Source organism: Ranitomeya variabilis, chromosome 3, assembly GCF_051348905.1.
Source record: "Ranitomeya variabilis isolate aRanVar5 chromosome 3, aRanVar5.hap1, whole genome shotgun sequence".
Taxonomy (NCBI): Eukaryota; Metazoa; Chordata; class Amphibia; order Anura; family Dendrobatidae; genus Ranitomeya; species Ranitomeya variabilis.
In genome coordinates, this window is record NC_135234.1 from 453,104,318 (window position 1) to 453,226,293 (window position 121,976).

The 121,976-nt window shown below is 43.9% G+C and overlaps 1 protein-coding gene across 1 annotated transcript; it reads left to right on the plus strand.

The window, feature by feature from the left end:
• Positions 1-34,561: 34,561 nt before the first annotated feature.
• On the plus strand, positions 34,562-94,620 carry LANCL3 (LanC like family member 3). The gene is made up of 5 exons (XM_077299657.1): positions 34,562-35,126; positions 64,353-64,476; positions 74,658-74,855; positions 83,426-83,633; positions 91,682-94,620. Exons 1-5 carry the CDS (start codon positions 34,596-34,598, stop codon positions 91,839-91,841), a joined length of 1,221 nt encoding a protein of 406 aa, XP_077155772.1. The 5' UTR covers positions 34,562-34,595; the 3' UTR covers positions 91,842-94,620.
• The last annotated feature ends 27,356 nt before the right edge of the window (positions 94,621-121,976 follow it).

Sequence of the window (121,976 nt, forward strand, 5' to 3'; positions counted from 1 at the left end):
TATAGTGCGTCTGCTGTGTTGGAGAGTCAGTGCATTGGAGACTGGAGCAGAGCGCCGGGGGAACAGGAGCAAGGTAAGTTTTTTATTTCTATTTTTGATTGTTTGCGTGTCTGTATATAGGTGGCTGAGTGAGAGCTTATGATGCATATAGAGAGGCTATGTGAGGACTCACACTGTTTACAGGGGGGCTATGTGTGGGGCCTCATACTGCATATGGGGCTCATTCTGTATAAAGTGGGTGCTATGTGGGCTCAAAATGGCGCTATATGAGTGTGTGTGTATGTATGTAAAATTAATATCACAAGCAGGTCTGGATTTGGAATGATTTTCAAAAGCGAAGTGGTAAGTAAAATTACAGGCTGATCCAAATTTAGTGGAAATGCCTGAAGACAAGGAAATGATGCCCAGTAGTGTTTTAATGCTCTCACCCTAGAGATACAGTAGCATGAGGCGGTGTCTACAACCCACAAAAGTTGCTCAGGTAGTGAAGCTCATCTAGGATGGCACATCAGTGTGATCTGTGGCAAGAAGGGTAGCTGTCTGTGAGCAGTGTCCAGAGCATGATAGAGCAGATACCAGGAGACGTAGAGGGAGCCATAGGAGTGCAACAACCCAGCAGCAGAACCTTCGTGCAAGGAGGAACAGTGCCAGAGCCCTGCAAAATGACCTCTGGCAGGCCACTAACATCCATGTCTGCTCAAACTGTCAGAAACTGACTCCATGAGGGTGGTATGAGGGCCTGACGTCCACAAGTGGGTGTTCTGCTTACAGCCCAAGATTGTGTAGGGCGATTGGCATTTGCCAGAGAACACCAAGATTGGCTGGAGAGCACATGTGACAGTTTGGAGAAGCCGTGGAGAATGTTCTGCCTGCAACATCCTCCAGCATGACTGGTTTGGCAGTGGGTCAGTAATGGTGTGAGGAGGCTTTTCTGTGGTGGGCCACACAGCCCTCCATGTTTTAGACAGAGGTACCCTGATTGCCATTGGGTACCGAGAGGAGATTCTCAAACCCATTGTGAGATCATATGCAGGTGCACTGGGACCTGGGTTCCTTCTGAAGCATGACAATGCTAGGACTCGTGGCTGAAGTGTGTCAGCAGTTCCTGCATGATGAAGGCATTGATGCTATGGACTGGCCTGCCCATTCCCTAGACCTGAATCCAATCGAGCACATCTGGAACATCATGTCTCGTTAAATCCACCAACTCCACATTGCATCACAGACTGTCCAGGAGTTGAGTAATACTTTAATCCAGGTCTGGGTGAAGATCCCTCAAGAGAACATCCGCTGTCTCAAGACCATGCCCAGTCGTTGTAGGGAGGTCATACAGGCATATGGACGTGGTTTGGCAGATAAAATGGAGTGTCATTCAATGTCTTAGGCTTGAGGTGTGGACACCTCCTGTGTGTGTTGTTAAAGACACTGACCTGAGCGGGTGGACCCGCAGGGCGATATGGACTATTTACTTGCAGTTCGTGTTCACCTTCAGTGTGTGTTGCTAGAGGCACTGACCTGAGCGGGTGGACCCGCAATACCATATGGACTATTTGTTTTCAGTTTTTCAATTGTGCCAGAAAAGGCTCGGTTTTGCTTCGCCACCCGGAGCGGTTTGTGAAGTTAAATATCTTGCCTGGACTTTGCATGAAAACCGCCTCCTGTGCCTACCTCAACTGCAGCTGAGTGGGTACAAACCTCTACAGTATTTAGCAATTTAGTTTTTACAGAAAAAATACATATTTAAATCTTTTATAATAATCTATTCAAAATATACTTTAAAAAAAATACCCAGTCTGCATAAACAAATACTGTGACTTATATAAACCAAATAAGGGAGTAGTACGGCCAGTAAATAATTGGTGAAGAATTCACAATATACTGGCCTTTTCCCCAATGAAGAACAAACCAATAATTAAATAGCACAAAGGGCGTTATAGGGACACTCGGTAAAGGAAAAAACATGTATAACAATAGCTATGAGACCCACTCGGTGATGGCTGTCCTTAATAACATTTCTAGTTATTGCCCATTATTATTAATATTATTAATCACAAAAATAAGGATTTTACTTATCTGCAAGTGCTTCAGTAGTCCCCTTGTGTTTAACCCTTTCACGATCCATCAAATTTCTGTTTTTTACTTTAACCCCTTCCCGACCTGTGACGCCACGTAGGCGTCATGAAAGTCGGTGCCAATCTGACCTGTGACGCCTATGTGGCGTCATGGAGGGATCACGTCCCTGCAGATCGGGTGAAAGGGTTAACTCCAATTTCACCCGATCTGCAGGGACAGGGGGAGTGGTACTTCAGCCCAGGGGGAGGCTTCGCCCCCCCGTGACTACGATCTCTGACTGGCTGTTTCACTTTCAACAGCCAATCAGAGCAATTTGTAATATTTCACCTATGAAAAGAGGTGAAATATTACAATCCAGCCATGGCTGATTCTGCAATATCATCGGCCATGGCTGGAAACCCTGATGGGCCCCCCGCCACCCCAACCGATGTCCTCCCCAGTCCTCCGTTCTGTCCCGTACTCCCCTCCGTCCTGTCTGCTCCCCCGTGCTCTGATCCACCCCCCCGTGCTCTGATCCACCCCCCCCGTGCTCTGATCCACCCCCCCGTGCTCTGATCCACCCCCCCGTGCTCTGATCCACCCCCCCGTGCTCTGATCCACCCCCCCCGTGCTCTGATCCACCCCCCCGTGCTCCGATCCCCCCCCCTCATACTTACCGAGCCTCCCGGTGTCCATCCGTCTTCTCCATGGGCGCCGCCATCTTCCAAAATGGCGGGCGCAGTGCGCCCACCGAATCTGCCGGCTGGCAGATTCGTTCCAGTTAGTTTTGATCACTGTGATCAAAATGTATCAGTGATCAAAATAAAAAAAAATAGTAAATGTCCCCCCCCCCCTTTATCACCCCCATAGGTAGGGACAATAATAAAATAAAGAAAATTATTTTTTTCTTCTCCACTAGGGTTAGGGTTAGAATTAGAGTTAGGGCTAGGGTTAGAATTAGGGTTAGAACTAGGGTTAGGGTTAGAATTAGGCTATGTGCACACGGTGCGGATTTGGCTGCGGATCCGCAACGGATTGGCCGCTGCGGATTCGTAGCAGTTTTCCATCAGGTTTACAGTACCATGTAAACCTATGGAAAACCAAATCCGCTGTGCCCATGGTGCAGAAAATACCACGCGGAAACGCTGTGTTGTATTTTCCGCAGCATGTCAATTTGTGCAGATTCCGCAGCGTTTTACACCTGTTCTTCAATAGGAATCCGCAGCTGAAATCCGCACAAAAAACACTGGAAATCCGTGGTAAATCCGCAGGTAAAATGCAGTGCCTTTTACCTGCGGATTTTTCAAAAATGGTGCGGAAAAATCTCACACGAATCCGCAACGTGGGCACATAGCCTTAGGGTTGGAATTAGGGCTAGGGTTGGAAATAGGGTTAAGATTAGGCTTGTGGTTAGGGTTAGGGGTGTGTTGGGGTTAGGGTTGTGATTACGGTTATGGCTAGAGTTGGGATTAGGGTTAGGGGTGTGTTGGAGTTAGAATTGAGGGGTTTCCACTTTTTAGGCACATCGGGGGTCTCCAAACGCAACATGGCGCCACCATTGATTCCAGCCAATCTTGCGTTCAAAAAGTCAAATGGTGCTCCCTCCCTTCCGAGCCCCGATGTGCGCCCAAACAGTGGTTTACCCCCACATATGGGGTACCAGCATACTCAGGACAAACTGGGCAACAATTATTGGGGTCCAATTTCTCCTGTTACCCTTGCAAAAATAAAAAATTGCTTGCTAAAACATAATTTTCGGGGAAAGAAAATTTATTTTTTATTTTCACGGCTCTGCATTATAAACTTTTGTGAAGCACTTGGGGGTTCAAAGTGCTCACCACATATCTAGATAAGTTCCATGGGGGGTCTACTTTCCAAAATGGGGTCACTTGTGGGGAGTTTCTACTGTTTAGGCACATCAGGGGCTCTGCAAACGCAACGTGACGCCCGCAGACCATTCCATCAAAGTCTGCATTTCAAAAGTCACTACTTCCCTTCCGAGCCCCGACATGTGCCCAGTGGTTTACCCCCACATATGGGGTATCAGTGTACTCAGGACAAACTGGACAACTTTTGGGGTCCAATTTCTCCTGCTACCCTTGTGAAACTAAAAAATTGCTTGCTAAAACATTTTTGAGGAAAGAAAAATGATTTTTTATTTTCACGGCTCTGCGTTGTAAACTTCTGTGAAGCACTTGGGGGTTTAAAGTGGTCACCGCACATCTAGATTAGTTCCATGGGAGGTCTAGTTTCCAAACTGGGGTCACATGTGGGGGAGCTTCAATGTTTAGGCACACAGGGGCTCTCCAAACGCGACATGGTGTCTGATAACGATTGGAGCTAATTTTTCATTCAAAAGTCAAATGGCGCTCCTTCCCTTCCGAGCTCTGCCGTATGCCCAAACAGTGGTTTACCCCCACATGTCAGGTATCAGTGTACTCAGGAGCAATTGCCCAACACATTTTAGAATCCATTTCATCCTGTTGCCCATGTGAAAATGAAAAAATTGAGGATCAAATAAATTTTTTGTGACAAAGTACTTTTTCATTTTTACGGATCAATTTGTGAAGCACCTGGGGGATCAAAGTGCTCACTATGCATCTTGATAAGCTCCTTGGGGGGTCTAGTTTCCAAAATGGGGTCACTTGTGGGGGAGCTCCAATGTTTAGGCACACAGGGGCTGTCCAAACGCGACATGGTGTCCGCTAAAGATTGGAGCCAATTTTTCATTGAAAAAGTCAAATGGCACTCCTTCCCTTCCGAGCCCTGTCGTGCACCCAAACAGTGGTTCCCCCCCCACATATGGGGTATCGGCGTACTCAGGACAAATTGTACAATAACTTTTGTGGTCCAGTTTCTCTTTTTACCCTTGGGAAAATAAAAAAAATTGTTGCTAAAAGATCATTTTTGTGACTAAAAAGTTAAATGTTCATTTTTTCCTTCCATGTTGCTTCTGCTGCTGTGAAGCACCTGAAGGGTTAATAAACTTCTCGAATGTGGTTTTGAGTACCTTGAGGGGTGCAGTTTTTAGAATGGTGTCACTTTTGGGTATTTTCAGCCATATAGAACCCTCAAACTGACTTCAAATGTGAGGTGGTCCCTAAAAAAAAATGGTTTTGTAAATTTCGTTGTAAAAATGAGAAATCACTGGTCAAACTTTAACCCTTATAACTTCCTAGCAAAAAAAAATTTTGTTTCCAAAATTGTGCTGATGTAAAGTAGACATGTGGGTAATGTTATTTATTAACTATTTTGTGTCACATAACTCTCTTGTTTAACAGAATAAAAATTCAAAATTTGAAAATTGCGACATTTTAAAAATTTTAGCCAAATTTCCATTTTTTTCACAAATGCAAACATTATCGACCTGAATATACCACTAACATGAAGCCCAATATGTCATGAAAAAACAGTCTCAGAACCGCTAGGATCCGTTGAAGCATTCCTGAGTTATTACCTCATAAAGGGACACTGGTCAGAATTGCAAAACACGGCCAGGTCATTCAGGTCAAAATAGGCTGGGTCATGAAGGGGTTAATTAAAAACTTTTTTTTTTTCTGTCCACAACGACATGAAGGCTTGTATTTTGTGGCCGAGATGTTTTTTTCAATGACCGCATTCATTTTAGCACATGGTGTACTGGAAAACGGGAAACAATCCAAATGGTGATAAATTGTGAAAAAATAAAACAGAAAAAAACACACAATTCTAAAGTTTTTTGGGAATTGTTTTTATGGTGTACATTGTGTGGTAAAATGTACCTCGCAATATGATTCTACTCATTAGTATGATACTAAAGCTGTTCAGTTTTTTTTGTTTTTTTTTATTGTGGTGGTGAAAAATGTGGGGAAGTTGTTGTCATTTTCTGAGACCCATAATGTCTTCACTTTTCGGTCAACAGAGCTGTGTGAAAACTTATTTTTTGCAGGACTGGACAACTGGTATGTTTTGATAGCTTCCTACAGGTTTTTTTGTGCTACTGTAGCAACCAAAAATACGTAATTTTGGCTTTCTTTAATTTTTTTTGTTTACAGCGTGTACCCATTGGGTTTATATTATATTTTGATTTTTTTTTTTTTTTTTTTTTTTTAGTATGTTTGTTTTTAATGGTGAAAAGGATGGTGATGTGAATGTGTTTTGTTTTTTGTTTTTTTAAATCCTTTCTCTTTACTTTTCACTGTTCTTGTTAGTACCCTTAGGGGTTTTGAGTCTGCGATCGTCTGATCGCTTGTGCTTTTTACAGCAAAGACACAGCAGCCGATTGTGCCTGAATTGAAGTTTTGTCTCTCCTGCTGATGAACCCTAAATGTCTATGGGGGAAACGCATCAAGACTGAGACTGGAACCTCGGTGTTGGATGGACTGATGTTCAGTTGATGGGGACATCTGAAGAACTAGGGGAGTACCATCATTATTTATTGATATTATTAGGGACAGCCGTCATTGAGTGGGGGCTCCCTATCGCAGACTTGGATGCCAACCTCCAGGAAGGTAGGGAACTGATTGTTTGAAGGGCCAATTGGGTCTCATTGGTAGGTGATTTCTGTTAACACATTTGATACTTTATACCCTTCTATCTTACAAACTGTGAGCTATTTTCCAGCATTTGTAATATCTTTGCCATTTTCTATAACATTTTATGGTAAAATTAATGGTGTCATTCAAAACTATATCCATCTCGCAAAAAACAATTGCCGGCTGGGACAATGAAATCCAATTGAATCACAGGTTAGAAAAGCATGATATGTGGCATGATTCTATGTCTAGTATAGAGAACTGAAATGGAAAACCTGGATCTAGCCAAGAAAGAGAATTGCGTTGTTCTCAATTGTCGGAAGACTTGAATTATTTTGTTGAGGTAATTATTTATGAAGTGAAGGTTTACACAAATTTTTTTAATATCATTTACATTTTTGTCCATTTTACAATATGTTTCCACTCTAGCCTTTTCCTAACTATTTTGTAAATACTGTTTTTATTTTTAAGTCTAGAAGATTAAGGGCTGTTGTATTGCCGATAGCGAATACCAGGGTACATAAAATAGTCCATTTATTTATATATATATATGTGGTTAAAAATTTTCTTTTTAGCCTCTATGGCCTCATCCACATCCCATTTTTAAAGTAAAATATACCCTTAAAACCATGCAGCTGGATACAAAAAAATTATGTCTGCTATGATTTCCTGTATTGTTTAGTCCAGGGCTGTGGAGTCTGAGTCTGGACTCCTAAAATGATGTAATAAATTTGATTCAGTTCAGTGCAGGATGTGCTGTAAATGTTTTCATAAGAATTTGGGAAAGTTATGAAATGTCCTATAAATGTCTGTTCTGTTCCTGATCTCAGGATCTGAGCTTTTAGTTGAGGTGAATCTGTGCTGCACTTTATGTACATGCTCAGTAGTGAGGCAGTGCTGTGGTGTTGGGAGTCAGGGAAATTGAGGAGTCTGAGTCGGTGGTTAGGCTTACCGACTCCACAGCCCTGGTTTAGTCACATCTCCCAATTGTCCCGGATCCTGCTAGACCGTCCCAAATTTGGGGAGCTGTCCCAAGAGGTCAGGAGTATGTAACGATGGTGGAGCAAGGGGACATTTCCCTGCTTTACCATTCTGTCTAGGGAAAGCTTGAAAATCCAAAACATAGGAGCAGCATGTAGGAATGTGATGTGGGGGGGGGGTTGTGGTTTTAGTCTATAATAGAGTAAACAATATATATGCTCACTTGTGTCCTTTTAAGAGAGAAAAAGGAAGCCGGTGGCTTTTCACTTAGAAACATATTCCTTTATTGAATCTTTATTTAAAATTCCATGTATAAATCAAGAAGGAAAATGCAGCATAGTATTGATACGTTTCGGCAGTCATACCGTGGGATACAAACAGGAAATTCAAAATCAAAACATAAGCCTCTCTCCATTTGATGTTTTAGGTGCCCAATATACAAGGATTTGTCTTAATAAACAATGTTAGTGATGCTGTAAGAACCCAATAAATATATAATCATTTACCATTTGTAGAACGAGTATTTCATTGTAAAATCCAAAATGCATCTCTGTTCAGTAAGATTTTTCCCAAGTTACGAACCCTCCTAGGTAGTAATAACCTTTTTGAATCTGAAAAAGTAAATTCCCATTGTTTCATTTTATAATTACCGTATTTCGCGGACTATAAGACGCACCGGATCATAAGACGCACCCCAAATTTGGGGTGAATATTGCAGAAAAAAAGATTTTTTATAAGATGGGCGTCCGTCTTATTGTCCGAATTTACAGTATCTTACCTGTGGGCTGGTGGTGGCAGAGCAGGGTCACAGGAGGCATGGTGTCGGCAGAGGTGGGGTGAGGCGGTACGGCGTGCACCTGAGCAGGGTCCCTTCCTGCTTAGGTGGGCGATGCCACGGCCTGGTGTCCATGGGAGGGTGGCAGCAGTGGTTACCGGCAGAGGTGTTGGGATGAGGAGGCACAGTGAGAGGTATGGCGTTAGAGGGGTCCCTTTCCCCGGTGAGGTGATGCAGCAGCCCGGTAATGCAGCAGAGCCGGGTGAATCCTGTTGTTACCGCGGTGGCAGAGGTGTGGAGACGAGGAGGCGCAGTGAGCGGGGTCCCTTTCCCCGGTGAGGTGATGCAGCAGCCCCGGTAATGCAGCAGGGCCAGGTGAATCCTGTTGTTACCGTGGTGGCAGAGGTGTGGAGATGAGGAGGCGCAGTGAGCATGGTCCCTTTCCCCGGTGAGGTGATGCAGCAGCCCCGGTAATGCAGCAGGGCCGGGTGAATCCTGTTGTTATCGGTGCGCGCGGCCATCTTCCTGAGGCCGCGCGTTCGCAGATGGAGCTCTGCTGCCCGGGGCTTCAGGAAAATGGCTGCCGTGATCCCCATCTGCGCACGCGCGGCATCCCGCGGCCATTTTCCTGAAGCCCCGGGCAGCAGAGCTCCATCTGCGAACGCGCGGCCTCAGGAAGATGGCCGCGCGCACCGATAACAACAGGATTCACCCGGCCCTGCTGCATTACCGGGGCTGCTGCATCACCTCACCGGGGAAAGGGACCCCGCTCACTGCGCCTCCTCATCTCCACACCTCTGCCGCCGCACCTCTGCCGCCACGGTTCACGGTAAGCCTGCATTGCGAATATAAGACGCACCCCCCATTTCCCCCCCTTTTTTTGGGGGGAAAAAGTGCGTCTTATATGCCAAAAAATACGGTATGTAGCTCATCCAATATTAACAAATTTTTTTTTGTTGATATCTGCTGTGAAATTTGCAACGGGTACATACTATGTGTGTGGTGTCACAATTAATGAACACATTTTGCTTATAATCCAATTTTTTGCAGGAACGCTTTTCCTCCTTGATGTATACATGGTATTTTTAAAGGGGTTGTCAACTATCCTGACTACCCCTTTTGAATACCTATGTTTCCCCCTAGTTGCTGCTCTTTAACTTCCTCTGGATGTACGTGATATGTCCAAAGGTGGGAAGAGTTAAACCAGCTCGATCCCCGGGAAAACCAGTACTGACACCCCAGGATCAGCACTGGAGTATAAGCCTTCATTTTACAAGGGGGGGCATGGATATTAAAAAGGGGATGTCCGAATAGTGGACAACCTATTTAATTAAATTTCAAGATGATCTGTGTTTTTACACGGTGCCGCGTGGGTTTCAAATCCCCCGCCAAGGTGCGCGGCACCGCTCATTGGCTGAGAGGTGCTGCATGGCTTTGGCAGGGGGATTTCAATCCCGCGCCGCTCGCTGGCTCAGTCGCCGGCAGCTTAGCCAATGAGCGGTGCCGCGTGGCTTTGGTGGGGGATTTCAATCCCACGCGGCACCGCTCATTGGCTGAGCCGCCCACGTGGGATTTGAATCCCCCAAGGCTGGCAACCAGCCACTAACGGTATTGGCGCCAGATTTGAATAAGGCTGGTAGCTGTTGTTAATTTCACCGCACTCCCGATGCAATAGCATCGGGCCTATTTCTAGTGTGTAATAAGCTACAGTAGAGTAGAGCCCGGCCAAAAGAGTCTACCTTGTCGTGGTGGCAGATTATAAAATATTTTCGCCAAAACAAAAGCTGCTGGCTATGTAGTCTGATGGGAACTGTTAATGTGTGATTGGTGAGGACATGGTGCAGAAGTGGAGTTTTTCCAAGAGAGGGTGGTGGGATTGTGGACTGTTCAAGTGGTGGAGGAGGGGCTGGGATGGAGTTTGGGTGGAGTCTCAAGTGGGCCCAGAAATTTTGCCAGTATGGGGCCCTGAAATTTCTGGTGGCAGCTCTGCCTGCACACGCATGTTGTGGACGGGCTCCTTCAAGGCAATAAAAATTAGGCACCGCTGAGTTTTGCCATGATGTGGCAGTGGGCTTCATACAGTCTGATCAGAATATGAAACTAAGAATCTCATGTTTAGTTATATATATTTTTGCCTAGCGGCATTAGATCAGTCTATGATTTATGGAGGTGCTGTCCATTCTTTATTCAGCAAATCATGAGGTGTGCAATGCCTCACGCTATTAGTGTCAAGGTCCACATAAACACTGATACGTGGACCAGAAAGCATGGGCAGTGATGTTATATCTCCCTAACTGCCCACTAGGCAAATGTACCGGGTAAATGTAACAGCGGCTGGGCCAGAGACAGCGTGTTAGGCAAAGGGACAGCAGGCTGTTCTGAAACTCTGTTTGGATGAAAAATACCACAGTGCACAGGAACTGTGGATGGAGATCAAACAACAGACTGATGAGTGGTTGGTGCTGCTGAACTTCAAGCCCGGCCTGGTGGTGTGCAATAATGGGCAAAATCACGTAGTACATTCCTTGCCTGGCAGTTTGGTGGCGCAGAGTGACTGGGGCATCAGAACCACCTCTAAAGGGAGGGCTATCCTGGCCAAAATGTGGAAAACCTTCCTCAGCACTCCACAACATCCAGCCCAACCATCTGATACTGTCTGTATTAGCAGGAGTTATTACAACAACATTGTGGAAGAGTATGTGGCCACACGTCTCCACATAATGAGTGATGGGTCTGCCCCATTTAACTTCTGGGTCTTCAAATTGGACACCTGGTCTGTGCATTCCCTTTATGCCTTGGAGGTGCTGTCCTGTCCTGTGGCAAGTGTACTGTTAGAATGTGTGTTTAGCACAGCATGGGGTGTGATCACAGACAGGTGCGTCCGTCCGTCTGCATCCAATGTGGGCAAGCTCACATTCATTAAAATTGACCAGGTGTGGATCCCACTGGTTTTGTCCGTATCTTTGGCTGAATAGAGAAGTATACCAGCTGCACCCAGCAAATGTTATACTCCACCGCAGTTTATTCCTTTTTGCCATTTCCAAATTTTTTAGGCCTCCCCAGATTAAAATATAATCAAACAAAACAACGAGGCTGTTCTGAAGAGTACACCCACACACGGTTTTTGGCAGAGTACACACAGAACCGAACACTGTCCCTCACTGCAGCTGCATCTTGTCCTTCCGCTAATCAGAGCAGAATGGTGGCACCACTCATGATCTGGCGGTTATAGATGCCAAGACAAGTGGTGTGCTGGCCAATCACAGCAGCACCAAAACTTGGCATGCTGTAATGGCTCCTGGAGTGCCCACAGCCTAAAAGCTTGCTGAGTTGGCTGTGCTGCATCCATTTAACAAACATTATTCAGAATCCTAACACCAACAATAAAATGGACTTCCAGAAAAAGTCCATGTTCAAAGTTCAACACTGGCAGTCAATAGGTGCCCGGTACAAACCCCAAACTTTACAATTTAGGGTTTGCTCATCTATACTCATTTTCATCAGATGATACTGACATTTGAAAATGAGAAATGCAACAAGATGGGACAAAGTAAGAACTTCTTAACTTGGCAAAAAATTTTGGACGATTTTTTAAAAAGATTGTGAATTGGATTGGAAAAAGATTTGACTGAGGTCCTCTTCCACAACTGTCGCGAACACATGGATGGTACAGTAAAAATGTGAATGGTCATTAAATCAGTAAAATTTGCTGCCTATTGTGAATTTCTGTCCACAGATGACCATAGATAGATGAAGGGCTTATTGTGGATATGGCCTGCGCTGCAGATATATATATTAAATCCAAAGATGTTTCATATACAGAATGGTTGTTTATTCAATGTGTTTCAAAGTCTTAATGACTTCTTCATCAGGAAATACCACACAAAAAAAACACCATTCCCTATATGAAACATCTTTAGATTTACTATATATCTGCAGCGCGGACCGTAACCACATTAACCCCTTCATCTATCTATAGTACAGTCAACAGATGACCCGTGGATCTGCTGCAGCGGATATTTGTACACGCTGCAACAATAGCTTCATCTGGTGAGTATAATCCATTTATCTCACTGTACATCGGATAAGACCCTATTTGCGCTGATCTCTCCAGTTTCCTCTACAGATGACCATAAACAGCCTATATCTGTCAATGAATCCATGGGAAGAAGCTATCATGTTGTAGACTGTGGAAGAGATATGTGACCAGAAGGAACACTCATTTCTATCAGATGATACTCATGAGACAACGAGAAACAGAACAAGATAGCAAAATGCAAGAACTTGACTTGAATTAATTTAAAGCTGTTGATGTGGCTAGTGAGTCACTTTTACGGGTACTGTGCACCACGCTGCATTAGGTCCTGCTGCACCAGGCTACATTAGGTCCCAATGCACCAGGCTGCATTAGGTCCCGCTGCACCAGGATGTATTAGGGCTCGCTGCACCAGGCTACATTAGGTCCCAATGCACCAGGCTGCATTAGGTCCCGCTGCACCAGGATGTATTAGGTCTCGCTGCACCAGGCTGTTGGGGCACACTGCTAGAGGCTGAGAATAAAATGGAACCCGTGATCCGGCATTTATACAGGCCAGTTCACGTGTTCCCGCAACATGTCACAGCCATGTCTATACTAGGTATACTTGGCATGGCTGTGATAGCTCCAGAAGTGCCCACAGCCTAAAGGCTTGTTGGCTACACTGCAGCCTTTTAACAAACTTTATTCCGCACCAATGGTGAACAGTAAAATGGACTCCCGGGAAAAAAGTGGGTGTTCGGCACCGGAAACCAGGTGTCTGGTGTGAACCCTGAACTTTACAGTTTGGGTTCGCTCATCCCTATTCAAGACTGATTATTTTCTCTACTGGCCTTGATGATAAGGCATGGTGGAGACAAATGTCCCTAATTCATGAAGAGTATGGTGCCTCTTCATGAATCTGAAGTGTCTGACGAGTGGCATGTGCTTCTGTGCACCACACCAAAAATCTTACCCCAGTCCCGGAGAACAGTAAGATTTTGTCATGAAGAACGATATAGCTCCTCATGAATTAAACGAGTTATGGCATAATGCCAGTACGGCTCCCCCATCTGACATGAAAATGGCAAAAGTTGCAAAATTTTGGCGCAGCTCCAAATTGCGCCAAAATTTTGAGACTATTGAAAGCAATTTACTTCAGAATACTGGTGGAATTACTCTGATTAATCAGGACTTACTCTTTTTTATCTCCATGCAAGATGTAGTTTAGTTCTATCATAGTGATGAGCGAATGTGTTAACGTATTATCCTAGTATCTTGGGCGTGCACAGATAATACGTTTGAGTCTCTGCGGCTGCATATTTTGTGGCAGTAGATAGCCCCAATACATGCAGTGATTGCCTGTTTGTTAGGCAATGTCCGCATGTGCTGCGGCTGTCTACCACCACAAAACGTGCAGCCGCAGAGACTTAAACATATCCGTGCATGCCCAAGATACTAGGATATGTTATTCGAGCACGCTCCCTCATCACTATTCTACTAGTTATGTAGAGATAATGACAAGCACTGACTATGCGTAGAGGGCATTTTCTCTCTCCTCACTCTGATCTGGATGCAACTTTTAAAGGCACATAATTTGGGGGCTACAAATAATCATTTTAATGTAGAATAAACTCTAATTTTATAGAAGCTGCCGGTAGCCTGGTTATTTTAGTGATGTATGTACGTCATCACTAGTAGTTAACGAGATCATTGATTGCTGGCAGAATGTGTCTGTATATACTGTAGTATGACATTAATGATGATAACGTTTCTATTAAAATGGCTATGTATCACTGCATCTGGATCTTTGTTTAACAACACTCTGATTTTAATTGTACCAAATTCCACCAAGGTGAGTAATGAGCGTGTCAATTGTGTAAATGGGTACCTCTGCTGCGTTTTACAAATCCCTGCTGTGCATTCCTAGGTATTTATCCACATCACATCCAGTAGCTGGATTAGCCTTTCGTATCTGTCACAACTAGTGTTGAGCGATACCGTCCGATACTTGAAAGTATCGGTATCGGAAAGTATCGGCCGATACCGGCAAAGTATCGGATCCAATCCGATACCGATACCCGATACCAATACAAGTCAATGGGACTCAAGTATCGGACAGTATTCCTGATGGTTCCCAGGGTCTGAAGGAGAGGAAACTCTCCTTCAGGCCCTGGGATCCATATAAATGTGTAAAAGAAAGAATTAAAATAAAAAATATCGCTATACTCACCCTCCGACGCAGCCTGGACCTCAGCGAGGGAACCGGCAGCGTTGTTTGTTTAAAATTCGCGCTTTTACTTGGTTACGTGAAGTCCCGGCTTGTGATTGGTCAGGGCGGCCATGTTGCCGGGACGCGGACCAATCACAGCAAGCCGTGACGAAATTACGTCACGGCTTGCTGTGATTGGTCCGCGTCCCGGCAACATGGCCGCCATTAACCAATCACAAGCCGGGACGTCACGGGAGGCTGGACACGCGCCCATTTTAAAAAGCGCGCGTGTCCAGCCTCCCGTGACGTCCCGGCTTGTGATTGGTTGACCGCGGCGCAACCAATCACAAGCCGGGACGTCACGGGAGGCTGGACACGCGCCCATTTTAAAATGCGCGCGTGTCCAGCCTCCCGTGACGTCACGGCTTGTGATTGGTTGCGTCTCCCATGTGACTGCGACGCAACCAATCACAAAGCCGGGACGTAATTTTAAAATCCTTAAGGACCTGAAATTACGTCACGGCTTGCTGTGATTGGTTGCGTCGCCCATGTGACTGCGACGCAACCAATCACAACGCCGGAACGTAATTTTAAAATCCTGAAGGACCTGAAATTACGTCACGGCTTGCTGTGATTGGTTGCGTCCCGGTCACATGGGCGGCACGCAACCAATCACAAGCCGGGACTCACGTAAAGGAAAGAAAAGCGCGAATTTTAAACAAAGAACGCTGCCGCTTCCTTCGGTAAGGTGCAGGCTGCGTCGGAGAGGTGAGTATAGCAATATTTTTTATTTTAATTCTCTTTTACACATTTTTACATTAATGTTGTTTCGATACCGATACCCGATATCACAAAAATATCGGATCTCCGTATCGGAATTCCGATACAGCAAGTATCGGCCGATACCCGATACTTGCAGTATCGGAATGCTCAACACTAGTCACAACCTTTGTGAGAGTGAATAGTACTGCAGTACATAGAGCTTTCAAGTTCTTGAAGGATCCTCATTTATCAAAATTTAAAATTTAACCCCTACAATAAATGCCATAAATAAATCAAAAATGCCAAATTGCCACTTTTTTGTCACTGCAACTACCATAAAAAATGAAATGAAACATCATATGACATCCAAAATGGCATCAATTAGAACAAGCTCATATACCGCGTATTATTGGTGGATATAAAGTTGGTATAAATGTATTTTCTTTAATAATAGGTAATAGTATATTTATAACTGTTTAAACTGATTTTTTTTTTTCCGAAAATTATTTACTGTTATTATCCTAGATTTGGTTATACTCGTTTACCCTTTTAATCCCCCTCCTTAGCAAAATTTGCTGTTGTTCTTCTTGCCCTTCCTCTGCCTCTCTCCCACTACAATATAGTAAAATATTAAGAGAAGATATACCATATTTTTCGGACTATAACACGCACTTTTTCCCCCCAAAAAATGTGAGGAAAATGGGGGGGGTGCGTCTTATAGTCGTAATGCAGGCTTACTGGCAGTGGTGTGGTGGCGGCAGCAGAGGTGCGGGGATGATGAGCGGTATGGCGTGAGCAGGGTCCTTTCCACATGTGAGGTGACGCAGCGGCAGATTTAGATCTCGGCTTCAGGAAAATGACCGCCGCGATCTCCATCTGCGAACGCGCAGTCTCCCGCGGCCATTTTCCTGAAGCCCTGGGAAGCAGAGCACTCAATCTGCGCACGCGCGGCCTCAGGAAGATGGCCGCCACCACCGAGAAACCGGTGATTAACCCGGCTCTGCTGCTCACATTGGATACCGGGTCGCTGCGTCACCTCACCTGTGGAAGGGACCCTGCTCACGCCATACCGCTCATTATCCCCGCACCTCTGCCGTCGCCACACCACTGCTACAACCCCCCCATGGACACCAGGCCGTGGCGTCGCCCACCTAAGCAGGAAGGGACCCTGCTCAGGTGCACACCGTACCGCATCACCCCACCTCAGCATCAATATAATCAATCATATGGAGTTGGAGAATTATGTTGCCTAGTAATTTTTACTGCACTATGAACACTGTGAAAAAGACTTTAAAAACTATTTGCCGAAGTGCGGTTTTTTTTTTTGCTATTTTTCCATGCATTTTTAATTTTTCCCTGTTTCCCCTTACATTATATGGTAAAATGAATAGTGTTACTTACAATTCTAACTTGCCTTGCAAAATGCAAACCCCTTTATCGTTTTATGTTGACCAACAGATAGTTATTGGCTTTGGTGCTAATGAGGTAAGGTTCCTGGAATCTGAAGTCACTTAAACGATTAGATTATTGATGGACACACCCATTTGACAGAGGCCACACCTAATTGTTAATTTATTCATAACTAATAGGGGAATAAAAGAGGAACACAACACACTGTTGTTTGAAAAGATGTTCAAGAATTGTTATTACATGGAGAATACTAGTATCTACTTGGACACGTAAGGACCACTAGTTTGTTCAGCCTATCTGCTTGTGCTTTAAAACAGTGTTATTTCTCCACCTCAAAAAAAAAACAACTAACAAACTGGATAGAGGAGAACGTCCTGAATGCTGGGGGTCCAACATCTATCAGTTCCATTCACAATGAATAGAGTGGAGACTGAGCAACTGTGCACCTTCACTCATTGAGGGTGGGGCCACAGAGCCATGTTCTCGGATCGCTGTGGGTCCTAGAGGTTGGACTACTAGTCTGTTATCCCTTGTTTTTGGAATAAACCTTTAACAAAAAGCAAAAAGACTGAAGAAACTTCTTTTTGGAAAACCCCTATAAGCTATTTTTCTAATATCTTGATGAGTTGGTAACCTGCAGGCTGATCAGCATGCATTGCTCCTTCTTCCCTGGGTGACATTTTTATAATTAATTTCCCATGTAGATGAGTAATTCTATATGTTCTTCATCTTGTATAGTGATTGAGCAGGCTGCTATCTTTAGATTTTCTGGGACACAGAATAGCAAAGGTTATTGGTATAGTATATGGAATGGGTACAAAACGGCATATTAAGTTGTCAAGATGTAAATTATGCTTCCAGAGATTTATCAGACAGCAGCACATTATAGACTCTATGTAAAATTTCACATGCCACAGCAATCCTGACATTTCTGACAAATCTCATTCTCCATATATGTGATAGATGGGAATCAAAGCTACTAATGCAGAAAAAGCTGATAAGCACATCAAACGCCTACTGTTAATAGACATATCTAGGAAAGCTTAAGTTTAGCGCAATATTTGCCTTTTGTGATATATTTTGCCAGAAAACAATTTGTTACACTGGGAGACTGGGATAAATAGAAAATTGATAAGAGCCATTTGGAAATCTCCAATTGATTGTCTGTTTTCCTCATATTGGAATAATAAATCTTTCTTACTGAACCATGTTCCCATAAGCTAAAACATTTTTTTTCTGCAGTCGTCTGCACCTGAATATGCAGTACCAATCTGCTCTAGTTATTGTTTTTGTTGTTTGCGACACCTTAGTGCCATGTTTGGACAAAGTCACAATTAGGAGGTCCGTGTAGGTAGATATTAAATAACAGGTGTACAAGGCCCATGGCTTTCTGTGTGGATGTTACAGCCAAGCTTCGTCCAGAATAAGGATCGTACAGGTACTATGTCTAATAAATCCAGTCATGGAAACAACCAAGAAGGTGAATGTATATACCACCATAAGCTCCAAGGGTCAACAATGTGGACGATACTGTCACAACTCTAATGTCTGTATAATTCAGTTCAACGACTTGGAGACAACACAAAGGGTGAATCGCGTTGGATCTGCAAGATGAGGATGCCAGGATTGCAGGCAGGTAAGAGGGATCTTTTTTTTCCCCTTTTGCCACTGTGGATGCAGCATGATGCTGCACCCAGGCCAAGGGACCTAGGGGGCTTAGCCAGGACCAAGCTGGCACAGCCAGGGCTAAGGCTGTGCTGCCTAGGTTCCTTGGCCCTGGCTGTTGTCCCTTGGCACTGGCTGTGCTACCTAGGTCCCTTGGCCCTAACTGTAGTCTGTCGGTCCTGGCTGTACACCTTAAGTCCCGCGGGGGATAGGGGACCTAAGGGGCACAACCAGGGTACCTAGGGGGCAAGGATGGGGCACATTATTAAATAAAGGAGGCCAGGATGAGAGACTTAAAGGAAATCTGTCAGGTCCCCCATGCCCTCCAGCCCAGCAGCATTTACTTATTTATGAGTAAATTCCATGCCTAACCCGCCCTATATAATATTTGTGTGTACAAATTAGGTTTAAAAAAGGCATTTATATTGTCCCTGTTTTCCTAGGCTATGAGGGCTTTGACTAGTCAATGGGGTGTTCATTTCCCCTGACTAGTAAGCCCTCTTTCCATGTTATCACGGGGTTCAAAGGCGCACTGCGCTTGATGGGAAGTTCAGAAGATGGCTTCCGGACATGCACAGTGTGCGCCTCTGATATCGGTAAGCGCACACCTGGCTGCAGTGAGGCTGCCGAAATATGCGGCAAATGTGCGCGAGTGTCATGATCTCAATGGCAAGAGAACATAGCATAAGCATATATAGGAACTAGCTCTTGGAAGATGGGAACTGAGCTGACCATGAACTAAACCTAACGCACAACTAGCAGTGGCCGGGTAGCATGCCTACGTTGATTCTAGATGCCCAGCCCAGCCGGAGGACTAAATAAAGCTAGCAGAGGAAAATATTAGTCCTAGCTCACCTCTAGAGAAATACCCCGAAAGGAGACAGAGGCCCCCCACATGTATTGGCGGTGAGTTGAGATGAAATAACAAACGTAGTATGAAAATAGGTTTAGCAAATTTGAGGTCCACTTACTACATAGCAGAAGACAGAAAGGACACTTTCATGGTCAGCTGAAAACCCTATCAAAAACGCCATCCAGAAATTACTTTAAAACTCTGGCATTAACTCATAACACCAGAGTGGCAATTCCCGTTCACAAGAGCTTTCCAGACACAGTAATGAAACTACAGCTGTGAACTGGAACAAAATGCAAAAACAAACATGGACAAGAGTCCAACTTATCTAGTAGTTGTCTAGGAGCAGGAACAAGCACAGAGAGGCTTCTGATAACATTGTTGACCGGCAAGCAACTAACAGAGCAGCAAGGTTATATAGCGACTCCCACATCATGATGGGAACAGGTGAACAGAGAAGATGAAGACACCAGTTCAATTCCACCAGTAGCCACCGGGGGAGCCCAGAATCCAAATTCACAACAGTACCCCCCCCTCAAGGAGGGGGCACCGAACCCTCACCAGAACCACCAGGGCGATCAGGATGGGCCCTATGAAAGGCACGAACCAGATCGGAGGCATGAACATCAGATGCATTCACCCAAGAATTATCCTCCTGGCCGTATCCCTTCCACTTGACCAGATACTGGAGTCTCCGTCTGGAAACACGAGAGTCCAAAATTTTCTCCACAACGTACTCCAACTCACCCTCAACCAACACCGGAGCAGGAGGCTCAACGGAAGGCACAACCGGTACCTCATACCTGCGCAATAATGACCGATGAAAAACGTTATGAATAGAAAAGGATGCAGGGAGGTCCAAACGGAAGGAAACAGGGTTAAGAATCTCCAATATCTTATACGGGCCGATAAACCGAGGCTTAAACTTAGGAGAAGAGACCCTCATAGGGACAAAACGAGAAGACAACCACACCAAATCCCCAACAGAAAGCCGAGGACCAACACGACGGTGGCGGTTGGCAAAAAGCTGAGTCTTCTCCTGGGACAACCTCAAATTGTCCACCACCTGCCCCCAGATCTGATGCAATCTCTCCACCACAGCATCCACTCCAGGACAATCCGAAGATTCCACCTGACCAGAGGAAAATCGAGGATGAAACCCCGAATTACAGAAAAACGGGGACACCAAAGTGGCAGAGCTGGCCCGATTATTGAGAGCGAACTCCGCCAATGGCAAAAAAGCAACCCAATCATCCTGGTCAGCAGACACAAAACACCTCAGATATGTCTCCAGGGTCTGATTAATCCGCTCGGTCTGGCCATTCGTCTGAGGATGGAAAGCGGACGAAAAAGATAAATCTATGCCCATCCTAGCACAGAATGCCCGCCAAAATCTAGACACGAATTGGGTCCCTCTGTCAGAAACGATATTCTCAGGAATACCATGCAAACGAACAACATTTTGAAAAAACAGAGGAACCAACTCGGAAGAAGAAGGTAACTTGGGCAGAGGAACCAAATGGACCATCTTAGAAAAACGGTCACACACCACCCAGATGACAGACATCTTCTGAGAAACAGGCAGATCTGAAATAAAATCCATCGAGATGTGCGTCCAAGGCCTCTTAGGAATAGGCAAGGGCAACAATAATCCACTAGCCCGAGAACAACAAGGCTTGGCCCGAGCACAAACGTCACAAGACTGCACAAAGCCTCGCACATCTCGTGACAGGGAAGGCCACCAGAAGGACCTTGCCACCAAATCCCTGGTACCAAAAATGCCAGGATGACCTGCCAACGCAGAAGAATGAACCTCAGAGATGACTCTACTGGTCCAATCATCAGGAACAAACAGTTTATCAGGTGGGCAACGATCAGGTCTCTCCGCCTGAAACTCCTGCAAGGCCCGCCGCAGGTCTGGAGAAACGGCTGACAATACCACTCCATCCTTAAGGATACCTGTGGGCTCAGAGTTACCAGGCGAGTCAGGCTCAAAACTCCTAGAAAGGGCATCCGCCTTAACATTCTTAGAACCCGGTAGGTATGACACCACAAAATTAAACCGAGAGAAAAATAATGACCAGCGCGCCTGTCTAGGATTCAGGCGCCTGGCGGTCTCAAGATAAATCAAATTTTTGTGGTCAGTCAATACCACCACCTGATGTCTGGCCCCCTCAAGCCAATGGCGCCACTCCTCAAAAGCCCACTTCATGGCCAAAAGCTCCCGATTCCCAACATCATAATTCCGCTCAGCGGGCGAAAATTTACGGGAAAAGAAGGCACAAGGCCTCATCACGGAGCAGTCAGAACTTTTCTGCGACAACACTGCCCCAGCTCCGATCTCAGAAGCGTCGACCTCAACCTGAAAAGGTAGAGCAACATCAGGCTGACGCAACACAGGGGCAGAGGAAAAACGGCGCTTAAGCTCCCGAAAGGCCTCCACAGCATCAGGGGACCAATCAGCAACATCAGCACCCTTCTTAGTCAAATCGGTCAATGGCTTAGCAATATCCGAAAAACCAGCAATAAATCGACGATAAAAGTTAGCAAAGCCCAAAAATTTCTGAAGACTCTTAAGAGAAGAGGGCTGCGTCCAATCACAAATAGCTTGAACCTTGACAGGATCCATTTCAATGGAAGAGGGGGAAAAAATATATCCCAAAAAGGAAATCCTCTGTACCCCAAAAACACACTTAGAACCCTTCACACACAAAGAATTAGACCGCAAAACCTGAAAAACCCTCCTGACTTGCTGGACATGAGAGTCCCAGTCATCCGAAAAAATCAGAATATCATCCAGATACACAATCATAAATTTATCCAAATAATCGCGAAAAATATCATGCATAAAGGACTGGAAAACTGACGGAGCATTAGAAAGACCAAAAGGCATCACTAAATACTCAAAGTGGCCCTCGGGCGTATTAAATGCGGTTTTCCACTCATCCCCCTGCCTGATTCGCACCAAATTATACGCCCCACGAAGGTCAATCTTAGAGAACCACTTGGCCCCCTTTATGCGAGCAAACAAATCAGTCAGCAACGGCAATGGGTATTGATATTTAACAGTGATTTTATTCAAAAGCCGATAATCAATACATGGTCTCAAAGAGCCGTCTTTTTTTGACACAAAGAAAAAACCGGCTCCTAAGGGAGATGACGATGGACGAATATGTCCCTTTTCCAAGGACTCCTTTATATATTCTCGCATAGCAGCATGTTCAGGCACAGACAGATTAAATAAACGACCCTTTGGGTATTTACTACCCGGGATTAAATCTATGGCACAATCGCACTCTCGGTGCGGAGGTAACGAACCAAGCTTGGATTCTTCAAAGACGTCACGATAGTCAGACAGGAACTCAGGAATTTCAGAGGGAATGGATGATGAAATGGAAACCACAGGTACATCCCCATGAGCCCCCTTACATCCCCAGCTCAACACAGACATAGCTCTCCAGTCGAGGACTGGGTTGTGAGATTGCAGCCAAGGCAATCCTAGCACCAAATCATCATGTAGATTATACAGCACCAGAAAGCGAATAATCTCCTGGTGATCCGGATTAATACGCATAGTTACTTGTGTCCAGTATTGTGGTTTATTATTAGCCAATGGGGTGGAGTCAATCCCCTTCAGAGGAATAGGAGTCTCCAAAGGCTCTAAATCATACCCACAGCGTTTGGCAAAGGACCAATCCATAAGACTCAAAGCGGCGCCAGAGTCGACATAGGCGTCCGTGGTAATAGATGACAAAGAGCAAATCAGGGTCACAGATAGAATAAATTTAGACGGTAAGGTGCAAATGGAAACAGATTTACCAAGCTTTTTAGTGCGCTTAGAGCATGCTGATATAACATGAGTAGAATCACCACAATAGAAACACAACCCATTTTTCCGTCTAAAATTCTGCCGCTCGCTTCGGGACAGAATTCTATCACACTGCATACTCTCTGGCGACTTCTCAGTGGACACCGCCAGATGGTGCACTGGTTTGCGCTCCCGCAAACGCCTATCGATCTGAATAGCTATTGTCATGGACTCATTCAGACCCGCAGGCACAGGGAACCCCACCATAACATCCTTAATGGCATCAGAGAGACCCTCTCTGAAAGTCGCCGCCAGGGCGCACTCATTCCACTGAGTAAGCACAGACCATTTACGGAATCTTTGGCAGTAAATTTCCGCTTCATCTTGCCCCTGAGATAGGGACATCAAAGTTTTTTCTGCCTGAAGCTCCAAATGAGGTTCGTCATAAAGCAACCCCAAGGCCAGAAAAAACGCATCCACATTGAGCAACGCAGGATCCCCTGGTGTCAATGAAAAAGCCCAGTCTTGAGGGTCGCCCCGGAGCAAGGAAATCACAATCCTGACCTGCTGTGCAGGGTCTCCGGCAGAGCGAGATTTCAGAGACAAAAATAATTTGCAATTATTTCGAAAATTCTGAAACCCGGATCTATTCCCCGAGAAAAATTCCGGCAAAGGAATTCTCGGCTCAGATACAGGTGCATGACAAACAAAATCTTGCAAATTTTGTACCTTCGTGGCGAGATTATTCAAACCTGCAGTTACACTCTGAAGATCCATTACAAACAGGTGGACACAGAGCCATTCAAGGGTTAAGAGGAGGTAAGAAGCAGCTAGACAGCAATTAAGGGCTAGGCAGCAAAACTCTGAGGGGGAAAAAAAAAAATTTCCCTTCAACACTTCTTTTTCTCCTGCTTCAGCCCAAACAATTAACACTTTGCGGGCCGGTCAAACTGTCATGATCTCAATGGCAAGAGAACATAGCATAAGCATATATAGGAACTAGCTCTTGGAAGATGGGAACTGAGCTGACCATGAACTAAACCTAACGCACAACTAGCAGTGGCCGGGTAGCATGCCTACGTTGATTCTAGATGCCCAGCCCAGCCGGAGGACTAAATAAAGCTAGCAGAGGAAAATATTAGTCCTAGCTCACCTCTAGAGAAATACCCCGAAAGGAGACAGAGGCCCCCCACATGTATTGGCGGTGAGTTGAGATGAAATAACAAACGTAGTATGAAAATAGGTTTAGCAAATTTGAGGTCCACTTACTACATAGCAGAAGACAGAAAGGACACTTTCATGGTCAGCTGAAAACCCTATCAAAAACGCCATCCAGAAATTACTTTAAAACTCTGGCATTAACTCATAACACCAGAGTGGCAATTCCCGTTCACAAGAGCTTTCCAGACACAGTAACGAAACTACAGCTGTGAACTGGAACAAAATGCAAAAACAAACATGGACAAGAGTCCAACTTATCTAGTAGTTGTCTAGGAGCAGGAACAAGCACAGAGAGGCTTCTGATAACATTGTTGACCGGCAAGCAACTAACAGAGCAGCAAGGTTATATAGCGACTCCCACATCATGATGGGAACAGGTGAACAGAGAAGATGAAGACACCAGTTCAATTCCACCAGTAGCCACCGGGGGAGCCCAGAATCCAAATTCACAACACGCGAGATTTGCAGGGGCTGGAGATAACAGCTTCTGCAAATTATGTTATCATGCCCACAGGGGAGTGATAACAAGGAAAGAGGACTGACTAGTAAGGGGTAACTTACGCCCTATCAACTAGTCAATGCCTTCATTAGCATAGGAAACTGGGACAATATAAATGCTTTTTTAACCTCTTTTTTTTACAGACAAACGATATACAGAGATAGTTAGGAAGGGAGTTTAATAAAATAAGAGAATGCTGCTGGGTTGGAGGGCATGGGGGACCTGACAGGTTCACTTTAATTACTGCATTGGAGCAAGAATAAGGAAAAGACATTTAGTTTATGGTGGCAAGTGGGGAACAAAAGAAGGGTCCTTATACTGAGAAGGGTGGCACTATGTCACTTTTTTTCTTCATCAGGCTTAGTGTAGAAGTTGAGAAATAAGTGGGTAATGTGTTCTAGAAATGATCAGCTACAAATAACTGTCTTATTTTCTGCAGACAAGTCCTTGCTGGAAGAATTGATGACGGTCTGTGCCAGATGAAGAAGAAAAGATGAAAGACTTCACCTAGAGACATCACATACATAGCTCCTGTATATAATGTCATTGGTGATACCGCCGGATCACAGGCCAGATGGCGTCCACAGTGCCTCCATCTACCTCATTATAGGGAATTTTCCGCAGGGGGTTCTGTCTGAATCACGTATTTCAGAGAGCTACATGGAAACCCCAGAGTAAGCACTCAGCTTAGAGTGCAGGATAAATGTGCGCAAAGTCTCACTGTGATCTTTGGGAGGCAGAATAAAAAAATCAACAGCAGATGAACAATTGGTTTTATTAATTTTTTTACGCCGTTCCTCGTGCGGTATAAGTGATTAGGCAACTTTATTCTTCGGTTTGGTGCGATTACAGCAATACCAGATTTATATTGTTTTTATGTTTGGCTGCTGTCACACAATAAAAGACGCGCATCGCCATATGTAGACTGCAATCATTCTTCCATATTTCGGACGACAGAGTCATGTGAGGGCATGTTTTTTTTTTGTGGGGCGAATTCACATTTTGTTGGTACCATTTTCGGTCACATGACATTTTTTGATCACTTTCTATTGCAATTTTTGAGAGGTAGAATAAACAAATACCAGCAATTCAGGAATTTTTTTTTATAAGGCAGCTTTATTCTTTGGGTCAGTACGATTACACCGATACCCTATTTCTATAGTTTTTTATGTTTTGGCGCTTTTACACAATAAAAACAATAAAAACTATTTTACAGAAAAAATAATTATTTTAGCATTACTTTTTTCTGAGAGCTATAACTTTTTTATTTATCTGCTGACGTAGCTTTATGGCAGCTTGATTATTGCGGGAAAACATTACGTACCATTTTTATTTACATTCGTCTTTATCACATTTTTTGCAGTTTTTGTTAGGCGGTATGATGATAAAGCATTTTGCCTCATTTTTATTTTTTTTTACGGTGTTCACTAAGGGATTAACTAGTGGGACAGTTTTAGGCCGGTTTCACACTTCAGTGCCTCCGGTACATGTAGTGACAGTTTTCTCATGTACCGGAGACACTGACAAACGTAGACCCATTCAAATGAATGGGTCTATGCAGATGTCAGTGTGTTTTCACGGACCGTGTATCCATGTGCAAAACACGCCGACATGTCCATTTTTGTGCAGCTGCACGGATCACACGGACCCATACAAGTCAATGGGTCCGTGTAAACACGTACTGCACACGGATGCCGTCCGTATGCTTTTTTTTAAGTCATAAGGTTAAAATGGAAAAAACTGTTTTAATACACGGACACGGACACACGGATCCCACACAGATGTACCAAATGAGCACACTGACATCTCCGGTACCGATTTCTCCGGTACAGGAAATATTTGTACGTGTGAAACTGCCCTAATAGAGCGGATCATTCCCCACGTGTACTTTTTTTTAGATAAATATATTTATTGAATTAATGTTTTTCTTTTTTGGGGGATTTTGTTGACGTTTATAAACTTGTTAATATATATATATTATATATATATATAGATAGATAGATAGATATATTTTACTTTATTACATTGTCCCACTATGGGACGTCATCCTTATACTGACAGATCGCTGATCTGATACTATGCAATGCTTGTGCACTGCAGAGCATCAGCTCATCATCTGACAGGCAGGGAAGAGACTAGTGATGAGCGAGTGTACTCGTTGCTCAGGTGACCTCAGAGTATTTGTTAGTGTTCGGAGATTAAGTTTTCATTGCGGCAGCTGAATGATTTACAGCTACTAGCCAGGCTGAGCACATGTTGGGGTTGCCTGGTTGCTAGGTAATCCCCACATGTAATCAAGCAGGCTAGTAGCTGTAAGGCTATGTGTACACGTCAGGATTCTTTGCAGAAATTTCCTGAACAAAACCGGACTTTTTCTGCGTTTTTTGCGCGTTTTTTGTGTGGATTTTTCGTGTTTTTTTCCGGAGCTTCCCAATGCATTAAATAGCGGGAAATCCGCGACAAATCTGTAAAATTAATGAACGTGATGCTTTTTTACCGCAATGCGTTTCTTTAGCGGAAAAAAAACGCAACATGTGCATAAAAATTGCGGACTGCATTCTATTAATAAGATGCTTAATGGATGCGGGTTTTTTTGCGAAAAAAACACGAAAAATCCGGAACATGTGCACACAGCCTTAATCATGCTGCTGAGGTGATGAAAACTTAATCTCCGAGCAGTCATAAATACTCGGAGACCACCCGAGCAACGAGTACACTCGCTCATCACTAAAGGAGACGTGTCAGCTCCTGCTATTAGCAGGCACTGACAAGCAACCTTCCTTGAAGGACCCCACGGCCATCTTGCAGCCGGGGGTTGCCATGAAAACCATCAACATTGTGCTGATGGGAGCACACAGAGAGCCCACTCCCTGTGTGATTCTCCTCTATCACTTTCACTATGGACAGCATCAAGGGGGTTAAGCGCCTGTGATCAGTGCTAGCACTGATAGTGGGCGTTGCTGCTATGTGAGAGCTGACACCTGCACCCGATCACCGCGGCGCTCAGCGTGAGCCCGTGCGATTAAGGCGCTGTACATATACTTCTCTTTGCGAGAACGCAGCTCCCGCAGAGCAGTACACTGTGTGCAGAATTGTTAGGCAAGTTGCATTTTGATCACATGATACTTTTTATACATGTTGTCCTACTCCAAGCTGTTCAGGCTTGAGAGACAACTACAAATTAAGTAAATCAGGTGATGTGCATCTCTGTAATGAGGAGGGGTATTGTCTAATGACATCAAAACCCTGTATATATAAGGTGTGCGTAATTATCGGGCAACTTCCATTCCTTTTGGCAAAATGGGTCAGAAGAGAGATTTGACGGGCTCTGAAAAGTCCAAAATTGTGAGATGTCTTGCAGAGGGATGCAGCAGTCTTGAAATTGCCAAACTTTTGAAGCGTAATCACCGAACAATCAAGCGTTTCATGGCAAATAGCCAACAGGGTCACAAGAAGCGTGTTGGGCAAAAAAGGCGCAAAATAACTGCCCATAAATTGAGGAAAATCAAGCGTGAAGCTGCCAAGATGCCATTTGCCACCAGTTTTGACATATTTCAGAGCTGCAACATTACTGGAGTAACAAAAAGTACAAGATGTGCAATACTCAGGGACATGGCCAAGATAAGGAAAGCTAAAAAACGATCAACTTAGAACAAGAAACATAAGATAGAATGTCAAGACTGGGCCAAGAAATATCTTAAGACTGACTTTTCAAAGGTTTTATGGACTGATGAAATGAGAGTGACTCTTGATGGGCCAGATGGATGGGCCAGAGGCAGGATCAGTAAAGGGCAGAGAGCTCCACTCCAACTCAGACGCCAGCAAGGTGGAGGTGGGGTACTGGTATGGGCTGGTATCATCAAAGATGAACTTGTGGGACCTTTTCAGGTTGAGGATGGAGTGAAGCTCAACTCCCAGACCTACTGCCAGTTTGTGGAAGACAACTTCTTCAAGCAGTGGTACAGGAGTAAGTCGGTATAGTTCAAGAAAAACATGATTTTCATGCAGGACAATGCTCCATGCCTCCAACTACTCCACAGCGTGGCTGGCCAGTAAAGGTCTCAAAGAAAAAATAATAACATGGCCCTCTTGTTCACCCGATCTGAACCTCATAGAGAACCTGTGGTCCCTCATAAAATGTGAGATCTACAGGGTGGGAAAACAGTACACCTCTGGGAACAGTGTCTGGGAGGCTGTGGTGGCTGCTGCACGCAATGTTGGTCGTAAACAGATCAAGAAACTGACAGAATCTATGGATGGAAGGCTGCTGAGTGTCATCATAAAGAAAGGTGGCTATATTGGCACTAATTTTGGGGGGGGTTTTCTTTTTGCATGTCAGAAATGTTTATTTCTAAATTTTGTGCAGTTATATTGGTTTAACTGGTGAAAATAAACATGTGAGATGGGAATATATTTGTTTTTTATTAAGTTGCCTAATAATTCTGCACAGTAATAGTTACCTGCACAAACAGATATCCTCCTAAGATAGCCAAATCTAAAAAAAAACCCACTCCAACTTCCAGAAATATTAAGCTTTGATATTTGAGTCTTTTGGGTTGATTGAGAACATAGTTGTTGATCAATAATAAAAAATAATCCTCTAAAATACAACTTGCCTAATAATTCTGTATATGTACGGAGCATGTTGGGAAGGGGTTAATGGTAACATTCATTTTCTCTGACTTGATGTGTTCACGTAACGCAGCATAAAGGTACCAGACAAATGAAAGACAAGTAAACATGCAAGTGTGAATAAGAGTGATGTTAATCATATTAGATATTTTATAAATGTAACAGGCTAAAAAGTAACTAAGAAAACAGATCCTGTAAGAATGTAAAAATGTATGATGTGTTCTTTCTGAAGTCATTTGAGTTCTGAGCCTCATCGAAAGGTGTATAATCGAGATGAGCGAATGTGCTCGGGTGCTAGCCGAGTGTCTTCGGTGTGCTCAAAAAATGTTTCGAGTCCCTGCGGCTCTTCGACAGCAGCAACACATGCAGGGATTGCCGAACAAACAGGCAATCACTGCATGTGTTGGGGTTGTCAAAGAGCTGCGGGGACTCGAGCATATTTTTTGAGCACACCGAAGACACTCAGCTAGCACCCGAGCAAGCTCAGATCACACCTTATCTGAGCACATTCGCTCATCATCACTAATGTATAATCATTTCCTATCTTGATCATACGTGGAGGAAGTGAGATCTGTCAGCTTGAACCTCCTCGTGATGTATTCAGTGTAATCCTTTAAGCTGAACCTCATAACCTCCCTGCAGTTTCTGATTCCGGGAAGGGTCACACTTGTCTTTACACTGCCGTTGGGAATTACAAAGACTGAACAGATATTTATAAATCCTGTTTCAGAAAATCATTATAAGATTTGCCAGGGTTTATTGTAAATCAAGAAATGGAAGTTAAAAGGGAAATGGAAAGCACATCTGGAATCAGAATCAGGACTGTATGTTTTCTGCTTTACTATATGGTGCCTAGCGGAATTATACAAATAATAAAAGGGTATCTCGGGATTATGCACATAGCTATGTTTAGGTATTGGGACATTGATGTTGACATGGAAATCTTTATTCCAATCACAAGATCCGTCTTCACAGGTGATGTGAATACAAGGATAATTTATTTAGAATAAAAGTTGCAATTAAAAGATAAAGGTAAGATATAAAAGGCGTATATGAATGAGAGCGTGATCTACCATGTTACAGAAGTGTGCGGTATTGAAATTCTGTCTCACAGCCATGAAGTTTCCACCCATGCATGCGCAGACTGAATCAATAATTAAATAATTAAAGTAAAACATAATTATTAGTTCTCAAGGATAAACCTGGTGCAGGAGATCTCCAGATCTTGGCCTCGGTAAGTACATTTTATCCATGGGACATGTTACAGAATAACAATATCTGTCGGCAAATTATGGATTATATATTAGCTGTACTGATTATTTTATTTCTCAACAATATTTGTCCGCTGGCAAAACTATAGAAAGCCCAGGAAAACTCTGATGATCCTCATTAGAAGTCCTCAGGAAATTTATGTGTGTGGAGAGGGTTATAGCCGAGGAGAGAAAAGAGAGCCTCACAGCGTGCTATTTTTTTCTGTAAAATAATGGGCAATATAATGTAAACCTAGCGGACCCCTTTGTAAGTCAATGGGGTACATCTGATTCCAGTCATATCCAGTGTGTGATGGATCCGTCCCCTGGAATTAATTCTTTTACTGTGCTCTTAAAGGGAGTGGCCAGCCTAAAACTACAAGTCTGCAGTCACTCTATGTGACTGCAGACTTGTGAATCCTCACATTGTGCACACTGCACGTTGTGGGGATTCTCTGGTGTCAGCGCCGGGAATGGCTGTCACATGACAGCAGGTATGTGACATGCATGTTCCTGGCCAGAATCTGACTATACTGTTTTCAGACTCGCACAATACACTTTGCATTGAGTGTGCTGGAAACGGTCTAGTTGAGTTTTGTCTGGGAGTATGCATATGGCATACTGGCGCTCAAGAGACAGCCATTCCCGGCGCTGACACTGGAGAATCCTTACAGCGTTCAGTGTATGCGATGTGAGGATTTACAAGTCTGCAGTCACATACAGTGACTGTAAACTTGTCATATTAAACCAGACAACCTCTTTAATGGGAATGTATGGCAATCTTTTCTTGTATTACTAATTATTATACAGGGTGGGCCATTTATATGGATACACCTAAATAAAATGGGAATGGTTGGTGATATCAACTTCCTGTTTGTGGCACATTAGTATATGGGAGGGGGAAACTTTTCAAGATGGGTGATGACCATGGCGGCCATTCTGAAGTCGGCCATTTTGGATCCAACTTTATTTTTTCTAATGGGAAGAGGGTCATGTGACACATCAAACTTACTGAGAATTTCACAAGAAAAACAATGGTGTGCTTGGTTTTAATGTAACTTTATTCTTTCATGAGTTATTTACAAGTTTATGACCTTTTATAAAATGTGTTCAAAGTGCTGCCCATTGTGTTGGATTGTCAATGCAACCCTCTTCTCCCACTCTTGACACACTGATAGCAACACCGCAGAAGAAATACTAGCACAGGCTTCCAATATCCATTGTTTCAGATGCTGCACATCTCGTATCTTCACAGCATAGACAATTGCCTTAAGATGACTCCAGCATCTGAATCAACGGATACTGGAAGCCTGTGCTAGCGTTTCTTCTGCGGTGTTGCTATCAGTGTGTCAAGCGTGGGAGAAGAGGGTTGCATTGACAATCCAACACAATGGGCAGCACTTTGACTACATTTTATAAGTGGTCATAAACTTGTAAATAACTCATAAAAGAATAAAGTTACATTAAAACCAAGCACACCATTGTTTTTCTTGTGAAATTCTCAATAAATTTGATGTGTCACATGACCCTCTTCCCATCGGAAAAAATAAAGTTGGATCCAAGATGGCCGACTTCAAAATGGCCGCATGGTCACCACCCATCTTGAAAAGTTTCCCCCTCCCATATACTAATGCACCACAAACAGGAAGTTGACATCACCAACCATTGCCATTTAATTTTATATGGATCCATATAAATGGCCCACTCTGTATATCCAATTGTGATACAAAATGGCATGCCCTGTTTTAACATGTATTTACTATTTTTCTGCAACCACTGGGGGATGCCATTGTTATTTGTTGATGTGTGTCTGAGCATGACACTTACACACTGCATATACGGTAGCCCCTGGGCATAGGAGACTGGTGTCGGTGTCTGACTGCATCTTCCACACTATGGCTGCCTCAGCAGTGACCTGGGCGCGTCCCATGGGCTGTCCATTTCTCAGATTTGGGAGGAGTTGGGCGCCATTTTATTGTAGTCCAGAGCTGTGCTCAGCCCATAATTCTGATAAGAAGATATGTATCACTTATTATCTTAACCCCTTCAGCACCTTGCGATTTTTGTTTTTTGCGTTTTCGTTATTGCTCCCCTTTTTCTCAGAGCCATAACTTTTTTATTTTTCTGTCAATATGGCCTAGTGAGGGCTTGTTTTTTGGGGTACGAGTTGTACTTTTTGAGTGACACCACTGGTTTTAACATACATTGTACTGCAAAACAGGAAAAAATTCAAGTGCCCTGAAGCTGCAGAAAAAGTGCAATCCCACATTTATTTTTTTTTTATTTGATTTACCATGTTGACTCAATGCTACAACTGACCTGCCATTATGATTCTCCAGGTCATTATGAGTTTGTAGACACCAAACATTTCTAGGTTCTTTTTTATTTAAGTGGTGAGAAAAAAATTCAGTGTTTGTAAGAAAAAAAAAGTCGTCATTTTCCAAGGTTCGTTGTGTCTCCATTTTTCGGGATCTGGGGGCTGGGTCAGGGCTTATTTTTTGCTTGCCGATCTGACGTTTTTATTGATACAATTTGGGGTAGATACGATGTTTTGACCGCCTGTTATTTCATTTTATTGCAATGTTGTGGCGACCTAAAAAAAACATAATTATGGAGTTTTGCTTTTTTTTAATCATTGCACCATCTACTGATCGGATTGATTTACTTTATGCTTTGATAGAGCGGACATTTCTCGCTGCAGTGATGCCAAAGTGAGCTGCTGGCAGCGGATCTTGATGATTTGTATGCCTTAAGTGCATTCCTCAACCAACCATTAAGGCTATGTGCACACGTTGCGGGCCCGCAGCAGCTTTCCATGCGTTTACAGTACAATGTAAACCTATGGAAAACTCAATCCGCAAAGAATTGACATGCTGCGGAATGTAAACCGCTGCGTTTCCCTCGGTATTTTCCGCAGCATGTCAATTCTTTGTGCAGATTCCTCACTTAGGAATCTGCAGGTGTAAAACCGCAGGTGTAATCCGCACAAAATCCGCATAAAAACCGTGGTAAATCCGCAGGTAAAACGCAGTGCCTTTTACCTGCGGCTGTGGAAAAATCCGCAGAGGTCAAATCTACGTGTGGACATACCCTAATAACTGAACTGATACCATGGAAAGGGGAGTAAGTGCGTGCATTTCTTTTTGTGCATAGTGCTCATATTTGAAGCTGATAACATCTGGTGGTAGCGCTAAAAAAGGCAGATTGGGTTTCTAAAGATGGAGCCTCAATATTTTGTGTGGAGGTCGACCACGCCTGACCTCAACAGTTGGGCGATAGTTGGGCAGTCTTCATATACAGGTGGGGTCTCCATCAGTTTTTCAAGGTTCTTATAAAGTGTGAATTGTTATAAAGAAATAATCATTGCAGACCAGCTAAAGAATAACCGTTGTGTCAATGTTACCCCCCTCCATAAATCAATATTACAAGTGAAAATAAGAGTCTTTCTATTATATCAGAGGAAATCTGCTTCTTTCTTCTCCTGGACTGATCATTCCCAAAATTATCAGGTCTCATGGGCAAAAATCTGTCTTTATTGAATAGATTTGTCCCATTACTGAGATAGGAGAGAACAGTTGATAAGATATGAAAATAAGTAACTTTATAATATGTGTGCTACTGATTTATGAACTTAAAATGAAAAGCTGCACTTACCTGCCATATATAATTTACGTGACCACTGCAGCCAATCACTGTCCTCAGCAATGACGGGGATTGCCTGCAGCGGGCATATGACTGGTGTACAGTGCTGCGGTGACATGACACTTCTGTTGGCCAGGGTGGGCTCCTCAGAGACCCCCTGCATGCACACAGCACCGGAGGACCGGTCACATGTGCTGTGCGCACGATCTCCCTCCGCCTCCCGTGTGGCAGCCCGCCCCGCTCCGGTATGTACCGTCAGTCCGTCACACACTGACAGCTCTGCCACCAGCCAGTGCGGGCACAGATGGAGAACAAGCGCTGCTTCACCAACCGCTTCTCTGACTACAAGGGCAGCCTGGTGCCGGGGCAGAGCACGGAGCTGGGGGCACCGCTCGTCCTCAGGACGGTGGAGCGCATCCTGGGGAAGCTACCGGCACAAGGCGGCGAGGAAGGCGGGCTGTACGGGGGGCTGGCCGGGGTGGCATACATGCTGTACCACGTCTCCCAGTGCCCACTGTTCAGTGCCCACCGGGACAGCTACCTGCACCGTGCGGGCTCCATCATCGAGGCGTGTGTGCTGCACTATGACCGGGAGCAGGACCGGGAGACCCGCGCCTCCTTCCTGCTGGGTGGCGCCGGGGTGTACGCCGCCGCCGCTCTCATCTACCGGGCGCAGGGACGGGCGGACTTCTCCCAGGCGCTGGGCAAGTTCCGGGCGCTGGGCGACTTGTGTGTGCCGCCCGGCTTCCTGGAGTGCGGCTCGGACGAGCTGTTCGTGGGCAGGAGCGGGTACCTGTGCGCCGCGCTGGTGCTGAAGCAGAAGCTGGGCATGGAGGTAAGAGGATGCCCTGCAGGTGGTGCCAGCCTGCCCACCAGGTGAGCTGGGCTCATCCACCATTGTGGGCAGGGTTACTGTGAAGGTCACACAAGATGCCACCGAGTGTTACACATGGGCAAGTAAAGGTGGTGATGCCCTAGTGCCAGGCTGCGGTGCCCACAGAGGATGAGTAGTGATTGTAGGTGCCATCTGTAGGCTCGCCCCTAGCCCCCCGACCTGCCCATACAGTGGCAGCTGGAGAACGGAGGGTCGGGCATGTCCCCATACACATTGTAATGGCAGCCAACTTCGTGTCAAGCCAATTTTCGATTCTCGGAATATACGAGGGCACGCTGCTGGTTTCTTCACATGTAGATTTGGTCAGTGAAAAAAATCCTTCCTCTGCCCTGTCCCATTGGACAACATTGGTCCGAGTGCGGTCTGTTCTTCTAACACATAGCACTCGCACCAAAAATACCGTGGCGTGAACAAGCCCCGATGGTGTCAGGAGGGAGGGTGCGCTTTATACATTGGACATTATGTATTTACAGTATATATATGTATCAGAGGTCCGGCGTTCCTAGTGGAGGATAGTATGGCTGAATGTTCGGACCCTGTCAGTGTCTGATGCTTTTATTGATGTTACTTTATTTTTCAGTTTCTGTAGACCCGACCTCCTGTATAGAGACGGTCATGATGCACATCTGCCCCTGGTGCAGGCTGTTATCTGTGCCCATAACATTGTTCTCCACCATGGTCACCAGTATCAGATGGGTGGTCTCATCATACCTGGCTCTCCCACCGATCAGCTGTCACCAGCAGATGTACACGTTGTACAGCTGTGTTTAGGGGGCGCTGCTGAGTCGTGCAGATCAGCTCCATGCCTACATCCAGTCAGAGCTAATAACTAGAGATGAGCGAATTTGATCGCTGTAGCGTGTACCGAATAAGCCCTGACCCATCAAATTCACTCATCTCTACTAATAACAGCTGAACGCTTTGGATCTGATAGTGAGGAGCTGTCCTATCATTCCATCAGGATCCGTCTACGTTCTTGTAAAAGAGCTCGGTGTGAACACAAAAGGCGTAAAAATAAAAACTATGAAATTACTATCCCACTCTGGACTGCTTCCTCTACACAGCAGCGCAATCTACTGTGAAACGTCCGTCTCTTTTTCTACTGATGCTACCATTGGTATCACATGATTGGGAAATGCCTTTATTCCAGCGCCAAGTACTGTGCCATTAAGGCAACCCTTACTTGTGCTAGAGAATCTATGGCGCGGCTCTTATATAGTCCCAATCACCTGTGTTCCCTGCGCTCCCTTATTACAGAAAATTACGTATTAGGAAACACTGCTGCACGTTAGCGGAAGCATCATTAGTATGAGGAGCCATGGACAAGGAGATGGATCTGCGCAGCTTCAGCTTCTCCACCCTGGCTCATCTTGATTGACAAGCATCTTCCTCCTTACTTACAGGACTTAACTCTTCTCTTTGTGCCACACTTGTTTATTAACCTCATCATTTCAGAAGATGACTGTCTGCAATGAGGGAGGTCATCTGAATTTTATGGTGCTCGTGGTCTGGGCAGGTGGAAACTACCAGCAAGTTCCCTTCAGTTAAATGAATATTTTTTTCTGCCACTTTTTAAGCACCACTTTGGCATTTTTTTTCCATTGCTGGAGTGGCGCTTTAAATGCAAGTCCCCTGCCCCTAATCATCTACGTACCTTCCAGTGTCTTCATCATTTTTCAACATCGCTCTGGTCCCGCTGCGCAAACTTGTGGGTGCAGCTACCGCTGTTAGGCCAGCGTCACACTAGCATATTGCATCCGATGCGAGATCATCGGATGCGATATGCTAATGACACTCGGCTCCTGCTCGCAGCAGAGCAGGAGCCGAGTGTCAGGCGTCTGTGCTCCGATTCTCTCGCACAGGGAGGATCGGAGCACAGCTGCAGAGGAGGCGGAGAAAAGAATTTCTCCATCTCCTCCATTGGTGGGGTCCGCTTATAATGCACATCACTCGGATGATATCCGAGTGGTGTGCGCTGTCTCACTCGCCCCCATAGGCTTATATGGGCGTGAGTGAGCCCAGAGTATTCCTCGGTCCGAGACAATCGCAGCATGCTGCGATTGTCTCGGACTGAAGAAAACGGCCGACAAAAAGTCGGCTGCTGGGAGCTGCCCCATATGTTAACATTGGTCCGAGTGCAATGCGATTTTTTTATCGCATTGCACTCGGCCGTTTAAAACGCCAGTGTGACGCCGGCCTTAGAAGGCCAGATGCTACGTCACAAGCTGTCAATACAAGTCTGCGAGAGCCAGAACAAGGCCTCTGCACCGCTCCATGAAACACTGGAGCTGCCGGCAGGTCACTTTTCACCGGAGACAGACATGAGCGATGCTGGAAAATGATGGAGGCGGCAAGTGAGTATGAGGCAGGGGAATTATATTTAAAGCACCAGTCTAGCAGTGCAATAAAAAAACATCTGGAGTGGTGCTTTGAGCATTTTTCAGGGGTGCAATGATTTTCAAATTTTTATTTTTTAAATACTGTACATTAAGCAATGAATAAAACGCTAGCTTCTTTGAGGCAAAAATGCTTACAAAGTGATTCCGACGTATCCTTTTACCTTCTCATTGAGTTCTATTGTAAAGTATGGAGCTGCTTCTTAGCTGAAAACACCTAAAGAATGGTCAGCTCACTTTTAAGTGCTTGGTGTTTTAGGGTATGTGCCCACAATCAGAAATTGCTACGGGTTTGACGCTGCCATATTTATGCAGCGTAAAACCTGCAGCGTTCAGATGTTACAGCATAGTGGATGGGATTTCTAGAAATCCCATGCCCACTATGTGTCCACAGACGCCCGTGGATCACCCACAGAGACGGACATGCGGCACATCTTTCAAGACCGCAGCATGTCAATTTCTCTTTCGGAGACGCTAGTCTGCACAGCAGAAATTTCACGCATACAATGTATTGGGCATGGTAAATCCAAATTGTTCAGTGATCACATGCGGATTCACCTGTGTTCAAAAGACAGCAGCGCTTAGGACGCAGTGAATATGCAGTGTGTCCAAAGCGCTGCTATTTCCGGATCGTGGGCACATAGTTAAGAAACTTAAAGCCATTAAAAGCTCAAAAGCCTGAATATAGGAACCTAAAAAGCCTGTTTGTCTGAATGCAATGTCAGTTTACCTTAGAAATGAATATGAAGATTCTGTCAAGTAATTTATCAGTGACCTTTCAGGCATCATTTGGAGCAAATCTATTCCAAAACTGCCAAGAAAAAATGTCGCGTGAACATACATTCATATTCTAGAAATAGGCACTAGCATATTAAATAAGAATATGTTCTCTTTGGTGTTGCAGCATCTCTTATTACATACCATAAGCGAATATAGTATTACTAGATGGTGGCCCGATTCTAACGTATCGGGTATTCTAGAATATGCATGTACACGTAGTACGGTATATTGCACAGCCCACGTTGTATATTGCACAGCCCACGTAGTATATAGCCCAGCCACGTAGTATATAACACAGCCACGTAGTATATTGCCCAGTGACGTAGTATACAGCACAGAGCCACGTAGTATATTGGCCAGTCACGTAGTATATTGTACAGCGACGTAGTATATTGCCCAGCCACGTATGTGACAGGTTAAAAAATAAAAAATAAACATATACTCACCTTCCGATGGTACCCTTGTAGTTCTGTTGCCTGCTTCTCGCGCAGACGCGCAGGACCTGTGATGACGTCGCGGTCACATGACCGTGTCGCGGTCACATGACCGTGACGTCACGGCAGGTCCTTCTCGCGCAGGCGCGCAAGACCTGCGATGATGTCGCGGTCACATGACCGTGACGTCATGGCAGGTCCTTCTCGCAGACCATCCTTCCACTGGAACCTGCCTGGAGTGTCGCGAGGAGCGGGAAAGGTGAGTATATAATGATTTTTTATTTTTTTAAATTATTTTTACCATGAGATGTTTTTACAATTGACGCTGCATAGGCAGCATCAATAGTAAAAACTTGGTCACACAGGGTTAATAGCGGCGGTAACGGTGTGAGTTACCCATGGCATAACGTGGTCCATTACTGCCGGCATTACCCCTGTGTGAGCGCTGACTGCGGGGAGTAAGGAGCGGGCGCCGGGCAGTGACTGCAGGGGAGTAGGGAGGGACTAATCGGACTGTGGCTGTCGCTGATTGGTCGCGGCAGCCATGACAGGTAGCTGCATAGATCAATCAGTGACTTGGATTCCATGACAGACAGAGGCCGCGACCAATGAATATCCGTGACAGACAGACAGAAGTAACCCTTGGACAATTATACAGCAGATACTGTTTCCTGCACTGTATTTAATGTTTATATACATGGATACCTATCTATATAGGGTAAAAAATGTATATATGCAGGTGAATATAATATATATATGTGTGTATATATATATATATATATATATATATATATATATATAATATATATATATATATATATATATATATATAAGATGGTAGCCCGATTCTAACGCATCGGGTATTCTAGAATGGGCATGTAGTTTATTTATGAAGATTTCAGAATAATGCAATGAATACACAGGATTCGGCCGGCTGGGCGCAACCAATTAGCCAAGCGTGGTTCAAATCCTGCGCCGATTCGTGGCCGGACTGCGCCTGTCGCTGATTGTGAAACCAGGGCCAGCTGCAGGATTTAGAGGGCCCCAGGCGAAAGAGTCTCACAGCCCACATAGCATATAACACAGCCTGTAGTATATAGCAGCCACATAGTATATAGCCCAGCCACGTAGTATATAGCATAGGCATGTGGTATATAGCACAGCCCACGCAGTATATAACACAGCCACATAGTATACAGCACAGGCACGTAGTATATAGCATAGCTACGTAGTAAATAACAGCCATGTAGTATATAGCACAGCCCACGCAGTATATAACAGCCCACGCAGTATATAACACAGCCCACGTAGTATATAGCAGTCACATAGTATATAGCAGCCACGTAATATATAGCAGCCACGTAGTATATAGCACAACCACGTATATAGCACAGCGATGTAATATATAACACAGTACACGTAGTATATAGCACAGCCACGTAGTATATAGCAGTCACGTAGTATATAGCAGCCACATAGTATATAGCACAGCCACGTATATAACACAGTGATATAGTATATAACAACACAGCCCACGTAGTATATAGCACAGCCACGTAATATATAGCAGCCACGTAGTATATAACACAGACAGTCACGTAGTACACTGTGTTCCAAATTATTATGCAAATTGGATTTAAGTGTCATAAAGATTTAATTGTTTTGTTTTTCAAATAAACTCGTGGATGGTATTGTGTCTCGGGGCTCAATGGATCACTGAAATCAATCTTAAACACATGTGATAATTGGTTTTCCAGGTGATTCTAATTAAAGGAAAACTACTTAAAAATGATGTTCCACATTATTAAGCAGGTCACAGTTTTCAAGTAACATGGGAAAGAAAAAGGATCTCTCTGCTGCTGAAAAGCATCAAATAGTGCAATGCCTTGGTGAAGGGATGAAAACATTAGAAATTTTCCAAAAACATAAGCGTGATCATCGTACTGTTAAGAGATTTGTGGCTGTATCTGAGCACAAATGTGTTTGTGCTGATAAAGGCATAATGAGGAAGATTTCTGGCAGGCAAGTTCATCGAATTAAGAGAGCAGCTGCTAAAAAGCCATTACAAAGCAGCAAACAGATATTTGAAGCTGCTGGTGCCTCTGGAGTCCCTCGAACCTCAAGGTGTAGGCTCCTTCAAAGGCTTGCTGTGGTGCATAAACCTACTATTCGGCCACCCTTAAACAGTGTTCACAAGCAGAAATGGTTTTATTGGGCCCACACATACATGAAGACTAATTTCCAAACAGTCTTGTTTACTGATAAGTGTTGAGCAACCCTGGATGGTCCAGATGGATGGAGTAGTGGATGGTTGGTGGATGGCCACCATGTCCCAACAAGGCTGCAACGTCAGCGAGGAGGTGGAGGAGTCATGTTTTGGGCCGGAATCATGGGAAACAGCTGGTAGGGCCCTTTAAGGTTCCTGAAGGTGTGAAAATTACCTCTGCAAAGTATATAGAGTTTTTGACTGACAACTTTCTTCTATGGTCTAAAAAGCAGAAACGTGCCTTCAGGAGCAAAATCATCTTCATCCTGACAATGCCCCATCTCATGCTGCAAAGAATACCTCTGAGTCATTGGCTGCTATGGGCATAAAAGGAGATAAACTCATGGTGTGGCCACCATCTTCCCCTGACCGCAACCCTATAGAGAACGTTTAGAGGATCATCAAGCAAAAGATCTATGAGGGTGGGAGGCAGTTCACACCAAAACAGCAGCTCTGGGAGGCTATTCTGACTTCATGTAAAGAAATACAAGCAGAAACTCTCCAAAAACTCACAAGTTCAAAGGATGCAAGAATTGTGAAGGTGACATCAAAGAAGGGTCCTATGTTAACATGTAACTTGGCCTGTTGGGATGTTTTGGCGTTAAATAGCTTTTTTGTTCAGTGAATGTGACCTCCTAATGCTGCAAATTCCACAAATGAGCATTTTCAGTTCTTTAAAACATATCAAATGTTTAGAAATTCTACTGTGCATAATAATTTGGAACAGTGCATTTTGAGTTTTTATTCATTTTGGAGATTATACTGTTATCATTGGGAGTTTTTTTCAATAAAATTCGATGTATACTCTAACGGGTGATGACTTTTATTAGACTGACTGTCATTTGCACTGACCATTTAGGAAAATCTGATAAAAATGTAATTTGCATAATAATTTGGAACATAGTGTATATAGCAGCCACGTAATATATAGCAGCCACGTAGTATATAGCAGCCACATAGTATATTGCACAGCCCACGTAGTATATAACACAGGCCATGTAGTATATAGCACAGTCCACGCAGTATATAACAGCCCACGTAGTATACAGCAGTGTGGGCACCATATCCCTGTGAAAAAAAGAATTGAAATAAAAAATAGTTATATACTCACATCCCGTCGTCCACCGAAGCTGTCCCGCTCCTCGCGATGCGGCCGGCAGCAGTCGTTCCCAGTGATGCATTGCGAAATTACCCAGATGACTTAGTGGTCTCGCGAGAGGAGTGGGGAAGCTGCGGAGGCGATGGAAGGTGAGTATATAATGATTTTTTATATTTTTATTATTTTTAACAAAGTTGGTCCGGGATGGGGCGACACACTGGCACTGACTTGAGGGGAGTAGGGAGGGGCCAATTCGCGGCCGGACTAAGCCTGTCGCTGATTGCACACATCCGGAATCTCCGCACCCCATACATAGGGCCCTGTGATTTACCTTGCAGTGACGGAGCGTCGCTGCAAGGTAAACAGACATGCGTTCTAAAAAGATGTGCCGCATGTCCGTAAACGCAGGGCCGCTGAGTGCGTGTTCGCACCCATAGTGGAGATAGGATTTCATACAATCCCCTCCACCATGCTGTAACATCTGGACGCTGCGGGTTCAACGCTGCGGTTGTATGCAGCGTTCAATCCGCAGCTAATCCGGATGTAAACTGGCCCGTGGACACATACCCTAATCTAACCTCTTTTTCTCATCTTTCAGGATACATCGGGGGCTTATCTACAGCATTCCAGAATGCTGTAGATAAGCCCCTGATGCCAGTGGGCTTAGCTCATCTTCGATGTTGGGGTGACAGGTTCCCTTTAACTACTTCCAGACCGTCAATACACTTTAAACGTCCATTCTAAAACATCACAGTATAGGAGCACAGCTACACATGATCATATACATGCGGAAGGGTGGATCCAACTGTCAGAAACAGTTAGTCCTTATAGAGAAGGGTCAGATGGTTTATTACATACACATCTCTAAAGAAGTTCTGTGTGCACAGTAGTAGGAAGCGCTGACAGCGAAAGGGAAGAAGCAGGTGCTGCTATGTGGTAGGAGACTCGGATAGCTCTGCTATGTAGGAGGAGGTTCCATTCCTGCTGTAACTAGGGCTAATATACCAGCCCCAGATACAGGAGAAATAAGGGGAGAATAAAAAGGTTTAAATGCCTCCAAAGGTTTTTTATGACCTTATGGGGGCAAAATACGTAATTATAAAAAAAAAAGATCACTATCAATCCAAATCGATGTAATTAGTCCTGCCCCTGTAAAAAAAAACAAACAAAAAAAAAACTTGTCCAATATATGAAAATATTTGTTCCAGAATAGGGACCAAATTTTAACATTTTAGTGGTCTTGTTTGGTCATTGTTTCCCTTATTTTCCCACTTATATCTCCCTCGATATTAGGGAAAAAAAAGAAATAATGAATATGACAGTGACATAAAAATGAAGCCCCATGGATCACTAAAAGAAAGATGCTAAATTTATTTGACTATCCGAATGAGATTTTTTTTTATAGCTCTTTAATCTGCTTGTACGAAAGAAAACAAAAAATGTGCCTTGTGACGAACAGAGTTAAATGGTTTTGTTTTAAACTGGTTAACATTACTACACATGCGAATAATGTAGAATCACAAAAAGATAAAACATTCTATTACTGTAGGTTAATAGTGAAATGTGCAATATGTTTAGGAACAGTCAGGGCCCCCCAACAGAAATCCTTATACAGTAATTGGTGCCCGTCTGTAAATCAATAGCTTGTAATGTTTTGTAGACATCTTTAGATTGATTATTTAATCACAAAGATTACTTCATAGCACTTAAATTGTTTATATGTCACTTAAAAAGCTTTTAACTAATTACCTTTGGCCGTGATGACATAGGAAGATATTTCTAGGAGGAAAGGTATTTATATAATGGCTGCCTTTCATTTACTCCTGTGTTATAACTGCCTGGTTCTTGCTCTTATCGTTTTCTAATGTAGATTTTATACATTTTGGATTGTAGCCAGAAAGTCACTATTTTTCCAATATAACATGTATCAATAATTTGATTAGTAGAGGTCATCCTCCCATTGGTTGTGAAGACACAGTATGTATGGTTTTCGCTGTACCCATTGTAGGCGTCCGACAGGGAAGATACTGGCGGAGTGTATATCTCTACCAGAAAGTTAAGCTGGGCAAGATTTTAAAATCGGGTAGTACTTGTTGGTGCAGCACCTTTGTGATAGTTCGAGGGCGGGTTTCATTGGAGTGATGAGGAGGATTTAGTGGTGGGACTCATCACTCCCACTCCCGCTCTAGTACGGGTTTTGCTAGAGGCTTAGCCACTTCAGCTGAGAGAGGTCGTATCATTAGAGACACAAAAAAGGCTGAAGGAAAATCTTCAGCCTGTGAGTCTGTGGACTGATATAGGGTGGTTCTGAGAAGGACATGCACAGCAGGTAAATGTGCTAAATGCTGAGTTGCTGTAGAGCCAAGCCCGCATACACCCCTGGTAGCGTGAGACAGCGGTATGGTGTGTAGCTGGGCAAGTCTTTGTTTTTTTTGTTTCTTTACTGTTTGTTAACTTTGGACTGAAAATTAAGCCCCATGTTTTCCTTATATACAGCTCTGGCAAAAATTGAGAGACCACTGCACAGTTTTATAAAAATCAGCTTCTCTGCATGTCTGACAGCCATTCCATTCCAGTGTCAGTTGAATTCCAACCAGACTACACCTCATTCTACTTAATGTGCTTCTGATTAGGTGATCACCTGTACCAAATATTATTTAATGAAGGAAAGTATAAAAAACACTGCTGTGGCGTGTGTTCACAATCCTCTTGCAATAGGACAAGTGGTGGGCAAAAACGACTCTCCACTGACCGGGATGACCGTCATCTTATTCGAATATCACTCAGCAACCGCAGGATGATAGGTGACCTACATAAGGATTGGCAAATGGCAGCGGGGGTGAAGTGCATGGCAAGAACAGTTCATAACAGGCTCCTAGAGGCAGGACTCAAATCATGTAAAGCTAGAAAAAAGCCTTTCATCATTGAGAAGCAAAGGAGAGCCAGGCTGAAGTTTGCCAAAGACCATAATGATTGGACCATAGAGGACTGGAGTAAGGTAATCTTCTCTGATGAGTCTAAATTTCAGCTTTGCCCAACACCTGGTTGTCTAATGAATGGTTAGACGTAGACCTGGAGAGGCGTATAAGCCACAGTGTCTTGCACTCACTGTGAATTTTGGTGGAGGATCGGTGATGATCTGGGGATGCGTCAGCAAGGCTGGAATTGGGCAGGTTCATTTTTGCAAAGGACGTATGAATCAAGCCGCATACAAGGTTATCCTGGAAAATCAGTTGATTCTTTCTGCTCAGGCAATGTGCCCCAACTCTGAGGACTGTTTTTTCCAGCAGGACAATGCGCCATGCCACACAGCTAGGTCAATCAAGGTGTGGATGAAGGACCACCACATCAAATCCCTGTCATTGCCAGCCCAATCTCCAGACCTGAACCCCATTGAAAACCTCTGGAATGCAATCAAGAGGAAGATGGATAGTCACAAGCCATCAAACAAAGAACTGCTTACATTTTTGTACCAGGAGTGGCATAAGGTCACCCAAAAGCAGTGTGAAAGACTGGTGGAAAGCATGCCACGACACATGAAAGCTGTGATTAAAAATCATGGTTATTCCACAAAATATTGATTTCTGAACCCTTCCTGAGTTAAAACATTAATATTGTTGATTCTAAATTATTAGGAACTTGTTTTTGTCTCCATTGTTTGAGGTCTGCAAGCAATGCATTTTTTTTGTTATTTTGACCATTTCTCATTTTCAGAAAATAAATACAAAATTTATTGTTTGGAACTTCGGAGACATGTTGTCAGTAGTTTATAGAATGAAAGAGCAATTTACATTTTACTCAAAAATATACCTCTAAAGAGAAAAATCCGACAAACTGAAAATTTTGCAGTGGTCTCTTAATTTTTGAGAGCTGTAGACTGTGCTGCCTATGTCACTGCCATGATGCCCTACAACGCCCTAGTGCATTACAATATGATGGAGAATCGCAGGTGGCTAAGGGCAACAGCGTGACAAAGGCTTCACTGGGCAGTGAGGGTTACTGTTTCTGTGAATCTGCGGGTTCACAAAGACTCGAAGAAACGGGAGAAGCATTTGAGGGGAGAGATTGGGCTCTCAAAGATTCATCTACTCTGCTGTTTGGGGAGTGTCCGGTTCAATACGAAGCAGTCACAAGCCCAAACTATGGAGGAAGTCTTTAAAACTCTGGTCCAGGAGTGAGCCTTGCAGCAGCAATGCTATGCCCAGAAGCTGACCACCTGCCTAATTCTGGAGCCTATGGCATTGCTGAAAGAGGTAGTTGTGGTGCGCTTCAAGGCAAGGCTAACTAGGGCTTTGTGTTGTGGGGTGCCAGGGAGGTGGTACAACGGTCCTTTAAAAAATGACTCCAGATGATGACTTGAAGACATTCCTCACCATCTTTAAACGGGGGGCTCAAAGGGTGGATGTACTTGCACCCTACTTTATAGGAGGGTCTCAAAAAGCCTATCATGACCATAGTGAGCAAGACTATGCAAAACAAAAAGCTGAGATTATTGCTCGCCTAGGGGTTACAGTCACGTGCGGGCTAGATGGGTCCGAGCCTGAGAATACCGGTTAGACAGATCTTCCCGGTCCCAAGTGTTTATTTTGTTTCATCTGGTAAATAAATGGCTGGAACCCGATGTCTGGACGCCTACATAGATCATGGAGCGAGTGGTCATCAACCTTTTTTCCTGGGGCCTTCCCAGTAATCTGCAGCGTTGGGTCAGCCATGATGATCCCTGAAGTGCGTATCATCTAGTGTAGTTGGTGGAGAGATTTGGCACTATGGTGGGAAATCTCCAGAACGCTTCCCCTAACCAGTGACTCGCAGGGAGACGCCAACCCTCTCTTGGTCAGAAACGTTTCACCGTCAAAGGGTGGCTGGAAGGGACTGCCAGGAAAAGTTCTGGCCTGACTGGGACAAAAAAGCATCTCTGCCACATATACCCCACCAGCCCACATAATATACAGTTGTGCTCAAAAGTTTACCCCGGCAGAATTTTTGCTTTCTTGGCCTTTTTTTCAGAGAATATGAATGATAACGCCAAAACATTTTCTTCACTCATGTTTAGTGGTTGGGTGAAGCCATTTATTGTTAAACTACTGTGTTTTCTCTTTTTAAAACATAAAGACAACCCAACCATCCAAATGACCCTGATCAAGAGTTCACATACCCCATTCCTTAAAGGGCCACTGTCACCCCCTCCAGCCGTTATAAACTAAAAGAGCCACCTTGTGCAGCAGTAATGCTGCATTCTAACAAGGTGGCTCTTTTAGTTTTTGGTGCATGTATTCCCAAAATAAAGCGTTTTATAACTTCTCCAAAATACCTGTCTTTCGCCAGGGAGGCAGGTCCTCACCCCCCTGCTTGAAACGCCACACTGCCATCACTCAAATCTTCAGGGGTGCCGGGCGCCACCCCCTCCGCGCTGTTTTCGCATGAAATCCGGCGCCTGCGCTGTGTAGTACTGTCTGGTGCAGGCGCAGTGAGCTCTGGCTGTCTTACGTCACAGCCAGGCTTGCAGACTGCGCCTGTGCGGCCAGTGCGGCCACCCACCTTGTGAATCCCAGCCCCGCAGTGTGTTATGCATTATGCAGAGTGCGGGGCTGGGATTCACAAGCAGGGCGGCCGCACAGGCGCAGTCTGCAAGCCTGGCTGTGACGTCAGACGGCCAGAGCTCACTGCGCCTGCACCAGACAGTACTACACAGCGCAGGCGCCGGATTTCATGCGAAAATCTTCAGGGGCGCCGCCCCCTCCGTGCTGTTTTCGCATGAAATCCGGCGCCTGCGCTGTGTAGTACTGTCTGGTGCAGGCGCAGTGAGCTCTGGCCGTCTGACGTCACAGCCAGGCTTGCAGACTGCGCCTGTGCGGCCGCCCTGCTTGTGAATCCCAGCCCCGCACTCTGCATAATGCATAACACACTGCGGGGCTGGGATTCACAAGGTGGGTGGCCGCACTGGCCGCACAGGCGCAGTCTGCAAGCCTGGCTGTGACGTAAGACAGCCAGAGCTCACTGCGCCTGCACCAGACAGTACTACACAGCGCAGGCGCCGGATTTCATGCGAAAACAGCACGGAGGGGGCGGCGCCCCTGAAGATTTGAGTGACGGCAGTGTGGCGTTTCAAGCAGGGGGGTGAGGACCTGGCTCTCTGGCGAAAGACAGGTATTTTGGAAACGTTATAAAACGCTTTATTTTGGGAATACATGCACCAAAAACTAAAAGAGCCACCTTGTTAGAATGCAGCATTACTGCTGCACAAGGTGGCTCTTTTAGTTTATAATGGCTGGAGGGGGTGACAGTGGCCCTTTAATACCGTGTATTGCCCCCTCTAATATCAATGATAGCTTGAAGTCTTTTGTAGTAGTTGTGGATGAGGTTCTTTATTTTCTCAGATGGTAATGCTGCCTACTCTTCTTGGCAAAAAGCCTCCAGTTCCTGTAAATTCCTGGGCTGTCTATCATGAACTGCACACTTGAGATTGGCCAGAGTGGCTCAATGATATTGAGGTCAGGAGACTGAGATGGCCACTCCAGAACCTTCACTTTGTTTTGCTGTAGCCAATGACAGGTCGACTTGGCCATGTGTTTTGGATTGTTGTCATGTTGGAATATCTAAGTACGTCCCATGCATAGCTTCAGGGCTGATGAGTGCAAATTTGCCTCCAGTATTTGATGCTGCATTTATCTTTCCTTCAGCTTTGACCAAGATTCCTGTGCCTTTGTAGCTCTCTCATCCCCAAAACATCAGCGATCCACCTCCATGCTTTCCAGTAGGAATGGTGTTCCTTTCATCATAGGCCTTGTTGACCTCTCTCAAAATGTAACGTTTATGGTTGTGGCCAAAAAGTTCAATTTTGGTCTCAGCACTCCAAATTACCTTGTTCCAGAAGCTTTGAGGCTTGTCTCTGTGCTGTTTTGCATATTGTAGGCGAGATACTTTGTGGCATTTGCACAGTAATGGCTTTCTTCAGGTGCCTCAAATAAGCAGCCCATTTTTCTTCAAGTGCCTCCTTATTGTGCATCTTGAAACAGCCACACCGCTAGTTTTCAGAGAATCCAGTATTTCAGCTAATGTTATTTGTGGGTTTTTCTTGGCATCCCGAACAATTTTCCTGGCAGTTTTTGTTGGTCTACCTGACTGTGGTTTTGTTTTTACAGAGCCCCTGGTTTTCCATTTGTTAATCACAGTTTGAACGCTGCTGAATGGCATTATCAATTCATTGGATCTCTTTTTGTATCCCTTTCCTGTTTTGTACAGTTCAACTACCTTTTCCCGTAGATCCGTTGACAATTCTTTTGCTTTCCCCATAACTAATCCAGAAATGTCAGTGGCTGGATGAATGATGCAAGAGTCTGTCTGTATCCCAGAAACTCAGCTTTTATGCACCCACACTGATTAGAAGCAAACAGGTCACAGGTGAGGATGTCATATTTAGAAGTCATTCAAACCCATTTGTGTCAATTTCTGTGCAAAATCACCAGGGTGTGTGAACTTTTGATCAGGGTCATTTGGATGTTTTGGGTTGTCATTATGATTTAAAAAGAGAAAACACAGTAGATTGACAATAAATGGCTTCACCCAACCACTAACCATGAGTGAAGAAAAAGTTTTGGTATTATCATTGATATTTTCTGGAAAAAAGACCAAGAAAGCAAAAATTCTGCCTGGGTATGTAACCTTTTGAGCACAATTGTATGTGTGCTTTTTTTCTTTTAGATAAACGTGTTTATTGAATTAATATTTTAAAGGAGTTATTTGAGTAGCCAAGTAAATGGCGCCGCAGTGCGCATGATTGACTACAGCTCCACTTACATGGTGCTCTTCAGAGCTCCAGTTCCCAGCGGTCGGACCCCCCAGCGATTGGTAAGTTCTCGGAATAGGGGATTACTTGGGATAATCCATTTAAATGTTTTTTCAATATTTATTTTTATTTTCTCATAGGACAACAGGACAGATGTTGTACTGTGCAATATACAGCTCTGGCAAAAATTAAGAGCCCACTGCAAAATTTTCACTTTGATGTTTCTCTTTATAGGTATACACCATGTTCCAAATTATTGTGCAAATGATATTTTTCTCGGATTTTCCTAAATGGTCAGTGGAAATGACAGTCAGTCTAATAAGTCATCACCCGTTAGAGTATACATTGAATTTTATTGAAGAAACCTCCCAATGATAACAGTATAATCTCCAAAATGAATAAAAACTCAAAATGCACTGTTCCAAATTATTAGGCACAGTATAATTTCTAAACATTTGATATGTTTTAAAGAACTGAAAATGCTCATTTGTAGAATTTGCAGCATTAGGTCACATTCACTGAACAAAAAAGCTATTTAATGCCAAAACATCCTAACAGTCTAAGTTACATGTTAACATAGGAACCCTTCTTTGATATCACCTTCACAATTCTTGCATCCATTGAACTTGTGAGTTTTTGGAGAGTTTCTGCTTGTATTTCTTTGCATGAAGTCAGAATAGCCTCCCAGAGCTGCTGTTTTGATGTGAACTGCCTCCCACCCTCATAGATCTTTTGCTTGATGATCCTCTAAAGGTTCTCTATAGGGTTGAGGTCAGGGGAAGATGGTGGCCACACCATGAGTTTATCTCCTTTTATTCCCATAGCAGCCAATGACTCAGAGGTATTCTTTGCAGCATGAGATGGTGCATTGTCATGCATGAAGATGATTTTACTCCTGAAGTCACATTTCTGCTTTTTATACCATGGAAGAAAGTTGTCAGTCAGACCTCTATATACTTTGCAGAGGTGATTTTCACACCTTCAGGAACCTTAAAGGGCCCCTACCAGCTGTTTCCCCAAAACATGACTCCTCCACCTCCTTGCTGACGTCACAGCCTTGTTGGGACATGGTGGCCATCCACCAACCATCCACTACTCCATTCATCTGGACCATCTAGGGTTGCTCGACACTCATCAGTAAAGAAGACTGTTTGAAAATTAGTCTTCATGTATGTCTGGGCCCACTGCAACCGTTTCTGCTTGTGGACACTGTTTAGGGATGGCCGAATAGTAGGTTTATGAACCAAAGCAAGCCTTTGAAGGATCCTTCACCTTGAGGTTCAAGGAACTCCAGAGGCACCAGCAGCTTCAAATATCTGTTTGCTGGTTTGTGATAGCTTTTTAGCAGCTGCTCTCTTAATCCAATGAACTTGCCTGGCAGAAACCTTCCTCATTATGCCTTTATCAGCACGAACACATCTGTGGTCAGATTCAGCCACAAATCTTAACATTACGATGATCACGCTAAGCTTTCGGGAAATATCTAACTATTTGATGCTTTTCGGCAGCAAAGAGATTCTTTTTCTTTCCCATGTTATTTGAAAACTGTGACCTGCTTAATATTGTGGAACATCATTTTTAAGTAGTTTTCCTTTAATTAGAATCACTTGGAAAACTATGTATCACATGTGTTTAACATTGATTTCAGTGATTCATTGAGCCCTGAGACACAATACTATCCATGAGTTTATTTGAAAAACAAAACAATTAAATCTTTGACCCTTAAATCCAATTTGTATAATAATTTGGAACACTGTGTATTTTTGAGCAAAATGTAATTTTTTTTTATATAAACTTCTGACAAAATGTCTTCGAAGTTCCAAGCAATAAATTTTGTATTTTTTTTTCTGAAAAGGAGAAATGGTCAAAATTAAAATAAAAAACTAGTGCTTTCAGACCTCAAATAATGCAAAGAAAACAAGTTCATAATCATTTAGAAACAACAATACTATACTCAGGAAAAGTTCAGAAACAGTATTTTGTAGAATAACCATGATTTTTAATCACAGCTTTCATGCGTCTTGGCATGCTTTCCACCAGTCTTTCACACTGCTTTTGGGTGACCTTATGCCACTCTTGGTACAAAAATTTAAGCAGTTCTTTGTTTGATGGCTTGTGACTATCCATCTTCCTCTTGATTACATTCCAGAGGTTTTCAATGGGGTTCAGGTCTGGAGATTGGGCTGGCAATGACAGGGATTTGATGTGGTGGTCCTTCATCCACACCTTGATTGACCTAGCTGTGTGGCATGGCACATTGTCCTGCTGGTAAAAACAGTCCTCAGAGTTGGGGAACTGTTATGATCCTAGTGGTAGAGGATCTCAGGAGTTCCAGCTAAGTCCGCAAACACAAAAACCAGCTCATAGGGAAGTGGTAACTTGGCTGACCGCATATCTGATCCTGGCACAACAACTAGAAGTAGCCGGGGAACGTACCTACGTTGATTCTAGATGTCTCGCACCAGCCGGAGAACTAACTAACCCTTTCAGAGAAAATAAGACCTCACTTGCCTCCAGAGAAAAGACCCCAAAGTAATTATACAAGCCCCCAACAAATAATAACGGTGAGGTAAGAAGAAAAGACAAACGTAAGAATGAACTAGATTTAGCAAAGAGAGGCCCACTAATTAATAGCAGAAAATAGGAAGAGGACTTATGCGGTCAGCAAAAAACCCTATAAAAATATCCACGCTGAAGATCCAAGAACCCCCGCACCGACTAACTGTGTGGGGGGAGAATATCAGCCCCCTAGAGCTTCCAGCAAAAACAGAAATCACATTTTGAACAAGCTGGAACAAAATAAGAGCAAATGCAAAAGGACAAAAATAAGAAAGCAGAACTTAGCTTATCTTGCAAAACTCAGGGACCAGGAGTCAGGAGGAAAACAGACATAGACTGATTACATCGATTCCAGGCACTAGACTGAGTTTCCAGGAAGTCTAAATAGGAACACCCAAGGCCTAACGAACCAGGTGGGTACCAACCTGGGGAAGGATAATCCAAGTGCCATACCGCTAGTGACCACAAGAGGGAGCCAACAAATATAGTTCACAACAGGGAACATTGCCTGAGCAGAAAGAATCAACTAATTTTCCAGGATAACCTTGTATGCGGCTTGATTCATACATCCTTCACAAAAATTAACCTGCCCAATTCCAGCCTTGCTGAAGCATTCCCAGATCATCACGATCCTCCACCAAATTTCACAGTGGGTGCAAGTGTAACACCCCAGGTAACTGGTTGTTACAGTGGCATTGCTTTCCTCTTTGAAGCAGGGAAAGATCCATTTATCAGGTAATCAGCACATACAACACCATTCTGACTTCAGGCCAGAGGGGTGAGCTCTACACCTGACTTCAGAGGAGCTGCTCTCTCTGGTCAGAAGGAGGAGTCAGTTGCTAGGCTGTTGCTAGGCAGTTAGGAAGAGTTAGTTGGTGAGAGGAGAGCGACGTGTGAGGAAGGAAAGCTGGAGCTGTGCAGCTCCTGGGAAGAAAAGACAAAACAGAGCAACTGATAAAGAGACTGAAAGAAAAAAGAGGCAAAGGCGAATTTAAGACCAGAGGAGAATAGCTGCAATTTAGCTACCTCTTGAAAGAGCGCAGACATCGGTGGCCGGAAAACCGAGGTTGTGAGGGGCTCTAAGACTCACAGCAGAAACTGGCAGGACAACTGAACTACAGGTCACTTGCCCGCCCTAACACCTGAAGACACAGTGGCGTATAGGGCCTGGGTCGTGATAGAGACCCTGTGAAAGGTCTCGAGCCACCTGTCATACAGGTTAGTGTCCTGTTGTGAATTCTATTTTTGGGCTCCCTCTAGTGGTCACAAGCGGTACTGTGTAGTGTTGTCTTTCTGCAGGTTGGCTGCATCAGCTGGTTCGTTATCCTTGGTTGGTTTCCTATTTAGCTCACCTGGAGACTCAGTTCCTTGCCTGCTATCAATGTATGCAGTGCTCTTCAGATTCCTTGTGTCTACCTTGCTCCCAGTCTCTCCAAGACAAGCTAAGTTTTTGTTTGATCATTTTTTTGATTATCAGTGTTCATTATGTTTTTTTGTCCAGCTCGCTAAAATGTGATTTCCTTGCTTGCTGGTTGCTCTAGGGGACTGAGTTTCTCCCCCCACACCGTTAGTTGGTGTGGGGGTTCTTGAAATCTCAGAGTGGATATTTTGTAAGGGTTTTTTTACTGACCGCATAGATTCTCTTTTCTATTTTCTGCTATCTAGTATTAGTGGGCCTCATTTGCTGAATCTGCTTTCACCCCTGTGTATGTGCCTTCCTCTTACCTCACCGTTATTATCTGTTGGGGGCTTCTATATCTTTGGGGATTATTTCTCTGGAGGCAAGAGAGGTCTTTCTTTCTCTCTAGGGGTAGTTAGTTCCTCAGGCTGGCTCGAGACGTCTAGGATTTTTAGGCACGTTCACCGGCTACTTCTAGTGTGTTTGGATAGGTTCAGATTTGCGGTCAGTCCAGTTTGCCACCTCCCTAGAGCTTGTCCTATGTTTGTTACTTAGCTGGAGTAATTTGTGATCCTCAACCACTAAGGATCATAACAGTATAGCAGGCCAAAAAAGTGTTTAATGCATCGCAGAAGTGGGATAAAAAGAAGACCTGAGTACATTTTTTTTTCCTCCCGCTTTTCCTTTGCTGCAGTCTGTTTAGCTTCTTTCATCCCCTTGAACTCTGGGTGGTTTTGAGCTCAGCTGCAGACATGAATGTTCAGACTCTGACTTCTAGTGTGGATCATCTTACTGCACGGGTGCAAAGTATTCAGGATTTTGTTATTCATAGCCATATGTCAGAACCAAAGATACCCATTCCTGAGTTGTTTTCTGGAGATAGATCTAGGTTTCTAAATTTTAAGAATAATTGTAAGTTATTTCTATCTCTGAGACCTCGTTCCTCTGGTGATTCCGCTCAGCAAGTTAAAATTGTTATCTCCTTGTTGCTTGGCGACCCTCAAGATTGGGCTTTCTCTCTGGTGCCAGGAGATCCTGCATTGCTTAATGTAGATGCATTTTTTCTGGCTCTTGGACTACTTTATGAGGAGCCTAATCTTGAGAATCAGGCAGAAAAAGCATTGCTGGCTATCTCTCAGGGTCAGGATGAAGCAGAGGTGTATTGTCAAAAATTTCGGAAATGGTCGGTGCTTACTCGATGGAATGAGTGTGCCCTGGCTGCAAATTTCAGAGAAGGTCTTTCTGAGGCCGTTAAGAATGTTATGGTGGGGTTTCCCACCCCTGCAAGTCTGAGTGATTCTATGGCTTTAGCCATTCAGGTTGATCGGCGTTTGCGGGAGCGCAAATCTGCTCATCCTTTGGCGGTATTTTCCAAACAGAGACCTGAGTCTATGCAATGTGACCGAACTCTGACCAGAATTGAGCGTCAAAGTCATAGACTTCAAAATGGGTTGTGCTTTTACTGTGGTGATTCTACTCATGTTATCTCAGCATGCTCTAAACGCTTAAAAAAAATCGCTAAACCTGTCACCATTGGTACTATACAGCCTAAATTTATTTTGTCTGTTACTTTGATTTGTTCTTTGTCGTCCTACCCGGTTATGGCTTTTGTGGATTCGGGTGCGGCCCTGAATCTGATGGATTTGTCGTTTGCCAGGCGCTGTGGTTTTGTCCTGGAGCCTTTGGAATTTCCTATTCCTCTGAGGGGAATTGATGATACGCCATTGGCTGAGAATAAGCCTCAGTATTGGACGCAAATGACCATGTGCATGACTCCCGTACATCAGGAGGTGATTCGCTTTTTTGTTCTGCATAATTTGCATGATGTTGTCGTTTTGGGTCTGCCATGGCTGCAAGCTCATAATCCAGTTTTAGATTGGAAAGCTATGTCTGTGTCAAGTTGGGGTTGTCAGGTAATTCATGGCGATACTCCGTTGGTGTCTATTGCTTCTTCCACTCCTTCTGAGGTCCCTGAGTTTTTGTCTGACTACCAGGATGTATTTGATGAGCCCAGGTCCTGTGCCCTGCCTCCTCATAGGGATTGTGACTGTGCTATAAATTTAATTCCTGGTAGTAAATTCCCTAAGGGACGACTTTTTAATTTGTCTATACCAGAGCATGCCGCGATGCGGAGTTATATAAAGGAGTCTTTGGAGAAGGGACATATTCGCCCATCCTCTTCCCCTCTTGGTGCAGGATTTTTTTTTGTGGCCAAGAAGGACGGTTCTTTGAGACCTTGTATAGATTATCGTCTTCTGAATAAAATCACAGTCAAATTTCAGTATCCTTTGCCACTATTGTCTGATTTGTTTGCTCGGATTAAGGGTGCCAGTTGGTTCACCAAGATAGATCTCCGTGGTGCGTATAACCTTGTGCGCATTAAGCAGGGAGATGAATGGAAAACAGCATTTAATACGCCCGAAGGCCATTTTGAGTACTTGGTGATGCCTTTTGGACTCTCTAATGCTCCTTCTGTGTTTCAGTCCTTCATGCATGACATCTTCCGAGAATATCTGGATACATTTATGATTATTTATCTGGATGACATTTTGGTCTTCTCTGATGATTGGGAGTCCCATGTGAAGCAGGTCAGGATGGTGTTTCAGGTCCTGCGTGCTAATGCTTTATTTGTGAAGGGCTCAAAATGCCTCTTCGGAGTACAGAAGGTCTCCTTTTTGGGTTTTATTTTTTCTCCTTCTACTGTGGAGATGGACCCAGTCAAGGTCCAGGCTATTCATGACTGGACTCAGCCCACGTCTGTTAAGAGTCTTCAGAAGTTCTTGGGTTTCGCTAATTTTTACCGTCGTTTCATCGCTAATTTTTCTAGCGTGGTTAAACCTTTGACGGATTTGACCAAGAAGGGTTCTGATGTGACTAATTGGTCTCCTGCGGCCGTGGAGGCCTTTCGGGAGCTGAAGCACCGGTTTTCTTCAGCTCCAGTCTTATGTCAGCCAGATGTCTCTCTCCCCTTCCAGGTCAAGGTTGATGCTTCTGAGATTGGAGCAGGGGCTGTTTTGTCGCAGAGAAGCTCTGATGGCTCTGTGATGAAGCCATGTGCTTTCTTTTCAAGAAAGTTTTCGCCTGCCGAGCGGAATTATGATGTTGGTAATCGGGAGTTGTTGGCTATGAAGTGGGCATTTGAGGAGTGGCGACATTAGCTCGAAGGAGCTAAACATCGTGTGGTGGTCTTGACTGATCACAAAAATCTGATTTACCTTGAATCTGCCAAGCGCCTGAATCCTAGACAGGCTCGTTGGTCGTTGTTTTTCTCCCGTTTCAACTTCGTGGTCTCATACCTGCCTGGTTCGAAGAACGTGAAAGCTGATGCACTTTCTAGGAGTTTTGTGCCTGACTCTCCGGGAGTTTCTGAGCCGGCTGGTATTCTCAGAGAGGCAGTGATTTGTCTGCCATTTCCCCAGATTTGCGACGAGTGCTGCAGAAATTTCAGGCGGATAGACCTGACCGTTGTCCACCAGAGAGACTGTTTGTCCCGGATAGATGGACCAGCAAAGTTATTTCCGAGGTTCATTCTTCGGTGTTGGCGGGTCATCCTGGGATTTTTGGTACCAGAGATTTGGTGGCTAGGTCCTTCTGGTGGCCTTCCTTGTCGCGGGATGTGCGTTCCTTTGTGCAGTCTTGTGGGATTTGTGCTCGGGCTAAGCCTTGCTGTTCTCGTGCCAGCGGTTTGCTTTTGCCTTTGCCTGTTCCGAAAAGGCCTTGGACGCACATTTCCATGGATTTTATTTCGGATCTTCCAGTATCTCAGAAAATGTCTGTCATCTGGGTGGTGTGTGATCGTTTTTCCAAGATGGTCCATTTGGTGCCCTTGCCTAAGTTGCCTTCTTCCTCCGATTTGGTTCCTCTATTTTTTCAGAATGTGGTTCGCTTGCACGGCATTCCTGAAAATATTGTGTCTGATAGAGGATCCCAGTTTGTGTCCAGGTTTTGGCGGACTTTTTGTGCTAAGATGGGCATTGATTTGTCTTTTTCGTCGGCCTTCCATCCTCAGACTAATGGCCAAACCGAGCGAACTAATCAGACGTTGGAAACTTATTTGAGATGTTTTGTTTCTGCTGATCAGGATGATTGGGTGACTTTTTTGCCATTGGCCGAGTTTGCCCTTAATAATCGGGCTAGTTCTGCTACTTTGGTTTCGCCTTTTTTCTGCAATTCTGATTTCCATCCTCGTTTTTCCTTGGGTCAGGTTGAGCCTTCTGACTGTCCTGGGGTGGATTCTGTGGTGGATAGGTTGCAGCAGATTTGGAACCATGTGGTGGACAATTTGAGGTTGTCAAAGGAGAAGGCTCAGCGCTTTGCCAACCGCCGCCGCGGTGTGGGTCCCCGACTTCGTGTTGGGGATTTGGTGTGGCTGTCTTCTCGGTATGTTCCTATGAAGGTCTCCTCTCCTAAATTCAAGCCTCGCTTCATCGGTCCTTATAAGATCTTGGAAATCCTTAACCCGGTGTCTTTTCGTTTGGATCTCCCAGCATCGTTTGCCATTCATAATGTGTTCCATAGGTCTTTGTTGCAGAGGTATGTGGTACCTGTGGTTCCTTCTGTTGAGCCTCCTGCTCCGGTGCTGGTCGAGGGCGAATTGGAGTACGTGGTGGAGAAGATTTTGGATTCTCGTATCTCTAGACGGAGGCTTCAGTATTTGGTTAAGTGGAAGGGCTATGGTCAGGAGGATAATTCCTGGGTTGTCGCCTCTGATGTTCATGCGGCCGATTTGGTTCGTGCCTTCCACGCGGCTCATCCTGATCGCCCTGGGGGTCTTGAAGAGGGTTCGGTGACCCCTCCTCAAGGGGGGGGGTACTGTTGTGAATTCTATTTTTGGGCTCCCTCTAGTGGTCACAAGCGGTACTGTGTAGTGTTGTCTTTCTGCAGGTTGGCTGCATCAGCTGGTTCGTTATCCTTGGTTGGTTTCCTATTTAGCTCACCTGGAGACTCAGTTCCTTGCCTGCTATCAATGTATTCAGTGCTCTTCAGATTCCTTGTGTCTACCTTGCTCCCCGTCTCTCCAAGACAAGCTAAGTTTTTGTTTGATCATTTTTTTGATTATCAGTGTTACATACATAGTAACATAGTAACATAGTAACATAGTTAGTAAGGCCGAAAAAAGACATTTGTCCATCCAGTTCAGCCTATATTCCATCATAATTAATCCCCAGATCTACGTACTTCTACAGAACCTAATAATTGTATGATACAATATTGTTCTGCTCCAGGAAGACATCCAGGCCTCTCTTGAACCCCTCGACTGAGTTCGCCATCACCACCTCCTCAGGCAAGCAATTCCAGATTCTCACTGCCCTAACAGTAAAGAATCCTCTTCTATGTTGGTGGAAAAACCTTCTCTCCTCCAGACGCAAAGAATGCCCCCTTGTGCCCGTCACCTTCCTTGGTATAAATAGATCCTCAGCGAGATATTTGTATTGTCCCCTTATAGTAACATAGTGTTCATTATGTTTTTTTGTCCAGCTCGCTAAAATGTGATTTCCTCGCTTGCTGGTTGCTCTAGGGGACTGAGTTTCTCCCCCCACACCGTTAGTTGGTGTGGGGGTTCTTGAAATCTCAGAGTGGATATTTTGTAAGGGTTTTTTTACTGACCGCATAGATTCTCTTTTCTATTTTCTGCTATCTAGTATTAGTGGGCCTCATTTGCTGAATCTGCTTTCACCCCTGTGTATGTGCCTTCCTCTTACCTCACCGTTATTATCTGTTGGGGGCTTCTATATCTTTGGGGATTATTTCTCTGGAGGCAAGAGAGGTCTTTCTTTCTCTCTAGGGGTAGTTAGTTCCTCAGGCTGGCTCGAGACGTCTAGGATTTTTAGGCACGTTCACCGGCTACTTCTAGTGTGTTTGGATAGGTTCAGATTTGCGGTCAGTCCAGTTTGCCACCTCCCTAGAGCTTGTCCTATGTTTGTTACTTAGCTGGAGTAATTTGTGATCCTCAACCACTAAGGATCATAACAGTGTCCCACTTACACAAAGGACAGAAAACTCTTGAGGACTTTGTTGGACAGCTATAGGCAGCAAGGAACTACACCACAGCGCTAAAGGGAAGGCTTCTAACCCCACCTGGTAAGGGGGAAGTCCCAACTTGTTTCCAAGCCAGCTGGACCACGACCAGCACCTGTAATCCGGTACCCTGGACTGTGGCTGCCTGAATTGTTTCAGTAAAGAGGTAAAGAGACGGCAACCTTGTGTCCACTGTTTCTTATTACACCATCTCCATCTACACATGGGAGCCCTGGGGATCTACTTCACCTGTGGGAAGTTATACCATCTGGCTGCCATAACATCACCCGAGAGGACCCCTTTAAGCATTTAAGCAGCGTCGGTCACCCCTGACCGAATACCACAGGTGACATCACGAACATTCCTTTATTTCAAAAACCCCTTTAAAGACCATCCCTTTATCAATGGCACCCAGGGCCACGGACCGGGTCGCCGTGACGCATCCCTTTAAGTACCGGATCTGGTACCGAGCACCCCACTGCCCTGTTAGGCGACTCACAAGACACTGTGGTTTGTACGCCTTTCCAGGTCTCCGTCTAACCATTAGACAACCAGGTGTTGGGCAAAGCTGAAAATTAAGATTCATCAGAGAAGATTACCTTACTACAGTCCTCTATGGTCAAATCCTTATGGTCTTTGGCAAACTTCAGCCTGGCTCTCATTTGCTTCTCATTGATGAAAGGCTTTTTTCTAGCTTTACATGACTTGAGTCCTGCCTCTAGGAGCCTGTTACGAACTGTTCTTGCCGTGCACTTCACCCCAGCTGCCATTTGCCATTCCTTTTGTAGGTCATCTGATGTCATCCTTCAGTTGCTGAGTGACATTCGAATAAGATGACGGTCATCCCGGTCAGTGGAAAGTCGTTTTCGCCTCTGCCGGTCTGTAGCTTCGTTGTCCCCAATGTCTGCTGCTTGACCTTGTTGTAATGGATTGCAGTCTTAGAAATTTTAAGGATGAAGGCAACATGACGCTCACTGTGTCCCTCTGCTAGTTAAGCGAGAATTGAGCCCTTATTTTCCTCACTCAAGACTTTTCTTTTCAACTCCTTTGGCATGGATAAAAGTTATTTTTTCTTTCCTATTACTTTTGGGATATTACTAACACTTGTTTTGCCATCCAGCTTGTCCTATTACAAGAGGATTGTGAACACCACAGCAGGGTTTTTTTTTACTTTCCTTCATTAAATAAGATTTGGTTCAGGTGATCACCTAATCAGAAGCACATTAAGTAGAATGAGGTGTACTCTGGTTGGAATTCAGCTGACACTGGAATAGAATGGCTGTCAGACATGTAGAGAAGCTGATTGTTATAAAACTGTGCAATGGTCTCTTAATTTTTGCCAGAGTTGTAAATACAGGATAGCAGAAGTGGTACTATGCAGTGCATATAGACAGAAGAAGGCCACGTTCACTTGTTCAGTACTTGGTGACTATTTTACCTCAGTATTTGTAAGCCACATTCAGGAGTGGGTGATAAATACAGAAGGGGTGGCGTTTTTCTGTTATATGTTTCTTTTGATTGTCGCACTCCTAATTTTGGCTTACAAATACTGACTTAAGATACTAAATGTACTGTGTACTGTATGTGTGTATATATATATATATATATATATATATATATACAGTGGGGCAAAAAAGTATTTAGTCAGTCAGCAATAGTGCAAGTTCCACCACTTAAAAAGATGAGAGGCGTCTGTAATTTACATCAAAGGTAGACCTCAACTATGGGAGACAAACTGAGAAAAAAAAATCCAGAAAATCACATTGTCTGTATTTTTATCATTTTATTTGCATATTATGGTGGAAAATAAGTATTTGGTCAGAAACACACAATCAAGATTTCTGGCTCTCACAGACCTGTAACTTCTTCTTTAAGAGTCTCCTCTTTCCTCCACTCATTACCTGTAGTAATGGCACCTGTTTAAACTTGTTATCAGTATAAAAAGACACCTGTGCACACCCTCAAACAGTCTGACTCCAAACTCCACTATGGTGAAGACCAAAGAGCTGTCAAAGGACACTAGAAACAAAATTGTAGCCCTGCACCAGGCTGGGAAGACTGAATCTGCAATAGCCAACCAGCTTGGAGTGAAGAAATCAACAGTGGGAGCAATAATTAGAAAATGGAAGACATTCAAGACCACTGATAATCTCCCTCGATCTGGGGCTCCACGCAAAATCCCACCCCGTGGGGTCAGAATGATCACAAGAACGGTGAGCAAAAATCCCAGAACCACGCGGGGGGACCTAGTGAATGAACTGCAGAGAGCTGGGACCAATATAACAAGGCCTACCATAAGTAACACACTACGCCACCATGGACTCAGATCCTGCAGTGCCAGACGTGTCCCACTGCTTAAGCCAGTACATGTCCAGGCCCGTCTGAAGTTTGCTAGAGAGCATTTGGATGATCCAGAGGAGTTTTGGGAGAATGTCCTATGGTCTGATGAAACCAAACTGGAACTGTTTGGTAGAAACACAACTTGTCGTGTTTGGAGGAAAAAGAATACTGAGTTGCATCCATCAAACACCATACCTACTGTAAAGCATGGTGGTGGAAACATCATGCTTTGGGGATGTTTCTCTGCAAAGGGGCCAGGACGACTGATCCGGGTACATGAAAGAATAAATGGGGCCATGTATCGTGAGATTTTGAGTGCAAACCTCCTTCCATCAGCAAGGGCATTGAAGATGAAACGTGGCTGGGTCTTTCAACATGACAATGATCCAAAGCACACCGCCAGGGCAACGAAGGAGTGGCTTTGTAAGAAGCATTTCAAGGTCCTGGAGTGGCCTAGCCAGTCTCCAGATCTCAACCCTATAGAAAACCTTTGGAGGGAGTTGAAAGTCCGTGTTGCCAAGCGAAAAGCCAAAAACATCACTGCTCTAGAGGAGATCTGCATGGAGGAATGGGCCAACATACCAACAACAGTGTGTGGCAACCTTGTGAAGACTTACAGAAAACGTTTGACCTCTATCATTGCCAACAAAGGATATATTACAAAGTATTGAGATGAAATTTTGTTTCTGACCAAATACTTATTTTCCACCATAATAAGCAAATAAAATGATAAAAAAACAGACAATGTGATTTTCTGGATTTTTTTTTCTCAGTTTGTCTCCCATAGTTGAGGTCTACCTATGATGTAAATTACAGACGCCTCTCATCTTTTTAAGTGGTGGAACTTGCACTATTGCTGACTGACTAAATACTTTTTTGCCCCACTGTATATATACTAGATGGTGGCCCGATTCTAACGCATCTGGTATTCTAGAGTATGTATGTATGTATGTACGTCACGCTTAGCACAGCCACATAGTATATAACACAGCCACGTAGTATATACCACAGACAGCCACGTAGTGTATAGGACAGCCACTTTGTATATAGCAGCCACATAGTATATAGCACAGCCCACATAACACAGGCAGCCACGTAGTATATAGCACAGCCACGTAGTATATAGCACAGCCACGTAGTATATAGCAGCCACGTAGTATATAATACAGCCCACGTAATATATAGCACAGCCCACGTAATATATAGCACAGCCCATGCAGTATATAACACAGGCCACGCAGTATATAACAGCCCACGCAGTATATAACACAGCCCACGTAGTATATAACACAGCCCACGTAGTATATAACACAGCCCACACAGTATATAGCAGTGTGGGCACCATATCCCTGTTAAGAAAAAAAATTTAAATAAAAAATAGTTATATACTCACCCTCCGGTGTCCACCGAAGCTGTCCCGATGCGCGCGATGCTGCCGCCAGCTTCCGATCCCAGTGATGCATTGCAAAATTACCCAAATGACTTAACGGTCTCGTGAGACCGCTATCTCATCTGGGTAATTTCGCAATGCATCACTGGGAACGGAAGCTGGCGGCAGCATCGCGCGCATCGGCAGACGGCGGAAGCTGAGAATAGCACAATTTTTTTTAATTATTTTTAACATTATATCTTTTTACTATTGATGCTGCATAGGCAGTATCAATAGTAAAAAGTTGGTCCGGGATGGGGCAACACACTGGCACTGATTGGAGGGGAGCAGGGAGGGGGCACTGACTGGAGGAGAGTAGGGAGGTGCAAATTCGCGGCCGGACGAAGCCTGTCTCTGATTAGTCGCGGCCGGCCGGCCGGCCGTGACCAATCAGCGACACGGGATTTCCATTACGGAAGTTAGTTACAGACAAACAGACGGAAGTACCCCTTAGACAATTATATATACAGGACAAGTGGCAGTGTCCAGTATATATAGTGGTACTGTGAAGTGTAATATATATATGAGGGGTATACTCATATATATATATATATATATATATATATATATATATATATACTTAGATTTGCACCCCACGGGCAGTAGATATATATATACAGTATATACTGATATACTATATAATGTTTCCTCTATCTACAGGTATTAACACCAGCACAGATCAAGTCAATCTGTGTCGCCATCCTGGAGTCTGGGAAACAGTATTCAAAGAAGAAGAGGAAACCATTTCCACTTATGTATTCTTACTATGGGACAGAATACCTAGGTACATTTTGCGGGTTTTGTATGAAAATATGTCCAGTTTGCCTTTTTATTTCTCTTTTTTTTTTGTGTTCCAGTACGCAGAAAGGAAATAAACATGTGTATAACAAAACATGTGTAATTGCAATAATTTTCTAGGAGAAATACTTCATTTTGTGGAACAGTTTCAAGGGTGCCAACTCGTTTGGCCATAATTGTATATAAAGAAAATCCATAAACCTACATTTCTTTAGAATGTCCTTTTGCTTAGTTATAGTGCTTTGGCACAAAGCACTATATTGTAATCCGAACGTGGTTAACTTCTTCTTATTCTTCTTCTTATTATTATTCAGTCCGCAATTAATGCGGCCCGAAACGCTGCACTCACAAACTCTAGTGAGGCGTCATTTCGAAGCCAGCGTCCACGAGAGGTGTGCTAAGTATTTTTCGTGTCGATCGGATTTGTAGTTTTGGCGCAATTTTTTTTCCCCTCATTGGAATGCATTGTCTCAATGTATTTCAATAGGGAAATTTTCCCATAGGGTTATAATGGCCTGATTTTTGAGGCAATTTGAAATGTAACTGCCACCTGGGCTGATAACTGCCACCTGGGCTGATTAGCTCATTGATATGCGCAGTCAGACCTAGTTACTATGCCAACGCCTACGAACTCTACATGACCCCACCAGGACAGTTTTGCCAGATAATATCAGCTCTTAAAGTGACCCGCCCACCAAATCGGACCCTGAGGTGCCCAGCCCACCAAATCGGACCCCGAGTGGCACCGCCCACCAAATCGGACCCCGAGTGGCTCCGCCCACCAAATCGGACCCCGAGTGGCCTAGCCCACCAAATCGGACCCCGAGTCGCCCCGCCCACCAAATCGGACCCCGAGTGGCCCCGCTGACAAAATCGGACCCCGAGTGGCCCCGCCCACCAAATCGGACCCAGAGTAGACCCGCCCACCAAATCGGACCCAGAGTGACCCCGCCCACCAAATAGGACCCAGAGTGACCCCGCCCACCAAATCGGTCCCAGAGTGACCCCTGTTGTGAATTCTGCTCTTGGGCTCCCTCCGGTGGTTGTAAGTGGTAGCGCTGCTGTCTCTGAATCGCAGCATTTATCAGGTGTGTTCACTTGTTGCAAATCTGACTGGGCTATTTAGTCTTGCTTCACCCTTTAGTCAGTGCCGGTTGTCCATTGTTCCTGGAGGATTCACATCTCTTCCTGGTCTCTCCTGCTTTGCAGTTCTTTTCATCAAAGATAAGTTGTGGCCTTGATTTTTTGCTGTCCACATGCTGTGGCCTTATTGTTCAGTTCTTTCCCCATGTTTTTGTCTTGTCCAGCTTGGTCTGTATAAGGATTTGTTTAGCCAAGCTGGTATCTCTGGAGATGCAGATATACCCTCCATATCTTTAGTTAGCTGTGGAGTTTTTGTATTTTCTGTGGTGGATATTTTCTAGTGTTTTAATACTGACCGCATAGTACTCTGTCCTATCCTTTCTATTTAGCTAGAAGTGGCCTCCTTTGCTAAATTCTGATTTCAGTCTGTGTATGTTTTTCCCTCTCCTCTCACAGTCAATATTTGTGGGGGGCTTCCTATCCTTTGGGAATTTTCTCTGAGGCAAGATAGTTTTCCCTTTTCTATCTCTAGGGGTAATTAGTCCTCCGGCTGTGTCAAGATGTCCAGGGAGTGCTAGGTACATTCCACGGCTACTTCTAGTTGCGGTGTTAAGTTCAGGGTCTGCGGTCAGTACAGGTACCACCTTCTCCAGAGTACGTCTCATGCTGCTCTTAGGCCACCAGATCATAACAGTACAACTGGCCAACAATGAGTTAACCGCATCTCAGAAGAAGGGAAGGAAAGTGCTGAGCCATTTTTTTTTCTGTAGTCTGTTGTGTTTTTTTTTTTCTTCCCTCTTTACCTCTGGGTGGCTCAAGAGTTCGGCGCTGGTATGGATGTTCAGGGATTGGCTTCTCGTGTGGATCAACTTGCTGCTAGATTACAGGGTATTTCCAATTATATCGTTCAGACTTCGGTTTTAGAGCCTAGAATTCCAACTCCTGATTTGTTTTTTGGGGATAGGTCCAAATTTTTGAGCTTTAAAAATAACTGTAAACTGTTTTTTGCTCTGAAACCCCGTTCCTCTGGTGATCCCATCCAGCAGGTTAAAATTGTTATATCTCTGCTGCGTGGTGACCCCCAGGATTGGGCATTTGCCCTGGAACCTGGGAATCCGGCGTTGCTTAATGTAGACACCTTTTTTCAGGCGCTTGGGTTATTGTATGATGAACCTAACTAAGTGGATCATGCTGAGAAGACCTTGTTGGCCCTGTCTCAGGGTCAAGAAGCGGCACAATCTTATTGCCAGAAGTTTAGAAAATTGTCTGTACTGACTAAATGGAATGAGGATGCCTTGGCGGCAATCTTCAAAAAGGGTCTTTCTGAATCCGTTAAAGATGTTATGGTGGGGTTCCCCACGCCTGCTGGTCTGAGTGATTCTATGTCTCTGGCCATTCAGATTGATCGGCGCTTGCGCGAGCGCAGAGTTGTGCACACTATGGCATTGTCTTCCGAGCGGAGTCCAGAGCCTATGCAGTGTGATAGGATTGTGTCTAGAGCTGAACGACAAGGATTCAGACGTCAGAATAGGTTGTGTTTTTACTGCGGCGATTCTGCTCATGTTATTTCTGATTGCCCTAAGCGTACCAAGAGAATCGCTAGTTCTGTTACCATCAGTACTGTACAAGCTAAATTTCTGTTATCTGTGACCCTGATCTGCTCATTATCATCATTTTCTGTCATGGCATTTGTGGATTCAGGCGCCCCTCTAAACTTAATGGACTTAGAATTTGCCAGATGTTGTGGTTTCCCCTTGCAGCCTTTGCAGAGTCCTATTCTTTTGAGGGGCATTGATGCTACACCGTTGGCTAAAAATAAACCTCAGTTTTGGATACAGCTGACCATGTGCATGGCGCCAGCCCATCAGGAAGATTGTCGTTTTCTGGTGTTGCATAATTTGCATGATGCTATTGTGCTGGGTTTCCCATGGTTACAGGTGCATAATCCGGTATTAGATTGGAAATCTATGTCTGTGACTAGTTGGGGTTGTCAGGGGGTTCATGGTGACGTTCCTTTGATGTCAATTGACTCCTCCCCCTCTTCTGAAGTTCCTGAGTTTTTGTCAGATTTCCAGGATGTATTCAATGAGTCCAAGTCCAGTTCCCTTCCACCGCATAGGGACTGTGATTGTGCTATTGACTTGATTCCAGGCTGTAAGTTCCCTAAGAGCCGACTTTTCAGCCTGTCCGTGCCAGAACATACCGCCATGCGGAGCTATGTTAAGGAGTCCTTGGAGAAGGGGCATATTCGGCCATCTTCTTCACCATTGGGAGCAGGTTTTTTTTTTGTTGCCAAAAAAGATGGCTCCTTGAGACCCTGTATTGATTATCGCCTCTTGAATAAGATCACGGTCAAATTCCAATACCCTTTGCCTTTGCTTTCTGATCTGTTTGCTAGGATTAAGGGGGCTAGTTGGTTTACTAAGATTGACCTTCGAGGGGCATATAATCTTGTTCGTATTAAGCAGGGTGACGAATGGAAAACTGCGTTTAATACGCCCGAAGGCCATTTTGAATACCTTGTGATGCCATTCGGACTCTCTAATGCTCCATCTGTGTTTCAGTCCTTCATGCATGATATATTTCAGAATTATCTTGATAAATTCATGATTGTATATTTGGATGATATTTTGATTTTTTCAGATGATTGGGAGTCTCATGTGAATCAAGTCAGGATGGTATTTCAGATCCTTCGTGATAATGCCTTGTTTGTGAAGGGGTCTAAGTGCCTCTTTGGAGTACAGAAGATTTCTTTTTTGGGCTTCATTTTTTCTCCCTCATCTATAGAAATGGATCCGGTTAAGGTTCAGGCTATTCATGATTGGATCCAGCCCACATCCGTGAAGAGCCTTCAGAAATTTTTGGGCTTTGCTAATTTTTATCGCCGTTTCATTGCCAACTTCTCCAGTGTGGTTAAGCCCCTGACCGATTTGACGAAGAAAGGCGCTGATGTGACGAATTGGTCCTCTGCGGCTGTTTCTGCCTTTCAGGAGCTTAAACGCCGATTTACTTCTGCCCCTGTGTTGCGTCAGCTGGATGTTTCTCTTCCTTTTCAGGTTGAGGTTGACGCGTCTGAGATTGTGGCAGGGGCCGTTTTGTCTCAGAGGAATTCTGATGGTTCCTTGATGAAACCGTATGCCTTCTTTTCTCGAAAGTTTTTGCCTGCGGAACGCAATTATGATGTCGGCAATCGTGAGTTGTTGGCTATGAAGTGGGCATTTGAGGAGTGGCGACATTGGTTTGAGGGGGCCAAGCACCGTATTGTGGTCTTGACCGATCATAAGAATCTGATTTATCTCGAGTCTGCCAAACGGCTGAATCCTAGACAGACCCGATGGTCCTTGTTTTTCTCCCGTTTTGATTTTGTGGTCTCGTATTTTCCGGGTTCTAAGAATGTTAAGGCTGATGCCCTCTCTAGGAGCTTTTTGCCTGATTCTCCTGGGGTCCTTGAGCCGGTCGGTATTCTGAAGGAAGGGGTGATTCTTTCTGCCATCTCCCCTGATTTACGACGGGTTCTTCAGGAATTTCAGGCTGATAAACCTGACCGCTGTCCAGTGGGGAAATTGCTTGTTCCTGACAGATGGACTAGTAAAGTGATTTCGGAGGTTCATTGTTCTGTGTTAGCTGGTCATCCGGGGATTTTTGGTAACAGAGATTTGGTTGGTAGGTCCTTTTGGTGGCCTTCTTTGTCACGGGATGTGCGTTCTTTTGTGCAGTCCTGTGGGACTTGTGCACGGGCCAAGCCTTGCTGTTCCCGCGCTAGTGGGTTGCTTTTGCCTTTGCCGGTCCCTGAGAGGCCTTGGACACATATTTCTATGGATTTTATTTCGGATCTTCCGGTTTCCCAGAGGATGTCAGTTATCTGGGTGGTTTGTGACCAGTTTTCTAAGATGGTTCATTTGGTACCTTTGCCTAAGTTGCCTTCCTCTTCTGATTTGGTTCCGTTGTTTTTTCAGCATGTGGTTCGTTTGCATGGCATTCCGGAGAATATTGTGTCCGACAGAGGTTCCCAGTTTGTTTCTAGGTTTTGGCGGGCCTTTTGTGCTAGGCTGGGCATTGATTTGTCTTTTTCTTCCGCATTTCATCCTCAGACAAATGGCCAAACCGAGCAAACTAATCAGACTTTGGAAACTTATTTGAGATGCTTTGTGTCTGCTGATCAGGATGATTGGGTGGCTTTCTTGCCATTGGCCGAGTTTGCCCTTAATAATCGGGCTAGTTCTGCTACCTTGGTTTCACCCTTCTTTTGTAGCTCTGGTTTTCATCCTCGTTTTTCTTCGGGGCAGGTTGAGCCTTCTGATTGTCCTGGGGTGGACTCTGTGGTTGATAGGTTGCAGCAAATTTGGGCTCATGTTGTTGACAATTTGGTGTTGTCTCAGCATTTTGCTAACCGTCGTCGGTGTGTTGGTTCCTGGCTTCGGGTTGGGGATTTGGTCTGGTTGTCTTCCCGTCATGTCCCTATGAAGATTTCTTCCCCTAAGTTTAAGCCTCGGTTTAATGGCCCTTATAGGATTTCTGAGATTATCAATCCAGTGTCTTTTCGTTTGGCCCTTCCAGCCTCTTTTTCCATCCATAATGTTTTTCATAGATCTTTGTTGCGGAAATATGTGGTGCCCGTTGTTCCCTCTGTTGATCCTCCTGCCCCGGTGTTGATTGATGGGGAGTTGGAGTATGTGGTTGAGAAGATTTTGGATTCTCGTTTTTCGAGGCGGAAGCTTCAGTATCTTGTCAAATGGAAGGGTTATGGCCAGGAGGATAATTCTTGGGTTGTTGCCTCCGATGTTCATGGTGATGATTTGGTTCGTGCCTTTCATTTGGCTCGTCCGGATCGGCCTGGGGGCTCTGGTGAGGGTTCGGTGACCCCTCCTCAAGGGGGGGTACTGTTGTGAATTCTGCTCTTGGGCTCCCTCCGGTGGTTGTAAGTGGTAGCGCTGCTGTCTCTGAATCGCAGCATTTATCAGGTGTGTTCACTTGTTGCAAATCTGACTGGACTATTTAGTCTTGCTTCACCCTTTAGTCAGTGCCAGTTGTCCATTGTTCCTGGAGGATTCACATCTCTTCCTGGTCTCTCCTGCTTTGCAGTTCTTTTCATCAAAGATAAGTTCTGGCCTTGATTGTTTGCTGTCCACATGCTGTGGCCTTATTGTTCAGTTCTTTCCCCATGTTTTTGTCTTGTCCAGCTTGGTCTGTATAAGGATTAGTTTAGCCAAGCTGGTATCTCTGGAGATGCAGATATACCCTCCATATCTTTAGTTAGCTGTGGAGTTTTTGTATTTTCTGTGGTGGATATTTTCTAGTGTTTTAATACTGACCGCATAGTACTCTGTCCTATCCTTTCTATTTAGCTAGAAGTGGCCTCCTTTGCTAAATTCTGATTTCAGTCTGTGTATGTTTTTCCCTCTCCTCTCACAGTCAATATTTGTGGGGGGCTTCCTATCCTTTGGGAATTTTCTCTGAGGCAAGATAGTTTTCCCTTTTCTATCTCTAGGGGTAATTAGTCCTCCGGCTGTGTCGAGATGTCCAGGGAGTGCTAGGTACATTCCACGGCTACTTCTAGTTGTGGTGTTAAGTTCAGGGTCTGCGGTCAGTACAGGTACCACCTTCTCCAGAGTACGTCTCATGCTGCTCTTAGGCCACCAGATCATAACAGTACAACTGGCCAACAATGAGTTAACCGCATCTCAGAAGAAGGGAAGGAAAGTGCTGAGCCATTTTTTTTTCTGTAGTCTGTTGTGTTTTTTTTTTTTCTTCCCTCTTTACCTCTGGGTGGCTCAAGAGTTCGGCGCTGGTATGGATGTTCAGGGATTGGCTTCTCGTGTGGATCAACTTGCTGCTAGAGTACAGGGTATTTCCGATTATATCGTTCAGACTTTGGTTTTAGAGCCTAGAATTCCAACTCCTGATTTGTTTTTTGGGGATAGGTCCAAATTTTTGAGCTTTAAAAATAACTGTAAACTGTTTTTTGCTCTGAAACCCCGTTCCTCTGGTGATCCCATCCAGCAGGTTAAAATTGTTATATCTCTGCTGCGTGGTGACCCCCAGGATTGGGCATTTGCCCTGGAACCTGGGAATCCGGCGTTGCTTAATGTAGACACCTTTTTTCAGGCGCTTGGGTTATTGTATGACGAACCTAACTCAGTGGATCATGCTGAGAAGACCTTGTTGGCCCTGTCTCAGAGTCAAGAAGCGGCAGAATCATATTGCCAGAAGTTTTGAAAATGGTCTGTACTGACTAAATGGAATGAGGATGCCTTGGCGGCAATCTTCAGAAAGGGTCTTTCTGAATCCGTTAAAGATGTTATGGTGGGGTTCCCCACGCCTGCTGGTCTGAGTGATTTTATGTCTCTGGCCATTCAGATTGATCGGCGCTTGCGCGAGCGCAGAGTTGTGCACACTATGGCATACCCTCCATATCTTTAGTTAGCTGTGGAGTTTTTGTATTTTCTGTGGTGGATATTTTCTAGTGTTTTAATACTGACCGCATAGTACTCTGTCCTATCCTTTCTATTTAGCTAGAAGTGGCCTCCTTTGCTAAATTCTGATTTCAGTCTGTGTATGTTTTTTCCCTCTCCTCTCACAGTCAATATTTGTGGGGGGCTTCCTATCCTTTGGGAATTTTCTCTGAGGCAAGATAGTTTTCCCTTTTCTATCTCTAGGGGTAATTAGTCCTCCGGCTGTGTCGAGATGTCCAGGGAGTGCTAGGTACATTCCACGGCTACTTCTAGTTGCGGTGTTAAGTTCAGGGTCTGCGGTCAGTACAGGTACCACCTTCTCCAGAGTACGTCTCATGCTGCTCTTAGGCCACCAGATCATAACAGACCCCGCCCACCAAATCGGACCCTGAGTGACCCCGCCCACCAAATCGGACCCTGAGTGACCCCGCCCACCAAATCGGTCCCTGAGGTGCCCGCCCACCAAATCGGACTCAGAGTGGCTCCGCCCACCAAATCGGACCCAGAGTGACCCCGCCCACCAAATCGGACCCAGAGTGACCCCGCCCACCAAATCGGACCCAGAGTGACCCCGCCCACCAAATCGGACCCAGAGTGACCTCGCCCACCAAATCAGACCCCAAGTGGCCCCGCCCACCAAATCGGACCCAGAGTGACCCCGCCCACCAAATCGGACCCAGAGTGACCCCGCCCACCAAATCGGTCCCAGAGTGACCCCGCCCACCAAATCGGACCCTGAGTGACCCCGCCCACCAAATCGGACCCTGAGTGACCCCGCCCACCAAATCGGACCCTGAGTGACCCCGCATACCAAATCGGACCCCGAGGGGCCCCGCCCACCAAATCGGACCCCGAGGGGCCCCGTCCAACAAATCGGACCCCAAGGGGCCCCGCCCACCAAATCGGACCCTCGAGTGGCCCCGCCCACCAAATCAGACCCTGAGTGGCCCCGCCCACCAAATCGGACCCTGAGATGCCCAGCCCACCAAATCCTCAACCCTGAGGGGCTACAACTACCAAACCAGCGCCTGAGGGGCACCCAAGTGTGAAAGTCTTGCAGGGGCAGCCCAGGCACCATTCCAAAGCACTATCTGTAGTTCCTTCAGGAAATACCCATCTAGTTATTTTTGGTTTTTTGTTTTTAATCTTGTATGGAATAGATCAGCACTACTCTTTACAAAAGCATCCAATTAAAAATACTTAACTTGTAACCCAATCTTTAATTCGCCCGTGTTTTTTTTTTACAATGGAAATCTATGGGTTAGGGTATGTGTCCACATTCAGGAAACGCTGCGTTTTTGACACAACGCTGAGCCGCAGCGTCAAAAACGCAGCGTCCAGATGTTACAGCATAGTGGAGGGGATTTAATGAAATCCCGTCTCCACTGTGCATTAAAAAACGCATGCGTTTTTCCCACAAAAACGCACATGCGTTGCGTTTTTTCAGAATGCAGCATGTTGCTACAATGAGCAAAACACGCAGGAACACCGCAGGTGACCTGCCAGTGACCTCAGGTTCATTTTTGGTCAGGATTTTACCTGCATAAAATCCTGACCAAAGCCTGAAGCAAGCCTGAACGTGGACACATACCCTAAGAGCTCCTTCACACTTCAGTGATTTTGCTTGTATGCAAAAAATGGTCCGCGTTTCATCAGTGTTTTGGATTACAATGTTTTCAGAGTTCAGCCCGTGTGTCAATTTTTACCATCAGTTTTTGTCAGTGTCATCAGTTTTTCTCAGATGAAATAAAAATGTTTATTTGATCAGTATTTTACCTCAGTATGTGTACGCCAAAACCAGGAGTGGGTGATAAATACAGAAGTGGTGATGTGTTTCTATTATACTTTTTTACTGACTGTTTCACTCCTGGTTTTGGTTATAAATACAGAGGTAAAATACTGACGAAGTACTGAATGTGTGAATGTGCCCTTAGTCTGAGTGCTGATTTATTTTTATTTTTTTCACTTACCCATAGGTCACATGCACACGTTCACTATTTGGTAAGTTTTTTACCTCCGTATTTGTAAGCTAAAACCAGGAGTGGGTGATAAATACAGAAGTGTTGACGTGTTTCTAATATACTTTTCCTCTAAATGTTCCTCTCCTGGTTTTAGATTATAAATACTGAGGTAAAATAGTAACTAAATAGTGAACTGTGAACATGGCCATAGACTTGCATGGGCAAGTTTGACACTTGGATCAATGTCGGACAAGTCTGTGCTTTTGTGTGGACAACTCTGTCCTGAGAAAATAAAATCGAACGTGAACTTCCCCACTATGAAAAGCTCAATCATATGAGAAAGGCTGATATGTGAAGGAGCATGAGCAGAGACCTCTATATGGCATCAGTAGCTTACAATAAAATTATACATGGTATGTTGGAACTTTTTGGATTTATGCATTTTATAGAAGCAGTGAAAAAATTAGTTTACTTTCATACACAATGCAAAATGTGTATGTCGTTGCAGTCTGATACATTGTTGTATGATACATCTATTTAGTATGATTCATTTCATGCAGTCCAATCCATACAACTAGACTGTGCCAGGTACTCACAGCAAATGAAGACATTTTCAGATGATTTTTAAGCCACTTGCACAGTCCTGATCATGTAGTTTCTTCTTGCTACAGGGGCAGCACATGGACTTTCTTCTATACTGCAAATACTACTGTCTTGCCAGAATTACCTACAACCAGCTGATCGGGACCTCGTATGGCAAAGTGTAGACTTTCTTGTGAACCAGGAACAAAATTGTAATTGGCCACCAGAGCTTGGAGAAGTAATAGAACGTGAAAATGAACTTGTCCACTGGTGTCACGGAGCCCCAGGTTGGTCATTTTGTTTTGGTAATGCCTAATCATAATCTGTTAGATTGAGGCGGACGGAGTGTAAAAAAGGTCTTCAACAATGAGATTGTATAATATATAAGCATGTAGTATCAGACCTTGTAGTAGGGGGCAGTAATATTGAAAAGCGTGAAGTCTCAGGACTGCCACATCCGCAAATTAGAGATGTGACAATGGCCACCGCAGCTCTGTGTGTTCATCTGTATTGAGAACAAACACACATGCAAGGTGCTGTTTGACACAGTAGAAGCCTTGCAAATGTAGAAAAAGGAAGCAGCATCCGTTCCAGGTGAAAAAAATATAAAGATTCTTTATTCTGCCATAGTCACATACAACGTTTCGGCCATGTTGGCCTTTATCAAGTATACAATGCATAACACCTGACCACCTTAAATAGTGTGGAGCCTGAACAAGCCCCAATCACTAACAGAGGGCGGCCCTAATATATTTACATAAATAAGTACAAAAAAGTGCAAAAGACCACACAAAATACAGTTTTAAAACCAAAATGTAATCAGTACATCGATACCACATCATATAATATAATAAATTCTCTACAATAGGAAAGGGATAATCCACTGTTCAGGCCACAGACCAATCACGGCATTGCTGTTCCAGTTGTCATAGTAACCGCCCACTGGTTATTCTGTCCTTTATCTCCATGCAATGTAATCTCAGATCGCATCCGATCTTCATGCCAATACGTCACCTATAGATCATAAAACCCCCGCATATCATACACATTTCTCACATCTACCTCAAAAATCCGCCGATCAGGAACCGCCAGAGCAGGCGTGTGGGTACATCACATGTCAGCGGTCACATGACCGCAACAGCGATGGGCCCCACAGCGCATGCGCAAGCCGCGCCGGACCAGACACCGCTCCCAGCAATGTTAGGGCTGACATGCAACCTCGTAGGAGACAGGGAGGATCCAGGGCAGTGCGTCCTGTCCAACCCCCAATCCCCACGTGACGCCACAGTCCCAACATGCACGGGAGGACCGGATATAGCCAATTCCATGGCAACAAAGGCATATATAAACATAAGCATAGATAGCGATTTGACACATAAAAGGAGAGAAACCAAAAGGCATCTTATGACTAGCCCAAAAGGCAGGACAACATATCATTTACTCAAAAACCCCCAGATATTAAATATCAGATGTAATATAGGAAAAACAGTTAAAAACACACACTTAAAAACAAATATACAGATTCAGGCGCCACCTATATAGAGAGGGAATTAAGAGATACATAATTGTAAATTGTACTCAATATTCAACCCTTTCGGTTGCAAAGTCTCCAGTATGGAGATCCATCTGAGCTCTTTTTGCTTCAATAGCCGTGTCCTATTCCCACCCCTTCTAAGTAATGGGACCCCATCAATCACTCTGAATCTCAATTGATTCACAGAGTGCCGACACTCATCAAAATGTTTAGGGACAGGTAGTTCAAGTAATTTGGTTCTTATTGTGCTCTTATGCTTGCTTATACGTGCCCGAACCTCCATCGTGGTCTCCCCTACGTACATCAGTCCACAAGGACATACAATCAAATAGACCACGAAACTGGAGGAGCACGTATAGCGATCTTTAATTAGAAATTTTTTTCCAGTACGAGGGTGATAGAAACTATCACCCTTCAGCATATTACTACAGCAGGCACAGTTGAGACAAGGAAAATTGCCCATCCTAGGTGGACATAAAGTCCTTTGGAGGGCAACTTTCCTGGTCCCAACATCAGATCTAACCAGCCTGTCTTTCAAGTTACGTCCCCTTCTATAAGAAAGAATAGGTCGTGAGTGAAATTGATCAATCTGCGGTAGCCCTCTGTTCAAAAGACCCCAATGCTTATTTAAAATATTGGCAATCCCCCCACTTACTGGGCAATAGGTTGACACAAAAGGAACCCGTTTCTGCATTGCTCTATTTTTCTTTGTTTGTAGCTCACTATTTGGTATTTCGGTCACCCGATTCTTGTGGGAAATGACCTTCTTTTCAGGATAACCTCTACAAATAAACTTGTTACATCCTCCGAAGAGGATGATGGATTCGCTCCCTTGGAGCCAGCTGCTACGGGTACGTCGCATTGTGTCCGATGAGGACATATGCGACGTCAGGTTGGATGAAATGTGTAACAAGTTTATTTGTAGAGGTTATCCTGAAAAGAAGGTCATTTCCCACAAGAATCGGGTGACCGAAATACCAAATAGTGAGCTACAAACAAAGAAAAATAGAGCAATGCAGAAACGGGTTCCTTTTGTGTCAACCTATTGCCCAGTAAGTGGGGGGATTGCCAATATTTTAAATAAGCATTGGGGTCTTTTGAACAGAGGGCTACCGCAGATTGATCAATTTCACTCACGACCTATTCTTTCTTATAGAAGGGGACGTAACTTGAAAGACAGGCTGGTTAGATCTGATGTTGGGACCAGGAAAGTTGCCCTCCAAAGGACTTTATGTCCACCTAGGATGGGCAATTTTCCTTGTCTCAACTGTGCCTGCTGTAGTAATATGCTGAAGGGTGATAGTTTCTATCACCCTCGTACTGGAAAAAAATTTCTAATTAAAGATCGCTATACGTGCTCCTCCAGTTTCGTGGTCTATTTGATTGTATGTCCTTGTGGACTGATGTACGTAGGGGAGACCACGATGGAGGTTCGGGCACGTATAAGCAAGCATAAGAGCACAATAAGAACCAAATTACTTGAACTACCTGTCCCTAAACATTTTGATGAGTGTCGGCACTCTGTGAATCAATTGAGATTCAGAGTGATTGATGGGGTCCCATTACTTAGAAGGGGTGGGAATAGGACACGGCTATTGAAGCAAAAAGAGCTCAGATGGATCTCCATACTGGAGACTTTGCAACCGAAAGGGTTGAATATTGAGTACAATTTACAATTATGTATCTCTTAATTCCCTCTCTATATAGGTGGCGCCTGAATCTGTATATTTGTTTTTAAGTGTGTGTTTTTAACTGTTTTTCCTATATTACATCTGATATTTAATATCTGGGGGTTTTTGAGTAAATGATATGTTGTCCTGCCTTTTGGGCTAGTCATAAGATGCCTTTTGGTTTCTCTCCTTTTATGTGTCAAATCGCTATCTATGCTTATGTTTATATATGCCTTTGTTGCCATGGAATTGGCTATATCCGGTCCTCCCGTGCATGTTGGGACTGTGGCGTCACGTGGGGATTGGGGGTTGGACAGGACGCACTGCCCTGGATCCTCCCTGTCTCCTACGAGGTTGCATGTCAGCCCTAACATTGCTGGGAGCGGTGTCTGGTCCGGCGCGGCTTGCGCATGCGCTGTGGGGCCCATCGCTGTTGCGGTCATGTGACCGCTGACATGTGATGTACCCACACGCCTGCTCTGGCGGTTCCTGATCGGCGGATTTTTGAGGTAGATGTGAGAAATGTGTATGATATGCGGGGGTTTTATGATCTATAGGTGACGTATTGGCATGAAGATCGGATGCGATCTGAGATTACATTGCATGGAGATAAAGGACAGAATAACCAGTGGGCGGTTACTATGACAACTGGAACAGCAATGCCGTGATTGGTCTGTGGCCTGAACAGCGGATTATCCCTTTCCTATTGTAGAGAATTTATTATATTATATGATGTGGTATCGATGTACTGATTACATTTTGGTTTTAAAACTGTATTTTGTGTGGTCTTTTGCACTTTTTTGTACTTATTTATGTAAATATATTAGGGCCGCCCTCTGTTAGTGATTGGGGCTTGTTCAGGCTCCACACTATTTAAGGTGGTCAGGTGTTATGCATTGTATACTTGATAAAGGCCAACATGGCCGAAACGTTGTATGTGACTATGGCAGAATAAAGAATCTTTATATTTTTTTCACCTGGAACGGATGCTGCTTCCTTTTTCTACATTTGTGAGTATTGTCCAAATTGGATCCTTGGACTTTGGAGCGTGCATCCTAACACTTCGGTGCTGTTGGTTGTTGTTTTTTTACAGTAGAAGCCTTGGTCCACCCGGAAAACCAACACGTGATCTGGCCATTCACTCACAGTGGTGTATGTGCTGTCATGTGCAGTTCATTGCCCACAAGGACGTCATATAGATCGACATTATGCTTGTCTAGACTTGCCGTAAATCTATGCTAGAGCTAGCTTCCTCAGGTCTTCTATAGTGCTCTCAATGACAAAATATTAAAAGGCTTCACCACTACTTTAAAACATATTACATCTAAATAGGCTCAGGGTGATGAGAAAAAAAGAAAAAAGTTCACCACTGCAGCTAATCAGTGGTCCTGATCAGCTGCAACCTTCACATTTGGTTCGAGCTGAAATAAACCATTTGTGACTTAGCTTGGAAGGATGTAAAGGCTGCAGTCTATCAGCAACTGCTGATTAGCTGCAGTGGTCATGTGAGGCCCCTTCCAGAAGAGAAAACTTGGGGACTGGCAGGTGATACAGTGCAGTGTAAGGAGGAGCAGTGATGGTCAAATCCTATTTCCTATTAAGGTGGAACCATTTTAGTTTTCAAGAGGACCGGTCACAAGGTGAAAAGTGACCAATTTTTGCTCTTATTTGAGTAAGCTGTCTTTTTTTCTAATTTTTTTTTTTTTAAATCTGTCATACAATTCCAGAAATATGGGAATTTTTATTCAGTGCTGATCTTTATGGTGTTTACCAAGGGGGTATTACTCCCAGAATTCTCTGGGGGCACAACTTCATGCGGCTCCGCATTATTATCCCGTGAGCAAATAAACCAATGAAGTAAAAACAATTTAAATAGATCAACACAAATAATATAATATAACAAGTGTTTTCTTCACATTCAACAAATTGCCTTTTTTTAATGACTACTGCAGTTTCAGAATAATTCCACCCCTTCATAACAAACTTCTTTGGTATTTAGAGCACCCTTTTAGTTGTTATGACCTGCTGCAAATGTCATGGATCAAATGCACCGATTCAAGTGTAGGGTCCGTGAAAAATATTGAAAGCGAAGTGTGTCCTTTGATAGAAGCTTGAGAAAAATTCGCATATGGAAAAAAAATGATGAAAATCTCATGGTAAAAAATGAAAAATGGACCACACCCTGATGAAATGTGGTCCTTTAAAAATGTTTGAAAAAAAAACGCTGTCTGAATGAGGCCTAAGCTATTGGCATCTCACATGAGGCACGTGTCCTGGCTGCAATTTGGATATTTCTTTTTTTTTTTAAAGTCAAATCAGAGTTGTAAAGTAACCCGTAAGGAGTGTAGTATACAAAGGTGATTGTAGGGCAGAAGTGAACCCTTCTATGGATTTCCGGAAGATTTCTTATCCGCACTGAAAATTAAAATATGTAGATTAGCAACATTGTAATTATTGTCAGCTATTAAAGTATAGTAACCACTATCTCATTGGTTAAAGTTATCATAAAATAATCTGTTTTGGCCTAAAAGCTTCTGCTTTGAATTAATTGAAATTACAGATATGATTACTAGCAATGAAGGAGTTAATCTCATTACATGTCCAACCCGCATATTGTGCCAATTAAGCCCTATCAAGGCTCAACAATAGAACAATTAGATGTGTCGTTACGCTCTGTTTCCCAATGAACCTGTTTCTTGCCAGTAAGACAAGATAATATTCTGTAAATGAACGTAATTGTAAAGCCTCATACACATGGCAGGGAGCAATAGCTGGGCCCCAAATCAAGGGCATGCCCTGTACTTCTGAATATACAGTACAGACCAAAAGTTTGGACACACCTTCTCATTTAAAGATTTTTCTGTATTTTCATGACTATGAAAATTGTACATTCACACTGAAGGCATCAAAACTATGAATTAACACATGTGGAATTATATACTTAACAAAAAAGTGTGAAACAACTGAAAATATGTCTTATATTCTAGGTTCTTCAAAGTAGCCACCTTTTGCTTTGATGACTGCTTTGCACACTCTTGGCATTCTCTTGATGAGCTTCAAGAGGTAGTTACTGGGAATGGTCTTCCAACAATCTTGAAGCAGTTCCCAGAGATGCTTAGCACTTGTTAGCCCTTTTGCCTTCACTCTGCGGTCCAGCTCACCCCAAACCATCTCGATTGGGTTCAGGCATGGTGACTGTGGAGGCCAGGTCATCTGGCATAGCACCCCATCACTCTCCTTCTTGGTCAAATAGCCCTTACACAGCCTGGAGGTGTGTTTGGGGTCATTGTCCTGTTGAAAAGTAAATGATGGGCCAACTAAACTCAAACCGGATGGAATAGCATGCCACTGCAAGATGCTGTGGTAGCCATGCTGGTTCAGTATGCCTTCAATTTTGAATAAATCCCCAACAGTGTCACAAGCAAAGCACCCCCACACCATCACACCTCCTCCTCCATGCTTCACCGTGGCAACCAGGCATGTAGAGTCCATCCGTTCACCTTTTCTGCTTCGCACAAAGACACGGTGGTTGGAACCAAAGATCTCAACTTTAGACTCATCAGACCAAAGCACAGATTTCCACTGGTCTAATGTCCATTCCTTGTGTTCTTTAGCCCAAACAAGTCTCTTGTACTTGTTGCCTGTCCTTAGCAGTGGTTTCCTAGCAGCTATTTTACCATGAAGGCCTGCTGCACAAAGTCTCCTCTTAACAATTGTTGTAGAGATGTGTCTGCTGCTAGAACTCTGTGTGGCATTGACCTGGTCTCTAATCTGAGCTGCTGTTAACCTGTGATTTCTGAGGCTGGTGGCTCGGATAAACTTATCCTCAGAAGCAGAGGTGACTCTTGGTCTTCCTTTCCTGGTGCGGTCATTATGTGAGACAGTTTTTTAGTAGTGCTTCATGGTTTTTGCAACTGCACTTGGGGACACTTTCAAAGTTTTCCCAATTTTTCGGACTGACTGACCTTCATTTCTTAAAGTAATGATGGCCACTCGTTTTTCTTTACTTAGCTGCTTTTTTCCTTGCCATAATACAAATTCTAACAGTCTATTCAGTAGGACTATCAGCTGTGTATCCACCAGACTTCTGCTCAACACAGCTGATTGTCTCAACCCCATTTGTAAGGCAAGAAATCCCACTTATTAAACCTGACAGGGCACACCTGTGAATTGAAAACCATTCCCAGTGACTACCTCTTGAAGCTCATCGAGAGAATGCCAAGAGTGTGCAAAGCAGTCATCAAAGCAAAAGGTGTGGCTACTTTGAAGAACCTAGAATATAAGACATATTTTCAGTTTTTCACACTTTTTTGTTAAGTATATAATTCCACATGTGTTAATTCATAGTTTTAACGCATTCAGTGTGAATTTACAATTTTCATAGTCATGAAAATACAGAAAAATGTTTAGATGAGAAGGTGTGTCCAAACTTTTGGTCTGTACTGTATACCGTGGGGCTAATAGTAATAAGCATCCATCAGTATTGGGGTCATTCCTTTCACGACAGATGCCCCTCTTAAATACCACTGCAAAAAAAATCTAAATGCTTTTTCCTCATAGTCTGTAAGCTTGGGAGCAGGGCCCTCATTCCTCTTGGTATCTGTTTTGAACTGTAATTATTGTTATGCTGTAATGTCTATTGTCTGTACAAATCCCCTCTATAATGTAAAGTGCTGCGGAATATGTTGGCGCTATATTAATAAAATTATTATTATTATAAATGCTTTAGTAATAGTATTAGGGAAATGACTGGACATCCTATATGTGGAGTTTCATTGTGTCCGCTACTTAAATCTGCATCTTCAGCCTATGTAAAATCAAAAGATAAATGAATGAAAGTTGGCAAAGTTCTAGATGTATAGACTCATTTTGTTTGCACATACAAAAAGACAGACAAGTTACAGTATTTGATAATTTAGAAAAGGTTAAGAATAGTAAGCTGCGGATTTAAGTTTGTATTAGATCCCATCAGGGGATACACGAAAGCATTTATCAAAAATCCTAGTGAATGCAGCCCTCGATGATGCAATGTATCATCTGAGAGTTTTCGGTCCCTTATTAATGGAAGAGTCTGTATAGCTCAGATGAGGATCGCAGCACAATGCTCGGACTGGCCGACGGCTCTCCAAACAGGAGCATAACAGCATGTATTTCTATGCAACTGACAACCAGTCCAAGCATTGTGTTGCGATCCTCGTCCAAGTTAAACTCCCCTGTGAGACTCTCTGCTAAGGCTCATTTACAAAGCAGTAACGTAAATCCGTATATAGATCCATAATGAGTCATTAATAAAAATCTGGCATGGAGACTATCTGCCCATAACTCATCATACCAGTGTACAGGAGATGTCTATAAATCCCATTCACTTTTCTGGAACAGTAAGATGCTGTGTTTTTGGTGCAGGGAAGATATGCAGTGTCAAAAACTCACCAAAAACCCATCCTGGGAACATGAACTAAATATTACATGGCTTTTTCTTGTGATCGGACCTAAAATGCCTTGTAATGTTTAGATTTTTTTGTAGTTTTGCCAAGAACCTTAAGAGTTCCTTCCCATATGCAGCAATCTCTGATATATCGCTCTGTGTTCTTTCTCCATCTGTTCACTTTCCGTCTGATACTCCATCTACAATGTTATGCCCTTATATTTACAGGTATTGCCTATCTTTTTGCAAAAGCATATTTATTGTCAAAGAAGCCATGCTACCTGGACACTTGTATCCGCTGTGGAGAGCTGACCTGGCAGAAGGGCCTGCTGAAGAAAGGACCTGGGATCTGTCATGGAGTTGCTGGCAGTGCCTATGTGTTTCTCCTACTTTACAGACTTACAGGCAACTCCAAGTACATCTACAGAGCCCAGAAGTTAGTGACATGGCGGTTCATTTTTGTGATTTCCTTGACTTTATGGGAAGTTAATCATTTTGGAAATTTGATTTACTTGAATTTGGTGCAGAAGGCATGAAAGGGAATAAAGATATATTTAATCCATAGAGTATATAGATCCCTCTATTCTCTTTATTGCTATAATTAGGTATATAAGAAGGCCTTGTATTATTCCAAAAAATACAGTTGTGCTCAAAAGTTTACATACAAGGCAGAATTTTTGCTTTCTTGGCCTTTTTTCAGAGAATAGGAATGATAACACCAAAACTTTTTCTCCACTCATGATTAGTGGTTGGGTGAAGCCATTTATTGTCAAACTACTGTGTTTTCTCTTTTTAAATCATAATGACAACCCAAAACATCCAAATGGCCCTGTTCAAAAGTTCACATACCCTGTTGATTTTGGCCCGATAACATGCACAGAAGTTGACACAAATAGGTTTGAATGGCTACTAAAGGTAACATCCTTAACTGTGACCTGTTTGCTTGTAATCATTGTTTGTGCATAAAAGCTGAGTGAGTTTCTGGGATCCAGACAGACTCTTGCAGCCATTGACATTTCTGGATTGTAAGTCATGTGGAAAGCAAAAGAATTGTAAATGGATCTACGGGAAAAGGTATTTGAACTGTATAAAACAGGAAAGGGATACAAAAGGATATCCAAGGAATTGATAATGCCTGTCCGCAGCGTTCAAACAGTGATTAACAAATGGAAAATCAGGGGCTCTGTAAAAACAAAACTACGGTCAGGTAGACCAACAAAAATGTCATCCACAACTGCCAGGAAAATTGTTTGGGATGCAAAGAAAAACCCACAAATGACATCAGCTGAAATACAGGACTCTCTGAAAACTAGCGGTGTGGCTGTTTCAATATGCACAATAAGGAGGCACTTGAAGAAAAAATAGGCTGCATGGTCGAGTCGCCAGAAGAAAGCCATTACTGCGCAATTGCCACAAAGTATCTCGCCTACAATACACAAAACAGCACAGGGACAAGCCTCAAAACTTCTGGAACAAGGTAATTTGGAGTGATGAGACCAAAATTTAACTTTTTGTCCACATCTATAAACGTTATATTTGGAAAGAGGTCAACAAGACCTTTGATTAAAGGAACACCATTCCTACTGTAAAGCACTGAGGTGAATCACTGATTTTTTGGGGATGTGTGAGCTACAAAAGCACAGGAAACCATCTGAGAAAATAAAGAACTTCACCCACAACTGCCACAAAAGACTTCAAGCTGTCATTGATGTTAGAGGGGGCAATACACGGTATTAAGAAATGGGGTATGTGAACATTTGATCAGGGTCATTTGGATGTTTTGGGTTGTCATTATGATTTAAAAAAAGAAAACACGGTAGTTTGATAATAAAGGACTTCACCCAACCACTAACCATGAGTGGAGAAAAAGTTTTGGTGTTACAGTGCCTTGCGAAAGTATTCGGCCCCCTGGAACTTTTCAACCTTTTCCCACATATCATGCTTCAAGCATCTGTACAGCATAAATAATAATAATAATAATAATAATCTTTATTTATATAGCGCCAACATATTCCGCAGCGCTTTACAGTTTAACAGTTTCAAACACAACAGTCATAGGTAACAATGTTAACAATACAGCAATAAAGCAAAATAAGACGACCCTGCTTGTGAGAGCTTACAATCTACAATGAGGTGGGGAGATACAAAGTACAGGTGTGTATTTACAATGATGTATTTACAATGATGGTCCAGCCATCTTCAGGGGGTGGGGGGTAGATGAGATAGTGAATGGGCTACACACACACACAAACATAAAATGACTGATTAGGGAACGTGATAGGCCGCTCTGAACAAATGAGTTTTGAGTGAGCGCCTAAAGCTATGCAAGTTGTGGATGGTCCTAATATCTTGGGGTAGAGCATTCCAGAGGATTGGCGCAGCACGGGAGAAGTCTTGGAGTCGGGAGTGGGAGGTACGGATTAGTGCAGAGGTTAGTCGAAAGTCGTTTGCAGAGCGCAGCGGTCGGCTAGGCCGATAGACAGAAATGAGGGAGGAGATGTAAGGGGGTGCCGCACTGTGGAGAGCTTTGTGGGTGAGAACAAGTACTTTGAATTGTATCCTGTAATGAATGGGCAGCCAGTGTAATGACTGGCGAAGAGCGGACACGTCCGAGTAACGATTAGCCAGATGGACGACCCTGGCTGCTGCATTAAGGATAGACTGGAGAGGGGAAAGTCGCGTGAGGGGGAGGCCAATTAAAAGAGAGTTACAGTAGTCCAGGCGGGAGTGGATTAGGGCGACAGTGAGAGTTTTTGTTGTCTCCATGGTGAGAAAAGGGCGGATTCTAGAGATGTTCTTTAGGTGTAAGCGGCACGAGCGGGCAAGAGATTGTATGTGGGAGGTGAAGGAGAGATCGGAGTCAAACATGACACCCAGACAGCGTGCCTGCTGCCTAGGTGTTATTATGGTGCCACCCACGGAGAGGGAAATGTCAGATTTAGGGAGGTTAGTAGAAGGCAGGAGCAGAAGAAGTTCAGTTTTGGAGAGGTTGAGCTTCAGATAGAGAGCGGACATGATGTTAGAGACTGCAGACAGACAGTCAGTGGCGTTCTGTAGTACAGCGGGGGTAAGGTCAGGGGCTGACGTGTATAGTTGTGTGTCATCAGCGTAAAGATGGTACTGAAAGCCAAATCTGCTGATGGTCTGTCCAATTGGGGCCGTGTAGAGGGAGAAGAGAAGGGGGCCAAGGACTGAGCCCTGAGGTACCCCGACAGTGAGAGGAAGAGGAGATGAAGTGGAGCCGGAGAACAGAACACTGAAGGAGCGGTCAGAAAGATAGGAAGAGAACCAGGAGAGAGCAGTGTCCTTAATGCCTAGTGACTGGAGCCTAGAGAGTAGGAGAGGGTGGTCAACAGTGTCGAAAGCTGCAGAAAGATCGAGGAGAATGAGCAGAGAGTGGTCACCGTTACATTTTGCTGTCAGAAGGTCATTGGTCACCTTGATGAGTGCAGTTTCTGTTGAATGTAGGGGGCGGAACCCGGACTGTGAAGGGTCTAGGAGGGAATGAGTGGAGAGGTAACAGGTAAGGCGGGAGTAGACTAGGCGCTCCAGGAGTTTTGAGATGAAGGGTAGATTGGAGACCGGTCTGTAGTTGTTTGCGCATGATGGGTCAAGGGTGGGTTTTTTTAGTAATGGAGTAATGATAGAGTGTTTGAAGGAGGAGGGGAAAATGCCAGAGGAGAGGGAGAGATTAAAGATTGCAGTTAGGTGAGTTGTGACGACTGGAGAGAGAGACTGGAGGAGGTGTGAGGGAATGGGGTCGGTGGTGCATGTAGTCGGACGAGAAGAGGAGAGGAGCTTGGAGACTTCTTCTTCTGTGATGGGATCGAATGTGGAGAGTGAGCCAGGGGAGATGCAGGGAGGAATGGGAGTCATTGCACTTGGTGTCTGGGAGCGGATTTCCTGACGGATGTTATCTATTTTCTCTATAAAGTGGGAGGCCAGGTCATCAGCACAAATGTCTGTGATAGGGTCTTGTGCTTTTGGCCTGAGGAGGGAGTGAAATGTGTCAAAAAGTTTCTTGGGGTTGTTGGATAGTGAGGAGATCAGGGTGGTGAAGTAGGTCTGTTTGGCAAGGTGAAGGGCAGAGTTATAGGTCCTTAACATAAATTTGAAGTGCAAGAAGTCTTCTGGGGTGCGAGTTTTCCTCCATAAGCGTTCAGCACACCTGGAGCATCGCTGGAGAAATCGGGTTTGCGATGTGAGCCAGGGCTGTTTCACTCTGTGTTTGGAGGTTCTGAAGGTGAGGGGAGCTACTTGGTCTAGGGTGCTTCTAAGAGTGTCGTTGTAGTGATGTACAGCCAGATCAGGACAGGAACAAGAGGAGACTGGGGACAGTGATGAGTGTAAGGAGTCTGAAAGTGTGTGAGGATTAATAGCATGTAGATTTCTGAATGTGTGGTAGGTAGGAGAGTGCTGGGGTGGGCGAGGAATTGTGAGTGTGAAGGAGAGAATGTTGTGGTCAGAGAGGGGAAGTGGTGAGTTATCTAGGTGGGGAATTGAACAGAGCCGGACAAAGACCAGGTCCAGGGTGTTACCGTCTTTGTGTGTTTCAGAGGTTGAGAGCTGTGAGAGGCCGAGAGAAGTGGTTAGTGATAGAAGCTGGGATGCAGATGTGGATGTGGGGCTGTTAATGGGAATGTTGAAGTCTCCCAGGATAAGGGTTGGTAATTCTGAGGACATGAAGTGCGGCAGCCAGGCTGAGAAGTCGTCCAGGAAGTGGGTAGGTGAGCCTGGGGGCCGGTATATGACCGCTGCTCTGAGGGAGAGGGGACGGAAGAGCCTGATGGTGTGGACCTCAAAAGAAGGGAATGAAAGTGAAGAAACTGGGGGTATAACCTGGAACGTGCATTGGGGGGACAAGAGTATGCCGACTCCACCACCAGGTCTGTTAGTGGGTCTTGGGGAATGGGAGAATTGTAAGCCACCATGGGAAATGGCAGCAGGGGAGACAGTGTCAGAGTCTTGGATCCAGGTTTCAGTGAGGGCCAACAGATTGAGAGAGTTGTTCAGAAAGTAGTTGTGCAGGAAAGGGAGCTTGTTACATACAGACCGTGGATTCCAAAGGGCACAATTGAAAGGGAGAGGTGAGGGAGTGCAAGTAATATTAATAAGGTTAGTATGGTTTTGATATGAGATAGGGTAGCAGTTGAGGTTGGGGGATGGGGGACCGGGGTTGGGGGATATGTCCCCCGAAATCAGTAGGAGTAACAAGATAAAAAGCAAGTAGTTTTTTGAAATGTTTGTAGTTTTTTTGTGCAGTGTGTTTGGGTAAGGATGGGCTGAGGTTTTTCAGGAAGGTGAGAAGTGCATGGGAGCTGTACATGGGAGAGGGAAGCAGTGAGGAGCTGATGTGTATGAGTCGTGGTGGAGGGGGGATTGGGCGGTGAATGTGGATTGCAAGGGAGCAGAGGAGGATAGGAATAAAGCACATGGTGAGAAGGGAAAACAGAGTGTGGGTTACCTGACTCCTGCCCTGACTAACTGCCATGGAATAACTGCGGTATCACGACGCTTATCTTCCGTGACGCTTTGCTTATGTGACGCGTGCACCCCCACTAGCGTGCCCCCCTAAGGATGGTTCTACATTTATAGTCCAGTGATGGGTCAGAAGAGATGGATTATGGGACCAGGGTGGGGATAATTTGGCAGCTGGGGCCAGCACACCAGGGGGTGGTTAAATGATCAAAGGCATTGTAGCTGGCAACATGCTATAACACCTTCACCTGATTGTATCTAGAGTGGCCACAGTAATTGATATACATCAAACAGTGAGTACATCCTACAATACAACCAATGAATTATACCAAACATTACGCAGGCACATTAAAATAAGTTGCTAGATGGTATAGTGGCAGATGAGACATGGACAGCAAGCAGAGGTGGGAAGCTATACCATTAATTCTAATGCAGCAGATGAGACATGGACAGCAAGCAGAGGTGGGAAGCTATACCATTAATTCTAATGCAGCAGATGAGACATGGACAGCAAGCAGAGGTGGGAAGCTATACCATTAATTCTAATGCAGCAGATGAGACATGCATAAAGATGCCAAATGTAAATTTTTGGTGAAGAATCAACAACAAGTGGAACACAATTGTGAAGTTGAACGAAATGTATTAGTTATTTTAAATTTTTGTGGAAATTCAAAAACTGAAAAGTGGGGCGTGCAATATTATTCGGCCCCTTTACTTTCAGTGCATCAAACTCACTCCAGAAGTTCATTGTGGATCTCTGAATGATCCAATGTTGTCCTAAATGCCTAATGATGATAAATATAATCCACCTGTGTGTAATCAAGTCTCCGTATAAATGCACCTGCTCTGTGATAGTCTCAGGGGTCTGTTTGAAGCACAGAGAGCATCATGAAGACCAAGGAACACAACAGGCAGGTCCGTGATACTGTTGTGGAGCAGTTTAAAGCCGGATTTGGATACAAAATGATTTCCAAAACTTTAAACATCCCAAGGAGCACTGTGCAAGCGATCATATTGAAATGGAAGGAGTATCCTACCACTGCAAATCTACCAAGACCCGGCCGTCCCTCTAAACTTTCATCTCAAACAAGGAGAAGACTGATCAGAGATGCAGCCAAGAGGCCCATGATCACTCTGGATGAACTGCAGAGATCTACAGCTGAGGTGGACAGTCTGTCGATAGGACAACAATCAGTCGTACACTGCACAAATCTGGCCTTTATGGAAGAGTGGCAAGAAGAAATCCATTTCTCAAACATATCCATAAAAACTGTTGTTTAAATTTTGCAACAAGCCTCCTGGGAGACACACCAAACATGTGGAAGAAGGTGCTCTGGTCAGATGAAACCAAAATCGAATATGAAAACGATATGTTTGGCATAAAGGCAACACAGCTTATCACCCTGAACACACCATCCCCACTGTCAAACATGGTGGTGGCAGCATCATGGTTTGGGCCTGCTTTTCTTCAGCAGGGACAGGGAAGATGGTTAAAATTGATGGGAAGATGGATGGAGCCAAATACAGGCCCATTCTGGAAAAAAACCTGTTGGAGTCTGCAAAAGACCTGAGACTGGGACAGAGATTTGTCTTCCAACAAGACAATGATCCCAAACAAAGCAAAATCTACAATGGAATGATTCACAAATAAACGTATCCAGGTGTTAGAATGGCCAAGTCAAAGTCCAGACCTCAATCCAGTCGAGAATCTGTGGAAAGAGCTGAAAACTGCTGTTCACAAACGATCTCCATCAAACCTCACTGAGCTCGAGCTGTTTGCCAAGGAAGAATGGGCAAAAATTTCAGTCTCTCGATGTTAAAAACTGATAGAGAAATAACCCCAAGCGACTTGCAGCTGTAATCGCAGCAAAAGGTGCGCAACAAAGTTAAAGGGGCCGAATAATATTGCACGCCCCACTTTTCAGTTTTTGAATTTCCACAAAAATGTAAAATAACCAATAAATTTCGTTCAACTTCACAATTTTGTTCCACTTGTTGTTGATTCTTCACCAAAAATTTACATTTGGCATCTTTATGGTTGAAGCATGATATGTGGGAAAAGGTTGAAAAGTTCCAAGGGGCCGAATACTTTCGCAAGGCACTGTATAATTCATATTTTCTGAAAAGGCCAAGAAAGCAAAAATTCTGCCGGGGTATGGAAACTTTTGAGCACAACTGTAGGTTTAGTTTGCAAATTTTTTTTTTAACCTTGCAATTCACATGATAGGTTAAGACTCTTATACGGCAAAAAAAAAAAGTCTAATCAGCCTCCTGACCCTCCCCTGCAAAATGGTGGGTGGGAGATGCGGTAAGCAACCAACAGTTTGAATTTTAATGCCCGACCCCTTTTTTTATTCATGAAATAAGCTGCTGCCAGAGCTGTTTGCCGGAGGTTTCCGTCACTCTACTCTTTGAACACAAATGAATGTTTGGCCGAGCTGAAGGTTCTTTTGGCTGACAGTTATCTAAGGCCTCTTTCACACTTCTGTCTGCTGGCAAGGGTCGTAATGCGTTGTTGTGACATATCGACGGACGTGAAAATAGTGAAAAATGTGTGCAACGCATCCAGTGTTTTGACGGATGCGTTGCTGCATGAATTTCAAAGAAGAAATTTCCGGGGAGACGAGAGAGAGAGATTTCTCTGCCCGACGGACCGCTATTTTCCGACGGATCCAGTGCACGACGGATGAAACGGATGGCCATCCGTCACAATCCGTCACTAATACAAGTCTATGGGAAAAAACAGGATCCTGCAAAAAAATTTGCAGGATACTGTTTTTTTTAAAAACGCGACGGATTTCGACGGGAGGAAAAAGACGTAAGTGTGAAAGAGGCCTAATGTACAAGGGGCTTTTATTCTCTGGCTGTTCCTGTATTTCATGGTCAGGATCGCAGTGCATGCTACACTACAGTAATGTTCTTTGCTCAGATACTAAACTCTATGCCAGTATTAGAAATGGTTCCTATTTAGGCTTAGTAATTCTCTATATTTATCTCTCTCTCTAGATTTGCAGAATTTCTGTCTTCAGAGGAATTCAAAATGGGATCATGCACTATTGAAAGCCTTTACAGTCTCTATGAAGGTTTGTCAGGGACAGTATGCTTTCTGGTTGATTTACTGCAGCCAAACCAGGCTGAGTTTCCACTTTTCAGTGTCTTTGTGTAAGTCCTTGCAGAAGTGCTATTCAGGTTCTCCTAAATTACATTGGCATTTATATTTCCAAGGGTATCTATGTGCTGAAAATCAAAGAAGGTCGTCCACTTTTGTGAATATACTGTGTAAAAGCTATTGTCCTGACATACAACATGATGGCACTATTTCATTCCATAACATAATGGACCAGTATAGTAAATAGAAAAGACTATCTCACTCATCAAACATTTACCTATATTTTATTAACTTCATAATTGCAGTCTAGGGTTCAAGACAATCACAGAGTATAAGAGAGCAATAAGTACCCCAATAACACTAGACATATGAGGGGTTAAATAGCACATGCATACTAGCAAAACACTATTCTGCAGTCTGTGTGGATGAACAATTCACATAAGATTTTTTTTTTTACCTTCAGCAATATGTTTATTTCAGAGACTTTAAATAAAACGTAACTTTTCGGTTGTGTGCACACTTTGCGTTTTTGCTGCTTTTTTTTTCAATGCGGATTTGTCACAAAACCTGAAGGGTTTCCTTATGCCAGATAAGTGAGTGAGTATCTTGAAGTCTCGTGCACACGTTGCTTATTTGTGATAGATTTAAATCTGCAGAATGTCAATTCTTTTAGCGTTTTTGCTGCAAATTTCACCCATAATGAGTGGGGAAAAATCTGCACCAAAAACGCTGCAAAAATGTGCGCACAATTTTGCCACTGCACTTTTCCTGCCAAGAGATGCACAAATGAAAGAAGCATATTTTTCTTTTAAAGATATGTTACAAAGTTGCTTATTTTCATGTGTACTATTGATTTATTAAATGAAAATTAAAACAACAATTACTCTTTAAGTTTTATGTACAGTCTCTGAAATGGCACATGCACACACAAACCAAAGACCAGAAGTAAGCTAAAGAAACATGGAACAAATAAGCAGTATAGTCATAGACCCTTATGTATAATTAGATCTATAACTGTATTAAATAAATATATTGGGTTTATATTTCATGTTGTCTTAATAATTCAGGTCAGCATATAACACCAATACAATCTCTTATGAGCAGTAGGATAGTTTAAGTTAAGTGTTTGTTTTGCAGACATTGCTGATTTCCGATCATTGGGATGGATAAGAATACATTCACATAAAGCAGGTTTTCAAGCAAACATTTCTGCCACTGCTACATTCATATAAATGGGGCCAGCACATGCAGTTCTGCGAGACCAATTCATAGAAGTGGAATAGTCACGTAACTTTCTGCAACAAATCCAGTGTGGGAATATAACCTAAGGAAGCAAATGAGAAATCATTTAGTAAATGGTATTACAAGTCGGAGCTGAGGGTTGTTAGGCCTGTAGTGAGTAACAGACATGGGACAGTGTATACAATATTAGATAATTAGAATTAGGAAACAAGTCAGATCTCCGTTTCCTACCATGTAGCACAGTGCTGGAAATTACAACTAAGGAAGTATTCACACTTTTATGTTTTGCGGCCCACATATAGACCACAATGCACAGACTGGAAGCAGGTCGCATGACCAGAACATTACAGCCTTGCAGTCATAAATGAGCTGTATAGCTCAGGTTAGAAGATCTGCAGTGGTCCATACATGTACTTTAAAAAACGGAAGTGTGTATATGACCTTGGTCTAAATTCATACACACACATACAGATGTGGACAAAATTTTTGGTATGATTCTGGGGTTGTCCACTATTTGGACAACCCCATCTCATTCCTTATGTTAATGTAAAAACATCTATACTCACTTCCAGTGCCAGCGCTGTTCTGGTGGTGTCAGTACTTGCATTCCTGGGGATCACGTGAGGTTTTGTGATGTGAGCCCTATGCCCAATCAGCGTTGGCGTCACTGTGCCGGCCTTCTGACAAATCAAACATCAAGAGGAAGTAAGAGAGCAGCCACAGCCCTGACTTCCTGTTGATGTTCAATACATCCGAAGGCCGGCACAGTGAAGCCGGCGCTGATTGGGCGCAGCAGTCATGTGACATGACTACCTCATGTGAGCCCCGGAAACGCGAGTGCCAACAACGCTGGAACGGCGCATCTATTTTTTCCAGGCCATTAATATTAGTTTGTTTTTTAAATGTTTCTACTGAACCACAATTCAAGAGAAACGACTCATTTTCATTAGTGTGTGCGTATATGTATCTATATGTATACTGGAGCTGCTTGCTATTTACCTGCTCTACTCTTGTCTGTACATCACATGAAAATAGCCCATGTGCATGAGCACATCAGCCGAGATTGGGTCCTTGTGGTGTCTGTTTTCCATACGAATGTACACGGGCCAAAATTACGTAGCCTTAGGCTTCTTTTACACTTAACGTGTTTTTTGCGACCCGTTATTGCGGGCCGTATTGCCACAATTGTTACGGTCTGCCACAATAACGAACTGCAAAAAACTTGCGGATTGCCGTTTTTCGTGTTCCCAATACTATAGCAAAAGTATTTGGAAAAAAATGGCGGTCTGCAAAACTGGAAGTCACGGAGCACCGCAAAAACAACCTCCATTGTTTTTGCGGCCCCATTGATTTACAATGGGGGCCGTGTCTGTAAGCCGTGAAAAATATCGAGCCGGCGCTATCTTTTTTTACGGACGTAAATACGGCCCTCACGGCCATACGGCGCACTATGAAATTATTGCGGCCTGTTTTTTGCGGCCCCAATATCACAACAAGTGTAAAAGAAGCCTTATCGGAATGGAGAAAATGAGAATGAGACAAAGAACTAATTGGTGCTCATAATAAAATACCAACTGTTGCTGCACAGCTTATGCACAAGGCTGTATGACTATATGGAGCTGATGTCCTATGAAGGTTGTTTTCTGGACAGCTATCTTCTCAAAAATTCAACATGGGAATTTAAAGGTGTTGTCCGGTCTTAACCTACAAGTCTGCAGTCACTCTGCGTGACTGCAGACTTGTAAATCCTCACATCACACTCACTGTGTGCTGTGTGGATTCTCTGGTTTTAGCACTGGTATGTACGGCATACTCCTGGCCACATTCTGACTCAGTGTTTCTGGCCTTTCTCAATACGTTTCCATTGAGCGAGGCCTCGCTTATCTAGTCGGAATGTGGCCAGGAGTATGCATATCACAAGTGACCGCATTTCACATAGAGTGATTGCAGACTTTCACGCCAGACAACCACTTTAACCTTGGCTATCCAAGAGATAAACATACAGCGGCATTACCTCTCCGGGATAATATCTTTCTTGGCATGTAGTCATACCTCCTAACTTTAGGGGAAGGGAAAGAGGGACAAAGTCAGCGGCGCGCGTAGCGCGCCGCGGCAAATTTTAGGCCACACCCATTTCACAACTAGCCACGCCCCAACCACACCCATTTAGCACTTCTGATCACAATGTTTCGTTAACAATAATTATGAACAAAAAAATATGGCCACACACGACGCTCCATACTGTACAATGGCCATTGGCCACATTATGCTCGATACTGTATAATGGCCCCACATGATGCTGCGTACAGTATACTTGCCCCACGTGATGGTCCATACAGTATAATGGCGCCACATGATGCTTTGTACAGTATAATGGCCCCACACGATGCTGGGTATAGTATAATGGCCACACAATGCTGGGTACAGTATAATGGCCCCACACAATGCTGGGTGCAGTATAATGGCCACACATGGTTACCCCACCCCCATCATTGCCTTCTCCATCAGTACACACAAACACCTTTCACCGCGCTCCCTCGCAGCAGCCGGCAGCTTCCACTCCCACGGCGCTGAATGGTGTCATCCAGCTGCGCCGCTGACTGCTGTATCCAGCATTACAGCTCAGTCCCCATAGAATGTAATACAGCACAGCCCCATAGAATATAATGCTGCACAGCCCCCATAGAATGTAACGCAGGCAGGTGGCAGCCCCCATAGAATGTAACGCAGGCAGGTGGCAGCCCCCATAGAATGTAACGCAGGCAGGTGGCAGCCCCCATAGAATGTAAGGGGTGCTGCACCAGGTTGGTGGAGAATCCGATGGATGGGTACCAGGGGGAGAGTGGGAGCGGGGTGCGCGCACCATGGGGAGACAAAGTTTAGTTTGTCAGTCCTCCTATGCTGTCAGAGTCTCTGCTGTAACCGCAGCAGGGCAGCGCTGCATGGAGAGGGGGAGAGACACATACATTCACTTACAGTCTGGAGATCCGCTCGCTGCTCCCGCGGTCACACAGACACGGAGTGTCTCACAACTCTGCCCCCGTGCCAGAAACCAGTCCGGGTGCTGCCGCTCTGTCCTCAGAGTCCGCCCACGTCTATAGTTGAGGAGGAAGCCGGAGGCGTGGCTACAACGCAGTCCCAGGGAACGGAACGAACAGCGGGTACTAATCGGGCTCTCTCTACGTCCCGGAAGTGGGCGGGGCTTCACCGGCGGCCGCAAATTCGGGATTTTAAATGCCCGAAGCGGGACAGCGGGACCCCGGTGCCAAAGCGGGACTGTCACGCTGAAATCGGGACGGTTGGGAGGTATGATGTAGTCCATTGGAGCCTGTATAGCAGTGCACAGAGACTCCAGTAAAGCAGCTGTACAGGCTATGTGTCCAATGTCCTGAAACCCATCTTTACCAGTAGTTTCAGCATGAGAAAAAATGCAATAAATGCTGTCCAGATTGGAGAAGTAGTCAGCAGATATCTAACATTAAAAGCGGAAACACTATAAAACATTTATTATTTATAAATAAGTAAAGTAAAACTTCCACAGTTGAGATATTGATACTTCCCTCACTTTTTATATGCTGGATGACCATCCAAGTTTACACATAAGGAACCGAAAAAAGGTCCTGATAATTACACAAACATGAATAAGCAAAGCCGTTTGCACCTGGATTTATGTTAATCAATGAATATTTTTCCACAAAGATCAAAAGTTTGTGTGGAAAAAAAAATGCAATCGACATTAGTCTCATCCATTTTTCAGACCCATAGATTTCAGTGGATGTGTAAAAAAGAAAAAAAATAACAACAGATGTCATACTGACACAATCCACATGGCAGCCGTGTTTAACGAGTCTATTGCAATTACTAAGGCCGGTTTCACACGTCAGTGTCTCCAGTACGTGAGGTGACAGTTTCCTCATGTACCGGAGACACTGACACACGTAGACCCATTAAAATCAATGCATCTGTGCAGATGTCATTGATTTTTTGCGGACCGTGTCTCCGTGTGCCAAACACGGAGACATGTCAGTATTCGTGGGAGCGCAAGTATTAAACGGACCCATTAAAGTCAATGGGTCCGTGTAAAACACGGACAGCACACGGACGTTCTCCGTTTGCAGTCCGTGTGCCGTGCAGGGGACAGCGCTACAGTAAGCGCTGTCCCCTCTGGTGCTGAATCCGCGATTCATATGTTCCCTGCAGCAGCGTTTGCTGCAGAGAAAATATGAATAATAGTGTTTAAAATAAAGATCTATCTGTCCCATAGGGGTGGAGCCGCCTATTCATGACTGTAAATGAGCGGCCCCACGTGACCGCATACAGGAGAAGATGGGGCCAGACCAGGAAGCAGCGACAGCCAACGAGGGAGCGGGTGAGTATTTTCAGAACAGCGGGGGGGCGCACAGGGGGTGAGAGGGCGGGGGACACATAGATCTTTATTTTAAACACTATTATTCATATTTTCTCTGCAGCAAACGCTGCTGCAGGGAACATATGAATTGCGGATTCAGCACCAGATGCTGGTACGTGTGGTACCCAGCACGGTGCGTGTGGTACCCAGTGGGCACACGGGCGGCACAAGTGTGCCGCACGTGTGCCACACTGATGTTCACCAGAAGCGCAGGGGCACACGGACACGTATAATTCCGGTACCGATTGTTTCCGGTACCGGAATTATCTGGACGTGTGGGACAGCCCTTACATAGTAAAGTGTATTTGGCATTGTGTGTATGTATATATATATATATATATGGGTCCCGCTGGACTGAATCCCACCCGGTATACACCACCTCTATACTTTGTCGGTAAGCACCCGTTTTGGTTGCCAATATTCTTGGTATAGGGGGATGGATCTGCGTCTCCTAGGGCTAACCTTATGCATATGGGCGGCTGCCTTCCTACTATTAGCAATTTAACTGTATCTTTCAGGTGGTGGATTATACTGGTGGGGACTCACTCTATTCTTACCATCCATTCTATACTGCTATTATACTTATTTGTATTAACTTTTGTATGATTAAATAAAATTATTTATAGTACTTGTTTTCTCCGTTTTTCTCCTTGTTTCTGTCATTTTCATGGAGTTTTCCTTGTCCTTGGGACTTTGGGTTATTCTGGCACGATTCTGTGTTTTAGATTTCCCATACAAACATGTTGCCTAGTTCTGTTCTAATATATATATATATATATATATATATATATATATATATATATATATATATTTTACAATTTTCATCAGTGTTTTGGAATAGATTTTCATCAGTGTCTGGTCAGTGAGTCCGTTTTTACCACCAGTGATTTTTATTTTTAGGTATGCAATATAAAATAAATTTGCAAAGCTTCTCCTATACATTGTGATCTAATCGGATGGCAGTGTGTGATGACGTGATTATCACCGAGCCATAGACCTCTGTGAGTGATTTTGATCCGTGACGTGGATCAAAACCCCATGTCTTTGTGATTTTTTATTTTATTTTTATGGACAGTCTAGATGGTCCAGATAAAAAGGGAATAATTGGTACCTACATGTTCTATTTTCTAAAAGACATGGATATAACACATATGTGAAGAACATATGTCTGAATTAGGCATTGGACATATAACCAGGATCCCATCTAGCTTCACAAAAACTTCCTAACTCTGTGATTATGGTACAAACAAAGATCGTTTATACTGGGTTACCTTTTGTGACCTAGGCTGACTAGTGTTGAGCATTCCGATACCGCAAGTATCGGGTATCGGCCGATACTTGCGGGTATCGGAATTCCGATACCGAGATCCGATACTTTTGTGGTATCGGGTATCGGTATCGAAACAACATTAATGTAATAATGTGTAAAAGAAAGAATTAAAATAAAAAATATTGCTATACTCACCTCTCCGACGCAGCCTGGACCTCACGGAGGGAACCGGCAGCGTTCTTTGCTTAAAATGCGCGCGTGTCCTGCCTCCCATGACGTCACGGCTTGTGATTGGTCGCGTCGCCCATGTGACCGCGATGCGACCAATCACAAGCCAGAACGTAATTTTAAAAATCCTGAAGGACCTGAAATTACGTCATGGCTTGCTGTGATTGGTCGCGTCGCGGCCACATGGGCGGCACGCGACCAATCACAAGCCGGGACTTCACGGAAGGAAGTAAACGCGCGAATTTTAAGCAAAGAACGCTGCCGGTTCCCTCGGTGAGGTCCAGGCTGCGTCGGAGAGGTGAGTATAGCAATATTTTTTATTTTAATTCTTTCTTTTACACATTAATATGGATCCCAGGGCCTGAAGGAGAGTTTCCTCTCCTTCAGACCCTGGGAACCATCAGGGATACCGTCCGATACTTGAGTCCCATTGACTTGTATTGGTATCGGGTATCGGTATCGGATTGGATCCGATACTTTGCCGGTATCGGCCGATACTTTCCGATACCGATACTTTCAAGTATCGGACGGTATCGCTCAACACTAAGGCTGACCCATTGTAATACCATAAAATTACTGGAGGAGAGAATATTTAGCACTGTACATCAGTATCGGACTGATCCCACCAGTAACATTGACTCTGGGGCCCAATCTTCAGCTGAATGCAAATCTTATCTTACCGTCATACACACATATATATAATAATACACTGGACAGTTTGCTTCTGTCTGTACATGGTGAATCAAGTGTATTGTACCAAATACTCCTCACATAAGGGGTAAGTGGTCGATCCCATTCCTGCACAAGGACCCATTAGGGGATTCATCTGTTCCCATATGGGCCAGTCCGAGCCTGGTTCACATGTATTTAACCTTCCTTTTTTGTTAGAGAATCTGTCAGCAGTTTTTTGCAATGTATTCCAAGAGAAGCATGATGTAGGGCAGATACTCTGATTCCAGGGTTGTGTCACTTACTGGACTGTGTGGCGATTTACCAATATTATCAGTGTTTTATCAGCAGATAATCGCTACAAGATTAGGTGATTGGTGCCTCCAGGTCCTCCTGCTCTGTTGTAACCCTGCCCTACCATTGATTAGCAGCTTTCTGCCTATGCACAGTGTACACAGGAAGCTGCCAACCAGTGGCGGTGGCTGGGTTATACGAGGTTCAACATTCGGAGCAAACCAGCAAGTGACACAATGCTGGAATCAGGGTCTCTTTCCCTACATTATGTTGATCTCAGGTAACATAGCAAAAACCTAGTGAAAGATTCCCTTGAACAGCTAGGATTCATTCTGACACTGGTAAAAGCAGTATTTTACAACTCCCTCCTCTGCTGGTTAAATTATCTCTTTCAATACAGTAAAAGATTTCTTCTCTTCCATTTTCTCTTATCCTGTGGATGGCTAATGGCTGGTGTGGTGAGCTATTTTAGAGAGTTTTGTTTCCACTTATATATGGATCACTACATATACAAACCTGATGATCTTCAATCCTGGAACAATTTGTTTATATTGATGTCAAACATTACATCACTTATATAAAGGTGCAATACGTTGTATTCCTATTAATAGGAACTACATTCCCCCACCTCTGCCCCCCCCACAAAAAGAGAAGATAATTACCAATAACTAAGCATACTCTTGCATACTGTTTGTTCACATTGCTGTCCTCAAAGCTTCATGAAAGGACTACATTTTCCATCCTGCTTTGCATTTTCCAATTCTCTGTTCTGTCTTTACTAGAACTCTCCTCTCCTGCTATGTCCCTACTGAACAGGGTAAGTATTTAGGGTGAATGATGCAGGTACAAAAGCTGTAGACTACAACAGGGTCTGTACATGTACATGTACATTCTCTTGCCTTTTCTCACATAAACTTCTTACCATGCTGTCCTCTATCACACAGACTGCTCCCCTTTTCACACAGAGAGATCATGGGAAGCAGTCTATTATACAAACTTCTCTCTCACAGAATGCTTACATGGGCCCTCTTCCCCAACCTGCACCCTCTCTCACACAAAATGCTCACAGAAGAGCATAACTCAAATCTTTGCAGACCTTACCAAGTACTTTTTCTTCTTTTGAAGCCCCTTAGTCTTCCCAAATATTAACATACCCCTTTCATGACCCCCATAAAATATGCTAACAAAAGTGCCCAGCTAACACAGTATCATAGCTCCACAGTGAATTTCCCCACAATACACTCCACCCTGCAGTACTATTCGCAAAGCATGATACCCCCAGTAACTCCCCCACAGTTTCCCCACACGTAGTATGATGGACCACTAAGTCTTCCACACACAATAGGATGACCCTGATACAGTCATCCACAAAGTAAGATTGCCCAGACAGTCTTCCCACTCAGTATGAGGCCCCCCATAGCCCATCTGCACTCTACTGCTATACAAGGAAAGATCTTTGAAAAAAATATTCAACAGCATGTTTGTAACTACTTGGATAAGAACACAGTAATTAACCAGAGCCAACATGGGTGTGTAGAAAACAAGTCATGCCAGACTAATCTAATTTTCTTCTATGATGGAATCACTGACTGGGTGGATCAGGGACATGCGGTAGATCATGACTTCAGCGAAGCATTTGATAAAGTATCTCATATTATCCTTATTGAAAAAATTACTAAGTATGGGATTCACAAGGTTACAGTTAGGTGGATTCATAACTGTCTCAATGATCGTATTCAAAGTCTGGTAATAAATGATTGCACATCCAATTGGAAGAGTGTTTCAAGTGGGGTACCACAAGGCTCTGTCCTGGCCCCAGTGCTGTTCAACATTTTTATAAATGATCTAGATAAGGGAACTGAAGGTAAAAAAATCAAATTTGCAGGTGTTGCAAATCTATGAAGGATAGCTAACACTAGAGAAGAAAGAGGTTTGTTCAGCTTCATATTTTCCCTCTGCACTAATGATACAAATGAGTGAACGGAGCTGATGGAAAGGGACTGTGGAGCTATAACTGTGCTGCCGTAAGTGCACAGTTCTTTCTATAATCAGGCAGTGCGTTTTATCAGTGATTTATTTCACCATTAGGCAGAGATCTCAGGGAGTCTGTACTGTTCCTGTAATATCATGAGACACTATAATGTCATGATGCATCCAACTGTAAGATGGTGGAAAGCAGGATGCTGGGAGAATATGATCTGTGTCCTCCAAGCATTACTCGATATGTAATTCACTAGTAAGAATGATTTAATGGTAATCATGCTGATAGATCATAGTTACCGTATATATGATTACCAAACAGAGGGATTTTGGAATAACACAGGTCATGTTATCCTAGTACTTTTCAGTACTCTCAGTGGAAAACAGTAAAATAAAAAAATATACAATGTACAGTAAAAAAAACCCACAATACTATAAATTAAAATAAGCAGTAAATAGAAAATCCTGTGAAATTAAAAAAATGTGTAATGCCTCTGATTGCCATTGATTCTGGTTGTCACGAACCGATAAAATATTGTGTCCATATGACTGAATTTATGTTATATCAGATCCACATAATTGGTCATTGTGTTTTGTCTCGATGTTTCAATGGCCATTTTGCCTAAATTAAAAAAAGCAAATGAGCCCATTATGCTAAATACATTAAATTACAAGGTAAAATAAAAGAAATGTGTTTTTTTGCTATAGAAAATTGAAAAAATGAAAAAAAAGTATCTGTTCTGTCTTGGCACCACATACAAGCCCCATCTGTGCTGCAAATAAAGAGAAAATATTAATATGAAATTAAAAATGTCCAAATATACCATACCTAAAGGCGAAATCTTGCTGTGGACATGCAGGCATCTGAAGGTCTTGGTCTTGAAGGAGTTTAAAAGTTATTGCTGAAACATTCTACCTCCTGTGCCGTCACTTACAGTACACATTTTACATGGCCTGTAAAATCACAGGAAGATCATAAAAGCTAGTGACAGTAGCACGTTTTGTGAAGGACTAGTGAGCACAATATAATTTACATTGACCAAAAATAACCATAAAATGAGTATCAACGTTCTGTGTGCATTTTTTTTATTAAAGATGATTTATTTAATAGATTAAGGTGATAAATATAGGCTTTATAATATCTAACTGCAACGAAAGGGTTTGTTTCTCTTATCACCTTATTACAACTTACACCTATTATTACAACTTATTACACTTATTATTACTTATCACCTATTGACAATGTCATACGGGTATGAGTGTATGCACGCTGCCGCTTCATTCATTGTCTATGAGACTGACAGAGGTATCCGAGTACATCCCTCTCAAACAGAGGACATACCCCAGTCTCATGTAGATTCCATAGGTGGAACCCTAGTTATTAGACACATTATAGGTGTATGTTATAATTCTGAGACAACCCCTTAAATAATTGTTACATAAGCAAATGAGTTTTTATTGCCACTTCAGTGCCATTAAGGATCTTTAAAGTGGTTAATTTATTAAAAATGAATATTGGGATATATTATCTATCTAAAAATAAAGGTAACCTGACAAACAATATATAACATAAATCTAGCTATGTTTCACACTGTGTGCAAAAAGTAATATATATATATAAAGCCATAATATTCCAGTTAAATATTAGCATAGCATAGGTAAAAAACATCACTACAAGACCCTTCCTCTAAGGGCTCATGGACACAACCTGCAATTTGTATAGACTTATAATATGGGACAGGGGTGAACAGACAGAAGAGGGTCCCTGTGCAAGAACAATATATGGGCCCTTTGCAGTTCAATAGTGCCTCATAAAGCATAACTCCATCTGCTTTGGAGGTAATTTTGGGTCCCCTTACTTCTCGGGCCTTTTTGCGGTTGAACCTGTTTCACCAATGCTATGTCTGCCTCTGACTTGACATCTGTAAGGGCCATACCATTCCTCAGAGTCATTTCGATTTCATACAGAGGTATAAATAGTTTTTCTTCGTAGATGATGGTATTTATTTTACTCACTTATATAGCGCCATTAGTTCCACAGCACTTTACAGACCTGATCATCACTGTCCCCATTGGGGCTCACAATATAGAATCCCTATCAGTATGTCTTTGGAGTGTGGGAGGAAACTCACGCAGACACAGAGAGAACATACAAACTCCTTGCTGATGTTGTCATTGGTGGGATTTGAACTCAGAACCAGAGCGCTGCAAAGCGACATTGCTAACCACTGATCCACCATGGAATTTTCCTCAAAAAGACTTGCATCTACGGAAGAGGGAGTAACCCCATAATTTGCATTCCACAGAACACTATATGGTGCTGCAAGGACTTTGTGTACCCCCTTTTAGCCTCCTGAACGCGACCTAAGAGTAAGTGCACATGGCGTCTTATAGACCCCAGTGTACCCACCAGCTGAGTTTTTAAAGCAGAAAATGCCTCAGGAGGATGCTGGCTTTTTTATCCTGAACCTTCTTTGGCATCTTTTGACATTTTTGCAGCCGTTGGCATCTTGTTTGTCCTTTTAAAATATTTAAGATAGTGGTGGCTAGTATGCATAATGGTCAGGTCTCTTCTTTTAGAAAAGACATAACATATGCAAATCAAGTCATTATGATATTGTTACATTATTGTGCATTAGTGATGAGCCAACGTTCTCAGACAACCTCTGATCCGAGCATGCTTGGGTGTTATCTGAGTATCTTGGGAGTGCTCATATGTTATGTTCCAGTCTCTGCGGCTGCATGATTTGCGGCTCAACAAATGTTGGGATTGCATGTTTGTTAGACAGCCTGAACACGTGGAGATTCCCTAAAAAATGTACAATCCCCACATGTGTTGAGGCTGTCGAACAGCCGCAAATCATGCAGCCGCGGGGACTCGAACATAATATACGAGTACCCCCAAGATACTCGGATAACACCCAAGCATGCTCAGAAAAGACGTTATCTGAGCACACTTGCTCATCACTATTGTGCATATATTCATTATTTTTACTTTATCAGGTGGATTCTAGGCAGATTCTGCTTTAAAAGGATGCTATGTGCACATATCCTAAGGCCATGGTCCCATTAGCGTATTGGATGCGATCTGCCGCGAGTGTGAGCCAAGTGTCAGTGCCCTGTGCTCTGATCCTCTCACATGAGAATGGCGGCACATGTGCGGAGGAGATGGAGAAAGTAATTTCTTCATCTCCTCTGCTGCCGGCATCATCGGGAGTTGCACGGCGATGTTTCACAATCACAATCACACATTGAATTATATGGGTGTGTGCGATCTGATTCTCGGGTGCAAACGATTGTTTCCGCATGAATTGCCATGAGAAAATAATTTCAGGTGTGAACTGCCCCATAGAGGAAGATTGGGGTGAGTACAATCCGATTTTTTTTTTTTTTTTTTTATCGGATTGCACTCATCCAAATGGATCGCAAGTGGAAATGAGCCCTAAGAAGTATAACCCATGCCTTAGTTGCATAGTGAAGACCTAACTATGTTGTCACTATACCAGGTCAAATTACACATGACTCAATTACCTACTATACACCAAGCTGTAAAAAATGCCTTATATTTTTTTTCTTTTTTTTACAGATGTGAATTACAGTAAATTGTAATTTGACATTTAATGATATACTGTAGACAGCTTTACCATTGGTGGAATTAGCAGTACCTTCCACAAAGTATCATACGGTATATTGGTAACGTCAAATCCAAGTTATTAGGTGGCGTCATATTATATTCCTGTCTAGCTTATTTTCACATCAGAATTATATTTCCCAAATTTCTGTGTCTAAAGAAGTACTATGAATTTATACGTTGGCGTCAACCGTGTTGTTCTGAGCTGTACATTACATTTGAGGGTCATTCATTCTAGTGACACCCACTCCTATATTGGGGCGAGCGCTGCAGTAGTGACCTCTCCTTACATCTTCACATATGGAGGATACAGGTATTCGTTGTACAATCATTTGAATACAAATTCTGTAAGGTTACAAATGTGACGTTAATTTGTTTCTACATTTGGTTTTGTAATATGTGATGGTATACGAGAAATTGTAGTGCTTGTCATTATAATGTATCCTTAGACTTATGTAGTCTTATTATAATGTATATGTGTTAACTAATATGTTTAATTCTATCGGAAGTAATCAATTGCTAATAAGAATTTTGTACCTTAATTTCCTATGCATTATTTTATTTTTGTATATTTGATGGATTTTAGTCCTTCAGAGGGTTTTCTATGGCTTATTTGTGCAACACATCATCTGTTCGTGGAAAAATACAATGAGACTTACACTATGAAAACGTCTTATTTGTACAAATAAATGTTTTGTACAATGACTGAGCCTTTTATGTATTTTTTTAGCTTGCAGTTTAGGGCAAAAATTTTACAATTGAAGGAAAAAAGGTAATGAAGTCATTCATGTGTGTTTAGAGTGATTTTATCTATTGGTTTCTTATTATATAGATGGAATATTATATTAGAATTACAGATTTTAGGTACCTTTAAAAGGGCTTTCTCCTAAGCACTCCTGTCAAACAGCATCTTTTTGCATGGAGAAGCAAAGGCTAGTGGCATATTTCCTCTGCAGCAGTTACTAAAGGAGAGAAATGTAGTATTGCATGACTGCCATTCACACAAATGGCCATCTATGTAAGGCGACATTCAGACGTTCAGCATTTGGTCAGTATTTTACATCAGTATTTGTAAGGCCGGGGTCACACATCCGTGTTTTACGGACGTAAGAGCGCAGAAACTACGTCCGTAAAACTCGCATTACATACGGCACAATTATTCTCAATGGGGCTGCTCCTATTAGCCGTATATTACGGTTCAGTATTATACGGCTTTCTACGGCCGTACAAAATCGCAGCATGCTGCGTTTGTCAGCGTATTGCGCAAAAAAATCGCTAATGAAAGTCTATGGGGCGAGAAAAATACGGATTCCACACGGACCTGCAGTGTGACTTGCGAGAAATACGCAGCGGTGTTAGTGAAAAGTCGGTAATTCAATTGCCGGCTTTTCATTTCTCCTGCACAAACCCGACAGGATATGAGACATGGTTTACATATAGTAAACCATCTCATATCCCCTTTTTTTTGCATATTCCACACTACTAATGTTAGTAGTGTGTATGTGCAAAATTTCAGCTCTGTAGCTGCTGAAATAAAGGGTTAAATGGCGGAAAAAATTGGCGTGGGCTCCCGCGCAATTTTCTCCGCCAGAGTGGTAAAGCCAGTGACTGAGGGCAGATATTAATAGCCAGGAGAGGGTCCATGGTTATTGGCCCCCCCTGGCTACAAACATCTGCCCCCAGCCACCCCAGAAAAGGCACATCTGGAAGATGCGCCTATTCTGGCACTTGGCCACTCTCTTCCCACTCCCTGTAGCCGTGGGATATGGGGTAATGAAGGGTTAATGCCACCTTGCTATTGTAAGGTGACATTAAGCCAGATTAATAATGGAGAGGCGTCAATTATGACACCTATCCATTATTAATCCAATTGTTGGAAAGGGTTAAAAAACACACACACATGATTTAAAAGTAGTTTAATGAAATAAACACAGCGGTTGTTGTAATAATTTATTGTTCTCTCAATCCATCAGGAACACCCTCGCTTGGCAAAATAATAAACGCACAAGATACATACCTTCTGATGTCAGATCACGTCCCACGAAGTAATCCATCTGAAGGGGTTAACTAATATTAGAGGCAGGAGCCCTGCTAATGCAGCTGTGTGCTCGTGCTTGTAATTCCCCGGCGAATGAATGAAATGTAGGTCATTGACCTACATTTCCTTCAGTCGCGGAGATGCGCCCCCTGGTGGATGTCCTCATATGACCTGGAGCGTGGGAAAAAGTTCCCAGGCTGCAGTTCATGAGAACATCCAGCAGGGGCGCATCACCGCGACTCAATGTAAGTACAGATCCTGCTTTCCTTTCAGCACCCGGGGGATTACAGGCACGAGCGAGTGGTTTATCGCAGCTCGTGCCTGTAATATTAGTTAACCCCTTCAGATGGATTACTTCGTGGGACGTGATCTGACATCAGAAGGTATGTATCTTGTGCGTTTATTATTTTGCCAAGCGAGGGTGTTCCTGATGGATTGAGAGAACAATAAATTATTACAACAACCGCTGTGTTTATTTCATTAAACTACTTTTAAATCATGTGTGTGTGTTTTTTAACCCTTTCCAACAATTGGATTAATAATGGATAGGTGTCATAATTGACGCCTCTCCATTATTAATCTGGCTTAATGTCACCTTACAATAGGAAGGTGGCATTAACCCTTCATTACCCCATATCCCACCGCTACAGGGAGTGGGAAGAGAGGGCCAAGTGCCAGAATAGGCGCATCTTCCAGATGTGCCTTTTCTGGGGTGGCTGGGGGCAGATGTTTTTAGCCACGGGGGGGCCAATAACCATGGACCCTCTCCTGGCTATTAATATCTGCCCTCAGTCACTGGCTTTACCACTCTGGCGGAGAAAATTGCGCGGGAGCCCACGCCAATTTTTTCCGCCATTTAACCCTTTATTTCAGCAGCTACAGAGCTGAAATTTTGCACATATACACTACTAACATTAGTAGTGTGGAATATGCAAAAAAAGGGGATATGAGATGGTTTTACTGTATGTAAACCATGTCTCATATCCTGTCGGGTTTGTGCAGGAGAAATGAAAAGCCGGCAATTGAATTACCGACTTTTCACAGATATCGCGCTGAATGAAATCTAAATACAGAATATATATATATGTGTCTCAATGACATATATATATATACTGTATATATGTTTTCCCGAACATTTGAGCACATAAATCCATTAGATGTCGGTTTTGCAAGCCTGCGCGAAAATCTCGCAGTACGGATGCCATACGGATTACATACGGAGGATGCCATGCGCAAAATACGCTGACACACCCTGACTACGGATCAATATTTTGGGAACATTTCTCCGTATTACGGCCGTAGTACGGACGTATAATACGTGGCGTATTGTCTTACGCCAAGTGTGACCCCAGCCTAAGCCAAAACCAGGAGTGGAACAATCAGAGGAAAAGTTTATTAGAAACATATGCACCACTTCTGCATTTATCACCCACTCCTGGTTTTCGCTTACAAATGCTGGGGTAAAAAAAAACCTCACCAAATACTGAACATGTGAACAAATCCACAGAGGCAGCTCTTTTAAGATCGACCTTGGCTCCACTGAAGGCAAAGGAAGACGTAAGATACTTTCAAACTGGAAAAAAAAATATTTCCAAAGCAGATCTTTCAGGGCCTGTTTTTGGCAAAATTGATATAGAGGGAATAGAGAGTATGACAATAAAAAATACACACTCAAAAAAAATAGTTCCAAACCACTTAGGAATACCATATGAAGACTCCAGCACCAGACTCCAAGCTGTCACACATTAGAGGAACCTCAAATACCGAGTCACGTTGTACAGGAATTGTTATCAATGAATAAAATAAGAAAGGACATTGTCCCATAAAGACTGCAAATCCTGAGTAGTCTAGTTTCTTTAAAACTCGCACAACAATTGTCTGTGACAGCCTGCGTGTGTCGGAATAAGAAACGAGGACAATGTGAGCATTTTTTAATGCACCAATTATGGGTCATCTGTACCCGTCTAACTGGCATTTTTGTAAGGTAAGATGAACTGATTTCCCATGTGATACAGTATATGTACGCAAGCCATTGAGTCATTTGCTACTATCAATAGGTCGCTCTGCATAACACTAAGCACTCTGCTGAAATCTGACCTCCAGAGTGGCAGCAGGCCACTACAGGATGCAAAGTTCAGATGACCACCTGTCATATCACTGTCTACAGGCTGCGACCATAAATGAAGGGGAATTCAACCTTTGCTGAATTGTCATGTATGACTGGCATATATTATACAGCCCATTGAGATCCATGGCACTTTCTAACAAGATCTGAAATTTGTGCTACTATTATAGTTTTTAAGTTGAACTACAGTAAATGGAGCAAAGGATACAATTACGTTAAGTATGTATTGCAATAAAATTTGGAACAATGTCTGAAATAACATTCCATTTAATATGAAAGAATCCTTCTAAATCGCACTCTCTAGCCCTACATCACAATTCTACGATATATTAATATTTACCATGAATGAGAGTATCATTTCCTCCATCTGTGTGAAATATAGAGTGCTGGATGCCCTCTCTGAGAGAATTAACCTAACTGCATTGCCTGATAAATATAATTGATATTGATCCTAAGCCTTGTCTCACAAGATACTTGACTAATGTGATCAGCGAGAAGGCAGATGCGTGCCTCTTAGCATCATTGTCCATAACACTAAATTCAGCTGTTCCTTAATACTGCAGTACATGAATTTCTGTAGAGCACCTTTCTATAGCAATTGGGATCGCCCTTTTCAGCTCTGTTCTCTGACAGTTCCCACACAGCAATCAGTTCTGATGAAGGTCTAAACAGAAATGTTAATTTGTGGATTACCAAATAAATCTTTTTTACGTTCAAACTATCCTGAGCCAAGTTTATTGCTACTAAAAAAGTCATGTACCCCCAAATGGCACTGCAGTATTAAAGGGAACCTGTGAGCAGGATTGTGCACAGTAACTTACAGTACAGTGTCAGGTCGGCGCCGTTATACTGAATAAAATGATAACTTGGTAGATGAAATCTGTCTTGTGGTTGTTGTTTAATCTTTATGTTCAGTTTTGAATTAATGATATGCCCATACTCCAGGGTGGCCTGTGTGTGGGGGTCTTCATGTGGTGCTCTGCTTAGGTATTCACCAGTATGGCTTCTGATCCCTCAGTGACCTGCCCCCTAGTTTACATAATGAACAAACCCGTTCTTCAGTCAGGTGGCAGCCGTGGCACCTGCGCTGCGTTCTTCAGGCAGGTTGCCAGCCGTGGCCCACAGCTTTTGTTTCTCCCACCAGTATAGTCTGCATTCACAACCTATGCTCATCCAATAGCACCGTAGCACATGTATTCAGCTCCAGCCGAAAAGTTTTTACATAGTTCTTCACATCCAGATGATAAACACCACAAACATAGCATGTACACTCACCGGCCACTTTATTAGGTACACCTGTCCAACTTCTTGTTAACACTTAATTTCTAATCAGCCAATCACATGGCGGCAACTCAGTGCATTTAGGCATGTAGACATGGTCAAGACAATCTCCTGCAGTTCAAACCGAGCATCAGTATGGGGAAGAAAGGTGATTTGAGTGCCTTTGAACGTGGCATGGTTGTTGGTGCCAGAAGGGCTGGTCTGAGTATTTCAGAAACTGCTGATCTACTGGGATTTTCACACACAACCATCTCTAGGGTTTACAGAGAATGGTCCGAAAAAGAAAAAAAATCCAGTGAGCGGCAGTTCTGTGGGCGGAAATGCCTTGTTGATGCCAGAGGTCAGAGGAGAATGGGCAGACTGGTTCGAGCTGATAGAAAGGCAACAGTGACTCAAATCGCCACCCGTTACAACCAAGGTAGGCCTAAGAGCATCTCTGAACGCACAGTGCGTCGAACTTTGAGGCAGATGGGCTACAGCAGCAGAAGACCACACCGGGTACCACTCCTTTCAGCTAAGAACAGGAAACTGAGGCTACAATTTGTACAAGCTCATCGAAATTGGACAGTAGAAGATTGGAAAAACGTTGCTTGGTCTGATGAGTCTCGATTTCTGCTGCGACATTCGGATGGTAGGGTCAGAATTTGGCGTAAACAACATGAAAGCATGGATCCATCCTGCCTTGTATGGAGCATCTTTGGGATGTGCATCCGACAAATCTGCGGCAACTGTGTGATGCCATTATGTCAATATGGACCAAAATCTCTGAGGAATGCTTCCAGCACCTTGTTGAATCTATGCCACGAAGAATTGAGGCAGTTCTGAAGGCAAAAGGGGGTCCAACCCGTTACTAGCATGGTGTACCTAATAAAGTGGCCGGTGAGTGTATATCCAGCTCTCGCCGACAACAACAGTCCTTAGGATAGTTCCTCAAATCCAGGCGACAAATGCCACAACCGTAGCACATGTATCCAGCACCAGCCAGTAACAACAGTTCTTAGGATAGTTCCTTAAATCCAGGCGACAGATACCCTGACCGTAGTACATGTATCCAGCTTCAGCTAGCAACAACAGTCCTTAGGATAGTTGATCAAATACATACGACAGACACCACAACTGTAGCATGTGTATCCAGCTCCAAACGTCAACTGACCTCCAATCTCCATAGTCCATCCATACACGAGTAGCCGGACCTAGCCTTTGCAACAGCTCCTCTCCCCTCGACATCAGTGCACCAACTCACTAAAAATGTGGCTTATTGTTCTACCTCTCCTCTGATTCGCCCTCTGTTGGGCTGAGATATAAACCCCTCACCCCCTTAAATATTTGCTACTGGTAGCTCAAAAGAAGAAGATTGTTCCAGAAGCACGGTCTCCCGCCTGTAAGGTTGTGTATTAGGGATGCCAACTGCAGAGAGGAACAAAGACACACATACCCCCACCAGATGCAGGACAGAAATCCAAATGTAGGCCTAATGAATACATGCGACCCAGCCCTCCCATCTTCCTCTGCTTACTTTCACTTAACGGAAACATTGATTCCTGAGGCTGAACAATTAACAGGAGAGATTTCTGCACTTTAAACTGACAAGCAAGCAAATCTGCAATAAAACACAACAAGAAGATCGACATAACTGGTGCTTCGTGCTTGAAAAAGTCTGTCTCCCTTAGAGCTGTGGACTACGCTCTACGTCCATTGATCCAATAGTCTTTAGTCTGTGGCCAGCTCCTCACAGAGGGTATGGAGCCGTAATTCTATTTAATTCTCAGAAATCTAAGCAGTTGCATAACCCCTCCCCCATCTTTTTTCTTAACAAAGAAAAACTGTTGGAATGGAAGATGAGGAGGGTCTGATATGACCGTTAGGCAGACTCTCTGTGATACAGTCCTTCCTGGCCTGCCTCTCCGGACCTGAAACATTATATAACCTGCCCTTAGGACACTTGGTTGCAGCGCCCCAGAGTCCTGGTCGTTGCAGTACTGTGGCTCCGCCACTAAGGGGAGCTATGGTACGTCCGATGGCACTGAAGGAGTTCATCTGACCAGGTATCACAGACACCAATACATTTCACAGCCGGGCCACCAGGGGGAGCTAAGGGTTCTATTCATTAGGCCACTCCCCACCATTGTGGGTAAACTGGGGGTCAGGCAGGAAGTGAGACAGAAAAGCTGACTGGGTTGGAACCAGGCAACACCTTATGGCAGAGGGTGTTGTGGGAGAAGATTCAGTAGGGTCCCTGTCAGGGGTGGGATCCTGACAGAGGCTTGGCAACTTGAGCGAACGTAACGGGACCGTGCCTGCTCAGTATAGCGGCGGTACCCAAGAAGGGACTGGAAGCGAGATAGATTGTGCTGAGTGAGAAACGAGATCAAAGCAACAAGGAGAATACCAGTAGGAGTCGTGCTGTAAGACCGAGGCAACATCCTACTGAGGCGCACAACCGGCGGCCGGAACGCCGAGGGAGTATTACAATATTCAGCTTCAAGCAATACTCTAAACCAATGGCAGGACAGTCAGTCTAAGGCGGGCTGTCTCACCTAAATCACCTATGCAGTCTTGGGGGGCAACTTGTGGAGAGGGGCGACTCTAGGGTCCCGGAAGAGCTCCGAGCCTACCCGTCATACGGGTGCCGTTCCAACCGTAACATCAGGGAGGGACGGAGGATTAGCAGAACATCATCTAATCGAGTTGTGAGGGAACTTAAGAAACGGACACAACAGTTGTGGGGACTTTCCGTAAGCACAGCAGGGAAGGACCACAACACCTAGCGCTAGGAGGAAGGCGCAGATTTCCACCTGTTAAGAGAACTCTGGAGGTGCCATTGGACCGGCCGGACTTGTGCAGCCTGGTTATCCGGATTCCGGACTGAGGACCCAGAGATCTTCAGTAAAGAGGTAAAGAGACTGCAACCTGGTGTCCTCGTTATTTACTGCACCGCACCACTACAGCATCACCACCACTATCATCTACCCACATCTATTACTGTACGCCCCTCAGCAGGGTCACGGACCGGGTCTAGCCACCGTGACAACCCCTCAGCAGAGACTCAGAGGCCCGGTACCGGATACCCCTCGGCCCTGCGGCAGTGGGGGCGCTACATGGTCCCAGAAATTAAATTAATGGATCAATCATATGGTCGATGATGTGGAAGTTCTTGACACCCCTGTTCTGAGAACACATCCTCAAAATCAGACAGGTGGTCTGGCAGAGACCGGGTGAGTACACATGCAGTGTCTTTGACAGTATTTGCTTCACGATACTACTTCCCGAGTCCACCATGGGATTGTGTAAAGTCAGCCAAGGTAGTCTAAGAACTACATGGGAGGGCAAGCCCTCTAGCACATAGATAGATTCCGAGTGCATGGCCCCTACCTGCAGACCTATATCTCGAATAAACTGAGTAAAACACCCCTGACTTAAGGGTGCAGAATCAATAGCTATTATAGGTTATAGGCCTAGACAATTTATGAGGATTGAGACCCTGGTCCTGGACGAACTGGGCATCAACCAAATTAAACCTCACTATCCATAAAGGCTGAAATAACGACTTTACTTTTGCCTAAATGGATCTCAAGAATTGCAATGTGCCCTCAGAGGAAATATGTACACCCAGGTTGGCAACCTCCCCACCACCCAGACCTCTTAGTCTTCCAGGGCTGTTTGCGACTATGTAAGGATGGACAGGTGCCCACAAAATTACCCTTCTTGCCATGAAAGGAACATATTCCCTCTTTGCGTCAACTGCAGGAGGACCAGTGCAATGGGTCGTCCCACCCAACTACATAGGTTTCTCGGTTGACTCGGTTCTAGATTCCATTGATACCTAACCCGCACCCTCTCAAGAATGAGGTGTCTCATTTTTTCTCCCTCACAGTCTTCTTTGATTGCTAGACATGGCAGCCTCCAGGGAGACAGGGGTCACCCATAGAACAAAGGGATCTTTCACCTTCTCAGAGAGTCCCTGACAAAACTGACTAAGGAGCGCCGGATGGTTCCACCTAGTATCGGTTGATCACCTACAGAATTCGTAGCAATACTCATCCGCTTGCCGGTCTCCCTTCTGAAGCCAACGTAATTTAGACTGAGCCAGAGATAAATAGTCGGGGTCATCATGAATTAAAAAATTCCTTGACCATCTGAAGTGACTGGCAATCAAGTGGGAAAGAAAATGCCCAAGTTTGGGGGCACCCTGGAGAAGAGAGATTACAATCCTCACCTGCTGTTCCTTGGTACTTGAGAAATCGGGACGTAACCTAAAATATAGTTTGCAGGCCTCCCTTAAAACCACAAACTTATCCCAACTCCCAGAAAACCTATCTGTCTAGGCTGTATTGGGTTCCAAAAGGAGTTGCCAGAAAGCAGTGGAGCCCAAACCTGAAGTAAATGGGCACTGCAAGGCAACTGTGTGTAAGTCTGCCATTTCAAGGCTAAGTGTTTGAAACTGTACAGGCAGAGCAGCCAGAGGATGAGTAGTTGATCCAGAACGGTATGAGCCAGTGATAATGTCACGATACTGTAGAAGGAATTCCTGAGGCAATTGGTTCCTTCCAAATCCCTCAAGCTAGGAGTACCCTAGCTATCTCTGTTCCCCAGATTACCCTTGATAGTGGGGATGCAGGGGTCATGTACCTCGCTATGCTCCTATATGCACTCTTAACTTCCCTTCCCCCCAAGGAAGTATGGGACTGAAGTGTATAGAATGGCACAAACCTGACAGGGGAAACAGACAAGGATAAAAGAAAACCACAATCATACAAATACACTCAGAAAACAACCAAGTGGAAATTAAAGGAACAGTAAGGGTACTGTCACACAGTGGCACTTTTGTCGCTACGACGGTACGATCCATGACGTTCCAGCGATATCCTTACGATATCGCTGTGTCTGACACGCAGCAGCGATCAGGGACCCTGCTGAGAATCGTACGTCGTAGCAGATCGTTTGGAACTTTCTTTCGTCGCTGGATCTCCCGCTGTCATCGTTGGATCGGTGTGTGTGACACCGATCCAACGATGCGTTCGCTTGTAACCAGGGTAAACATCGGGTTACTAAGCGCAGGGCCGCGCTTAGTAACCCGATGTTTACCCTGGTTACCATCATAAAAGTAAAAAAAAACAGTACATACTCACATTCCAGTGTCCGTCAGGTCCCTTGCAGTCAGCTTCCCGCTCTGACTGACTGCCGGCCGGAATGTAAGAGCAGAGCACAGCGGTGACGTCACCGCTGTGATCTGCTTTCACTTTACGGCGGCACTCAGTCAATGCGGGAAGCAGACTGCAAGGGACCTGACGGACACCGGAATGTGAGTATGTACGTTTTGTTTTTTTTTACTTTTACGATGGTAACCAGGGTAAACATCGGGTTACTAAGCGCGGCCCTGCGCTTAGTAACCCGATGTTTACCCTGGTTACCCGGGGCCTTCGGCATCGTTGGTCGCTGGAGAGCGGTCTGTGTGACAGCTCCCCAGCGATCACACAACGACTTTCCAACGATCACGGCCAGGTCGTATCGCTGGTCGTGATCGTTGGAAAGTTGCAGAGTGTGACAGTACCCTAAGAGGGACAAACCAAATAGGAAAGAGGATAAGGAGAAACACACAAACTAAATCCACGCAGAAATCTCCTGAAAACAACTCCAACTGACTGCTACTAACTCAGAACTTTCCTTCAACTCCAAACCAGGTAGTGTAAGCTATCACTGGCAGCTCCCTAGTGCAAGTAGTGAGCATGTATACCAGTGGAGAGTGGCAAACAGAACAGCTAAGACAATTCAAGATGAAAGCTACAGGAGATAAATAGAACTGATTAACCCTTGCAATAACAGAGCAAGAGAAAAAAAGGAACAACTTGCACTGCTAATTGGAAGGTAAAGCATATCCAGTGTCGGACTGGAGCACATTGGGCCCACCAGAAAATCATTTGTGGGACCCAATATGTATAGTACCAGCATGGCTACCACAACATCTTGCAGCGACATGCTATTCCATCCGGTTTGCGTTTAGTTGGACCATCATTTATTTTTCAACAGGACAATGACCCCAAACACACCTCCAGGCTGTGTAAGGGCTATTTGACCAAGAAGGAGAGTGATGGGGTGCTACGCCAGATGACCTGGCCTCCACAGGCACCAGACCTGAACCCAATCGAGATGGTTTGGGGTGAGCTGGACCGCAGAGTGAAGGCAAAAGGGCCTACAAGTGCTAAGCATCTCTGGGAACTCCTTCAAGATTGTTGGAAGACCATTCCTGGTGACTACCTCTAGAAGCTCATCAAGAGAATGCCAAGAGTGCGCAAAGCAGTCATCAAAGCAAAAGGTGGCTACTTTGAAGAACCTAGAATATAAGACATATTTTCAGTTGTTTCACACTTTTTTGTTAAGTATATAATTCCACATGTGTTAATTCATAGTTTTGATGCCTTCAGTGTGAATGTACAATTTTCATAGTCATGAAAATACAGAAAAATCTTTAAAGGAGAAGGTGTGTCCAAACTTTTGGTATGTACTGTAACTACATAGAAATAAATTCAAGACCATCAATTGTGTCGTAAAACACGCTAATATTGGGGTATAATATAAGGTAGTACACGTCTTAATTATGTTGCAGGGGTTGGGGTAGCCCCCTCACTGAATATAAAGTAGCCTCCTCATAGAATATAATGTTGCCTCCATCATGGAATATAATGCAGCCCCCCTCATAGGGTATAATACAGCATCCCACAAAATATAATGCAACCCCCTCATAAGGTATAATGCAGCCCCCCATAGAATATAATGTAGCACCCTCACATGACAATGCAGCCCCCTCATATAGTGTAATGCAGCCCCTCCACAGAATATAATGTAGCCCCCTCAGAGTATAATGAAACCCCCTCATAAGGCAGTCCCCCATAGAATATACTGTAGCTCCCTTATAGGGCATAATGCATCTCCCCTCATAAAGTATAATGTAGCCCCCTGAGAGAGTTTACAAAATGCCTTACAGTCTATGGGAACACATAGGAACGCAAGGACATGCATTCGCTTGCGTTTTTGTACGCATGCGTTTTCTGAGTAAACAGGAAATCCCATGAGACACGCCTATTTGGCATGGCTTGTGTCAAGGAAATTTTAGTAAATTTTTGGGGAAAAATGAAAATTGCTGCTAAATAGAGATGGGCGAACCCTAGTGTCCGTGCATGGACCCCGAACATGGACTTCTCCACAAAGTCTGCATTACTGATAGAGTTTGGCACTCCGAATATCAGCTGTTTCCCATGCTGCCATCTGTGTGACAGCGCAAGAAACACCGATGGCTCTGATTGGGGTTAGTTACAGCCAGAGGGCTGCGATTCTCACGCAGGCAAAACTGCCAGCTGCAGGTTGCAACCCTCAGCTGTCAGCTTTATCATGTTGGCTATAAAGAATAGAGATGTCCCAAGGCACTTTTTAAAAATTATTTAATTTATTTAAAAAATGCGTGGGGTCCCCCCGATTTTTTTACAACCAGCCAAGCTAAAGCAGACAGCTGGGAGCTGGTATTCTCAGACTGGTAAGGGGCCATGGATATTGCCACCCAACCAAAAAATAGCAGCTCGCAGTCGCCCCAGAAAAGATGCATCTATTAGATCCGCCAATTCTGGCTCTTTGACCGGCTCTTCCCACTTGCTCTAGTGTGGTGGCAATTGGGGTTGATGTCAGCTGTTTTATGGCCGCTGACATCAAGTCCAGAGGTTAGTAATGGAGAGGCGTCTATAAGACGCCCCCATTACTAACCCCATAGTTAGATTGTAAAAAAAAAAAAAAGGCACAGCCAGATTAAAATCCTTTAACTAAAATAATGACACAGACTCCTTTATTTGAAATAAAAAAGCAGTTATACTCACCTTTACATCTAATCCACTGAAGCCCATGTCACTAGTAAAAGATAGAAAATAATAAACAACCATAATACTCACCTTTACGCCTAATCCACAGATGCCCATGTCCCCTGGAAAAGAAGAAAAATAAACAACCATATCCCTCACCTGTCCGTTGTGAAGATAATCCATATCAGTGCCACGAAGATCCAGATGATTTCTATAGCACTCAGCGATGCGATGCCAGCTGACTCACACTGTGACAGGAACGTAATAACACTCTTGAAGTGTGTAGCGCTGAGCTCCTATGAGAAAGGTCACCGCAGTTCATAGCTGATGAACCCCGTGAGCTCACATACAGCACTGCTCTCTGTGTAGTTCTGTGCGTAGGACATCACTTCTGGTGGTTGTGCATATAAGCTGAAAATTGTGCCAAATTGATTAGGAGGCACACACTGTTTAACACACTGTATTGTATGTTGTGCACACGTACGTGTGCATGAGGCTGGAGTATGAACCGGTAAAATATCTATGTAGAGTAGCAGTAGTGTGGGCCCTGTGGAATCAAGTCCTTCTGTGGGCACTCCAGTCCGACTCTGGCTGGAAATGTGAGAAATCAATTGTGTCTTTGTTGTAATCTCAGCAGATGAGTTGTGGCTGGAAAAAGTTGTCATGTCGGTCTGGACCACATGAAAAAGATGGGAAAGTGAATGACTCCACCAGGAAGAATGCCAGCTGTAAGTCAGCATCAATAACTGTATTGTAATCTCTTATTTGTTCTGCAGGACTGGTATCTACCACTATATGGTCACCATATGGCGGTAATATCAGCGTGCCACCATAGTTGTAATCCAGGTTACCACTTAGGGGCCCACTCAGATGTTTTACCCCCGGTTGAGATGAAACTTTAGCTATGCCTCTGGTATACACTTCATGGTTTCTTCTCTTTTTGTCCTCCTCGTCTAATTCAAAACGACCTAGCACCAATCCCTAAACTAAATGTAGCTAACAGCGGTATTAATGGGGAGTTGAATAGATGTAACCCTGATAAGTACTGTTGGTTTTAGGTTGCAGCAAGGATTGTAAGGGAATAAGCCCTGACTAGATGCCTGTTATACACTATCCCTACTCTGACAGCTAACCTTAAACGAATTGCAGATTAGAGCGGTATAATTAGAGAATAGACACTATTTAAATTGTCCCTGAAATACTTTTTCCTTGTACATGGCAGCAACAAAGTCTGTAATGCAATCAAAAGTGCCAATATGTCTCTAATACGCTAATCCCTACTCCGCTAGCTAACCCTAAATTATTTTCAGATATGAGTATTACAGAATAGAATACATATGAATTTTCCCTGAAAGGATTTTTTCTTGTATGTGGCAGCCACAACATCTGCAACGCAGTCAACCATGCCAAAATGTCTTACTTGGATGTTTATAAATTCAGAGATACACCATATTTTAATAAATATCACATCTTTATTAGAAATAACAGACAAGCCATATATATGGAAAAATTAAACCACCTAAAAGCACAACTGACTATGGTCTGTAAACCATATCATGTCAAGGTAAAACAAGATCTGCACAGTTTAAAAAATATTTCCAGTTCAATAAGAATGTATACTAGCCCAAAAACCAACAATTATAAGAAATGGTAAGTAATTGCTTTATATAACATCAAATATGTTACAGTGATGTAAATGTATAAATACAGGTAAAAATGGGCTAGCTATCGTGATAGAAAATACTGCCATATATTACAGACAATAAACAACCTAATGTTAGCACAAAAAGATAGTCACCTGTGTAGGTGTGTGTGTAGGTACCTGGATAGACAGTAGGGAGGGAGAACCCCACGTGTATCGCTACTAAAATTGTGGCTTCGTCAGGGGTGAGAGCACGATTGCTTATGCCTTTTCCTAGTCTATAAATAGGGAAGTAATTACCCATAACTTGTTGCAGCTGCAGTGAGAGGAAGACGGCGTCTCGGTGAGCAGTCTCGTGAACAGGCGCACTCATTGAATCAGCATCTGAAGATATCGTGCATGCGCTATGGATCTCACGTATGCACGGAAGAAGAGATCATGTGGCCGCAAATCTCGCAGTCACAGACATGGCAATACACAACTATGTGACAAGGGGTGTAGGTCAAGAACCGGACCACAATATCGTGGTACACTGGTATATGTAAAAAAGTATAAATACATGTAAAAGTGCATGCAATAGGCTACATAACAGCGTCAAGAGGAGAGGTCGGCTGTCAAATAGTCACAGTCCCATGTTCAGTCTTATAGCACAAGATATAATATGTATATAAGGCCCCTTTCACACATCAGTTTTTTGCTATCAGTCGCAATCCATCGAATTTTAAAAAAAACTAACCCGGCGACTGATGCAGCCAGATCCGTTTTTTTCTCATAGACTTGTATTAGCGACGGATGGCCTCATGTTTCATCCATCGTTCACCGGATCCGTCGAAAATTGTTTGTCCGGCGGCTGGAGACATCGGACAAAGCAACGTTTTTTGTGTAAGTCGAAAAATCGGACAGCAACGGATCTGATGATGTCCATCGTTTGCTCGAATGGAAGCCTATGGGCGTCGAAACCGTCAAATGACAGAATCCGGTGACGGATTCCGTTTTTTTAACTGAGCATGCTCCGATTTATTTAGGATCCAATTAGCCAGATCTGCTAGTCGGATCCATCGAAAAAATGAATCCGTTTCATAGTTTTTCACAATCTGCGACGGATCTGTCGAGCCAACGGATTGTGACTGACGGCAAAAAACTGATGTGTGAAAGGGGCCTAAGATCAAAGTGGAAGTTTTGAATGTGGTTACTGAGCATGCCCAGATGCATAATGGTCTTATAAGCCGAGCAGTGGACCAAAGATGATGACAGACTCTAATTAAAATACATGGCATCAAAAAGGGAGCACAAAATGAAAGCAAACAAAAAAAAAGATACAAATTTGAATTATAAAAAAGATGAATAGAAACAGTAAATCTAAATAAATGAAATATGTATGGTGATGAAAAATAAAAAAACTATTTAAAAATGAAGCAAAAAATAAAAATTGAAAAATCTTGCAGCAGCAGGTAAATAAACACTATAGAACACACTGTCCCTTCTACAGCAGTGACTCTCCCTACTCTATGTCCAGATACAATGCGCCCAAGATGGCATC

Bases quoted from the DNA above. Each gene is read 5' to 3' on its own strand.
- LANCL3 (XM_077299657.1), top strand. From the start codon at position 34,596: ATGGAGAACAAGCGCTGCTTCACCAACCGCTTCTCTGACTACAAGGGC. The intron at 35,127-64,352 runs GTAAGAGGATGC...CTCTATCTACAG, and splicing joins AGCAGAAGCTGGGCATGGAG to GTATTAACACCAGCACAGAT. The intron at 74,856-83,425 runs GTTGGTCATTTT...TTATATTTACAG, and splicing joins CTGGTGTCACGGAGCCCCAG to GTATTGCCTATCTTTTTGCA.